Source organism: Cucurbita pepo, chromosome 3, assembly GCF_057944985.1.
Source record: "Cucurbita pepo subsp. pepo isolate OVF chromosome 3, ASM5794498v1, whole genome shotgun sequence".
Lineage (NCBI taxonomy): Eukaryota > Viridiplantae > Streptophyta > Magnoliopsida > Cucurbitales > Cucurbitaceae > Cucurbita > Cucurbita pepo.
Genome location: NC_141800.1, coordinates 6,076,044 through 6,220,222, shown reverse-complemented (window position 1 = coordinate 6,220,222; position 144,179 = coordinate 6,076,044). Strand labels below are relative to the sequence as shown.

General features: G+C 36.6%; 1 long non-coding RNA gene and 3 pseudogenes across 1 annotated transcript; all 4 read left to right on the top strand.

Annotated features, from left to right (window-relative positions):
• The first annotated feature begins 42,630 nt into the window (after positions 1-42,630).
• On the top strand, positions 42,631-43,038 carry LOC147793102 (14 kDa proline-rich protein DC2.15 pseudogene; annotated as a pseudogene).
• A 15,304-nt stretch (positions 43,039-58,342) lies between these two features.
• Positions 58,343-61,516, top strand: LOC147793101 (uncharacterized). Its single transcript, XR_015420273.1, has 2 exons — positions 58,343-61,240; positions 61,345-61,516. It is a non-coding gene; the product is annotated as an uncharacterized LOC147793101 (long non-coding RNA).
• A 17,148-nt stretch (positions 61,517-78,664) lies between these two features.
• On the top strand, positions 78,665-79,012 carry LOC147793100 (14 kDa proline-rich protein DC2.15 pseudogene; annotated as a pseudogene).
• A 21,949-nt stretch (positions 79,013-100,961) lies between these two features.
• Positions 100,962-101,387, top strand: LOC147793099 (14 kDa proline-rich protein DC2.15 pseudogene; annotated as a pseudogene).
• The last annotated feature ends 42,792 nt before the right edge of the window (positions 101,388-144,179 follow it).

The window sequence follows — 144,179 nt, the reverse complement described above, 5'->3', positions numbered from 1 at the left end:
GAAACACGTTCTAAAGAAACCGAGTAACTTTCCATGTTTTAAGAAACTTTTGTGAGGAATAATTAGGCATGATGATTTAGAATAGATTGTTGAAGAAACAAAGTGTATAAAGAAGTAAAAAAGTGCTTAAAATCGAACCTTTAATTCGGAAACCCCAAACCGGGACGTTTGAAACACATGCTAAAATAACCGAGTAACTGTCCATGTTTTTTGAAACTTTTGTGGGGAATGATTAGGCATGATGATTAAGAATAGAATGTCAAAGAAACAGAGTGTATAAAGCAGTAAAAAAGTGCTTAACATCGAAAAAAATATTTCGTTCCTCCTTCTAACTAACGTCTCTAGTTGATCAATACAGATATATGTGGACCAATTAACCCCGAGTCCTTAAGCGAAAATAGGTATTTCATTTCCTTTATCGATGATCACTCACGGAAAACTTGGGCTTACTATCTAAAAGGAAAATCCAAGGCATTCGAGGTGTTAAAAAATTTCAAAGTAATGGTGGAGAAGGAAACTGGTAGACACATCAAAGCTGTACGATCCGATAGATGTGGCTAGTATACTTCGACGGCTTTCATGGAGTACTGCGAGGAGCAAGGCATAAGGTGATTTTTAACCGCACCGTACACCCCTCAATAAAATGGTATGGCCGAGAGAAAGAACCGGGCCATTCTCGACATGGTTATCTCAATGCTTAAGAGAAAAAGGATGTCGAAGGAATTTTGGGCAGAAGCCGTGCAATGCACCATCTACGTACAAAATCGATGTCCACATGCAAAGTTAGATGATCAAACACCACAAGAGGCTTGGAACGGACAAAAGCCTACAATTTCTTACCCTTAAAGTGTTCAGTAGTGTGGCTTATGCTCACGTACCGGACCAACGAAGAACGAAGCTCGAAGACAAAAGCAAAAGGTATATCTGGGAGCCAATTCAACTAGAGGAGGAGCGAGTTTTCGCTCAGATCGGCAAGAGGGACGAGCAACACGAGCACCACCAGCGATGGATCCTCGACACAGGGGCAACAAACCATATGACCGGGGCTAGATCGAAGGGCACGGCACCATCCTGTTATTTCATCTCGAGGCTCAAGGCTAACCTTTTGAGCCTGGGTCAACTCAATGAGACAGGCTGCTTCATTTCCATCGAGCGCGGACTACTCAAAATCTGCGATAATCAATGACGGCTGCTCACGCAGGCAAGGAGGACGACAAACCGTCTTTACATCCTAGAGTTAGAGATAGAGCAACCCGTCAGCCTCTCAGCCAAGTCCGAAGAGGTATCTTGGAGGTGGCACGCAAGGTACGGGCACTTAAACTTTCCTACTCTAGAAAAGCTACAGAAGGAGGAGTTGGTGCACGATTTGCCAGCAATCAAAGGCCCACACCCTTTCCGTCTCGAACATTACCGAGCCGATGAGCTGTTTGAGCTTGTACATGGCGATATATGCGGGCCCATCAAGCCGGCGACCCCAGACGGTAAGAGTCTCTTTCTCCTGTTAGTCGATGACAAAAGCCGCTTGATGTGGCTGACCCTGCTGCAAGTGAAGAGGCGGTTAAGCGCATTAAAGCGCAAGCGGAGGTCAAATATGAGAAGAAGATGCGAGTGCTGCGCACAGACCGAGGCGGAGAATTCACCTCGGCAAGTTTCAGTAAGTACTGCGACGAGATCGGCATACAACGGCACCTAACGGTGCCCTACTCCCCCCAACAGAACGGAGTGGTGGAGCGCCAAAATCAGACCATCGTTGGGACAGCGAGGTCATTTGTAACGACCCTAAATTTCCACATATCTAGAGTCGCCACTAACGTCTCATGCTCATCCCTAATGCAGAATAAAAATCTAAGCATGCTCATCTTTATTAGCGGAAAAATTTAAAAACTTCAGAATACATTAAAACATTGGAAAACACTGCCGGACTTACGTGTTTCAAATATCGTGCTGGAGTTCAAAAAGATAAAATAAAACGATTACAAATTAATTAATATAAATGAATGAAATGCAAACGCCCTATCCTAACCAAGACTAGGAATAAAATATGCAACTATCCTATGCACGCGCCACAGTCTCTGATCACGATGCCACCGTCAACCGTACATGGGAGCCTTGCCTTTACCTGAAAAACAATATGGCACACGGCCTGAGTATAGAAATACTCAGTAAGTGACCCCACTATAGGGGCCATGCTAATGCAAACACATGCAATCATGAATAGGGACCTATCTCTAATCATCTTAGGGGTGGCCTCCAGTCTCGGACAAATTGGATGTGTAGTACTTCCCTACACACGACTCACACGTGCGAGTGTGAGTCCCCAGGGCGCTCGCACACCCCCTGGACCCTCTGGTCAAGCTAATCTGTAGCGACGTCCGGAGGTCAGCGAAACCCCATAGTGTCATGCGCCTCATGAACACCCTCATCTGTGTGCTTTCGCACCTGTGCGCATTCGCGCTCATCATAAGGTGCGCGTCCGCACTCATCATCTCTAGGGGAAGTAGCCCTATGCTTATGAACATACAAAATGCATGAGGTCCCTCTAAATCCATCGTAATGTCTCTTCTGACACAACCCTCTAGTCTCATCTCTTTGTTACTCTAGGTAACGCATATCGTGAGATATTTATATTAATATCATTTTCATGCTCTTAGGGTTGTGTCCTACGTCGATCTAACGACATGATGCAATATGGCACTCATCATCATCTAGCATGCTCAATATGGAAAACATCATCATATTAAGGTAAAAATCATGCAATCATCATGCTCATCATAATGCCACAACGTGCGTCAAACATATTAAGCGTCACTCAACAAAATATGTATAAACTGGCACATATCATCAAGCATCATACAATCTATTTAGCCTATCCTATAGTAAGGCCACTTACTTGGTTGGCCTCGGCCGAAGTACTCCCTAAATAGCTAAACGTAAGCTCCCGTTCCGTGAGAGCTGCTTCCTACTTCGCTGGGTTTGTTTTCTATCACGCCGTTCACCACTTTCCGTTAGTATTTCACAATTAATTTACCTATAATTTAATAAATGTGAAATACGGCTCTAAAACGGCCTCGGATACCTTAATCGGGGCCGAAAACAGATCCGGGAGGGTCGAAACAGTGGAAACCGGGCTGAAAACAGGTGAGCCGAGCCGAACAGCCACTGGAGCCGCCGGAGGAGCCGCCGGAGCGTCACCGGAGGGAGCCCGAGCCGTTTGCGCCAAGCCGAGCCAAGGACTGCCGCGCCGCTGTGTGACACGTGGCAGCAGCAGAGAAAGCCACGTCGGGCGGTAGTGTCGGGTCGAAGCGCGGGTCGGAGTCCGGTTCGGGTCGTGGTTCGGGTCGCGGGCTGTGGAAGGCTACTGGGCCAAGGCTAAACGTTGGGCCTCGGCTTACTGGGCTGGGCCGCAAGTGTTTGGTTTGCAGGCCGGCTCAATTGGACCGTGGGTCTAGTCTGGGTTGGTTCAACTGAACCGTAGCTTCTAGGCCGGTTTGAGGTTTGGGCCGCTGTAGTTGGGCTGGGCCGAAGGCAGAGGCCAAGGGAGGAACGGGCTGGCTCTCCCGGGTTCTGGGTTCGGGTTGACCCGGATCCGTGGATCTCGTCTTCCTTACCCGACTTTGGCCGATTTTCCGGCGAGCTTTCTCTCTCCTTCCCGCGGCGTTTTCGTTGCCGATTTCGGTCCTCTTTCTTCCCTTTTCCTCTTTGTTCGTCGTTCTTCTTTCCTTTTTGGGAGTTTTGCGGCCTAAAAGCTCCTAAACGCCATAGATCTAAGAATCGATTAAGAAAGCAAACTTTCCGACCTCGGTTACCGACGACGACGCTTACGAAATAACACAAACGCACCCTCAGTTAATGTGCTTTCGTTAGGGATCTCTCTTACGGTAGTAACAGGTCGTTTGGTGTCGGTTTAAGGGTGGTTTGAGGGCTCGTCGGAGAAACTGGACACTCGCCGACGTTTGTCCGAACTCTCTCTCTCTCTCGAAATTTTCTCTCTTTTCTCCCTTTTGCAGGCGTTCTGAAGATGCTGGGCTGAGGGTGGGCGTGCTGTGGCCATTGTTTCGCGTGGGTTCCGCGAAACTCGGCGGTCGCCGGAAAACTCGCGGGTTTTCCGGCGACTGAGTTTCTTTTTTTTTTTCTTTTTTTTTTTTTTTTTTCGTTTTCATTTATTTATTTATTTATTATTAATATATATATATATATATATATATATATATATATATATATATATATATATTTTTTTTTTTTTCTTTCTTTCCCGGGTCGTTACATCATTGTTGGTGACGGCTGGAATGCCTGGGAGATTCTGGGGAGAGGCAGTAATGACGGCCGTTTATCTCCTCAATCGGTCACCAACCTGAAGCCTCGACGGGAAGACGCCATATGAGGCCTGGTACAACAAAAAACCAGCGGTACATCATTTTCGCGTGTTTGGCTGCATCGCATACATGAAGGTAACACGTCCCCACCTCGCCAAGCTCGATCCCAGGGGGCTGAAGGTCATCTTCATCAGCTATGAACCCGGAGCAAGGCGTACAAACTCTATGATCCTGTAGGGGGCGAGCTCACGTGTCTCGCGACGTCGTCTTCGACGAAAGCACCTTCTGGCAGTGGAATGACATGATCGAGGCAGACCATAATCCAAATCAATTCACGGTGGAGTACCTCGTCACCGAGCCGGAAGAAGAAGGAGCCCAGCATCAGGAGCCGTCACCGCCGCCAGCAGGTGAACCCCTTGAACTAGTGGAATTCGCAACACCACGGACTGCGGATTCGACACTAGATGTCGATCACGATACTGATCTGGAGGCCAGGTACCAGATGATGGACGATCTAGTGGGAGGAGGTGAACCACCTGGACTGGCAGCGCGCGAGCTCGAAGAAGTTGCTGAACTACATGCCATCAGTGCAGATGAACCGAACACATTCACCGAAGCAGAAAAGAACCCGTGCTGGCTGAAGGCAATGCAGGAGGAGATGACATCCATCACCAAGAACCAGACATGGAGTCTGGAGGATATGTCGCCGGGACACTAAGCCATAGGGCTCAAATGGGTCTTCAAACTGAAGCACAACGAAAAAGGAGAAGTTGTGAAGCACAAGGCCCGTCTGGTGGTGAAGGGCTATGTCCAAAAGCAAGGAGTGGACTTCAAAGAGGTATTTGCGCCAGTGGCAAGGTTAGAATCCGTTCGTTTCTTGCTGGAAATTGCGGCACATTACTCTTGGGAGGTTCACCATATGGACGTAAAGTCTGCTTTCTTTAACGGATAGCTGAAGGAGACCGTCTATGTCCGACAACCACCTGGCTTCCTGGACAACGACAACCCCAACAAGGTACTGGGCCTGCACAAGGCACTTTACGGGCTTCGACAAGCCCCACGAGCCTGGAACGCGAAGCTCGACAGTACCCTACTGTCACTGAAATTCAAACGTTGTGCCTCTGAGCATGGCATGTACACACACGGCCATGGCACTCGTGGAAGTGTACGTCGACGACCTCATAATCACTGGAGGCGACGTGGAAGTCCTCGGAAGGTTCAAGAAGGAGATGTCAAAAAACTTCGAGATGAGCGATCTCTGTGTGCTCAGCTACTAAATTCTACCGGCATCTCCATCTGACAAAGTGCATACGCGAAGAAGCTGTTGGACACAACTGGGCTTGTGGATAATAATCCTACAAGGACGCCAATGGAGGCCCGACTCTAACTAAGGAAGGTCGGCACTACATCGACAGTCGACTCCACCAATTACCGTAGCATTGTCGGGAATCTGCGCTATCTGGTAAACTCTCGTCCTGATCTTGCTTATTCTGTTGGATATGTGAGCAGGTTTATGGAAGCACCTAGGGAGGAGCATCTAGTGGCTGTCAAGCGCATCCTGCGCTATGTAGCCGGAACCAGAGGCTGGGGTGTAAGATACTGTGCAGGGAGCGAAAAGGAGAAACTCAAGCTAGTCGACTACAGTGATAGTGACATATTTTTGTTGTATATATTTTTTTTTTTTCAAAATTATCTATTCATATTGACATTTCCATAAAATCGAGACTTCCACATTTTAAACATTAATGTTAAGTAACTAATTTTGATATCTAACCCAAGGGCTATAATTTGAATAGAAAATGCAACTATCATACCTTCATTCTCATAGCCTATATAGTGACCCTACATGGTTCTCTTGCCTTCATCTAAAAAAAATAGCACTTGGTTTGATAATTTAAAAAAATACTCAGTAAATAATCAAACTGTTGCGGTTGGAAAATGCAAATACATGCAACGATCTCTACTTTTCAATCTTGATAGAGTTGAATGTGTAATATTTCTCTACACATGCACACATAGATCCACCTACCAGACTCGTATACGTATCCTCTAAGTCTACTTGTTGGGCTAGCTTAAACTCACGTTGGCAGAAGCTATGGAGGGAAAGGAGCGTGCATAATACCACGACGTACATGATATCGTAGTTTATGTAGTGTAATATATGGAGGTTTATGCATCATACAACATTAATATCACAACATAGTTCCATAACATGACATAATCATATTATAGTACATCTTGTATCATTGCATAAACATAACATAACACAAAACGCATCAAACAATCATGAAAAATTCGTCATTCGTACATCATACAAGTCATTCAACCAAGCCAACATTAAAGCCATTTCGTAGGAGAAGTTATTAACGTATGGAAAATTAGAGTATCTTTGTTTAAGACCTACCTTGATCGGCACAAATGTGAGGATTGTTAAGCTATTCTTAGATATATTTATATTTTAAGTCTCTCCTTTCTACGGTAGAGTTGAAGCCTCAAGAAAAACAGCCTAATAAATAGTTTATACTCGCAATTGTACTACGTACATTAAACCTATGATAATTACTCATACTATCAAGTTTGAATAGTTCATGACACTATGGGGTTCCGCTAACTTCCAGACGTCGTTACAGATTAGCTTGATTAGAGGGTCCAAGCGAGCGCCCGGAGGATTCACGCTCGCACGTGTGGGTCATGTGTAAAGAAGTACTACACATCCAATTTGTTCGAGATTGGAGGTCACTCCTAGATGAGTTAGAGCTCGATCCCAAGAGCATGTTGCACGTGTTTGCATCAGCATGACCCCTACAGTGGGTCACTTACTGAGTATTCTTCGAAATACTCAAGCCGTGTGCCAAATATCATTTTTCAGGTAAAAAGAAGACGCCCATGTACGGACGACGACGACATCGGAAATAGATACTGTGGCTCGTGCATAAGGTAGTTGCATGTTTAAATTCTTAGTCATAGGAGTATAGGACGCTTTTATTTCATTATTTAGATTATTCCATTTGTAATTGTTTTGTTTTAATTTTAAATTCCAACGTTATATTTTGAAACACGTAAGACCGACAATGTGTTCTAGTAGTTTGAAGTGTTCTGAATGTGTTTTAAATTTTCCGTTATTTATGATGAGTATCTAAGAGCTATATTCCGCATTTAAGAGATAAGCATGAGACTTGGTAGCGACTCTGAGTATGTAAAAATTTAGGATCGTTACATAAAACATTAACTTGAGACTAAAGGAGAAGCTAAACCTTAATGGGAATGAGTGAATAAAAACGCCAAACCGAATCAAATAAGTTAACTAATCAAAATTTGTTACCCATGCAGTATTAGAAAGCCATTTCAAAGGGATGATCTTAGAGTCAAGGTCGAGGCCTAAGCCATCGAGGCTAGAAATAAGTCACTTAGGTTGAGGCCACCTTGGTCGAGTTGAGAAAATCTTAATGAATAGCTTTACTGAGTAAGCCTAGGTCGAGGCAAACACATTCATCCAAGTCTACGATGAATCTCTCTGCCTTCTTTGTCTTAATGTAGACCAATTTCGAGGCTAGGCTAAGCTCATTCGCCTCCTGAATTCTTGGTGAATTCCTATTGTTTTATACATGTGGCCATGCTCAAGTAATACTCTTCTCACAATGTCGTGTGATTACACCACCATTAGGACTGAGAAACACATTTGTGCATCATCCTAGAACATGAACGATGCACAAGATACTTTATGGTCATCTAAACTCTTCAATAGATGAAATATCATCTCCATTATGAATCTATTCCTCCTTTCACTGACGTCATTCTGTTGAGGAGTGTATAGTGCTGTCAATTGATGTTCAATTCCAGCCTCTTCACAAAACCTGTTAAAAGTTTCTGAAGTGTACTCCTTGCCATTATCTGATCTTATAGTCTGATAGTCCATGGGAACTTTTGAAAAAATTATGAGAATATTTAAACCGTCGTATAAGAATTTACTATTGTAAACGAGGAAGAGGGTTATTATTAATATTATGTGTTGATATTTTATTAAATTTAAGGTCAATTTTATACAATATGATTAAAAAGTGGATTTGGTGGACAATATTAGATATCGACATATTAATGAAAAAAGAATACAATGGTCCGTGTCAATACTCTCGGTCACTATCATTGAAAAGCAAATTGTAGAGATAATTGCTACATTTTTCTTTTTCTTTTCTTTATTTGTTTATTTATTTATTTATAGAAACAACTTTAATTTTAATTTTGAAGAAGACAATGAATAATTCGTGGTTCACTAAGCTGGGCAATTAATTTTTTTTTCTAATAATTATTTATTACAACCTTTTCATAATTTTTGAATTGTTATCCATTATACTTCATATTAATTACATCATCATATGCCTCTTTTATCTCGAGTCAATGATAAGTATTTTAATATATTTAAAATTGTAAAATAGGTTTTTTTTTTTTTAATTAATTTAATTTATTAGTATTTTTGTTGTATATATATTTTTTTTTCAAAATTATCAATTGATATTGAAGTTTACTTAAGATGAAAACATAAATTGGACCGTTAAACTTTGATATTGGCTATAAAGTGTTGTTTGGGAATAAGCAGTGATTGATTAGAGATTTAGTGTCAAAGCCTTGTTCAATGTCAAAATGAAAGGAAAAAGCTTTGCTCTAAATCCGATGGAGAGAGAGCAGATGACCTTTATATCAAGAGCTAGTGCCACTGAGATTTGGCACAAAATACTTGAGTACTTTCATCATTGATGTTTGCTTTAGATGAAGTCAAAGAAGCTGGTAAAAAGACTCGCTGACATTAATGATTACATTCCTCTTTGCCGTGCTTATAATTTTGGGGAGCAACATAGGCAACCCTTTCCTAAACATTCATGGAGAGCCTCGCAAAAACTACAGCTGGTTCATACTGATCTTTGTGGTCGTCAACGAACAACATCATTAAATGGTAATCTTTATTACATTGTTTTTATTTATGATCTAACGAGAATGTCTTGGATCTTCTTGCTGAAGCAAAAGCCAGAAGTAGCGGGCGTATTTTGAAATTCAAAGCCAGGGTTGAGAATGAAAGTGCATGCTTGATTCAGAATATAAGATCAGATATTGGCAAGGAGTACACTTCACAAACTTTTAACAGGTTTTGTGAAGAGGCTGGAATAATCAATTGACAGCAGTATACACTCCTCAATAGAATGATGTACGTGAAAGGAGGAATAGATTCATAATGGAGATGATATTTCATCTATTGAAGAGTTTAGATGACCATAGTATCTTGTGCACCGTTCATGTTCTCGGATGATGCACAAATGTGTTTCTCAGTCCTAATGGTGGTGTAATCACGCGACATTATGAGAAGAGTATTAGGTAAAGACAAAACGCCCATGTACGAACGACGACGACATCAGAAATAGATACTGTGGTACGTGCATAAGGTAGTTGCATGTTTAAATTCTTAGTCATAGGAGTATAGGACGCTTTTATTTCATTATTTAGATTATTCCATTTGTAATTGTTTTGTGTTAATTTTAAATTCTAACGTTATATTTTGAAACACGTAAGACCGACAATGTGTTCTAGTAGTTTGAAGTGTTCTGAATGTGTTCTAAATTTTTCGTTATTTAGAGTCAAGGTCGAGGCCTAAGCCATGGAGGCTAGAAATAAGTCACTTAGGTTGAGGCCACCTTTGTCGAGTTGTGAAAATCTTGATGAATAGCTTTATAGAGTAAGCCTAGGTCGAGGCAAACACCTTCATCCAAGTCTATGATGAATCTCTCTACCTTCTTTGTCTTCATGTAGACCAATTTCGAGTTATGCTAAGCTCATTCGCCTCATGAATTCTTGGTGAGTTCCTATTGTTTTATACATGTGACCATGCTCAAGTAATACTCTTCTCATAATGTCGTGTGATTACACCACCATTAGGACTGAGAAACATATTTGTGCATCATCCTAGAACATGAACGATGCACAAGATACTTTATGGTCATGTAAACTCTTCAATAGATGAAATATCATCTCCATTATGAATCTATTCCTCCTTTCACTGACGTCATTCTGTTGAGGAGTGTATAGTGCTGTCAATTTTTGTTCAATTCTAGCCTCTTCACAAAAACTGTTAAATGTACTCCTTGCAATTATCTGATCTTATAGTCTGAATCAAGCATGCACTTTCATTCTCAACTCTGGCTTTGAATTTCAAAATACATCCGCAACTTCTGGCCTTTGCTTGAGCAAGAAGATCCAACACATTCTCGTTAGATCATCAATAAAAACAATGTAATAAAGATTACCATTTAATGATGGTGTTCGTTGGCGACCACAAAGATCAGTATGAACCAGCTGCAGTTTTTTCGAGGCTCTCCATGAATGTTTAGGAAAGGGTTGCCTATGTTGTTCCCCAAAATTACAAGCACGGCAAAGAGGAATGTAATCATTAATTTCGGCGAGTATTTCTACCAGCTTCTTTGACTGCATCTATAGCAAACCTCGATGATGAAAGAGCCCAAGTCTTTTGTGCCAAATCTTAGTGGCACTAGCTATGGATATAAAGGTCATCTGCTCTTTCTCCATCGGATTTAGAGCAAAGCTTTTTCCTTTCATTTTGACATTGAACAAGTCTTTGCACTACATCTCTAATCAATCACTCCTTATTCTCAAACAACACTTTATAGCCTATATCGAAGTTTAACCGTCCAATTTATGTTTTAAAATTCATTTTTGGGATCCTAAAGAAAAGTCTTTTTTTTTTTTTTTTTTTTTTTTTTGAGTTCTTTTATCTTATAACCATTTTCATCTTAAGTAAACTTTAAAAGATTTTCAAAGCATGCATGTAATAACAATCTTAGTCTTGTCATGTTTTAGAAGTTGTATTGTTATGTCATACTAACATCAATATATACCAAAACTCATTGTTAACATATATTTATCCGCTTTGACTCATTATATATCGCCGCCAATTTTACAATTTACTAGTGAGAGGTTTCCACACCCTTATAAAAAAAAATGTTTCGTTACTCCTTCAGACAGACGTGGAATCTCATAGTTATATTTAAAAAAAAAAACCATATTATATTTGTAAAAATTATTTGTGCTAAAAATAATCTCTAGATTATCATTTATTACCCACTTCGTAAAAATTATTAGGCATGATGATTTTGAACAGAATGTTTCAGAAACCGAGTGTATAAAGCAATAAAAAAGTTCTTTAAATCGAAACCCTAATTCGGAAACCCCAAACCGGAACGTTTGATACAGGTGGTAAAAAAACCGAATAACTATTCATGTTTTTTGAAACTTTTGTTGGGAATGATTAGAAATGATGATTTAGAATAGAATGTCAAAGAAACAAAGTGTTTAAAGCAGTAAAAAAAGTGCTTAAAATCAAAACCCTAATTCGGAAACCCCAAACCGGGACGTTTGAAGCACGTGCTACAAAAATCGGGGAACTATCCATGTTTTTTGGATCTTTTGTGGGGAATGTTTAGGCATGCTGATTTAGAATAGAATGTTGAGGAAACGGAGTGTGTAAAAAAGTAAAAAAGTGCTTAAAATCGAAACCCTAATTCGGAAACCCGAAACCGGGACGTTTGAAACACGTGCTAAAGAATCCAAGTAACTTTCCATCTTTTTCAAAACTTTTGTGGGGAATGATTAGAAATGATGATTGAGAATAGAATGTCAAAGAAGCGGAGTGTATAAAGCAGTAAAAAAGTTCTTAAAATCGAATCCCTAATTCGAAAACCCCAAACCGGGACGTTTGAAACACGTGTAAAAAAAAACCGGGTAACTATCCATGTTTTTCAAAACTTTTGTGGGAAATGATTAGGTATGATGATTTAGAATAGAATGTCGAAGAAACGGAGTGTATAAAGCAGTAAATAAGTGCTTAAAATCGATCCCCTATTTCAAAAACCCAAAACCGGGACGTTTGAAACACGTGCTAAAAAAATCAAGTAACTGTCCACGTTTTAAGAAACTTTTGTGGTGAATGATTAGGCATGATGATTTAGAACAGAATGTCGAAAAACAGAGTGTATAAAGCAGTAAAAAAGTGCTTAAAATCGAAACCCTAATTCGGAAACCCCAAACCGAGACGTTTGAAACACGAGCTAAAAAAACCGAGTAACTGTACATGTTTATAAATTTTTTTGTGGGAAATGATTACGCATGATGATTTAGAATAGAATGTCGAAGAATTGGAGTGTATAAAGCAGTAAAAAAGTGCTTGAAATCGTAACCCAAATTCGGAAACCCCAAATCGGGACGTTTGAAACACGTGCTAAAAACACCGAGTAACTGTCCATGTTTTTCGAAACCTTAGTGGGGAATGATTAAGCATGATGATTTAGAATAGAATGTCAAAGAAACGGAGTGTATAAAGCAGTAAAAAAGTGCTTAAAATTGAACCCTAATTCGGAAACCCCAAACCGGGACGTTTGAAACACGTGCTAAAATAACCCAGTAACTGTCCATGTTTTTCGAAACTTTTGTGGAGAATAATTAGGCTTGATGATTTAGTATAGAATGTCGAAGAAACGGAGTGTATAAAGCAGTGAAAAAGTGCTTCAAATCGAAAACCTAATTCGGAAACCCCAAACCGGGACGTTTGAAACACATGCTAAACAAACCAAGTAACTTTCCATCTTTTAATAACCCTATTTGGGAATGATTAGGCATAATTATTAAGAATAGAATGTCGAAGAAGTGGAGTGTATAAAGCAGTAAAAAAGTGCTTGAAATCGTAACCCAAATTCGGAAACCCCAAACCGGGACGTTTGAAACACGTGCTAAAAAACCGAGTAACTGTCCATGGTTTTCAAAACATTAAAGGGGAATAATTAGGCATGATGATTTAGAATAGAATGTCGAAGAAACAGTGTATAAAGCAGTAAAAAAGTGCTTGAAATCGTAACCCAAATTCGGAAACCCCAAACCGGGACGATTGAAACACGTGGTAAAAAACCGAGTAACTGTCCATGGTTTTCAAAACTTTAAAGGGGAATAATTAGGCATGATGATTTAGAATAGAATGTCGAAGAAACAGAGTGTATAAAGCAGTAAAAAAGTGCTTGAAATCGTAACCCTAATTCGGAAACCCCAAATAGGGACGCTTGAAACAAGTGCTACAAAAACCGAGTAACTATCCATGTTTTTGAAACTTTTATGGGAATGATTAGGTATGATAATTTAGAAGAGAACGTCAAAGAAACAGAGTGTATAAAGCAGTAAAATTTGCTTAAAATCGAAATCCTAATTCGGAGATCCCAAACCGGGATGTTTGAAACACGTGTTAAAAAAACTCAGTAACTGTTCATGTTTTAAAAACCTTTTGTGGGGAATGATTAGGCATTTTGATTTCGAATAGAATGTTGAAGAAACAGAGTGTATAAACCAGTGAAAAAGAGCTTCAAATTGAAAACCTAATTCGGAAACCCCAAACTGGGACGTTTGAAACACGTGCTAAAAACACCTAGTAACTGTCCATGTTTTTCGAAACTTTTGTGGGGAATGATCAGGCATGATGATTTAGAATAGAATGTCGAAGAAACGGAGTGTATAAAGTAGTAAAAAAGTGCTTAAAGTTGAAACACTAATTCGGAAACCCCAAACCGGGACGTTTGAAACACGTGCTAAAAAAACCAAGTAACTGTTCATGTTTTTCAAAACTTTTGTTGGGAATGATGAGACATGATGATTTAGAATAGAATTTTGAAGAACGGAGTGTATAAAGCAGTATGAAAGTGCTTAAAATCGATTCCCTAATTCGGAAACCCCAAACCGGGATGTTTGAAACACGTGCTACAAAAATCGGGGAACTGTCCATGTCTTTCGAAACTTTTATGAGGAATTATTAGGCATACTGATTAGAATAGAATGTCGAAGAAACGTTGTGTATAAAGCAGTAAAAAAATGCTTAAAATCGAAATCGTAATTCTGAAACCCCAAACCGGGACGTTTTAAACAGGTGCTAAAAAAATTGAGTAACTGTCCATGTTTTAAGAATCTTGACGAATGATTAGGAATGATGATTTAGAACAGAATGTCGAAGAAATGGAGTGTATAAAGGAGTAAAAAAGTGCTTAAAATCGAAACCCTAATTCGGAAACCCGAAACTGGGACGTTTGAAACACGTGCTAAAATAATCCAGTAACTGTCCATGTTTTTCGAAACTTTCGTGGGGAATGATTAGGCATGATGATTTAGAATAGAATGTCGAAGAAACAGAGTGTATAAATCAATAAAAAAGTGCTTAAAATTGAAATCCTAATTCGGAAACCCCAAACCGGAACGTTTGAAACACGTGCTAAAAAAACCGAGTAACTGTCCATGTTTTAAGAACCTTTTGTGGGGAATGATTAGGCATGATGATTTAGAATAGAATGTCGAAGAAACGGAGTGTATAACGCTGTAAAAAAGTGCTTAAAATCGAAACCCTAATTCACAAACCCCAAACCGGTACATTTGAAACTCGTGCTAAAAAACCAAGTAACTGTCCATGTTTTACAGAAATTTTGTAGAAAATGATTAGGCATGATGATTTATAAGAGAATTTCGAAGAATCGGAGTGTATCAAGCAGTAATAAAAGTGCTTAAAATCAAACCCTAATTCGGAAACCCCAAACCGGTACGTTTGAAACAAGTGCTAAAAAAGACAAGTAACTGTCCATATTTTTCGAAAATTTTATGGGGAATGAATAGAAATGATGATTTAGAATAGAATGTTGAAGAAGTGGTGTGTATAAAGCAGTAAAAAAGTGCTTGAAATCGTAACCCTAATTCGGAAACCTCAAACCGGGACGTTTGAAACTCGTGCTAAAAAACTGAGTAACTGTCCATGTTTTAAGAAACTTTAGGGGGGAATGATTAGGCATGATGATTTAGAATAGAATGTCGAAAAAACGGAGTGTATAACGCTGTAAAAAAGTGCTTAAAATTGAACCCTAATTCGGAAACCCCAAACTGGGACGTTTGAAACACGTGCTATAAAAACTGAGTAACTATCCATGTTTTAAAAAACTTTTGTGGGGAATGCTTAGGCATGATGATTTAGAATAGAATGTCGAAGAAACGGAGTGTATAAAGCACTAAAAAAATGATTAAAATCGAAATCCTAATTCGGAAACCCCAAACCGGGACGTTTGAAACACGTGCTAAAAAACTAAGTAACTGTCCATATTTTAAGAACCTTTTGTGGGGAATGATTAGGCATGATGATTTAGAATAGAATTTCGAAGAAACTGAGTGTATAAAGAATTAAAAAAGTGCTTAAAATCGAAACCGTGATTCGGAAACCCCAAACCGGGACGTTTGAAACATGTGCTAAAAAACCGAGTAACTGTCCATGTTTTAAGAAACTTTCGGGGGGAATGATTAGGCATGATGATTTAGAAGAGAATATCGAATAAACCAAGTGTATAAAGAAGTAAGAAGTGCATAAAATTGAAATCCTAATTCGGAAACACCAAACCGGGACGTTTGAAACACGTGCTAAAAAACTTATTAATTGTCCATGTTTTAAGAACTTTTTTTGGGGAATGATTAGGCATGACGATTTAGAATAGAATGTCGAAGAAATGGAGGGTATAAAGCAGTAAAAAAGTGCTTAAAAAACAAACCCTAATTCAGAAACCCCAAACCGGGCCGTTTGAAACACGTGTTAAAAAAACCGAGTAACTGTCCATGTTTTAAGAAACTTTTGTGGGGAATGCTTAGGCATGGTGATTTAGAATAGAATTTCGAAGAAACGGAGTGTATAAAGCACTAAAAAAGTGCTTCAAATCAAAACCCTAATTCGGAAACCCCAAACCAGGACGTTTGAAACACGTGCGATAAAAACCGATAAACTGTCCATGTTTTTCGAAATTTTTGTGAGGAATGATTAGGCATGATGATTAAGAATAGAATGTCGAAGAAACGGAGTGTATAAATCAATAACAAAGTGCTTAAAATTGAAATCCTAATTCGGAAACCCCAAACCGGAACGTTTGAAACACGTACTAAAAAAACCGAGGAACTGTCCATGTTTTAAGAACCTTTTGTGGGGAATGATTAGGCATGATGATTTAGAATAGAATGTCGAAGAAACGGAGTATATAACGCTGTAAAAAAGTGCTTAAAATCGAAACCCTAATTCAGAAACCCCAAACCGGGACGTTTGAAACTCGTGCTAAAAAACCAAGTAACTATCCATATTTTACGGAAATTTTGTAGGGAATGATTAGGCATGATGATTTATAAGAGAATTTCGAAGAATCGGAGTGTATAAAGCAATAATAAAAGTGCTTAAAATCAAACCCTAATTCGGAAACCCCAAACCGGAACGTTTGAAACAAGTGCTAAAAAAGACAAGTAACTGTCCATATTTTTCGAAAATTTTCTGGGGAATGAATAGAAATGATGATTTAGAATAGAATTTCGAAGAAGTGGTGTGTATAAAGTAGTAAAAAAGTGCTTTAAATCGTAACACTAATTCGGAAACCCCAAACCGGGACGTTTGAAACTCATGCTAAAAACTGAGTAACTTTCCATGTTTTAAGAAACTTTAGGAGGGAATGATTAGGCATGATGATTTAGAATAGAATGTCGAAGAAACGGAGTGTATAATGCTGTAAAAAAGTGCTTAAAATTGAACCCTAATTCGGAAACCCCAAACTGGGACGTTTGAAACACGTGCTATAAAAACTGAGTAACTGTCCATGTTTTAAAAAAATTTTGTGGGGAATGCTTAGGCATGATGATTTAGAATAGAATGTCGAAGAAACGGAGTGTATAAAGCACTAAAAAAATGCTTAAAATTGAAATCCTAATTCGGAAACCCCAAACCGGGACGTTTGAAACACGTGGTAAAAAACGAAGTAACTGTCCATGTTTTAAGAACCTTTTGTGGGGAATGATTAGGCATGATGATTTAGAATAGAACTTCGAAGAAACTGAGTGTATAAAGAAGTAAAAAAGTGCTTAAAATTGAAACCCTGATTCAGAAACCCCAAACCGAGACGTTTGAAACACGTGCTAAAAAACCGAGTAACTGTCCATGTTTTAAGAAACTTTCGGGGGGAATGATTAGGCATGATGATTTAGAAGAGAATGTCGAATAAACCGAGTGTATAAAGAAGTAAGAAGTGCATAAAATTGAAATCCTAATTTGGAAACCCGAAACTGGGACGTTTGAAACACGTGCTAAAAAACTTATTAATTGTCCATGTTTTAAGAACTTTTTTTGGGGAATGATTAGGCATGACGATTTAGAATAGAATGTCGAAGAAATGGAGGGTATAAAGCAGTAAAAAAGTGCTTAAAAAACAAACCCTAATTCAGAAACCCCAAACCGGGCCGTTTGAAACACGTGTTAAAAAAACCGAGTAACTGTCCATGTTTTAAGAAACTTTTGTGGGGAATGCTTAGGCATGGTGATTTAGAATAGAATTTCGAAGAAACGGAGTGTATAAAGCACTAAAAAAGTGCTTCAAATCGAAACCCTAATTCGGAAACCCCAAACCAGGACGTTTGAAACACGTGCGATAAAAACCGATAAACTGTCCATGTTTTTCGAAATTTTTGTGAGGAATGATTAGGCATGATGATTAAGAATAGAATGTCGAAGAAACGGAGTGTATAAATCAATAACAAAGTGCTTAAAATTGAAATCCTAATTCGGAAACCCCAAACCGGAACGTTTGAAACACGTACTAAAAAAACCGAGGAACTGTCCATGTTTTAAGAACCTTTTGTGGGGAATGATTAGGCATGATGATTTAGAATAGAATGTCGAAGAAACGGAGTATATAACGCTGTAAAAAAGTGCTTAAAATCGAAACCCTAATTCAGAAACCCCAAACCGGGACGTTTGAAACTCGTGCTAAAAAACCAAGTAACTATCCATATTTTACGGAAATTTTGTAGGGAATGATTAGGCATGATGATTTATAAGAGAATTTCGAAGAATCGGAGTGTATAAAGCAATAATAAAAGTGCTTAAAATCAAACCCTAATTCGGAAACCCCAAACCGGAACGTTTGAAACAAGTGCTAAAAAAGACAAGTAACTGTCCATATTTTTCGAAAATTTTCTGGGGAATGAATAGAAATGATGATTTAGAATAGAATTTCGAAGAAGTGGTGTGTATAAAGTAGTAAAAAAGTGCTTTAAATCGTAACACTAATTCGGAAACCCCAAACCGGGACGTTTGAAACTCATGCTAAAAACTGAGTAACTTTCCATGTTTTAAGAAACTTTAGGAGGGAATGATTAGGCATGATGATTTAGAATAGAATGTCGAAGAAACGGAGTGTATAATGCTGTAAAAAAGTGCTTAAAATTGAACCCTAATTCGGAAACCCCAAACTGGGACGTTTGAAACACGTGCTATAAAAACTGAGTAACTGTCCATGTTTTAAAAAAATTTTGTGGGGAATGCTTAGGCATGATGATTTAGAATAGAATGTCGAAGAAACGGAGTGTATAAAGCACTAAAAAAATGCTTAAAATTGAAATCCTAATTCGGAAACCCCAAACCGGGACGTTTGAAACACGTGGTAAAAAACGAAGTAACTGTCCATGTTTTAAGAACCTTTTGTGGGGAATGATTAGGCATGATGATTTAGAATAGAACTTCGAAGAAACTGAGTGTATAAAGAAGTAAAAAAGTGCTTAAAATTGAAACCCTGATTCAGAAACCCCAAACCGAGACGTTTGAAACACGTGCTAAAAAACCGAGTAACTGTCCATGTTTTAAGAAACTTTCGGGGGGAATGATTAGGCATGATGATTTAGAAGAGAATGTCGAATAAACCGAGTGTATAAAGAAGTAAGAAGTGCATAAAATTGAAATCCTAATTTGGAAACCCGAAACTGGGACGTTTGAAACACGTGCTAAAAAACTTATTAATTGTCCATGTTTTAAGAACTTTTTTTGGGGAATGATTAGGCATGACGATTTAGAATAGAATGTCGAAGAAATGGAGGGTATAAAGCAGTAAAAAAGTGCTTAAAAAACAAACCCTAATTCAGAAACCCCAAACCGGGCCGTTTGAAACACGTGTTAAAAAAACCGAGTAACTGTCCATGTTTTAAGAAACTTTTGTGGGGAATGCTTAGGCATGGTGATTTAGAATAGAATTTCGAAGAAACGGAGTGTATAAAGCACTAAAAAAGTGCTTCAAATCGAAACCCTAATTCGGAAACCCCAAACCAGGACGTTTGAAACACGTGCGATAAAAACCGATAAACTGTCCATGTTTTTCGAAATTTTTGTGAGGAATGATTAGGCATGATGATTAAGAATAGAATGTCGAAGAAACGGAGTGTATAAATCAATAACAAAGTGCTTAAAATTGAAATCCTAATTCGGAAACCCCAAACCGGAACGTTTGAAACACGTACTAAAAAAACCGAGGAACTGTCCATGTTTTAAGAACCTTTTGTGGGGAATGATTAGGCATGATGATTTAGAATAGAATGTCGAAGAAACGGAGTATATAACGCTGTAAAAAAGTGCTTAAAATCGAAACCCTAATTCAGAAACCCCAAACCGGGACGTTTGAAACTCGTGCTAAAAAACCAAGTAACTATCCATATTTTACGGAAATTTTGTAGGGAATGATTAGGCATGATGATTTATAAGAGAATTTCGAAGAATCGGAGTGTATAAAGCAATAATAAAAGTGCTTAAAATCAAACCCTAATTCGGAAACCCCAAACCGGAACGTTTGAAACAAGTGCTAAAAAAGACAAGTAACTGTCCATATTTTTCGAAAATTTTCTGGGGAATGAATAGAAATGATGATTTAGAATAGAATTTCGAAGAAGTGGTGTGTATAAAGTAGTAAAAAAGTGCTTTAAATCGTAACACTAATTCGGAAACCCCAAACCGGGACGTTTGAAACTCATGCTAAAAACTGAGTAACTTTCCATGTTTTAAGAAACTTTAGGAGGGAATGATTAGGCATGATGATTTAGAATAGAATGTCGAAGAAACGGAGTGTATAATGCTGTAAAAAAGTGCTTAAAATTGAACCCTAATTCGGAAACCCCAAACTGGGACGTTTGAAACACGTGCTATAAAAACTGAGTAACTGTCCATGTTTTAAAAAAATTTTGTGGGGAATGCTTAGGCATGATGATTTAGAATAGAATGTCGAAGAAACGGAGTGTATAAAGCACTAAAAAAATGCTTAAAATTGAAATCCTAATTCGGAAACCCCAAACCGGGACGTTTGAAACACGTGGTAAAAAACGAAGTAACTGTCCATGTTTTAAGAACCTTTTGTGGGGAATGATTAGGCATGATGATTTAGAATAGAACTTCGAAGAAACTGAGTGTATAAAGAAGTAAAAAAGTGCTTAAAATTGAAACCCTGATTCAGAAACCCCAAACCGAGACGTTTGAAACACGTGCTAAAAAACCGAGTAACTGTCCATGTTTTAAGAAACTTTCGGGGGGAATGATTAGGCATGATGATTTAGAAGAGAATGTCGAATAAACCGAGTGTATAAAGAAGTAAGAAGTGCATAAAATTGAAATCCTAATTTGGAAACCCGAAACTGGGACGTTTGAAACACGTGCTAAAAAACTTATTAATTGTCCATGTTTTAAGAACTTTTTTTGGGGAATGATTAGGCATGACGATTTAGAATAGAATGTCGAAGAAATGGAGGGTATAAAGCAGTAAAAAAGTGCTTAAAAAACAAACCCTAATTCAGAAACCCCAAACCGGGCCGTTTGAAACACGTGTTAAAAAAACCGAGTAACTGTCCATGTTTTAAGAAACTTTTGTGGGGAATGCTTAGGCATGGTGATTTAGAATAGAATTTCGAAGAAACGGAGTGTATAAAGCACTAAAAAAGTGCTTCAAATCGAAACCCTAATTCGGAAACCCCAAACCAGGACGTTTGAAACACGTGCGATAAAAACCGATAAACTGTCCATGTTTTTCGAAATTTTTGTGAGGAATGATTAGGCATGATGATTAAGAATAGAATGTCGAAGAAACGGAGTGTATAAATCAATAACAAAGTGCTTAAAATTGAAATCCTAATTCGGAAACCCCAAACCGGAACGTTTGAAACACGTACTAAAAAAACCGAGGAACTGTCCATGTTTTAAGAACCTTTTGTGGGGAATGATTAGGCATGATGATTTAGAATAGAATGTCGAAGAAACGGAGTATATAACGCTGTAAAAAAGTGCTTAAAATCGAAACCCTAATTCAGAAACCCCAAACCGGGACGTTTGAAACTCGTGCTAAAAAACCAAGTAACTATCCATATTTTACGGAAATTTTGTAGGGAATGATTAGGCATGATGATTTATAAGAGAATTTCGAAGAATCGGAGTGTATAAAGCAATAATAAAAGTGCTTAAAATCAAACCCTAATTCGGAAACCCCAAACCGGAACGTTTGAAACAAGTGCTAAAAAAGACAAGTAACTGTCCATATTTTTCGAAAATTTTCTGGGGAATGAATAGAAATGATGATTTAGAATAGAATTTCGAAGAAGTGGTGTGTATAAAGTAGTAAAAAAGTGCTTTAAATCGTAACACTAATTCGGAAACCCCAAACCGGGACGTTTGAAACTCATGCTAAAAACTGAGTAACTTTCCATGTTTTAAGAAACTTTAGGAGGGAATGATTAGGCATGATGATTTAGAATAGAATGTCGAAGAAACGGAGTGTATAATGCTGTAAAAAAGTGCTTAAAATTGAACCCTAATTCGGAAACCCCAAACTGGGACGTTTGAAACACGTGCTATAAAAACTGAGTAACTGTCCATGTTTTAAAAAAATTTTGTGGGGAATGCTTAGGCATGATGATTTAGAATAGAATGTCGAAGAAACGGAGTGTATAAAGCACTAAAAAAATGCTTAAAATTGAAATCCTAATTCGGAAACCCCAAACCGGGACGTTTGAAACACGTGGTAAAAAACGAAGTAACTGTCCATGTTTTAAGAACCTTTTGTGGGGAATGATTAGGCATGATGATTTAGAATAGAACTTCGAAGAAACTGAGTGTATAAAGAAGTAAAAAAGTGCTTAAAATTGAAACCCTGATTCAGAAACCCCAAACCGAGACGTTTGAAACACGTGCTAAAAAACCGAGTAACTGTCCATGTTTTAAGAAACTTTCGGGGGGAATGATTAGGCATGATGATTTAGAAGAGAATGTCGAATAAACCGAGTGTATAAAGAAGTAAGAAGTGCATAAAATTGAAATCCTAATTTGGAAACCCGAAACTGGGACGTTTGAAACACGTGCTAAAAAACTTATTAATTGTCCATGTTTTAAGAACTTTTTTTGGGGAATGATTAGGCATGACGATTTAGAATAGAATGTCGAAGAAATGGAGGGTATAAAGCAGTAAAAAAGTGCTTAAAAAACAAACCCTAATTCAGAAACCCCAAACCGGGCCGTTTGAAACACGTGTTAAAAAAACCGAGTAACTGTCCATGTTTTAAGAAACTTTTGTGGGGAATGCTTAGGCATGGTGATTTAGAATAGAATTTCGAAGAAACGGAGTGTATAAAGCACTAAAAAAGTGCTTCAAATCGAAACCCTAATTCGGAAACCCCAAACCAGGACGTTTGAAACACGTGCGATAAAAACCGATAAACTGTCCATGTTTTTCGAAATTTTTGTGAGGAATGATTAGGCATGATGATTAAGAATAGAATGTCGAAGAAACGGAGTGTATAAATCAATAACAAAGTGCTTAAAATTGAAATCCTAATTCGGAAACCCCAAACCGGAACGTTTGAAACACGTACTAAAAAAACCGAGGAACTGTCCATGTTTTAAGAACCTTTTGTGGGGAATGATTAGGCATGATGATTTAGAATAGAATGTCGAAGAAACGGAGTATATAACGCTGTAAAAAAGTGCTTAAAATCGAAACCCTAATTCAGAAACCCCAAACCGGGACGTTTGAAACTCGTGCTAAAAAACCAAGTAACTATCCATATTTTACGGAAATTTTGTAGGGAATGATTAGGCATGATGATTTATAAGAGAATTTCGAAGAATCGGAGTGTATAAAGCAATAATAAAAGTGCTTAAAATCAAACCCTAATTCGGAAACCCCAAACCGGAACGTTTGAAACAAGTGCTAAAAAAGACAAGTAACTGTCCATATTTTTCGAAAATTTTCTGGGGAATGAATAGAAATGATGATTTAGAATAGAATTTCGAAGAAGTGGTGTGTATAAAGTAGTAAAAAAGTGCTTTAAATCGTAACACTAATTCGGAAACCCCAAACCGGGACGTTTGAAACTCATGCTAAAAACTGAGTAACTTTCCATGTTTTAAGAAACTTTAGGAGGGAATGATTAGGCATGATGATTTAGAATAGAATGTCGAAGAAACGGAGTGTATAATGCTGTAAAAAAGTGCTTAAAATTGAACCCTAATTCGGAAACCCCAAACTGGGACGTTTGAAACACGTGCTATAAAAACTGAGTAACTGTCCATGTTTTAAAAAAATTTTGTGGGGAATGCTTAGGCATGATGATTTAGAATAGAATGTCGAAGAAACGGAGTGTATAAAGCACTAAAAAAATGCTTAAAATTGAAATCCTAATTCGGAAACCCCAAACCGGGACGTTTGAAACACGTGGTAAAAAACGAAGTAACTGTCCATGTTTTAAGAACCTTTTGTGGGGAATGATTAGGCATGATGATTTAGAATAGAACTTCGAAGAAACTGAGTGTATAAAGAAGTAAAAAAGTGCTTAAAATTGAAACCCTGATTCAGAAACCCCAAACCGAGACGTTTGAAACACGTGCTAAAAAACCGAGTAACTGTCCATGTTTTAAGAAACTTTCGGGGGGAATGATTAGGCATGATGATTTAGAAGAGAATGTCGAATAAACCGAGTGTATAAAGAAGTAAGAAGTGCATAAAATTGAAATCCTAATTTGGAAACCCGAAACTGGGACGTTTGAAACACGTGCTAAAAAACTTATTAATTGTCCATGTTTTAAGAACTTTTTTTGGGGAATGATTAGGCATGACGATTTAGAATAGAATGTGAAGAAATGGAGGGTATAAAGCAGTAAAAAAGTGATTAAAATCCAAACCCTAATTCAGAAACCCCAAACCGGGCCGTTTGAAACACGTGTTAAAAAAACCGAGTAACTGTCCATGTTTTAAGAAACTTTTGTGGGGAATGCTTAGGCATGGTGATTTAGAATAGAATTTCGAAGAAACGGAGTGTATAAAGAACTAAAAAAGTGCTTCAAATCGAGACCCTAATTCGGAAACCCCAAACCGGGACGTTTGAAACACGTGCTATAAAAACCGATAAACTGTCCATGTTTTTCGAAATTTTTGTGAGGAATGATTAGGCATGATGATTAAGAATAGAATGTCGAATAAACGAATTGTATAAATCAATAAAAAAGTGCTTAAAATTTAAACCCTAATTCGGAAACCCCAAACCGGGACGTTTGAAACACGTGCTAAAAAATCGAGTAACTGTCCATGTTTTTCCCAACTTTTTTAGGGAATGACGAGGCATGATGATTTAGAATAGAATTTCGAAGAAACGGAGTGTTGAAAGCAGTAAAAAAGTGCTTAAAATCGAAACCCTAATTCGGAAACCCCAAACCGAGACGTTTGAAACTCGTTCTAAAAAAATCGAGCAACTGTACATGTTTTTCAAAACTTTTGTGGGGAATTATTAGGCATGATGATTTAGAATAGAATGTTGAAGAAATGGAGTGTATAAAGCAGTAAAAAATTGCTTCAAATCGAAACCCTAATTCGGAAAACCCAAATCGGGACGTTGAAACACGTGCTAAAGAAACCGAGTAACTATCCATGTTTTAAGAAACTTTTTTGGGGAAGGATTAGGCATGATGATTTAGAATAGAATGTTGAATAAAAAGAGTGTATAAAGCAGTAAAAAAGTGCTTAAAATCGAACCCTATTTCGAAAACTGCAAACTGGGACGTTTCAAACACGTTCTAAAAAACCGATAAACTTTCCATGTTTTTCGAAAATTTTGTGGGGAATGATTAGCCATGATGATGAAGAATAGAATGTCGAAGAAACGGAGTGTATAAAGCAGTAAAAAAGGGCTTAAAATTGAAACCCTAATTGAGAAACCCCAAATCGGGACGTTTGAAACACGTGCTAAAAAACCAAGTAACTGTTCATGTTTTTCGAAACTTTTGTAGGGAATGATGAGGCATGATGATTTTGAATAGAATTTTGAAGAAACGGAGTGGATAAAGCAATAAAAAAGTGTTTAAAATCGAAACCCTTATTCGGAAACCTCAAACCAAGACGTTTGAAACACGTGCTAAAGAAACTGAGTAACTTTCCATGTTTTAAGAAACTTTTGTGAGGAATGATTAGGCATGATGATTTAGAATAGATTGTCAAAGAAACAGTGTGTATAAAGCAGTAAAAAAGTGCTTAAAATCGAACCCCTAATTCGGAAACCCCAAACCGGGACGTTTGAAACACATGCTAAAATAATCGAGTAACTGTCCATGTTTTTTGAAACTTTTGTGGGTAATGATTAGGCATGATGATTAAGAATAGAATGTCGAAGAAACGGAGTGTATAAAGCAGTAAAAAAGTGCTTAAAATCGAAACCCTAAACCGGGTCGTTTGAAACACGTGCTAAAAAAATTCGAGTAACTATCCATGTTTTAAGAAACTTTTTTGGGGAATGATTAGGCATGATGATTAAGAATAGAATGTCAACGAAACGGAGTGTATAAAGCAGTAAAAAAGTGCTTAACATCGAAAAAAAATGTTTTGTTCCTCCTTCCAACTAACGTCTCTAGTTGATCAATACAGATATATGTGGACCAATTAACCCCGAGTCCTTCAGCGAAAATAGGTATTTCTTTTCTTTTATCGATGATCACTCACGGAAAACTTGGGCTTACTATCTAAAAGGAAAATCCAAGGCATTCGAGGTGTTAAAAAATTTCAAAGTAATGGTGGAGAAGGAAACTGGTAGACACATCAAAGCTGTACGATCTGATAGATGTGGCTAGTATACTTCGACGTCTTACATGGAGTACTGCGAGGAGCAAGGCATAAGGTGATTTTAACCGCACCGTACACCCCTCAATAAAATGGTGTGGCCGAGAGAAAGAACCGGGCCATTCTCGACATGGTTATCTCAATGCTTAAGAGAAAAAGGATGTCGAAGGAATTTTGGGCAGAAGCCGTGCAATGCACCATCTACGTACAAAATCGATGTCCACATGCAAAGTTAGATGATCAAACACCACAAGAGGCTTGGAATGGACAAAAGCCTACAATTTCTCACCCTTAAAGTGTTCGATAGTGTGGCTTATGCTCACGTACCAGACCAACGAAGAACGAAGCTCGAAGACAAAAGCAAAAGGTATATCTTTATTTGATATGATGAGAAGACAAAAGGATACAAGCTACTTGACCCGATCAATAAGATGATGATAGTGAGTCACAATGTGCGAGTAAATGAAGCAAGTGAATGGGATTGGAACAATTCGACGGATGTCAACATCGAAGTAGGAGAATCATCAGTCGCTACACCAACAGACTCAGAAATTTTCAATGATGAAGATGAACCACGACAACCCAAAATGCGGAGTTTGTGAGTTTTGTATGACTCAACTAATGAGGTACACCTTGTATGTCTTATGGCAGATGCTGAAAATATCAGCTTTGAAGAGGCGGTGCGAGACACGAAGTGGCAAACCGATTCATCGCAACAACACATGGGAAGTGAAAAAATTACCGGTAGGAAGTCAGCCCATAGGTGGGAAGTGGGTATTCAAGAAAAAGATGAATGCTCAAGGCGAGATTGAACGGTACAAGGCGCGACTTGTTGCGAAAGGATACAAGCAAAGGTGGGAATCGACTATGACGAAGTGTTTGTTCCCGTTGCTAGAATTTCCCAAGCAGCCTAATTCAAATGGCCGATTTTTCAAATGGATGTCAAGTCAGCATAATTGAATGGTGTGCTTAAAGAAGAAGTATACCTCGAACAACCTCCTGGGTATGCGAAAATTGGAGAAGAGAAGAAGGTACTAAAATTGAAGAAGGCGCTTTACGGGTTGAAACAAGCACCACGAGGATGGAATACTCGTATCGACACATACTTCAAGGAGAACGGGTACAAGCAATGTCCCCACGAACATTCACATTATAAAAAGAAGAGTGGAGGCGATGTGATACTTGTCGCTCTCTATGTCGATGACCTCATCTTCTCAGGCAACAATAATGAAATGATAGAAGAGTTCAAAAGCACAATGACGCGAGAATTTTAGATGACAGACTTGGGCTTGTTAAAGTTTTTCCTTGGTTTAGAGGTTAAATAAGGAGAAACATGTATTTTTATATCACAGGAGAAATATGCAAAGGAAATTTTGAAGAAGTACAAGATGAAAAATTGCAACCCGGTATCTACACCAATGGAACCAGGTGCAAAGCTCTCAAAGTACGATGAAGGAGAACGAGTTAGATGCAAATAGGTACAGAAGCCCGGTGGGAAGCCTTCGCAATCTTACATGCACAAGTCGGTTCATGGAGGAGCCAATTTATTCACATTGAAAAGCGTTGTAGCGAGTTCTCGATACGTCCAAGGAACATTGTCACTTGGGTTATTCGACTGAAAAACAGAATATTACAAGTTAGTCGATTACTCTAACAGTGATTGGTGCGGAGACATAGACGATCGAAAAAGTACATCGGGTTATGTATTCTTCATGGGCAACACAGCATTTACTTGGCTTTCAAAGAAGCAACCGATCGTGACACTCTCGACGTGTGAAGCTGAGTATGTAGCAGCATCTTGATGTGTGTGTCACGCAATATGACTTAGAAACTTGTTGAGTAAGATGGAGAAAAAGCATCGAGGTGCAACCGTAATACAAGTTGACAACAAATCAGCAATTGAGTTGGCCAAGAACCTAGTAAACCGTGAAAGAAGCAAACACATTGACGTTCGATTAAATTTAATCTGAGATCATGTGAAGGAAGGAAACGTGAAATTGCTGCATGTGGCAAGTCAGGATCAAGTTGCGGACATCTTTACAAAACCGCTACCGAAAGTACTTTTTGACAAATACAAGAAGACGATTGGCATGGCAGACGATAAGAGCATTGAAGTTTATGTGGGGGAGTTTTGTTGGGAATAAACTTAAATGAAAAAAAGAAGAGAAGGGTAGTTTTTTATTTTGTTAAACTTAGCAAGACTTTTGAAATTTGAGTGAAAAGGCCAAAGAAAATATAAAGGGCCAAGAATCATTCCAGGAGAAAATAGGTGATGGGATAGCTAATTTTTGACCGTAGAAACCCTATAAATTGATTCGTTTTTATTGTAAAATGCAAGAGGCAGAGAGCAAGAACAAGAGACAAAAAGCAAAGTGTACAGTGTAATAGAAAATAGCTTTTTCATAATTTCTTTTGTCCCCTTGTCTCTCCCCTCTTGACACCTCCTTCACAAGTTCGTGAGAGTTATTTAAACAAGTTGATTTCAGAGCGAGCGTCTATTTTTTACAAGTTGGTATCAGAGCCATTGTTATTTTCAACAAACTCAAAATCCCTAATCAAATTTAGGACTTTTATTCCACGAATCCTCTCATCTCCTTCATATTCCGCCTTGAGGTAATCCCATATTTCCTTTGCTGTTTTGAGAGACATTATTCGCATGAAGATCATTTAAGATATGGCTGCAAATAGGCAAGCTCTAGGTAGTGACAAGGCTAGGCCTATACGACCCTAATTTTCCTAATCAAATATAGATACTACTACATGCATGACATGGCTAATACGTGTGAAAAAGTCTATGAAAATATTTCATAAACGATGTCGTGGACTTAAACATTCATAATAAATTCATTAAAACAATATTTCTATGAACAATATAGCAAAAAATAGCTAATGTGAATTCAAATGAGATAAAAAAAAAATAAGGCGATGGCGTGATATAACCTAAGGACTACTAAAACAAACATGAACACAATACCCTACTTTGATCTCATGGCCTTCACCGCGACGCCGTCACATCCATACAAAAGTACCTTACCTGTACCTAAAAAAGAAGAGTAACATGCGACTTAGTATTTTAAGAAATAATCCATAAGTAACCCCACTGTTGAAGTAAGAAAAATGCAATCAAATGCAATATGGTGGGACCTATCATTTCATAAAACCATCATGACATGACTTTAAACTCAGTCCGGGCAGGGTTGAATGTGTAGTACTTTTATACACACGGCCCACGCACGTGCACATAGTCTCACCAGATAGACTCATGTATATATTCCCTAGGCCTCATTCATCGGGTTAATGCACACTCATGCTACCGGAAACCACATGGAGAAAGGACCCACGTAATATCACGACAAAAATAGATATCGTAATGTACGCATTCGTATTAATCACAATGGGAAAGTATCCGGGTGCAAATGACGCACGTAAATGCATGAGGTCCCCATAGCTTAAAACCATGACATAAGTTTATGATTCAAGTCATACCTCCATTCATTCATGACATACCAAGTTTGTGAGACATGCATCCATAATAATTGTCATATCTTCCCTAATTAACATAATTTACATAGCTTGGTGTATGAAGTTTTATGCATCATATCATCAATATCATAAATATAATTCCACAAGATGGTAACAGGGTATGGTCGTATTATAGCATAGCTTATAACAATACATAATACGACATAGCGTAATTTATAACATAGCATAGCATCACATAATACATGCAAACAGTCATAATAATGACATGTGCAGGGTTCACTAAATTTCTTGAGTTGATGTTCGTTTTATCCTACTCGTTGAGGAATAGTTCCAAAACTAACTCCAAATCGACTTCCTCCATTTTCTTTTTTCTTCATCATGTTCTCCAAATTGGCGTTGGCTAGAAATAAAAGAAATGATAGTATGAAGATTGAGAAATAACACACACATCTTAAGCTTGGAATAACTCTAGGAACTTCTCCATCATCATTTTCATGTGATAAATGTTATCTCTCTAATGTGCAATTTCATCACTTATCGAGCTAAAATCTATATAGATATTTTTTTTCTTTACTCAAGCTTTTGTCTAACTGCAAAGGCTCATAATATATCACTAGAGTCTTGTCGATCATGTACTTACCGAGCATAAACACATGGAACACATGAAGTAGGGTAAACATTCTTGTATTGAGAAGTAAATTTGTATTTGTTTCAAGATCCTTATGTGTAGTAATGACTTAATTTAAAATAATTATAAATTTCACCTCTTAATTTTTAAAATCTACTTTAATTAAAAGAATTAAATTTATTTCACATGAAATTACAATTATAAATATGAAACCTATCTTTTTAATAAAATGTAGACTATTAACCAAAATGAACATATATCATTGGATTGGATTATATCATTGACTATAATGTTTGATTCGAATTTAAAAATAAATAAATAAATATATGGATATTAATTTCTTGTAGGTCGATTTCATTCAGTTTTTTTTTTTTTTTTACTTTAATTTATTAGTCGTAATGGTCCCTCACGTAAATAACTGATACGAACTGACATTTTCATCGATAGTTGACATATACATTCATTGTTCAACAATTTATTTAACTTGCGTTTACTGTTTCGATCATAAAGAAAAATATAATTAAAAAAAACTTATACAAAGATAAATATTTAACCTAAACATTATTTCTAAATTATGATTAGTAGAAATTTAAGTTTAGTTATTGACATGCAAAACTACAATATTTGAATAGTTAAAGAGAAACTATTGGTAGAGTTGATATGGCTTTTTTGAGATTGATTAAGAATGAAGAACAAAGGAAATATAATGTTTTTTAATGGATCAAATCTTGAAGGTTTGACTTTTATGTATGGTTGCAAGTGGAGAATAAAGTTTAAATTAAGAGTACAAAAAAAAGGAAGAAATAAAAGTCATTAAATTGACTAATTAATGTTTTTATATTTGATTATGCAATGTATTGATTGGTGGAGTTCTAGGATGTGTCACACACCTCTCTTTGCTTGTCCATTACTTTGACTTTCTTTTAAGTAAATTGTCTTGGAGTGATGCCTTCCAATTTTTCAAGTTCTTTTTTCTTTTTTTGATATATTTTAATTATAAACTTTCTATTTTCGATCTATTAAAATATTATGTCGGCAGACAATAAATAGTTTTGGAACAATCAAATCATACTAGTAGATTATTTGTGCGTCACTCTCAATTAATCATTTTAATTTTGATGAATTATCCTAACTTCTATTAGGATAAACAAATAAATTTTGATTAGTTGACAATAGTCTCTATTTTTAAATTACGGTAATGTCTTACATTCACTAACCTGGATGAGAGGTGTCACTACACGTATGATTCTTCAACGAATTACTCATTAGAATCTTTCTTATGAAGCTATGAATTTACACATTCAATTTAAAAATAAGAAATAAAAAGTACCATCAACGTTAGAAAAGAAACATTAACATGATTCCAGTATGAAGATGAGAACCCTGAACTACCCATGAAGAAAAACAATGCATACTACTCTCATAACTTAGCTTCTATGACCATTCTAGAACCACGGTCGTATGTGTAGGGGTGCTTTACCTTTACCTAAAATATAAGGGTAGTATGTGGCTAGTATTTTAAGAAATACTCAATAAGTAACCCTACGGTTGGGGTCAGATAATGCAAAAAAACATATACATGATAGGACCTATGCTTTAAAACAATATAACATGACATTGAGCTCTTTCTAGTCTGGGTAAGGTTGGATGTGGTACTTTTTCAGACACCGCTCATGTAATAGCCTAACAATAAAGAAAGAAAGAAACAAATAAAATAATTATAAAAAAACAGTTAAAATAATAATAATAATAAATAAATAAATAAATAAACCAAAAAAAAAAAAAAACAACCTTTCCCCCACTTCTCTCCACTAACCTTTCATCCCTCCCCACAATTATCTCTCCTCAACCCATCCTTCTGCCACAAAGCAACAGTTCCTTGCAAAAAAAAAGAAACAGAAAAACAACTCAAAAAAATGAGAATGGTCTTTTTACTCAGCTGTGATTCATGTGAGATTTATGTGAAGATAGATCCTATCAATAAGGTATATATTAAATCTTCATTTTCTTTTATCCTATTGATTTTTAGAAATGACAGCCAATTATAGTTAGATCTTCATTGAATTATTACAATGGTTTAACTTTGAGTTAGAAACTAAATGTCCATCATTCATATGAATTCTATCAAATCATTAGTAATATTAGATTAAATTTATATCAATAGCCAAATGAATAGATTAAAAATAGAATGACCAAGAAAATTTGTGAACAGTAAACATTGAGGTAAGGAAAGATTTGGAAACAGAGATCCACTGTAAATTTAGAATACATGAGAACAGAATGAAAAGGGCACACGGAACAAAAAAAAAATTAGGGAATTAAAAACCACAAACTAAATATAGAGGGAAAGGTAAATGCAGATGGTAAATACAGAGAGTAGTAAAGGCGAGAATAACTTAAATAGTTGTATATACTTCTCTTTCTACCACAGTAACCATGAAAAATAAGATTTTTAATAAAAATATAATTATTGATTATATTTCAAGACTTTTAACAATGGACTCATGTAAAAGAGAGAAATAATTTTGTAGATTTCAAACTTGAAACTGATGTCATGGGCTCACATAGGTTGACTCGGATTTCAAAGGACGGAATCGAACATTCATTAAAGATATATTCATGGCAACGATTTAAGCTAGCCAAGTAAGTGAACTTACTATCGGCATGGTTATATTTGTTGTTGACACGTGCCCCGTGATTCTGCACGTGTCATATATATTGATATGTGTGAATTATCTGTGGATCGATATGCTTCTTATTTGTTATGTATATGTTATAATATGTGAATTGTTTAATAATAATTACGGTACGATGTGTTCAATGATATGTTTGAGATAGGATACGAGAAGAATGCACAAAACGAAATGTAACGATAGGAGTAAAATACGTTCATGAAACGTTAAGGTTAGGTTACAGTTAGGCTACGGGTAGGCTACGGGTAGGTTACAGTTTCTTAAACTGGAGTGATATGGATAAGAGAGATTGATGGAAGAATACAGTTAGGCTACGGGTAGAAAGGGATAGGTTTGTGATAGATTGATAGAACGATAGCGTTAGGTTAAGTTCTTGTGATGAGATGACTAAGGTACGTTAACGTAATGCTATGTCTGTGATAAGTAAAGAACGTTAAGACTATGATAAGTTAGAGAACGATATGACTATGAAGTGTTTATGTTATGACTCGTTTATGATATGAGACATTGTGATGCAATATGTTATGGTATGATGTGTATATGATGAAATGTTATGTTAAAAGCATAGAACGTTATGTTAGGTCTCCTAAATTGTGTGTATACAGCACGATATGAATGACATGAAATTACGATAAATGACATGAAGTATAACCCCGTTAGAATTATGTATGATTTGAGAATTGAAGGATGAGAAACGATATGACATGAATGATGAACGATATTTGAAACGATATGAAAAATGATATGATACGTACATAATGCTAGCGGGGTTGTATTAAAGGATAATGAAAATGGAAAAGTTTTGGGACCTCATGCATTATGTGTGCTCATGCATTTGGGACGGATACCCCTATCCCATCACGAGGGTACGGACGCGTACATCCAATGGCAGGACAACGATCGTTATGTCTGCATAGCGCTGCCGTGACGGTTATTAGTTCTAGCGAGTGTCTGGCCTAAGGGGCTCCCAGAGTATGCCCACTGGGTAAGGAAGGTGGCCCAGCAGTGTGCGAATTAGCTGGTGAGCCCATACTCGCACGTATGGGCTGTATGTAGAGTATATGGTACACGTCCAAAATTATCCGTTACGACAGCATCGTAGGGAAAACGAAACGAAAGATAGGTCTCATCATTTCATTGCATGTGATTGTTGCATTTAACCCCAATAGTGGGGTCACTTGCTGAGTATTTCTTTAAATACTCAAGCCATATGCTACTACATTTTTCAGGTTAAGGCAAGGCATTCCGGTACGGTTGACGACGATTCGCAACTCGAGACCAAGGCACATGCAGAGGGTAGTGGTATTTATTTTCTTAGACTTGGGCTAGAATAGGATGTTTTTAACTTAAACTCTTATTCATTTTATTTAAGTCTTTTGTTGTGTCGTTTTAAAGATGTTTTCAAAACACGTAAGTCCATGACTTTGTTTTAAAATAAAGGTCATGTTTTATGGAATTCAAATAAAGTCTTCCGCATTCAATGTTTATGGTACGTATACAGTAGCGACCTTAAATTAAGCAGAAAATTTCGGGTCGTTACAGCGCACATGCGCACATGGACCGTTAAGGATGGACTCGTCTACATACCCCTAAGGCTTGACTCGTTGGGTTAAATGTGCTGACGCGCCGAACACCACAGAGGGAAAGACCCAAATGATATCATGACGAACATAAATATCGAAAGTACACATATGTACTAACATAATGGAGATGTATCATGATGCACAACATACATAAATGCGTAAGGTCCCAATGACTTAAAATCAGTAAGAATCATTTCATTTATCCTTTTATTCATGTCATAGGACACATACGAGACATGTATGCATAGTATTCATCATGGCTTTCATCATGCATCATCATTAGTATAATATAATCTATAACATGCCTTTACTTTACATGACATGACATGACATAACATTAGGTATATAACATGTTTTAGTTCCTGCTTGGTACAAAATTTAATTCTAAAACTAAAACGTGATCCCCTAGTTCAAATTTGAACTATTGCTACAAAATTACCACAATGAACAAAAAGAGGGTTCAAGAATAGAATTTACTCACATGACCTCCTTAAACGGCGATTCTTCCTTCAAAAAATTGATGTTGATATCCAAAGCAAATTAGGCCATTGATCCAATAACTCACTTCTATTTACGGTATATTTTTTTTCAAAACTTTGTTTTACTCCTTTAATTACATTCTACCCCTTAAGTAACATTAATCCTCTAATTAAGACTTTGTTTATGATTGTATCTACTAATCTTAGAACTAAGATTATTTACTAAATATTTTTGATAATCAATATTTTCTATTTTTTAGGTAAAGGCAAAGAAATCTTAAGCAATCAAGTTAGGAGAGACTTTCGATAGTGTTTTGTTTATATTTCAATTTTTCATTCTTTTAATATCTTATTCAAACATGTTTTTATTTGAAACAAGGATGGGTTTCATGCTATCGAAGTTTAACCGTCCAATATATGTTTTAAAATTCATTTTTGGGATCCTAAATAGAAGTCTAATTTTTTTTTTTTTTTTTTTTTTTGAGATCTTTTATCCTATAACCATTTTCATCTTAAGTAAACTTTAAAAGATTTTCAAAGCATGCATGTAATAACAATCTTAGTCTTGTCATGTTTTAGAAGTTGTACTGTTATGTCATGCTAACATCAATATATATCAAAACTCATTGTTAACATATATTTATCCGCTTTGACTCATTATATATCGCCGCCAATTTTACAATTTAATAGGGAGAGGTTTCCACACCCTTATAAAAAAAAAATGTTTCGTTACTCCTTCAAAATGACGTGGAATCTCATAGTTATATTTAAAAAGAAACCATATTATATTTGTAAAAATTATTTGTACTAAAAATAATCTCTAGATTATCATCTATTACCCACTTGTCTGGAAGGGTTCTATCAAATATTATTTTCCAACCATACAAACCACAATAATTTATTTTAAAAAGTATTTGATATCTTATTATGGAACATCACTATGTCTAGTTTGTAGGTCATTTGACATTTTTATAATACTTTAAAAAAAGACAAACTAATTAAAAACCCATCTCTCAAATCAATTCCTCAAAACTTAATAAACTAACTCAAAGAGTTAGGTGTTTCATATCGAGCAATTTATAAGGAATTTTTGTTTTAAAATACAACAAATTCCCAAACCCCATTTATAAAAACCCTAACCCTTCTCATAATTCTTCACAAGCCATGGCACAAACCTACAAACCCTTCAATATCTCTCCACCAATGGCTTCCAAGCTCTCTTCACCCATTGCCCTCCTCCTCCTAAACCTCCTCTTCTTCACTATGGTCAGCTCCACCTATATCCCTTGCCCACCGCCGCCAACCAAGCCCCACAAGCCCACCCCGTCAAGGCAACAACCATCACTCCCCAAGTGCCCCAGGGACACCCTCAAGCTTGGCGTCTGCGCTGACTTGCTAGACGATCTAGTGCACTTAGTGATCGTCTCACCACCAAAATCCCCATGCTGCACCCTAATCCAAGGCCTTGTTGACCTGGAAGCTCCTGTGTGCCTTTGCACTGCGGTGAAGGCCAGAGCCTTGGGTCTCAAGATTGACCTCTCAGTTTCCCTCAACTTGCTTTTGAACTACTGTGGAAAGAAGGTTCCGTCCGGCTTCCAATGCCCTGCTTGAAACCAAATCCTTTCATTTTCGTTTCTGGTTTCTTCTTCAATTTTCCATTTCAACGTCATGTTTAAATAATCAGTTTGGTCGTACATCATGTTATGATGGGTTTGGAAATCTTCTCAAAATTCCACCATCTTTTTATAGTTTCATTACAATGCAATGTAACATAATGGTACGTAGTTTTTTTTTTCTCAAATGAACAACGTTGTTCGTCTATTCTTGTGTCTTATTACAAATTTGACGATGCATATGTTTGAAACCTCAAATCTTGTTTCACCTGTGTCACTTGAATGAAATCATAATAAACCCTTAACTTCAAAAATTTCATGACGAAAAATTAAAGAGAGTAATATTAACACTCAAGTTTTAAATGACAATGTTGATGTAAAATGTAGAGACCTCAATTTAATGAAAATATGGATGTCAGTGTAAAAGCCCAAGTACGCCGCTAGTAGATATTATCCATCGTTATGTATCGCCGTCAGCCTTACGTTTTTAAAATCTGTTTGTTAGGGAGAGGTTTTCACATTCCTATAAAGAACGCTTCGTTCTTCTCTCCAACTGACGTGGGATCTCACAATCCACCCCCTTGGGGGCCAGCGTCTTTGTTGGCACACCGCTCGGTGTCTGGCTTTGATGCCATTTGTAATAGCTAAGCTCACCGTAGCAGAGATTATCTACTTTGGCCCGTTACGTATTGCCGTTAGTCTCACGGTTTTAAAATGTGTCTGTGAGAGATGTTTCCACATTATTTTAAGAAATGTTTCATTCTCTTTTCCAACCGACGTGAGATCTCATAGTCCATGGGAACTTTTGAAAAATTTATGAGAATATTTAAACCGTCGTATATGATTAAAAAGTGGATTTGGTGGACAATATTAGATATCGACATATTAATGAAAAAAGAATACAATGGTCCGTGTCAATACTCTCGGTCACGGTCAATGAAAAGCAAATTGTAGAGATAATTGCTACATTTTTCTTTTTCTTTTCTTTATTCATTTATTTAATTATTTATAGAAACAACTTTAATTTTAATTTTGAAAAAGACAATGAATAATTCGTGGTTCACTAACCTGGGCAATTAATTTTTTTTAATAATTATTTATTACAACCTTTTCATAATTTTTGAATTGTTATCCATTATAATTCATATTAATTACATCATCGTATGCCTCTTTTATCTCGAGTCAATGATAAGTATTTTAATATATTTAAAATTGTAAAATAGGTTTTTTTTTTTTATTTTATTAATTTAATTTATTAGTATTTTTGTTGTATATATTTTTTTTTTTCAAAATTATCTATTGATATTGACTTTTCCATAAAATCGAGACTTCCACATTTTAAACATTAATGTTAAGTAACTAATTTTGATATCTAACCCAAGGGCTATAACTTGAATAGAAAATGCAACTATCATGTTGGATGTAGCTTCGCTTAGCATGCGAGAGGTACGACTTAGCATACGAGAGGGATGCTCCATAGCAGTAATATGTGAAGTAGGTTCAGAGGCAGAAGACCGAGCTACAAGATATGTTACTGTTCCATCTGTACGCACCTTGGGTTTCTTGATATTGTGCTTCAATCGAGTACCATACGGATGAGTAGTAGGTGCAGAATCCACATTTGAGGGGACGGCCGTATCAGCCGTTGCGAGGGGAGCAACCGATGCTACAGCAGTTGGTTGACCAACGGCCGAGGATTCGACCGGGCATTGCGCAATATCATCTGCTGGCGGAGAAGCCGATGCCTCAATCATTGGCGGAACAACCAACGCCGATTCGAATGGCAGCGACGCGGAGGATTGTTGCGGCAATTCCGAAGCTGATGTAGACACCAAATTTTCTGCATCCAAAGAGTTAGTAGGGAATGATCATGGGTTTATAAGTGAGGAATGCTAACTCCATTGGTATGAGGCCTTTTGGGAAGCCCAAAGCAAAGCCATGAGAGCTTATGCTCAAAGTGGACAATATCATACCATTGTGGAGAGTCGTGTTCGTCTAACATGGTATCAGAGCCATGCCCTAAACTTAGTCGTGCCAATAAATTGGTAAATCCTCAAATCCTCAAATATCGAACAAAGAACTCCTAAAGAAAAGGAGTCAAGCCCCTCCTCGAAGGCAGTCAAAAATGACTAAGACTCCAAAGGAGTCGAGCCTCGATTAAGGGGAGGCGCACTTTGTTCGAGGGGAGGTGTTGGATGATGGAAGTCCCACATCGACTAATTTAGGGAATGATCATGGGTTTATAAGTGAGGAATGCTAACTCCATTGGTATGAGGCCTTTTGGGAAGCCCAAAGCAAAGCCATGAGAGCTTATGCTCAAAGTGGACAATATCATACCATTGTGGAGAGTCGTGTTCGTCTAACATATCATACCTTCATTCTCATAGCCTATATAGTGACCCTACATGGTTCTCTTGCCTTTATCTAAAAAAAAATAGCACTTGGTTTGATAATTTAAAAAAATACTCAGTAAATAATCACACTGTTGCAGTCGGAAAATGTAAATACATGCAACGATCTCTACTTTTCAGTCTGGATAGAGTTGAATGTGTAATATTTCTTTACACATGCACACATAGATCCACCTAGCAAACTCGTATACGTATCCTCTAAGTGTACTTGTTGGGCTAGCTTAAACTCACGTTGGCAGAAGCTATGGAGGGAAAGGAGCGTGCATAATACCACGACGTACATGATATCGTAGTTTATGTAGTGTAATATATGGAGGTTCATGCATCATACAACATTAATATCACAACATAGTACCATAACATAACATAATCATATTATAGTACATCTTGTATCATTGCATAAACATAACATAACACAAAACGCATCAAACAATCATGAAAAATTCGTCATTCGTACATCATACAAGTCATTCAACCAAGCAAACATTAAAGCCATTTCGTAGGCGAAGTTATTAATGTATGGAAAATTAGAGTATCTTTGTTTAAGACCTACCTTGATCGGCACAAATGTGAGGATTGTTAAGCTATTCTTAGATATATTTATATTTTAAGTCTCTCCTTTCTATGGTAGAGTTGAAGCCTCAAGAAAAAACCCCAATAAATAGTTCATACTCGCAATTGTGCTCCATACATTAAACCTATGATAATTAACCATACTATCAAGTTTGAATAGTTCATGACACTATGGGGTTCCGCTAACTTCCAGACGTCGTTACATATTAGCTTGATTAGAGGGTCCAGGCAAGCGCCCGGAGGATTCACGCTCGCCCGTGTGGGTCATGTGTAAAGAAGTACTACACATCCAATTTGTTCGAGATTGGAGGTCACTCCTAGATGAGTTAGAGCTCGATCCCAATGGCATGTTGCATGTGTTTGCATCAGCATGACCCCAACAGTAGGCCACTTACTGAGTATTCTTCGAAATACTCAAGCCGTGTGCCAAATATCATTTTTCAGGTAAAGAGAAGACGCCCATGTACGGAAGACGACGACATCGAAAATAGATACTGTGGCACGTGCATAAGGTAGTTGCATGTTTAAATTCTTAGTCATAGGAGTATAGGACGCTTTTATTTCATTATTTAGATTATTCCATTTGTAATTGTTTTGTTTTAATTTTAAATTCCAACGTTATATTTTGAAACACGTAAGACCGACAATGTGTTCTAGTAGTTTGAAGTGTCCTGAATGTGTTTTAAATTTTCCGTTATTTATGATGAGTATCTAAGAGTTATATTCTACATTTAAGAGATAAGCATGAGACTTGGTAGCGACTCTGAGTATGTAAAATTTAGGATCGTTACATAAAACATTAACTTGAGACTAAAGGAGAAGCTAAACCTTAATGGGAATTAGTGAATAAAAACGCAAAACCGAATCAAATAAGTTAACAAATCAAAATTTGGGCGCAAAACCGAATCAAATAAGTTAACAAATCAAAATTTGTTACCCATGCAGTATTAGAAAGCCATGACAAAGGGATGATCTTAGAGTCAAGGTCGAGGCCTAAGCCATCGAGGCTAGAAATAAGTCACTTAGGTTGAGGCCACCTTGGTCGACTTGAGAAAATCTTAATGAATAGCTTTACTGAGTAAGCCTAGGTCGAGGCAAACACCTTCATCCAAGTCTACGATGAATCTCTCAGCCTTCTTTGTCTTAATGTAGACCAATTTCGAGGCTAGGCTAAGCTCATTCGCCTCATGAATTCTTGGTGAATTCCTATTGTTTTATACATGTGGCCATGCTCAAGTAATACTTTTCTCATAATGTCGTGTGATTACACCACCATTAGGACTGAGAAACACATTTGTGCATCATCCTAGAACATGAACGATGCATAAGATACTTTATGGTCATCTAAACTCTTCAATAGATGAAATATCATCTCCATTATGAATCTATTCCTCCTTTCACTGACGTCATTCTGTTGAGGAGTGTATAGTGCTGTCAATTGATGTTCAATTCCAGCCTCTTCACAAAACCTGTTAAAAGTTTCTGAAGTGTACTCCTTGCCATTATCTGATCTTATAGTCTGGATCAAGCATGCACTTTCATTCTCAACTCTGGCTTTGAATTTCAAAATACGCCCGCTACTTCTGGCTTTTGCTTCAGCAAGAAGATCCAACACATTCTTGTTAGTTCATAAATAAAAACAATGTAATAAAGATTACCATTTAATGTGGTTGTTCGTTGACGACCACAAAGATCAGTATGAACCAGCTGCAGTTTTTTCGAGGCTCTCCATGAACGTTTAGGAAAGGGTTGCCTATGTTGCTCCCCAAAATTACAAGCACGGCAAAGAGGAATGTAATCATTAATGTCAGCGAGTCTTTTTACCAACTTCTTTGACTCCATCTAAAGCAAACCTCAATGATGAAAGTGCCCAAGTCTTTTGTGCCAAATCTCAGTGGCACTAGTTCTTGGTATAAAGGTCATCTGCTCTCTCTCCATCGGATTTAGAGCAAAGCTTTTTCCTTTCATTTTGACATTGAACAAGTCTTTGCCACTACATCTCTAATCAATCACTGCTTATTTGCAAACAACACTTTATAGCCTATATTGAAGTTTAACGGTCCAATTTATGTTTTAAAATTCACTTTTGGGATCCTAAATTATTATTATTATTATTATTATTATTTTTTTTTAGAGATCTTTTATCTTATAACCATTTTGGTCTTAAGTAAACTTTAAAAGATTTTCAAAGCATGCATGTAATACCAATCTTAGTCTTGTCATGTTTTAGAAGTTGTACTGTTATGTAATACTAACATCAATATATATCAAAACTCATTGTTAACATATATTTATCTGCTTTGATTCATTATATATCGCCGCCAATTTTACAATTTACTAGGGAGAGGTTTCCACACCCTTATAAAAAAAATGTTTCGTTACTCCTTCAAAATCACGTGGAATCTCATAGTATATTTAAAAAAAAAAAAAACTATATTATATTTGTAAAAATTATTTGTGCTAAAAATAATCTCTAGATTATCATCTATTACCCACTCGTCTGGAAGGATTCTATCAAATATTATTTTCCAACCATACAAACCACAATAATTCATTTTAAAAAGTATTTGATATCTTATTATCGAACATCACTTCGTCTAGTTTGTAGGCCATTTGACATTTTTATAATACTTTAAAAAAAGACAAACTAATTAAAAACCCATCTCTCAAATCAATTCCTCAAAACTTAATAAACTAACTCAAAGAGTTAGGTGTTTCATATCCAGCAATTTATAAGGAATTTTTGTTTTAAAATACAACAAATTCCTAAACCCCATTTATAAAAACCCTAACCCTTCTCATAATTCTTCACAAGCCATCCCACAAACCTACAAACCCTTCAATATCTCTCCACCAATGGCTTCCAAGCTCTCTTCACCGATTGCCCTCCTCCTCCTCAACCTCCTCTTCTTCACTATGGTCAGCTCCACCTATGTCCCTTGCCCACCGCCGCCACCCAAGCCCCACAAGCCCACCCCGTCAAGGCAGCAACCATCACTCCCCAAGTGCCCCAGGGACACCCTCAAGCTCGACGTCTGCGCCGACTTGCTGGACGATCTAGTGCACTTAGTGATCAGCTCACCACCAAAATCCCCATGCTGCACCCTAATCCAAGGCCTTGTTGACCTGGAAGCTGCTATGTGCCTTTGCACTGCGGTGAAGGCCAGAGCCTTGGGTCTCAAGATTGACCTCTCAGTTTCCCTCAGTTTGCTTTTGAACTACTGTGGAAAGAAGGTTCCGTCCGGCTTCCAATGCGCTGCTTGAAACCAAATCCTTTCATTTCCGTTTCTTATTTCTTCTTCAATTTTCCATGTCAATGTCATGTTTAAATAATTAGTTTGGTCGTACATCGTGTTATGATGGGTTTGGAAATCTTCTCAGAATTCCACCATCTTTTTATAGTTTCATTACAATGCAATGTAACATAATGGTACATAGTTTTTTTTTCAAATGAACAATGTTGTTCGTCTATTCTTGTGTCTTATTACAAATTTGACGATGCATATGTTTGAAACCTCAAATCTTGTTTCACCTGTGTTACTTGCATGAAATCATAATAAACCCTTAACTTCAAAATTTTCATGACGAAAAATTAAAGAGAGTAATATTAACACTCAAGTTTTAAATGACAATGTTGATGATGTTGGGTTTTATGTCTTAAAACTGATAGTTTGTAAACAAAAACATATTCTATTTTCAATAAAGTTATTATTGTTGTTTATTCAGTAAAGATTGTTATTGAATAAAGTGAACTTTACGATCATCAATCTAAATCCAATAAACAAAGAACACTCTAGCTATAGTATGATTACTTGAACTATATGTAGAGACATAAGAGTGGATCAAGTTCAAGTATATATAGTCAAAATGATCTATAGTATAAGGATAAGGCTGGATACCTTATTATGGGGACACTATGGATGCGGCCCACTTTTGTATATGATATAAACAATGTGATCACTAAATTGTACATGTGGAGACATTGGAGTGGGGGCGTCCTATGCAATGAGTATTGCATAAGATCGGACCATGAAGAAAACCACTCTCACTTTATAATGTCGTTTACTGTTGAGACTGATTTTCTTTTCATTCGATAACCTAGGTAACTCGGTTTTAATCCTGAGCTAACCATGAACTCCTGTTTATTCGGAATTATCCTTAGATTTGCATGGGTGAGAGTGGCTCTAGTTTGCCGACTCAATAGGCCTCCCATTTCAGGGGTAAGACTGGGTGAATGGCTGGGGACGTGGGGTGCAAGATGGAATTCACTCCTACCCACTTTTAGGGATAGAAGAGGGGTAGTTCCCTTAAGCACTGACTCCAGTTCTTGAACAAGGGGCCCCACCCTCTCATTAGCATGAGAGGGATTCGGTTTACTGGTTGGACCACAAACCAATTGTTCATTAGAGGATCAGTGAGACATAAGGAACAAGAAGTAACTTTAGGGGTAAAACGGTAAATTGACCCAGCTCTAGTTACGAACAACCTGTGAAGGATCGACTTACTAATCATGGTTATACCAAATGGACAGAAATATATCTACAGTGAGGGGAGTGCAACTACTAGGCTATAGTGGAGTGTCCTAGTAGTTAACGAATGTTGGTTAACAAGGTTAATGAGTTTAACCGGTTAATCTTGGATCGTTGGAGCCCGTGATCTATAGGTCCATTAGGTTCCTCTGCTAGCTCATATCGGACTAAACCATAGAATAGTGTGACGAGTGAGTTCGAAATGTTCAAATTCAAATTAGGGAATATGGGCTACATATATACGATATATTTAACCGCATTTTTGTTTTATTTACAAATTAAACAAAAAGAGAGAATCTGAGATATTTAAATAAGATTTAAATATCTTAATCAATTATGTGTCGGAATTGATTGGGATTGACATTTGGATTAATATTAAACATTAATTAAATAGTTTAATTAATCATTTAATGTTACTTTAATTTGAAATTCATTATTCAAATTAATTGTTGAATTAAAATGAAGAAAGTCAAAATGTGTTGAATTAAAATGAAGAAAGTCAAAATGTTGACTCCATTTAATGAAAAATTCTGGAATTTTGAGGTGTCAAAATTTGGTTTAACCAAACTTGCATGCTTGCCACATACTCCCAAACATTTGAGTGGAATTTTAAGTGTCAAAATTTGGTGATCTCAAATTTGCATGAACATGCAAACATGACTCTTTAAATAGAGTGATCATGGTGCATGGAAGATCTTCTTCTTGGTGAAAAACATTGAGAAAAACCTCTCAAAAACACTCTCTTCACATATACAAAATCCCTCCCAAGTTTAGTCACTCACCGGATTCCACAATCCCGTTCCAAAGCCGGAGGATAGTGGAGAAGACACTAGTGGTGGTTCGAAACCGGTTCGTGAGGAAAAAGGAGTTTGAACTACAAAAGGTAAGTATCTAAACTCATTAAGTTTTAATACTTATGAACATGCTAGTTATTTACTATAATTGATGTTCTAAAAGTGCCAAGATCCAAATTGCTTCCGCATGTGCTATATTAACACCATCAGATGAAAAATGTAGAGGCCTCAATTTAATGAAAATATGGATGTCAGTGTAACAGTCCAAGTACGCCGCTAGTAGATATTATCCATTTTGAATCGTTATGTATCGCCGTCAGCCTTTTAAAACATGTTTGTTAGGGAGAGGTTTTCACATTCCTATAAAGAATGCTTCGTTCTCCTCTCCAACTAACGTGGGATCTCATAATCCACCCCCTTGGGGGCCAGCGTCTTTGTTGGCACACCGCTCGGTGTCTGGCTCTGATGCCATTTGTAATAGCCTAAGCTCACCGTTAGCAAGGATTATCTACTTTGGCCCGTTACGTAACCGTTAGTCTCACGGTTTTAAAATGTGTCTGTGAGAGATGTTTCCACATTATTTTAAGAAATGTTTCGTTCTCTTTTTCAACGGACGTGAGATCTCATAGTCCATGGGAACTTTTGAAAAAATTATGAAAATATTTAAACCGTCGCATAAGAATTTACTATTTTAAACGAGGAATAGGGTTATTATTAATATTATGTGTTGATATTTTTATAAAATATAAGGTCAATTTTAACGATATGATTAAAAAGTAGATTTGGTTGACAATATTAGATATCGACATACTAATGAAAAAAAAAAATACAATGGTCCGTGTCAATACTCTCGGTCAATGAAAAGCAAATTGTAGAGATAATTGCTACATTTTTCGTTTTCTTTTCTTTATTTATTTATTTAATTATTTATAGATCCAACTTTAATTTTAATTTTGAAAAAGACGATGAATAATTAGTGGTTCACTCATCTAGGCAATTAATTTTTTTTTTCCCAATAATTATTTATAACAACCTTTTCATAATTTTTGAATTGTTAACCATTAAAATTCATATTAATTACATCATCATATGCCTCTTTTATCTCGAGTCAATAATAAGTATTTTAATATATTTAAAATTGTAAAATAGGTTTTTTTTTTAATTAATTTAATTTATTAGTATTTTTGTTTTATATATTTTTTTTTTTTCAAAATTATCTATGGATATTGACATTTCCATAAAGTCGAGACTTCGATATTTTTTTTTCAACATTAACATTTGAAACATTAATGTTAAGTAACTAATTTTGATATCTAACCTAAGGGCTATAACTTGAATAGAAAATGCAACTATCATACTTTCATTCTCATAGCCTATATAGTGACCCTACATGGTTGTCTTGCCTTCATCTAAAAAAAATAGCACTTGGTTTGATAATTTAAAAAAATACTCAGTAAATAATCACACTGTTGCGGTCGGAAAATGCAAATACATGCAACGATCTCTACTTTTCAGTCTGGATAGAGCTGAATGTGGAATATTTCTCTACACATCCACACAAAAGATTTTCAAAGCATGCATGTAATAACAATCTTAGTCTTGTCATGTTTTAGAAGTTGTACTGTTATGTCATACTGACATCAATATATATCAAAACTCATTGTTAACATATATTTATCCGCTTTGACTCATTATATATCGCTGCCAATTTTACAATTTACTAGGGAGAGGTTTCCACACCGTTATAAAAAAAAATATTTCGTTACTCCTTCAAACAGACGTGGAATCTCATAGTTATATTTAAAAAAAAACCATATTAAATTTCTAAAAATTATTTGTGCTAAAAATAATCTCTAGATTATCATTTATTACCCACTTCGTAAAAATTATTAGGCATGATGATTTAGAACAGAATATTTCAGAAACTGAGTGTATAAAGCAATAAAAAAGTTCTGTAAATCGAAACCCTAATTCGGAAACCCCAAACCGGGACGTTTGATACAGGTGCTAAAAAAATCGAATAACTATTCATATTTTTTGAAACTTTTGTTGGGAATGATTAGAAATGATGATTTAGAATAGAATGTCGAAGAAGCGAAGTGTTTAAAGCAGTAAAAAAAGTACTTAAAATCAAAACCCTAATTCGGAAACCCCAAACCGGGACGTTTGAAGCACGTGCTACAAAAATTGGGGAACTATCCATGTTTTTCGGATCTTTTGTGGGGAATGATTAGGCATGCTGATTTAGAATAGAATGTTGAAGAAACGGAGTGTATAAAAAAGTAAAAAAGTGCTTAAAATCGAAACCCTAATTCGGAAACCCAAAACCGGGACGTTTGAAACATGTGCTAAAGAAACCAAGTAACTTTCTATCTTTTTCAAATTTTTTGTGGGGAATGATTAGAAATGATGATTTAGAATAGAATGTCGAAGAAGCGGAGTGTATAAAGCAGTAAAAAAGTGCTTAAAATCGAATCCCTAATTTGAAAACCCCAAACCGGGACGTTTAAAACACGTGTAAAAAAAAACTGGGTAACTGTCCATGTTTTTCAAAATTTTGTGGGAAATGAATAGGTATGATGATTTAGAATAGAATGTCGAAGAAACGGAGTGTATAAAGCAGTAAATAAGTGCTTAAAATCGATACCCTATTTCGAAAACCCAAAACCAGGACGTTTGAAACACGTGCTAAAAAAATCGAGTAACTGTCCACGTTTTAAGAAACTTTTTTGAGGAATGATTAGGCATGATGATTTATAATAGAATGTCGATAAACAGTGTATAAAGAAGTAAAAAAGTGCTTAAAATCGAAACCCTAATTTGGAAACCCCAAACCGAGACGTTTGAAACACGAGCTAAAGAAACCGAGTAACAGTACATGTTTATAAATTTTTTTATGGGAAATGATTAGGCATGATGATTTAGAATAGACTGTCAAAGAAACGGAGTGTATAAAGCAGTAAAAAGTGCTTAAAATTGAACCCTAATTCGGAAACCCCAAACCGGGACGTTTGAAACACGTGCTAAAATAACCCAGTAACTGTCCATGTTTTTCGAAATTTTTATGGGGAATATTTAGGCTTGATGATTTAGAATAGAATGTCGAAGAAACGGAGTGTATAAAGCAGTGAAAAAGTGCTTCAAATCGAAAACCTAATTCGGAAACCCCAAACCGGGACGTTTGAAACACGTGCTAAACAAACCAAGTAACTTTCCATCTTTTAATAACCCTATTTGGGAATGATTAGGCATGATTATTAAGAATAGAATGTCGAAGAAGTGAAGTGTATAAAGAAGTACAAAAGTGCTTGAAATCGTAACCCAAATTCGAAAACCCCAAACCGGGACGTTTGAAACACGTGCTAAAAAACCGAGTAACTGTCCATGGTTTTCAAAAATTTAAAGGGGAATAATTAGGCATGATGATTTAGAATAGAATGTCGAAGAAATGGAGTGTATAAAGCAGTAAAAAAGTGCTTGAAATAGTAACCCTAATTCGGAAACCCCAAATAGGGACGTTTGAAACAAGTGCTACAAAAACCGAGTAACTGTCCATGTTTTAAAAACCTTTTTATGGGGAATGATTAGGTATGATGATTTAGAAGAGAATGTCAAAGAAACAGAGTGTATAAAGCAGTAAAATTTGCTTAAAATCGAAATACTAATTCGGAAACCTCAAACCGGGACGTTTGAAACACGTGCTAAAAAAACCGAGTAACTGTCCATGTTTTAAAAACCTTTTGTGGGGAATGATTAGGCATTTTGATTTCGAATAGAATGTTGAAGAAACGGAGTGTATAAAGCAGTGAAAAAGAGCTTCAAATCGAAAACCTAATTCGGAAACCCCAAACCGGGACGTTTGAAACACGTGCTAAAAACACATAGTAACTGTCCATGTTTTTCGAAACTTTTGTGCGGAATGATCAGGCATGATGATTTAGAATAGAATGTCGAAGAAACGGAGTGTATACAGCAGTAAAAAAGTGCTTAAAGTCAAAACACTAATTCGAAAACCCCAAACCGGGACGTTTGAAACACGTGCTAAAAAAACCAAGTAACTGTTCATGTTTTTCGAAACTTTTGTAGGGAATGATGAGACATGATGATTTAGAATAGAATGTCGAAGAAACGGATTGTATAAAGCAGTAAAAAAGTGCTTAAAATTGAAACTCTAATTCAGAAACCCCAAACCGGGACATTTGAAACACGTGCTACAAAAATCGGGGAACTATCCATGTTTTTCGAAACTTTTATGGGTAATTATTAGGTATACTAATTAGAATAGAATGTCAAAGAAACGGAGTGTATAAAGCAGTAAAAAAATGCTTAAAATCGAAATCGTAATTCTTAAACGCCAAACCGGGACGTTTGAAACAGGTGCTAAAAAAATCGAGTAACTGTCCATGTTTTAAGAATCTTTTGTGGGGAATGATTAGGAATGATGATTTAGAATAGAATGTTGAAGAAACGGAGAGTATAAAGGAGTAAAAAAGTGCTTAAAATCGAAACCCTAATTCGGAAACCCGAAACTGGGACGTTTGAAACACGTGCTAAAATAATCTAGTAACTGTCCATGTTTTTCAAAACTTTCGTGGGGAATGATTAGACATGATGATTTAGAACAGAATGTCGAAGAAACAGAGGGTATAAAGGAGTAAAAAAATGCTTGAAATCGTAACCCTAATTCGGAAACCCCAAACCGGTACGATTCAAATAAGTACTACAAAAACCGAGTAACTGTCCATATTTTTCGACACTTTTATGGGGAATGATTAGGCATGATGATTTAGAAGAGAATGTCGAAGAAACCGAGTGTATAAAGCAGTAAAAAGTGCTTAAAATCGAAATCCTAATTCGGAAATTCCAAACCGGAACGTTTGAAACACGTGCTAAAAAAACCGAGTAACTGTCCATGTTTTAAGAACCTTTTATGGGGAATGATTAGGCATGACAATTTAGAATAGAATGTCGAAGAACCGGACTGTATAACGCTATAAAAAAGTGCTTAAAATCGAAACGCTAATTCAAAAACCCCAAACCAGGACGTTTGAAACTCGTGCTAAAAAACCGAGTAACTGTCCATATTTTACGGAAATTTTGTAGGGAATGATTAGGCATGATGATTTATAAGAGAATTTCGAAGAAACGGAGTGTATAAAGCAGTAATAAAAGTGCTTAAAATCAAACCCTAATTCGGAAACCCTAAACCGGGACGTTTAAAACTCGTGCTAAAAAACCAAGTAACTGTCCATGTTTTAAGAAACTTTAGGGGGGAATGATTAGGCATGATGATTTAGAATAGAATGTCGACGAAACGGAGTGTATAACGCTGTAAAAAAGTGCTTAAAATCGAAACCCTAATTCGGAAACCCCAAACTGGGACGTTTGAAACACGTGCTATAAAAACTGAGTAACTGTCCATGTTTTAAGAAACTTTTGTGGGGAATGCTTAGGCATGATGATCTAGAATAGAATGTCGAAGAAACGGAGTGTATAAAGCACTAAAAAAGTGCTTGAAATCGAAATCCTAAATCGGAAACCCCAAACCGGGACGTTTGAAACACGTGCTAAAAAACTGAGTAACTGGCCATGTTTTAAGAACCTTTTGTGGAGAATGATTAGGTATGATGATTTATAAGAGCATTTCGAAGAAACTGAGTGTATAAAGAATTAAAAAGTACTTAAAATCGAAACCCTGATTCGGAAGCCCCAAACCAGGACGTTTAAAACTCGTGCTAAAAAACCGAGTAACTGTCCATGTTTTAAGAAACTTTAGGGGCGAATGATTAGGCATGATTATTTAGAAGAGAATGTCGAATAAACCGAGTGTATAAAGAAGTAAGAAGTGCTTAAAATCGAAATCCTAATTCGGAAACCCCAAACCGGGACGTTTGAAACACGTGCTAAAAAACTTATTAATTGTCCATGTTTTAAGAACTTTTTTTGGAGAATGATTAGGCATGACGATTTAGAATAGAATGTCGAAGAAATGGAGGGTATAAAGCAGTAAAAAATTTCTTAAAATCCAAACCCTAATTCAGAAACCCCAAACCGGGACGTTTGAAAAACGTGCTAAAAAAACCGAGTAACTGTCCATGTTTTAATAAACTTTTGTGGGGAATGCTTAGGCATGATGATTTAGAATAGAATGTCGAAGAAATGGAGTGTATAAAGCACTAAAAAAGGGCTTCAAATCGAAACCCTAATTCGGAAACCCCAAACCGGGACGTTTGAAACACGTGCTATAAAAACCGATAAACTGTCCATGTTTTTCGAAATTTTTGTGAGGAATGATTAGGCATGATGATTAAGAATAGAATGTCGAAGAAACGGAGTGTATAAATCAATAAAAAATTGCTTAAAATTTAAACCCTAATTCGGAAACCCCAAACCGGGACGTTTGAAACAAATGCTAAAAAACTGAGTAACTGTCCATGTTTTAAGAACCTTTTGTGGGGAATGATTAGGCATGATGATTTATAAGAGAATGTCGAAGAAAATGAGTGTATAAAGAAGTAAAAAAGTGCTTAAAATTGAAATCCTGATTCGGAAACCCCAAACTGGGACGTTTGAAACACGTGCTAAAAAACTGAGTAACTGTCCATGTTTTAAGAAACTTTTGTGGGGAATGCCTAGGCATGATGATTTAAAATAGAATGTCGAAGAAACGGAGTGTATAAAGCACTAAAAAAGTGCTTAAAAGCGAAATCCTAATTCGGAAACCCCAAACCGGGACGTTTGAAACACGTGCTAAAAAACCGAGTAACTGTCCATGTTTTAAGAAACTTTTGTGGGGAATGCTTAGGCATGATGGTTTAGAATAGAATGTCGAAGAAACGGAGAGTAGAAAGCACTAAAAAAGTGCTTCAAATCGAAACCCTAATTCGGAAACCCAAAACCGGGACGTTTGAAACACGTGCTATAAAAACCAATAAACTGTCCATGTTTTTCGAAATTTTTTTGAGGACTGATTAGGCATGATGATTGAGAATAGAATGTCGAAGAAACGGAGTGTATAAATCAATAAAAAAAAAGTGCTTAAAATTTAAACCCTAATTCGGAAACCCCAAACCGGGACATTTGGAACACGTGCTAAAAACCCGAGTAACTGTCCATGTTTTTCGCAACTTTTTTATGGAATGACGAGGCATGATGATTTAGAATAGAATTTCGAAGAAACGGAGTGTATAAAGCAGTAAAATTTGCTTAAAATCGAAACCCTAATTCGAAAACCCCAAACCGGGACGTTTGAAACACGTGCTATAAAAACCGATAAACTGTCCATGTTTTTTGAAATTTTTGTTAGGAATGATCAGGCATGATGATTAAGAATAGAATGTCGAAGAAACGGAGTGTATAGATCAATAAAAAAAGTGCTTAAAATTTAAACCCTAATTCGGAAACCCCAAACCGGGACGTTTGAAACACGTGCTAAAAAACCGAGTAACTGTCCATGTTTTTCGCAATGTTTTTTAGAGAATGATGAGGCATGATGATTTAGAATAGAATTTCGAAGAAACAGAGTGTATATAGCAGTAAAAAAGTGCTTAAAATCGAAACCCTAATTCGAAAACCCCAAACCGAGACGTTTGAAACTCGTGCTAATAAAACCGAGCAACCGTACATGTTTTTCAAAACTTTTGTGGGCAATTATTAGGCATGATGATTTAGAATTGAATGTTGAAGAAATGGAGTGTATAAAGCAGTAAAAAAGTGCTTCAAATCGAAACCCTAATTCGGAAAATCCAAATCGGGACGTTGAAACACGTGCTAAAGAAACCGAGTAACTTTCCATGTTTTAAGAAACTTTTTTGGGGAAGGATTAGGCATGATGATTTAGAATAGAATGTTGAATAAAAAGAGTTTATAAAGCAGTAAAAAAAGGGCTTAAAATTGAACTCTATTTCGGAAACTTCAAACTGGGACGTTTCAAACACGTTCTAAAAAACCGATAAACTATCCATGTTTTTCAAAACTTTTGTGGGGAATGATTAGGAATGATGATGAAGAATAGAATGTCGAAGAAACGGAGTGTATAAAGCAGTAAAAAAGGGCTTAAAATTGAAACCCTAATTTAGAAACCCCAAACCGGGACGTTGGAAACACGTGCTAAAAGACCAAGTAACTGTTCATGTTTTTCGAAACTTTTGTAGGGAATGATGAGGCATGATGATTTAGAATAGAATTTTGTAGAAACGAAGTGGATAAAAAAATAAAAAAGTGTTTAAAATCGAAACCCTAATTCGGAAACCTGAAACCAAGACGTTTGAAACACGTTCTAAAGAAACCGATTAACTTTCCATGTTTTAAGAAACTTTTGTGAGGAATAATTAGGCATGATGATTTAGAATAGATTGTCGAAGAAACAAAGTGTATAAAGAAGTAAAAAAGTGCTTAAAATCGTACCCCTAATTCGGAAACCCCAAACCGGGACGTTTGAAACATGTGCTAAAATAACCGAGTAACTGTCCATATTTTTTGAAACTTTTGTGGGAAATGATTAGGCATGATGATTAAGAATAGAATGTCGAAGAAACGGAGTGTATAAAGCAGTAAAAAAGTGCTTAAAATCGAAACCCTAAACCGGGTCGTTTGAAACACTTGCTAAAAAAATCCGAGTAACTATCCATGTTTTAAGAAACTTTTTTGGGGAATGATTAGGCATGATGATTAAGAATAGAATGTCAAAGAAACGGAGTGTATAAAGCAGTAAAAAAGTGCTTAACATCGAAAAAAAATGTTTCGTTCCTCCTTCCAACTAACGTTTCTAGTTGATCAATACAGATATATGTGGACCAATTAACCCTGAGTCCTTAAGCGAAAATAGGTATTTCATTTCCTTTATCAATGATCACTCACGAAAAACTTGGGCTTACTATCTAAAAGGAAAATCCAAGGCATTTGAGGTGTTAAAAAATTTCAAAGTAATGGTGGAGAAGGAAACTGGTAGACACATCAAAGCTGTACGATCCGATAGATGTGGCTAGTATACTTCGACGGCTTTCATGGAGTACTTCGAGGAGCAAGGCATAAGGTGATTTTTAACCGCACCGTACACCCCTCAATAAAATGGTGTGGCCGAGAGAAAGAACCGGGCCATTCTCGACATGGTTATCACAATGCTTAAGAGAAAAAGGATGTCGAAGGAATTTTGGGCAGAAGCCGTGCAATGCACCATCTACGTACAAAATCGATGTCCACATGCAAAGTTAGATGATCAAACACCACAAGAGGCTTGAAACGGACAGAAGCCTGCAATTTCTCACCCTTAAAGTGTTCGGTAGTGTGGCTTATGCTCACGTACCGGACCAACGAAGAACGAAGCTCGAAGACAAAAGCAAAAGGTATATCTTTATTTGATATGATGAGAAGACAAAAGGATACAAGCTACTTGACCCGATCAGTAAGATGATGATAGTGAGTCACAATGTGCGAGTAAATGAAGCAAGCGAATGGGATTGGAACAATTCGACGGATGTCAACATCGAAGTAGGAGAATCATCAGTCGCTACACCAACAGACTCAGAAATTTTCAATGATGAAGATGAACCACGACAACCCAAAATGCGGAGTTTGCGAGTTTTGTATGACTCAACTAATGAGGTACACCTTGTATTTGTTAAATAAAAGCCATGTGCCTTATTTAGTTAGGTTTCTCAAAACATCTGAATTCACATGAATGGAAGAGCGTAATTCTAGGTGCCATTGTTTGGCGAATTTGAGCGAAGTCTTTGTCCACTTTCCTATTTTTGTATAATTGGTTTTTCTATTTTTGTAATTAGTATGGTTATTTAAACCGTTCAACTGAAGGAAAATAATATATCGAGTCTTCAGCAAATCTCAGCGAATCTCTCTCCCTCTCTCCTTTTACTTCCGCTAATTTTTCCTTCGAAGAAACCTTCGGCCAATTTTTGGTCGACATTGTTCTCCGAATTGCCAAAGTGAACAAGTGGTATCAGAGCCTCGTTGAAGCGATCGGTAGTATACCATCACAGAAGAGCAAACCTATCAACAATCAAGTTGAATAGCTCAAGTGGTTAGAGTGTTGATCCAACAACATACAGGTCTCAGGTTCGTTCGAGTAGAAGAAAATGCAAAGTGCAAAAATAAGCACATCGTGGGGTCCATCCTGAGCAGGCTCGCTCACTCCTCCACGCCGACGCCAAGTGCTGGCTTTGAGTTGTCGTTGAGCGAGTGATCAGGGAGAACTCTGGCTAAAAGGATTTTTTATTAATGACTTCAGGACGGGATATATATATGGTTCAGTCTACTAAATATAACCATCTACCATATATGGCTTTACGGCTTTACCGGATATGGCTTTACGGCTTTACCGGATATAGCCATTGGGGATATATGCGACGGCTTTACCGGATATGGCTTTACGGCTTTACCGGATATGGCTTTTTACGGCTTTACCGGATATAGCCATTGGGGATATATGCGACGGCTTTACCGGATATGGCTTTACGGCTTTACCGGATATGGCTTTACGGCTTTACCGGATATAGCCATTGGGGATATATGCGAGTGATCAGGGAGAACTCTGGCTAAAAGTAAAAGGATTAGCCATTGGGGAGGCTAAAAGGATTAGCCATTGGGGATATATGCGAGTGATCAGGGAGAACTCTGGCTAAAAGGATTTTTTATTGATAACTTCAGGACGGGATATATATATGGTTCAGTCTACTAAATATAGCTTTACCAGATTTAACCATCTACTATATATAGCTTTACCATATATGGCTTTACCAAATATAGCTTTACCGGATATAGCCATTGACCAAGCTATAAATACAGGGAGCACCGGATATAGCCATTGACCAAGCTATAAATACAGGGAGCAGACTCCATAACTCAACAATTCTCCCACTTGGAGACTGATCCTACACCATACCAATTAGGGCTTTGCATAGCTTTAATTTTCCAACATCAACACATTTTGTCAACATGTCTGCTGGATTCTTTGCACCCTCTATCTTCTCCAAACACATATCGCCTTCTTCCACTAACCTGCGAGTGAAATGGTACCGTCTTCTAATGTCATTTGTCCTTGAATGATAGACTGGGTTTTTCACCAACTGTATGGCACTCTGACTATCTGTATAAAGGATCTTCTTGCACTGCTTCCGGCCTAATTCTTCTAGATAGTCTGTCATCCATATCATCTCCTTTCAAGCTTCAGTTATGGCCACGTACTCAGCTTCAGTAGATGAAAGAGCAACGCATTTTTGAAGCTTGGACATCCAACTCACTACTGTTCCATCTATAGTGTAGATATACCCAGATGTGCTCTTGCTGGAGTCTACATCTCCACTCAGATCAGCATCCACAAAACCTTGCAGAACTACTTTGCCATTGCCATAACAAAGTGGAGTATTGGATGTACCTCTCAGATATCTCAGAAGCCACTTCACAGCTTCCCAATGTTCCTTCCCTGGATTTGCCATGTACTTGCTAACAACTCCCACTGCATGTGTTATGTCAGGTCTAGTGTAGACCATAGCATACATCAAACTCCCAACTGCAGAAGCGTACGGAACTGATGCCATGTGCTCACGTTCCTCAACTGTCTTGGGAGATTGCCCCTTTGACAATTTAATATGTGTTGGGTTTTATGTCCTAAAACTCATAGTTTGTAAACAAAGATATATTCTATTTTCAATAAAGTTATTATTGATGTTTATTCAGTAATAAATTGTTATTGAATAAAGTGAACTTTACGATCATTAATCTAAATCCAATAAACTAAGAACACTCTGGCTATAGTATGATTACTTGAACTATATGTAGAGACATAAGAGTGGATCAAGTTCAAGTATATAGTCAAAATGATCTATAGTATAAGGATAAGGCTGAGTACCTTATTCTGGGGACACTATGGATGCGGCCCACTTTTGTATATGATATAAACAATGTGATCATTAAATTGTGCATGTGGAGACATGTGAGTGGGGGCGTCCTATGCAATGAGTATTGCATAAGATCGGACCATGAAGAAAACCACTCTCACTTTATAAAGTCGTTTACTGTTGAGACTGATTTTCTTTTCATTCGATAACCTAGGTAACTCGGTTTTAATCCTGAGCTAACCATGAACTCCTGTTTATTCGGAATTATCCTTAGATTTGCATGGGTGAGAGTGGCTCTAGTTCGCCGACTCAACAGGCCTCCCATTTCAGGGGTAAGACTGGGTGAATGGCTGGGGACGTGGGGTGCAAGACGGAATTCACTCCTACCCACTTTTAGGGATAGAAGAAAGGTAGTTCCCTTAAGCACTGACTCCAGGTCTTGAACAAGGGGCCCCACCCTCTCATTGGCCTGAGAGGGATTCGGTTTACTGGTTGGACCACAAACCAATTGTTCATTAGAGGATCAGTGAGACATAAGGAACAAGAAATAACTTCAGGGGTAAAACGGTAAATTGACCCAGCTCTAGTTACGAACAACCTGTGAAGGATCGACTTACTAATCATGGTTATATCAGATGGACAGAAATATATCTATAGTGAGGGGAGTGCAACTACTAGGCTATAGTGGAGTGTCCTAGTAGTTAACGAATGTTGGTTAACCAGGTTAATGAGTTTAATCGGTTAATCTTGGATCGTTGGAGCCCATGATCTATAGGTCCATTAGGTCCCTCTGCTAGCTCATATCGGACTAAACCATAGAACAGTGTGACGAGTGAGTTCGAAGTGTTCGAATTCAAATTAGGGAATATGCGTTACATATATACGATATATTTAACCGCAATTTTGTTTTATTTACGAATTAAACGAAAAGAGAGAATCTGAGATATTTAAATAAAGATTTAAATATCTTAATCAATTATGTGTCGGAATTGATTGGGATTGGCATTTGAATTAATATTAAATATTAATTAAATAGTTTAATTAATCATTTAATGTTACTTTAATTTGAAATTCATTATTCAAATTAATTGTTGAATTAAAATGAAGAAAGTCAAAATGTTGACTTTCATCAAATGGAAAAATCCATGTTAGTGGAATTTTGAGATGTCAAAATTTGGTTTAACCAAACTTGCATGTTTGCCAAATAAACCCCACAAGTTTGAGTGGAATTTTGAGTGTCAAAATTTGGTTAACTCAAACATGCATGCTTGCCACATAATCCCAAACATTTGAGTGGAATTTTAAGTGTCAAAATTTGGTGATCTCAAGTTTGCATGAACATGCAAACTTGACTCTTTAAATAGAGTGATCATGATACTTGGAATGGATTCTTCATCTTGATGAAAAAACCTTGAAACAAACACTCTCTTTCACATATACAAAATCCCTCCCAAGTTTTGTCACTCACCGGATTCCACAATCCCGTTCTAAGGCCGGAGGATAGTGGAGAAGACACTAGTGGTGGTTCGAAACCGGTTCGTGAGGCAAAAGGAGTTTGAACTACAAAAGGTTAGTATTTAAACCCATTAAGTTTTAATACTTATGAACATGCTAGTTATTTACAATAATTGATGTTCTAAAAGTGCCTAAGATCCAAAATGCTTCCGCATGTGTTATACTAACACCAACAATTGGTATCAGAGCAAGTTTTAGGCACTTTATTTACATTAATTTGATCATGGTGGGTACCATTTCATGCATGAAATTTGTGGTTGCTAAAGTGGATGGTTTTGGTTTTGGCATTTTTTTTATGCTTCCATTTGATACAATTATTGTAATAAGCCTAAGGTGTATGGGCTTTAATGAATGAAGAAAGGTCTGTAATTTTTATGGAGTCATTAGAGTCCATTTTAGGTTGTAATTGATCGAAAATGGAAGAGATAAGCAAGCTGAACCGAAGAAGATGGAAGAGGCGGTTCGGGTGTTTTTTCTGTCGTTGGGGACCGATTGAACATTTTTAAGGGTTGGTTTGTCCAGTTCGTGATCCTCGGGAGCGGCTCAAGTTATTTTTAATTATTAATGTAATAATTTAGTTAATTGCTTGCTTTAAAATGCCAAAACCAACCCACTTTAGTGTGTTTAATTAATTATGCATTATGAATGTATGTTTTAATTAAAAAGAAAATGTATATGCATAAAGTATGTCATATAGATTTAAAATCCCACCATAGGCTAAGCATGTTTCATGCATTCCAAGTATGTTATAAGTGTTATAATGTATAGTATGCATGTCTTAGGGTTCCATGAGTGATAGATATAAATTGTTATATTATTGCATGGAATGGATGATTATATAAATTGTTATATAAATCATGTTATAGGTTATTTTCAACGTCATAAAATGAGGTAGACGTTAAAATCTATAATAAAGATAAGTGCATGCTCACTAAGGGTTAAGAACCGAGCACGATCAATTTTAACAGTTAAAAAGGGTCGATGTCTTATAAAATTACGGTTACGAGAAAGCTCACCTGGCACGATCTTGTCTAAGGCTGAAGGTACTTAAGTTGACGGTTTACGGAACACCTACTACCTGGAGATCGGACCAGTACTTGAGCTTAGTTAGCCCAGTTTTATGAGCATGCTTAAGTGATGTAAGATTTAGAAAAATCACCTAGACTTAAGTTATATTTAATTAGCCGGAATATACTTAAGTAATGAAGATACCCAACCGTCTAAAATACTTAGTGGGAGGAAAAAGGTGTATAAGATACATCGTTTTCTCTTCACGCTCTCTGTAAAATTCACACAGTGAGATTCATGCTCGGCCTCGTGTCGCCCTGGGAGCGTCCTCCATTCGGAAGGTATTTGCATGAGTCAATAACAAGGTGAATTGAGAAAGTATTTATAGTAAGTGGGAGAAGGAAGTCAACACGTCCTATGGTCTCCACCACTAGGTTGCACCGTGAGATTCCCATGTTCCGCCTGCATGTTGCCCTAGAGCAACTACCCATTCGGAGGGTCGTAACATGGGAGTCGGAACAACGCAAACTCCAGAAATGGATAGGATTTCTTAGGTCCATTCCTAACTTTGGCTTTTTCATTCGATAGCGTTGTTGGGACCGATTTCTGAGGTCTGAAATTGGTGGGTCACACTTGCGAAGAATTACTAAGAGTTAGTATATTCTTGACCAAAATAGCAATAACTAAAACACTATAGGAACAAGAGTTATTTTGGAATTAGTGTTTAAGTCAAGAATGTCTTGGTTTAGTGAATGAGTGATTGACTGCCCCTCGGTAGCAGTTGCTCTAACTCACTAAAGTATCGTTGCAAATTAATAATGATTTGGGTACATTATTACATTTGCTAAAACTGATTGGATTAAACAGGATTAAGTCAAATCACTAAGAGAATTTTCTTTATATCACAGCATGACAAACTCAATAGTACAATTACTCGCTTCTGAGAAATTAAACGGCGACAACTACTCAACTTGAAAATCAAACCTAAACACAATACTGGTCATTGATGATTTAAAGTTTGTTTTAACTGAGGAGTGTCCTCCAAACCCAAACTCAAATGCAAATCGAATAGCTCGGGATGCATATGACAGATGGATAAAAGCAAATGACAAAGCCCGAGTGTACATTCTAGCCAGCATATCTGATGTTTTGGCTAAGAAACACGATGTTATGGGTACTGCTAAAGAGATTATGGAATCTCTAAAAGGGATGTTTGGACAACCGTCCTTCTCCCTTAGACATGAAGCCATAAAATACATTTACAACTGCCGTATGAAAGAAGGGACCTCAGTAAGAGAACATGTCCTGGACATGATGGTCCATTTCAATGTGGCAGAAGAAAATGAAGCTGTCATTGATGAGAAGAGTCAAGTCAGTTTTATCATGATGTCTCTTCCGAAGAGCTTCTTCCAGTTCCGCACCAATGTGGTTATGAACAAAATAGAATATAACTTGACTGCTCTTCTCAATGAGCTACAGACTTATCAGTCCCTCTTAACAAACAAGGGACAAACAGGAGAAGCAAATGTTGCTATCTTCAAGAAATTACAATGAGGATCGTCCTCCAAAAATAAGTCTGGACCTTCAACTTCTAAAAGTGTTTTGATGAAAAAGAAGGGAAAAGGGAAAAATAAGATTCCTACTAACCGCAAGAACAAGGTTCAAAAAGCAGATAAAGGAAAATGTTTCCATTGCAACGAAAACGGGCACTGGAAGAGAAACTGCCCAAAATACCTTGCAGAGAAGAAAGCCGAAAAGACACAACAAGGTAAATATGATTTACTCGTTGTAGAAATGTGTTTAGTAGAGTATGACAACTCAACTTGGATACTAGATTCAGGAGCGACTAATCATATTTGTTCTTTTTACCAGGAAACTAGCTCCTGGAGAATGCTTGCGGATGGCGAGATAACACTCAGGGTTGGAACAGGAGAGGTTGTCTCAGCAAGATCAGTAGGAAATTTAAAGTTGTTTTTTGGAGATAGATTCATTATATTAGATAATGTACTTTTTGTTCCTGGAATGAAAAGAAATCTAATATCCATCTCTTGTTTATTAGAACAGTTGTATAAAGTATCTTTTGAAATCAATGAAGTGTTCATTTGCAAAAGAGGTATTCATATTTGTTCTGCAAAACTAGAAAACAACTTATATATGTTAAAACCGAGCAAAACAAAAGCTATTTTAAATACTGAGATGTTTAAAACAGCTGAAACTCAAAATAAACGACAAAAGATTTCTCCTAATACCTATCTTTGGCACTTAAGACTAGGCCACATTAATCTCAATAGGATTGAGAGATTGGTTAAAAGAGGACTTCTAAATAAGTTAGAAGACAATTCTTTACCTCCATGTGAGTCTTGTCTTGAGGGTAAAATGACTAAACGATCATTTTGCGAAAAAGGTTATAGAGCCAAAGAAACCTTAGAACTCGTGCATACAGATCTCTGTGGTCCAATGAATGTCAACGCACGAGGAGGGTATGAATATTTCATCAGTTTTATTGATGATTATTCAAGGTATGGCTATCTTTACCAAATGCATCACAAGTCCGAAGCTCTTGAAAAATTCAGAGACTATAAGATTGAGGTTGAGAATCTATTAGGTAAAACTATTAAAACACTTCGATCTGATCGAGGAGGAGAGTACATGGATTTAAGATTTCAGGACTATATGATAGAACATGGAATAAGGTCTCAACTCTCAGCCCCTGGTATGCCTCAACAAAATGGTGTATCAGAAAGGAGAAATAGAACTCTATTAGACATGGTTCGGTCTATGATGAGTTTCGCTCAATTACCTGATTCGTTTTGGGGATATGCAGTGGAGACTGCTACATACATTTTGAACATGGTTCCTACTAAGAGTGTTTCAGAAACACCTTATGAGTTATGGAAAGGGCGTAAAGGTAGTTTACGTCACTTCAGAATTTGGGGATGTCCAGCACATGTGTTGTTGCAAAATCCCAAGAAATTAGAACGTCGTTCAAAATTATGTCTATTTGTAGGATACCCCAAAGAGACGAAAGGTGGTTTGTTTTATGATCCTCAAGAAAATAGAGTGTTTGTATCAACGAACGCTACATTCTTAGAGGAAGACCACGTAAGAAATCATCAACCTCGTAGCAAACTAGTATTAAGTGAGATTTCTAAAGAAGCTACTGATAAAACAACAAGAGTTGTTGATCAAGCTGGTCCTTCAACCAGAGTTGTTGATGGAGCTGACACTTCTGGTCAATCACATCCTTCTCAAAAGTTGAGAATGCCTCGACGTAGTGGGAGGGTTATAACTCAACCCGATCGTTACTTGGGTTTGATAGAAACTCAAGTCATCATACCTGATGATGGCGTTGAGGATCCATTGTCCTATAAACAGGCAATGAATGATGTAGATAGAGATCAGTGGATTAAAGCCATGAATCTTGAAATGGAGTCAATGTACTTCAATTCAGTCTGGGAACTTGTAGATCAACCAGATGGGGTAAAACCTATTGGTTGCAAATGGATCTATAAGAGGAAACGAGACCAAACCGGTAAGGTACAGACCTTTAAAGCACGACTAGTAGCAAAGGGTTATACCCAAAGAGAGGGGGTGGACTATGAAGAAACCTTCTCACCTGTTGCTATGCTTAAATCAATTAGAATACTCTTGTCTATTGCCACATTTTATGATTATGAAATTTGGCAAATGGATGTTAAGACAGCTTTTCTAAACGGCGATCTTGAAGAGAGTATCTATATGGCTCAACCAGAGGGGTTCATTGAACAGGATCACGAGCAAAGGGTTTGCAAGCTTAAAAGATCCATTTATGGGTTGAAGCAAGCATCTCGATCCTGGAACATAAAGTTTGATACTGCGATCAAATCTTATGGCTTTAAACAGAATGTTGACGAACCTTGTGTTTATAAAAGGATAGTCAACTCTACAGTAGCTTTCCTGGTGTTGTACGTTGACGATATCCTACTCATTGGAAATGATGTGGGAATTCTGACTGACATTAAGCATTGGCTGGCGACACAATTCCAAATGAAAGATTTGGGAGAGGCTCAGTTTGTTCTTGGAATCCAAATTGTTCGGAATCGCAAGAACAAAACACTGGCATTGTCTCAAGCATCGTACATCGACAAAATGTTGATTCGATATAAGATGCAGGACTCCAACAAAGGATTATTACCTTTCAGGCATGGAGTTCATTTGTCGAAGGAACAAAGTCCTAAGACACCTCAAGAAGTTGAGGATATGAAACACATTCCCTATGCATCAGCAGTCGGTAGTCTGATGTATGCCATGCTATGTACCCGACCCGACATATGCTATGCTGTGGGAATTGTCAGCAGATATCAGTCCAATCCGGGATGTGCTCATTGGACTGCCGTTAAGAATATCCTCAAGTATCTTAGGAGAACGAGGGACTATATGCTAATGTACGGTGCTAAGGATCTGATCCTTACAGGGTACACTGACTCAGATTTTCAGACCGATGTAGATTCGAGGAAATCGACATCAGGATCTGTCTTCACTCTGAACGGAGGAGCAATAATATGGAGAAGCATAAAGCAAGGTTGCATTGCTGATTCCACCATGGAAGCTGAGTATGTTGCTGCTTGTGAAGCAGCGAAAGAATCTGTATGGCTTAGGAAGTTCTTAACTGATTTGGAAGTCGTTCCAAATATGCATCTTCCCGTCACTCTTTATTGTGATAACAGTGGAGCAGTTGCAAATTCAAAAGAACCAAGAAGCCATAAGCGAGGAAAACATATTGAGCGCAAATATCATCTCATAAGGGAGATTGTGCAACGAGGAGATGTGATCGTCACACAGATAGCTTCAGAACACAACATTGCTGATCCATTTACAAAGCCCCTCACGGCTAAAGTGTTTGAAGGGCACCTAGTGAGTCTAGGACTACGAGTTATGTAATCTAGGGCAAGTGGGAGAAAAGGCATGAGTATGTGATGCCCAAGTTTATTGTATTTCTCTCTACTCAACGTTATAAAACCCCACTAGAGTTTTAGTCCAAGTGGGAGTTTGTTGGGTTTTATGTCCTAAAACTCATAGTTTGTAAACAAAGATATATTCTATTTTCAATAAAGTTATTATTGATGTTTATTCAGTAATAAATTGTTATTGAATAAAGTGAACTTTACGATCATTAATCTAAATCCAATAAACTAAGAACACTCTGGCTATAGTATGATTACTTGAACTATATGTAGAGACATAAGAGTGGATCAAGTTCAAGTATATAGTCAAAATGATCTATAGTATAAGGATAAGGCTGAGTACCTTATTCTGGGGACACTATGGATGCGGCCCACTTTTGTATATGATATAAACAATGTGATCATTAAATTGTGCATGTGGAGACATGTGAGTGGGGGCGTCCTATGCAATGAGTATTGCATAAGATCGGACCATGAAGAAAACCACTCTCACTTTATAAAGTCGTTTACTGTTGAGACTGATTTTCTTTTCATTCGATAACCTAGGTAACTCGGTTTTAATCCTGAGCTAACCATGAACTCCTGTTTATTCGGAATTATCCTTAGATTTGCATGGGTGAGAGTGGCTCTAGTTCGCCGACTCAACAGGCCTCCCATTTCAGGGGTAAGACTGGGTGAATGGCTGGGGACGTGGGGTGCAAGACGGAATTCACTCCTACCCACTTTTAGGGATAGAAGAAAGGTAGTTCCCTTAAGCACTGACTCCAGGTCTTGAACAAGGGGCCCCACCCTCTCATTGGCCTGAGAGGGATTCGGTTTACTGGTTGGACCACAAACCAATTGTTCATTAGAGGATCAGTGAGACATAAGGAACAAGAAATAACTTCAGGGGTAAAACGGTAAATTGACCCAGCTCTAGTTACGAACAACCTGTGAAGGATCGACTTACTAATCATGGTTATATCAGATGGACAGAAATATATCTATAGTGAGGGGAGTGCAACTACTAGGCTATAGTGGAGTGTCCTAGTAGTTAACGAATGTTGGTTAACCAGGTTAATGAGTTTAATCGGTTAATCTTGGATCGTTGGAGCCCATGATCTATAGGTCCATTAGGTCCCTCTGCTAGCTCATATCGGACTAAACCATAGAACAGTGTGACGAGTGAGTTCGAAGTGTTCGAATTCAAATTAGGGAATATGCGTTACATATATACGATATATTTAACCGCAATTTTGTTTTATTTACGAATTAAACGAAAAGAGAGAATCTGAGATATTTAAATAAAGATTTAAATATCTTAATCAATTATGTGTCGGAATTGATTGGGATTGGCATTTGAATTAATATTAAATATTAATTAAATAGTTTAATTAATCATTTAATGTTACTTTAATTTGAAATTCATTATTCAAATTAATTGTTGAATTAAAATGAAGAAAGTCAAAATGTTGACTTTCATCAAATGGAAAAATCCATGTTAGTGGAATTTTGAGATGTCAAAATTTGGTTTAACCAAACTTGCATGTTTGCCAAATAAACCCCACAAGTTTGAGTGGAATTTTGAGTGTCAAAATTTGGTTAACTCAAACATGCATGCTTGCCACATAATCCCAAACATTTGAGTGGAATTTTAAGTGTCAAAATTTGGTGATCTCAAGTTTGCATGAACATGCAAACTTGACTCTTTAAATAGAGTGATCATGATACTTGGAATGGATTCTTCATCTTGATGAAAAAACCTTGAAACAAACACTCTCTTTCACATATACAAAATCCCTCCCAAGTTTTGTCACTCACCGGATTCCACAATCCCGTTCTAAGGCCGGAGGATAGTGGAGAAGACACTAGTGGTGGTTCGAAACCGGTTCGTGAGGCAAAAGGAGTTTGAACTACAAAAGGTTAGTATTTAAACCCATTAAGTTTTAATACTTATGAACATGCTAGTTATTTACAATAATTGATGTTCTAAAAGTGCCTAAGATCCAAAATGCTTCCGCATGTGTTATACTAACACCAACAATATGATTTGCCAAGGGGGTAGTCCTGGGTTTAGCGTTATTCATCTTGAATTTGGACAACACCTTCTCAATGTACTGCTCTTGGGATAGATTTAATGTGCCAGCAGATCTATCTCGAGAAATCCTCATCCTAAGGATCTGCTTCGCTGCACCTAAATCTTTCATCTCAAATACTGAAGACAAGCTTGCCTTCAGGTGGTTTATCTCCCTCATACTTGATCCAGTAATTAGTATATCATCCACATACAGGAGTAGAAACACATAAGAATCAGTGTATTTCTTGAGGTAGCAACACTGATCCTTTTCACTTCTGTGGAAACCACTCTTGCTCATGAAGGAGTCAAACTTCTTGTACCATTGTCTCGGTGCTTGTTTCAGTCCATACAAGCTCTTATTGAGCTTACACACCATGTGCTCCTTGCTTGGAGCTGCAAATCCTTCGGGTTGTTGCATATAGATCTCCTCATCTAGATCTCCATGTAAAAATGCCGTTTTTACATCCATTTGCTCAAGGTGCAAATTCTCCGATGCAACAATACTCAGTAGAATTCGGATAGTAGTTAATTTCACAACTGGAGAAAAGATCTCAGCATAATCAATGCCTTTTCTTTGTGAATATCCTTTAACTACTAACCGAGCCTTAAACCTCCTTCTACCATCTGGTTCAACTTTGATTTTGAACACCCATTTGTTCAACAGAGCTCTCTTTCCTGTAGGCAACTCAGTCAGCACTCACGTATTATTCCTTTCAAGTGAGCTCATCTCATCATCCATGGCTTGCTCCCACTTAGTTGAATCTTCCACTTGTAGGGCCTCATCAAAGGACTCTGGTTCTCCTTCGTCAGTCAGCAACAGATAATGTAATGAGGTTGAATATCTATCTGGTGCTCTGGTAGTTCTGGATGATCTTCTCAACACCTGCTCAGGTGCAACTTGCTCCACGTCTGGTTCTTCAGCAATAGGATCAGGAATTTCTTGAGCTTCTGTTGTACCATCACTGTGTGAATTTTCTTGCCACTCAAATTCAACTCCCACTTGCTTCGTAGTCTCAGAGTTTATCTTCTCTCTGTCCTTGTACATGACATTTTCATCAAAGGTCACATCACAGTGTCTTAGGATCTTCATATTTTTCTCATCCCAAAACCTATACCCGAACATGTCAGAGCCATAGCCTATGAAGTAGCATTTCACAGCCTTAGCATCAAGCTTATCTCTCTTCTCTGGATCAACATGAACATACGCAGTACAGCCAAAGGTTCTCAAGTGAGAGTACTTGAGTTCTTTTCCTGTCCATACTTCTTCGGGCAATTTGAACTTCAAGGGTACTGACGGCCCTCTATTAATCAAATATGCTGCTGTGTTCACAGCATCAGCCCAGAATCTCTTTGGCAATCCAGAATGAATCCTCATGCTTCTTGCTCGCTCATTCAAGGTTCTGTTCATCCTTTCTGCAATACCATTTTGTCTTGCCTTACCGGGAATTGTTCTTATTAATCTAATTCCCTCAGCTGCACAAAATGTTATAAACTCTGATTTGTTGTACTCTCCTCCATTGTCAGACCTCAAGCATTTGATCTTCAAGCCGGTCTGATTTTCAACTTCAGCTTTCCACTTCTTGAAGGTGGTAAACACATCTGACTTGTGTTTCAGAAAGTAAACCCATACCTTCCTGCTAAAGTCATCGATGAAGGTGACGTAGTATCTTGATCCACCAAGTGATGAAACTGGAGATGGTCCCCAGACGTCTGTATGGACCATTTCCAACCGCACTTTCTTCGGTTCTCTGGCAGCCTTTGTGAAACTAACTCGTTTCTGTTTGCCCATAACGCAGCTCTCACAAAGACCCATATCAAAATATTTTAAGCCTTCTAAAGCTCCTTTCGCAGTCAGCATCTTCATTCCTTTGACGCTCATATGTCCAAGTCTATTGTGCCATAGACTTGAATTGGAAGCACTCTCAGCAGCAGCAGTCATGTTTATACACTCTGCAGTAGTGTATAAGGTTCCGGATTTTGTGCCACACGCAACAACCATGGCGCCCTTCACAATCTTCCAGGAACTCTTTCCAAACTCTGCTGCATAGCCTGTGCTATCCAACTGACCAATAGAGATCAGGTTCTTCTTGAGACCAGGAATGTATCTGACATCTTGTAATGTCCATTGATTTCCTGCTGGAGTTTGTATGGAGACATCTCCCTTTCCTTCAATCTCCAAGGTTTTATTGTCGGCAAGATACACCTTCCCGAAATTTCCTGATTTGAAATTTCGAAACAATTCCTTACTTGGAGACGAATGGAACGATGCACCTGAATCCAAAATCCAGGATTCAGCTGGGCTATCCACACTAAGGATTAAAACGTCCTCAGCATCTTCTGTTGTGTATATAGAATCATCATCATCTTCAGATTTATGATTCTGCTTCTTCTTTAGCTTTGTACAATCTGTCCGAAAGTGTCCTTTTCCCCCACAGCTCCAACACGTTACGTTGGGTTTGTTTGAAGATTTTTCCCGATTCTTTAATTTTGAACGCCCATGTTTGTTTGAGCTCTTTGATTTGCTTCTTCCCCTTCGATCAACACTGAGAGCATTGCCTGATGAATCTCCAGTTTCCCGTTTGCGAATACTTTCGCTGGGAACTACATCTCGAATTTCATCAAACTTCAGTTTATCAGATCCTCGGGAACTGCTGATTGCGGCAACAACAGTATCCCATGACTCGGGTAAGGATGACATCAAAATCAACGCTTTAATTTCATCTTCGAAATTAATTTCCACCGAACCCAGTTGACTTATGATCATATTGAATTCATTTATATGATCCGCAACACGTTCACCTTCAGACATCTATAGATTGAACAATCTACGCATCAAATACACCTTGTTCATAGCCGACGGTTTTTCATACATATTTGACAGCGCCTTCATCAGATCTGACGTTGTCTTCTCCTTGATGATGTTAAACGCTACGTTTCTGGATAGCGTCAACCGGATCATCCCTAAGGCTTGTCGATCCTTGAGCTTCCACTGTTCCGTGGTCATGGTATCCGGCTTCACCCCCAACAGAGATTCGTGAAGATCTTTTTGGTACAGATAATCTTCAATCTGCATCTTCCAGAAACCGAAATCGGATCCATCGAACTTCTCAATTCCAATCTTTGAACTTTCCATCTTCACAGATCGTGGTGAATTTTTCCTTGCTCTGATACCAGTTGTTAGGATCGCACAACAACGCACACGCTCGATCTAGATGATCACAAAGAAAAGGATAGAGAGAATTTACAAGGAGAACTCTGGCTAAAAGGATTTTTTATTGATGACTTCAGGCATGTACAACAAGAGAGTACAGAGAATAGAAAGTACATTTCAAAGCTTTACTGGACGGGATATATATATGGTTCAGTCTACTAAATATAGCTTTACCAGATTTAACCATCTACTATATATAACTATGTACCATATATAGCTTTACCGGATATAGCTTTACCTTATATGGCTTTACCAAATATAGCTTTACCGGATATAGCTTTACCATATATGGCTTTACCAAATATAGCTTTACCGGATATAGCCATTGACCAAGCTATAAATACAGGGAGCAGACTCCATAACTCAACAAGCCGTTGTTCAGTACCCGATGTTGACAAGGTCCAACTACAACGAGTGGGCCTTGTTGATGCGCGTCAACCTACAGGCGCTAGGGTTATGGCACGCTGTTGAGTCAGAGGAAGGAGAAACAATCGAGTACCGGGAGGAAGGATCGGCGGCGTGCATGCGTCCCCAATTCCGATTCCAAATTCACGGAGATGGAGCTCCTGGGTCAACTCGATGAGACGGGGTGCTTCATTTCCATCAAGCGCGGACTACTTAAAATCTGCGATAATCAACGACGGCTGCTCACGCAGGCAAGGCGCACGACAAACCGTCTTTACATCCTGGAGTTAGAGATAGAGCAACCCGTTAGCCTCTCAGCCAAGTTCGAAGAGGTATCTTGGAGGGGGCACGCAAGGTACGGGCACTTAAACTCTCCTACTATAGAAAAGCTACAGAAGGAGGAGTTGGTGCACGGTTTGCCAGCAATCAAAGGCGCACACCCTTTCCGTCTCGAACATCCTACCGAGATGATGAGCTACTCTCCCCAGGCGGTAAGAGTCTCCTTTCTCCTGTTAGTCGATGACAAAAGCCGCTTCATGTGGCTGACCCTGCTGCAAGCGAAGAGGCGGTTAAGCGCATTAAAGCGCGAGCGGAGCTCGAATGTGAGAAGAAGATGCGAGTGCTGCTGCGCACAGACCGAGGCGGAGAATTCACCTCGGCAAGTTTCGGTAAGTACTGCGACGAGATCGGCATACAATGGCACCTAACGCGGAGGATCGGCTGGCGTCTCTTTCCACCAAGCGCACTGCACAATCGGCCTGGGAGGGAATGAACTGTGGGAAGGGCACCTGAGCAGGAATTGCTCGAGCAAGCTCAGGAACAATGTGAGAAAAAGAAGATGCGAGTGCTGCGCATAGACCGAGGTGGAGAATTCACCTCGACAAGTTTCGGTAAGTACTGCAACGAGATCGGCATACAACGGCACCTAACGGCACCCTACTCCCCCCAACAGAACGGAGTGGTGGAGCGCCAAAATCAGACCATCGTCGGGACAGTGAGGTCATTGTTTGTGACGGCCGGGATGCCTGGGAGATTCTGGGGAGAGGCAGTAATGATGGTCGTTTATCTCCTCAATCGGTCACCAACCTGAAGCCTCGACGGGAAGACGCCATATGAGGCCTGGTACAACAAAAAACCAGCGGTACATCATTTTCTCGTGTTTGGCTGCGTCGCATACATGAAGGTAACACGTCCCCACCTCGCCAAGCTCGATCCCAGGGGGCTGAAGGTCGTCTTCATCGGCTATGAACCCGGGAGCAAGGCATACAGACTCTATGATCCTGTAGGGGGCGAGCTCACTTGTCTCGCGACGTCGTCTTCGATGAAAGCACCTTCTGGCAGTGGAATGACGTGATCGAGGCAGACCATAATCCAAATTAATTCACGGTGGAGTACCTCGTCACCGAGCCGGAAGAAGAAGGAACCCAGCATCAGGAGAAGTCACCGCCGCCAGCAGGTGCACCCCTTGAACCAGTGGAATTCGCAACACCACGGATTGCGGATTCGACGCTGGATGTCGATCACGATACTGATCTGGAGGCCAGGTACCAGAGGATGGACGATCTAGTGGGAGGAGGTGAACCACCTGGACTGGCAGCGCGCGAGCTCGAAGAAGTTGCCGAACTACATGCCATCAGTGCAGATGAACCTAACACATTCGCCGAAGCAGAAAAGAACCCGTGCTGGCTGAAGGCAATGCAGGAGGAGATGACATCTATCACCGAGAACCAGACGTGGAGTCTGGAGGATATGCCGCCGGGACACCGAGCCATAGGGCTCAAATGGGTCTTCAAACTGAAGCGCAACGAAAAAGGAGAAGTTGTGAAGCACAAGGCCCGTCTGGTGGTGAAGGGCTATGTCCAGAAGCAAGGAGTGGACTTCGAAGAGGTATTTGCGCCAGTGGCAAGGTTAGAATCCGTTCGTTTCTTGCTGGCAATTGCGGCACATTACTCTTGGGAGGTTCACCATATGGACGTAAAGTCTGCTTTCTTTAACGGAGAGCTGAAGGAGACCGTCTATGTCCGACAACCACCTGGCTTCCTGGACAATGACAACCCCAATAAGGTACTGCGCCTGCACAAGGCACTCTATGGGCTTCGACAAGCCCCACGAGCCTGGAACGCGAAGCTCGACAGTACCCTACTGTCACTGAAATTCAAACGTTGTGCCTCTGAGCATGGCATGTACACACACGACCATGGCACTCATGGGAGTGTACGTCGACGACCTCATAATCACTGGAGGCGACATGGAAGTCCTCGGAAGGTTCAAGAAGGAGATGTCGAAAAACTTCGAGATGAGTGATCTCGGCGTGCTCAGCTACTAAATTCTACCGGCATCTCCATCTGCCAAAGTGCATACGCGAATAAGCTATTGGACACAACTGGGCTTGTGGACAGTAATCCTACAAGGACGCCAATGGAGGCCCGACTCCAACTAAGGAAGGCCGGCACTACATCGACAGTCGACTCCACCAATTACCATAGCATTGTCGGGAGTCTGCGCTATCTGGTAAACTCTCGTCCTGATCTTGCTTATTCTGTTGGATATGTGAGCAGGTTTATGGAAGCACCTAGGGAGGAGCATCTAGTGGCTGTCAAGCGCATCCTGCGCTATGTAGCCGGAACCAGAGGCTGGGGTGTAAGATACTGCGCAGGGAGCGAAAAGGAGAAACTCAAGCTGGTCGGCTACAGTGATAGTGACATGGCCGGTGACGTTGATGATCGTAAGAGCACCAGCGGAATGATCTACTTTCTCTCATGCGACGCGATCTGCTGGCAATCAACAAAACAGAAGGTAGTTGCTTTGTCTTCCTGCGAAGCAGAATACATCGCCGTTTTGATGGCAGCAACACAAGGGATCTGGCTTGCGCGACTAATGGAAGAACTCATCAGGAGAGAAAGCGATCCACCAATGCTATACGTAGACAACAAAGCTACGATCTCCCTGATCAAAAATCCAGTTTTGCACGACCGGAGCAAGCACATAGAAATCAGATTCCACTACATTCGAGAATGTGCAGATCAAGGGCTCATCAAGATTGATTTCATCCGAACAGAGGAACAACTTGGAGACATTTTCACCAAGTCCCTGGCGCGGGTGAAATTTGAAGAACTACGCTCAAAGATCGGAGTTCAAATAATAAGGTATAGCTTTTAGGAGGAGATTGTTAAATAAAAGCCATGTGCCTTATTTAGTTAGGTTTCTCAAAACATCTGAATTCACGTGAATGGAAGAGTGTAATTCTAGGTGCCATTGTTTGGCCAATTTGGGCGAAGTCTTCGTCCACTTTCCTATTTTTGTATAATTGGTTTTTCTATTTTTGTAATTAGATTGGTTATTTAAACCGTTCAACTGAAGGAAAATAATATATCGAGTCTTCAGCAAATCTCAGCGAATCTCTCTCCCTCTTCCCTTTTACTTCCGCTAATTTTTCCTTCGAAGAAACCTTCGGCCAATTTTTCGTCGACATTGTCCTCCGAATTGCCAGAATCAACAGTATGTCTTATGGCAGATGCTGAAAATATCAGCTTTGAAGAGGCGGTGCGAGACATGAAGTGGCAAACCGATTCATTGCAAAAACACATGGGAAGTGACAAAATTACCGGTAGGAAGTCAGCCCATAGGTGGGAAGTGGGTATTCAAGAAAAAGATGAATGCTCAAGGCGAGATTGAACGGTACAAGGCGCGACTTGTTGCCAAGGGATACAAGCAAAAGACGAGAATCGACTATGACGAAGTGTTTGTTCCCATCGCTAGAATGGAGACAATCTGATTGATCATTTCCCAAGCAGCCCAATTCAAATGGCCGATTTTTCAAATGGATGTCAAGTCAGCATTCTTGAATGGTGTGCTTAAGGAAGAAGTATACCTCGAACAACCTCCCGGGTATGTGAAAATTTGAGAAGAGAAGAAGGTACTAAAATTGAAGAAGGCGCTTTACGGGTTGAAACAAGCACCATGAGGATGGAATACTCGTATCGACACATACTTCAAGGAGAACGGGTACAAGCAATGTCCCCACAAACATTCACATTATACAAAGAAGAGTGGAGGCGATGTGATACTTGTCGATCTCTATGTCGATGACCTCATCTTCTCAGGCAACAATAATGAAATGATAGAAGAGTTCAAAAGCACAATGACGCGAGAATTTTAGATGACAGACTTGGGCTTGTTAAAGTTTTTCCTCGGTTTGGAGGTTAAACAAGGAGAAACATGTATTTTTATATCATAGGAGAAATATGCAAAGGAAATTTTGAAGAAGTACAAGATGAAAAATTGCAACCCGGTATCTACACCAATGGAACCAGGTGCAAAGCTCTCAAAGTACGATGAAGGAGAACGAACAGATGCAAATAGGTACAAAAGCCTGGTGGGAAGTCTTCGCAATCTTACATGCACAAGGCTAGATCTTTCATTAAGTGTTGGCATAATAAGTCGGTTCATGGAGGAGCCAATTTATTCACATTGAAAGGCGTTGAAGCGAGTTCTCGATACGTCCAAGGAACATTGTCCTTGGGTTATTCTACTGAAAAACAGAATATTACAAGTTAGTCGATTACTCTGACAGTGATTAGTGTGGAGACATAGACGATCGAAAAAGTACATCGGGTTATGTATTCTTCATGGGCAACACAGCATTTACTTGGCTTTCAAAGAAGCAACCGATCGTGACACTCTCGACGTGTGAAGCTGAGTATGTAGCAGCATCTTGATGTGTGTGTCACGCAATATGGCTTAGAAACTTGTTGAGTAAGATGGAGCAAATGCATCGAGGTGCAACTGTAATACAAGTTGACAACAAATCAGCAATTGAGTTGGCCAAGAACCTAGTAAACCGTGAAAGAAGCAAACACATTGACGTTCGATTAAATTTAATCTGAGATCATGTGAAGGAAGGAAACGTGAAATTGCTGCATGTGGCAAGTCAGGATCAAGTTGCGGACATCTTTACAAAATCGCTACCGAAAGTACTTTTTGACAAATACAAGAAGACGATTGGCATGGCAGACGACAAGAGCATTGAAGTTTATGTGGGGGAGTTTTGTTGGGAATAAACTTAAATGAAAAAAAGAAGAGAAGGGTAGTTTTTTATTTTGTTAAACTTAGTAAGACTTTTGAAATTTGAGTCGTTGGAAGGAAAAGGCCAAAGAAAATATAAAGGGCCAAGAATCATGCCAGGAGAAAATGGGTGATGGGATAGCTAATTTTATATCTTAGAAACCCTATAAGTTGATTCGTTTTTATTGTAAAATGCAAGAGGCAGAGAGCAAGAACAAGAGACAGAAAGCAAAGTGTACAGTGTAATAGAAAATAGCTTTTTCATAATTTCTTGTCCCTTTGTCTCTCCCCTCTTGACACCTCCTTCACAAGTTCGTGAGAGTTATTTAAACAAGTTGATTTCAGAGCGAGCGTCTATTTTCTACAAGTTGGTATCAGAGCCATTGTTATTTTCAACAAACTCAAAATCCCTAATCAAATTCAGGACTTTTATTCCACGAATCCTCTCATCTCCTTCATATTCCGCCTTGAGGTAATCCCAGATTTCCTTTGCTGTTTTGAGAGACATTATTCGCATGAAGATCATTTGAGATACGGCTGCAAGTAGGCAAGCTTTTGTCTTTGATTTTCTTGTCTTCTTTTCCTTATGTGCTTTGATTTTTGCTACAATAATATTTGCTGGAAGTGGAGGGACCTCGTAATCCTCTTCTATTGCTTCCCAAAGATCCAAAGCCTCCAAATAAGTCTCCATACAAACTTTTCACATTTGATAATTGTCTCCATTGAAGATTGGTGGTGCAACAGCTAAAAAACTGGATTCTCCTTCCATTTTGATCTCACAGATCCTTAAGAAGACGGCTTTGATACCAATTTGTTAGTGAAAGAACGAGTGATTGAATGGTTGAGGAGAAAATTGTATTATGAAGACCAAGAAAGGTCTAAATATATAGAGAGAATATAAAAAGATGTTAAAAAATCTACCTAGAAATCTGCAATAACAAACCAGTAAACAAATTAAAACTAAATCAACTCCTAACTACAACAAGATTTAATTAGATATTAGCTGATAGCAATCTAAACAAACACGTGATCTTTAAAGTCCAATTGATGATACAAAGGCTGTTTCTTTTACAATTTCATAATTATTTCATCTCTTGCATCATCTTAGGGTTGTTGGTTGCTTACGCTCGTTATTTGGTTGTCATAGTCTATATTTATTAAACGAAAGGTCTCCCACATTAGGGTAGTCGTAGTGGGACCGACACTACTACAGGCATCGATGGTGCCACTTGTGGTACTCTAGGTAGTGAAAAGGCTAGGCCTATACGACCCTAATTTTCCTAATCAAATATAGATACTACTACATGCATGACATGGCTAATACGTGTGGAAAAGTCTATGAAAATATTTCATAAACGATGTCGTGGACTTAAACATTCATAATAAATTCATTAAAACAACAGTTCTATGAACAATATAGCAAAAAATAGCTAATGTGAATTTAAATGAGATAAAAAAAAAAAAAAAAGGCGATGGCGTGATATAACCTAAGGACTACTAAAACAAACATGAACACAATACCCTAGCTTTGATCTCATGGCCTTCACCGCGACGCCGTCACATCCATACGAGAGTACCTTACCTATACCTAAAAAAGAAGAGTAACATGTGACTTAGTATTTTAAGAAATAATCCATAAGTAACCCCACTGTTGAAGTAAGAAAAATGCAATCAAATGCAATCATAGCTTTGATCTCATGGCCTTCACCGCGACGCCGTCACATCTATATAGATATTTTTTTCTTTACTCAAGCTTTTGTCTAACTGCCAAGGCTCATAATATATCACTAGAGTCTTGTCGATCATGTACTTACCGAGCATAAACACGTGGAACACATGAAGTAGGGTAAACATTCTTGTATTGAGAAGTAAATTTGTATTTGTTTCAAGATCCTTATGTGTAGTAATGACTTAATTTAAAATAATTATTAATGCCACCTCTTAATTTTTAAAATCTACTTTAATTAAAAGAATTAAATTTATTTCACATGAAATTAAAATTATAAATATGAAACCTATCTTTTTAATAAAATGTAGAATATTAACAAAAATGAACATATATCATTGGATTGGATTATATCATTGACTATAATGTTTGATTTGAATTTAAAAATAAATAAATAAATATATGGATATTAATTTCTTGTAGGTCGTTTTCATTCAAAATACGCCCGCTACTTCTGGCTTTTGCTTCAGCAAGAAGATCCAACACATTCTCGTTAGATCATAAATAAAAACAATGTAATAAAGATTACCATTTAATGATGTTGTTCGTTGACGACCACAAAGATCAGTATGAACCAGCTGCAGTTTTTTCGAGGCTCTGCATGAATGTTTAGGAAAGGGTTGCCTATGTTGTTCCCCAAAATTACAAGCACGACAAAGAGGAATGTAATCATTAATGTCACCGAGTCTTTTTACCAACTTCTTTGACTCCATCTAAAGCAAACCTCAATGATGAAAGTGCCCAAGTCTTTTGTGCCAAATCTCAGTGGCACTAGTTCTTGGTATAAAGGTCATCTGCTCTCTCTCCATCGGATTTAGAGCAAAGCTTTTTCATTTCATTTTGACATTGAACAAGTCTTTGCCACTACATCTCTAATCAATCACTGCTTATTCGCAAACAACATTTTTATAGCCTATATCGAGGTTTAACGATCCAATTTATGTTTTAAAATTCATTTTTGGGATCCTAAAAAAATTCTTTTTTTTTTTTTTTTTTTTTTAGAGTTCTTTTATCTTATAACCATTTTCATCTTAAGTAAACTTTAAAAGATTTTAAAAGCATGCATGTAATAACAATCTTAGTCTTGTCATGTTTTAGAAGTTGTACTGTTATGTCATACTAACATCAATATATATCAAAACTCATTGTTAACATATATTTATCCGCTTTGACTCATTATATATCGCCGCCAATTTTACAATTTACTAGGGAGAGGTTTACACACCCTTATAAAAAAAAAAAAAAATGTTTCTTTACTCCTTCAAAATGACGTGGAATCTCATAGTTATATTTAAAAAGAAACCATATTATATTTGTAAAAATTATTTGTGCTAAAAATAATCTCTAGATTATTATCTATTACCCACTTGTCTGGAAGGGTTATATCAAATATTATTTTCCAACCAAACATACCACAATAATTTATTTTAAAAAATATGTGATATCTTATTATCGAACATCACTATGTCTAGTTTGTAGGCCATTTGACATTTTTATAATACTTTAAACAAAGATAAACGAATTAAAAACCCATCTCTCAAATCAATTCCTCAAAACTTAATAAACTAACTGAAAGAGTTAGGTGTTTCATATCCAGCAATTTATAAGGAATTTTTGTTTTAAAATACAACAAATTCCCAAACCCCATTTATAAAAACCCTAACCCTTCTCATAATTCTTCACAAGCAATCGCACAAACCTACAAACCCTTGAATATCTCTCCACCAATGGCTTCCAAGCTCTCTTCACCCATTGCCCTCCTCCTCCTCAACCTCCTCTTCTTCACTATGGTCAGCTCCACCTATGTCCCATGCCCACTGCCGCCAACCAAGCCCCACAAGCCCACCCCGTCAAGGCAGCAACCATCACTCCCCAAGTGCCCCAGGGACACCCTCAAGCTTGGCGTCTGCGCCGACTTGCTTGACGATCTAGTGCACTTAGTGATCGGCTCACCACCAAAATCCCCATGCTGCACCCTAATCCAAGGCCTTCTTGACCTGGAAGCTGCTGTGTGCCTTTGCACTGCGGTGAAGGCCAGAGCCTTGGGTCTCAAGATTGACCTCTCAGTTTCCCTCAGCTTGCTTTTGAACTACTGTGGACAGAAGGTTCCGTCCGGCTTCCAATGCCCTGCTTGAAACCAAATCCTTTCATTTCTGTTTCTTGTTTCTTCTTCAATTTTCCATTTCAATGTCGTGTTTAAAGAATCAGTTTGGTCGTACGTCGTGTTATGATCGGTTTGAAAATCTTCTCAGAATTCCACCATCTTTTTATCGTTTCATTACAATGCAATGTAACATAATGGTACGTAGTTTTTAATTTTCAAATGAACAACGTTGTTCGTCTATTCTTGTGTCTTATTACAAATTTGACGATGCATATGTTTGAAACCTCAAATCTTGTTTCACCTGTGTCACTTGCATGAAATCATAATAAACCCTTAACTTCAAAATTTTCATGACGAAAAATTAAAGAGAGTAATATTAACACTCAAGTTTTAAATGACAATGTTGTTGAAAAATGAGAGACCTCAATTTAATGAAAATATGGATGTCAGTGTAACAGCCCAAGTACGCCGCCAGTAGATATTATCCGTTTGGAATCGTTATGTATCTTCGTCAGCCTTACGGTTTTAAAACATGTTTGTTAGGGAGAGGTTTTCACATTCCTATAAAGAATGCTTCGTTCTCCTCCCAACTAACGTGGGATCTCACAATCCACCCCCTGGCGGGCCAGCGTCTTTGTTGGCACACCGCTCGGTGTCTGACTCTAATGCCATTTGTAATAGCCTAAGCTCACCGTTAGCAGGGATTATCTACTTTGGCCGGTTACGTATCGCCGTTAGTCTCACGGTTTTAAAATGTGTCTGTGAGAGATGTTTCCACATTATTTTAAGAAATGTTTCGTTCTCTTTTTCAACCGACGTGAGATCTCATAGTCCATGGGAACTTTTGAAAAATTTATGAGAATATTTAAACCGTCGTATAAAAATTTACTATTCTAAACGAGGAAGAGGGTTATTATTAATATTATGTGTTGATATTTTTATTAAATATAAGGTCAATTTTATACAATATGATTAAAAAGTGGATTTGGTGGACAATATTAGATATCAACATATTAATGAAAAAAGAATACAATGGTCCGTGTCAATACTCTCGGTCACGGTCAATGAAAAGCAAATTGTAGAGATAATTGCTACATTTTTCTTTTTCTTTTCTTTATTTATTTATTTAATTATTTATAGAAACAACTTTAATTTTAATTTTGAAGAAGACGATGAATAATTCGTGGTTCACTAAGCTGGGCAATTAATTTTTTTTTCTAATAATTATTTATTACAACCTTTTCTTAATTTTTGAATTGTTATCCATTATACTTCATATTAATTACATCATCATATGCCTCTTTTATCTCTAGTTAATGATAAGTATTTTAATATATTTAAAATTGTAAAATAGTTTTTATTTTATTTTATTAATTTAATTTATTAGTATTTTTGTTGTATATATATTTTTTTTTCAAAATTATCAATTGATATTGAAGTTTACTTAAGATAAAAATTGTTATAAGATAAAAGATCTCTCAAAAAAGAAAAAAAATAGACTTTTATTTAGGATCCCAAAAATGAATTTGAAAACATAAATTGGACCGTTAAACTTCGATATAGGCTATAAAGTGTTGTTTGCGAATAAGCAGTGATTGATTAGAGATGTAGTGTCAAAGACTTGTTCAATGTCAAAATGAAAGGAAAAAGCTTTGCTCTAAATCCGATGGAGAAAGAGCAGATGACCTTTATATCAAGAGCTAGTGCCACTGAGATTTGGCACAAAAGACTTGGGCACTTTCATCATTGACGTTTGCTTTAGATGCAGTCAAAGAAGCTGGTAAAAAGACTCGCTGACATTAATGATTACATTCCTCTTTGCCGTGCTTGTAATTTTGGGGAGCAACATAGGCAACCCTTTCCTAAACATTCATGGAGAGCCTCGAAAAAACTGCAGCTGGGTCATATTGATCTTCGTGGTCGTCAACGAACAACATCATTAAATGGTAATCTTTATTACATTGTTTTTATTTATGATCTAACGAGAATGTCTTGGATCTTCTTGCTGAAGCAAAAGCCAGAAGTAGCGGGCGTATTTTAAAATTCAAAGCCAGAATTGAGAATGAAAGTGCATGCTTGATTCAGACTATAAGATCAGATAATGGCAAGGAGTACACTTCAGAAACTTTTAACAGGTTTTGTGAAGAGGCTGGAATTGAACATCAATTGACAGCACTATACACTCCTCAACAGAATGACGTCAGTGAAAGGAGGAATAGATTCATAATGGAGATGATATTTCATCTATTGAAGAGTAAGAGCAAAATAGAAATAGTTGGTAATGGGGGGGTTTGTTTCCAAAGCAGACATGCACACGAAAATGACCATAAAGTATCTTGTGCATCGTTCATGTTCTAGGATGATGCACAAATGTGTTTCTCAGTCCTAATGGTGGTGTAATCACACGACATTATGAGAAGAGTATTACTTGAGCATGGCCACATGTATAAAACAATAGGAATTCACCAAGAATTCATGAGGCGAATGAGCTTAGCCTAGCCTCGAAATTGGTCTACATTAAGACAAAGAAGGCAGAGAGATTCATCGTAGACTTGGATGAAGGTGTTTGCCTCGACCTAGGCTTACTCAGTAAAGCTATTCATTAAGATTTTCTCAACTCGACCAAGGTGGCCTCAACCTAAGTGACTTATTTCTAGCCTCGATGGCTTAGGCCTCGACCTTGACTCTAAGATTATCCCTTTGTCATGGCTTTCTAATACTGCATGGGTAACAAATTTTGATTTGTTAACTTATTTGATTCGGTTTGGTGTTTTTATTCACTCATTCCCATTAAGGTTTAGCTTCTCCTTTAGTCTCAAGTTAATGTTTTATGTAACGATCCTAAATTTTTACATCCTAAATTTTTACATACTTAGAGTCGCTACCAAGACTTCCACATTTTAAACATTAATGTTTAGTAACTAATTTTGATATCTAACCTAAGGGCTATAACTTGAATAGAAAATGCAACTATCATACCTTCATTCTCATAGCCATATAGTGACCCTACATGGTTGTCTTACCTTCATCTAAAAAAAATAGCACTTGGTTTGATAATTTAAAAAAATACTCAGTAAATAATCACACTGTTGCGGTCGGAAAATGCAAATACATGCAACGATCTCTACTTTTCAGTCTGGATAGAGTTGAATGTGTAATATTTATCTACACATGCACACATAGATCCACCTAGCAGACTCGTATACGTATCCTCTAAGTCTACTTCTTGGGCTAGCTTAAACTCACGTTGGCAGAAGCTATAGAGGGAAAGGAGCGTGCATAATACCACGACGTACATGATATCGTAGTTTATGTAGTGTAATATATGGAGGTTCATGCAGCATACAACATTAATATCACAACATAGTTCCATAACATGACATAATCATATTATAGTACATCTTGTATCATTGCATAAACATAACATAACACAAAACGCATCAAACAATCATGAAAAATTCGTCATTCATACATCGTACAAGTCATTCAACCAAGCAAACATTAAAGCCATTTCGTAGGCGAAGTTATTAACGTATGGAAAATTAGAGTATCTTTGTTTAAGACCTACCTTGATCGGCATAAATGTGAGGATTGTTAAGCTATTCTTAGATATATTTATATTTTAAGTCTCTTCTTTCTACGGTAGAGTTGAAGCCTCAAGAAAAACAGCCCAATAAATAGTTCATACTCGCAATTGTGCTCCATACATTAAACCTATGATAATTAACCATACTATCAAGTTTGAATAGTTCATGACACTATGGGGTTGTGCTAACTTCCAGACGTCATTACAGATTAGCTTGATTAGAGGGTCCAGGCGAGCGCCTTGAGGATTCACGCTCGCACATGTGGGTCATGTGTAAAGAAGTACTACACATCCAATTTGTTCGAGATTGGAGGTCACTCCTAGATGAGTTAGAGCTCGATCCCAAGAGCATGTTGCATGTGTTTGCATCAGCATGACCCCTACAGTGGGTCACTTACTGAGTATTCTTCGAAATACTCAAGCCGTGTGCCAAATATCATTTTTCAGGTAAAGAGAAGACGCCCATGTACGGATGACGACGACATCGAAAATAGATACTGTGGCACGTGCATAAGGTAGTTGCATATTTAAATTCTTAGTCATAGGAGTATAGGAAGCTTTTATTTCATTATTTAGATTATTCCATTTGTAATTGTTTTGTTTTAATTTTAAATTCCAACGTTATATTTTGAAACACGTAAGACCGACAATGTGTTTTATTAGTTTGAAGTGTTCTGAAACATGTTTGTTAGGGAGAGGTTTTCACATTCCTATAAAGAATGCTTCGTTCTCCTCCCAACTAACGTGGGATCTCACAATCCACCCCCTTGGCGGGCCAGCGTCTTTGTTGGCACACCGCTCGGTGTCTGACTCTAATGCCATTTTAATAGCCTAAGCTCACCGTTAGCAGGGATTATCTACTTCGGCCGGTTACGTATCGCCGTTAGTCTCACGGTTTTAAAATGTATCTGTGAGAGATGTTTCCACATTATTTTAAGAAATGTTTCGTTCTCTTTTTCAACCGACGTGAGATCTCATAGTCCATGGGAACTTTTGAAAAATTTATGAAAATATTTAAACCGTTGCATAAGAATTTACTATTTTAAACGAGGAAGAGGGTTATTATTAATATTATGTGTTGATATTTTTATAAAATATAAGGTCAATTTTATACGATATGATTAAAAAGTGGATTTCCTTGACAATATTAGATATCGACATACTAATTTAAAAAAAAATACAATGGTCCGTGTCAATACTCTCGGTCAATGAAAAGCAAATTGTAGAGATAATTGCTACATTTTTCTTTTTCTTTTCTTTATTTATTTATTTATAAATCCAACTTTAATTTTAATTTTGAAAAAGATGATGAATAATTGGTGGTTCACTCAGCTGGACAATTAATTTTTTTTTTTTCCAATAATTATTTATTACAACCTTTTTATAATTTTTGAATTGTTAACCATTAAAATTCATATTAATTACATGATCATATGCCTCTTTTATCTCGAGTCAATAATAAGTATTTTAATATATTTAAAATTGTAAAATAGGTTTTTTTTTATTAATTTAATTTATTAGTATTTTTGTTTTATATATATATTTTTTTTTTCAAAATTATCTATTGATATTGACATTTCCATAAAATCGAGATTTCGATATTTTTTTGTCAAAATTAACATTTGAAACATTAATGTTAAGTAACTAATTTTGATATCTAACCTAAGGGCTATAACTTGAATAGAAAATGCAACTATCATACTCTCATTCTCATAGCCTATATAGTGACCCTACATGGTTGTCTTGCCTTCATCTAAAAAAAATAGCACTTGGTTTGATAATTTAAAAAAATACTCAGTAAATAATCACACTGTTGCGGTCGAAAAATGGAAATACATGCAACGATCTCTACTTTTCAGTCTGGATAGAGCTGAATGTGTATTTCTCTAAACATGCACACATAGATCCACCTAGCAGACTCGTATACGTATCCTCTAAGTCTACTTGTTGGGCTAGCTTACACTCACGTTGGCAGAAGCTATGGAGGGAAAGGAGCGTGCATAATATCACGACGTACATGATATCGTAGTTTATGTAGTGTAATATATGGAGGTTCATGCATCATAGAACATTAACATCACAACATAGTTCCATAACATGACATAATCATATTATAGTACATCTTGTATCATTGCATAAACATAACATACCACAAAACGCATCAAACAATCATGAAAAATTCGTCATTCGTACATCATACAAGTCATTCAACCAAGCCAACATTAAAGCCATTTCGTAGGCGAAGTTATTAACGTATGGAAAATTAGAGTATCTTTGTTTAAGACCTACCTTGATGGGCACAAATGTGAGGATTGTTGAGCTATTGATAACTCTCTAATAGTAGAGTCATATCAAGTCCTTTTGTAGTTAATACTGCACTCTTATTCACAATTTAATCATTTATTACCCCAATTATTCTACTTAGTGAGCATGAAATCGTTTATTGCGGTCCAACATGAAAAAAATATGATTTTGCATAAATCGATCTTAATTGTATGTTTAATTGAGTTACGTGGTAAAATTTCAGACATTTATGCTAAACCATGTGGAAGTAGCAAATTTGGAAACAAATGGGGGATGACATGGAAATTTTAAATCCACGTCAGCAGTTCAAGTGGGTCATTGATTACCCAATGAGGAACATTCTATGTGGACAACTTATTCATTTTCAGCCCTAAAGGGGAACCCATGTTCAATATAAAAGGAAAAGAAAGACCAAGAGGAGGAGAGCCACACTTTAGGGAGAAAAATCGAATTACACAGCAGCAGCCTCTGCTGCAGTGAACTGCTATGAAATAGAGAAGAAGAAGAAAACCCTAATCCAGTAGCTGTTGACAGCAGAAGAAAAAGGAGACCAACAAGGATTGATTAGGGCAAAGAGGTGGACATGAGAGCTTAAGAGAAGGGAACTTCCATTGACGAACGACAACAAACCGGGATAACTCTCTATTTCCTTATTCTCTTTTCTTATTCCATCAATTTTACTTGACCAAGATGCAGATTCCTCTGTTTAATTCAGTTTGTATGGAGAGCTAAACTTAATAGGGGAGGCGAGAGAGTTTTATATAGTTTAAGTATGTTGACGGTATGATTTTAGTTTATTAAAGAGTTGTTGTTAATGATTTACATGTATGTTTAATTAGCAACTTTACATACATAGTTGTTCTCTTGTTCGGGAGAAGAGAGGGAGCAATGAAATCCTCTTTAATACTCTAGTTTGATAGCAAGGAGACTTGAAGGGTAATAGAAGGGTTAGGAATAATTCTTCTCTTATATCCTTGATAATAGAAATTACAACGATTATTGAAATAATCACCATTCAAGACCCTCGGAAGTGGGCTTGAGAATCTATTAAAAGGAACTAAAATCAACCACAAAACTCAACAACTTATCTATTTAATCTCTCTTAGTCGAACCTTCCTCATTATAGTTGATTGTCTCATAATTTTCTATTTTTCGACAGCAGTAGCACTCTGTTTTAGTTTTGTTTAAATAGTTAAAATCTCCAACACCCATTTGAATGTTACACAAAAACTCAATTTTCAGCCAAAAAATTAATAAAAAAGATAGGTTCCCTGTGGAATCGATAATTTACTTATTACTTGGTATTTGTGATAGTGTATACTTGCACTTATTCTTGTGAATTTTACATCATTTTATTCTATACATCCACAAGCGATCAGCTATTTTTAGATATATTTATATTTTAAGTCTCCTTTCTCCGGTAGAGTTGAAGCCTCAAGAAAAATAGCCCAATAAATAGTTCATACTTGTAATTGTGCTCCATACATTAAACCTATGATAATTAGCCAAACTATCAAGTTTGAATAGTTCATGACACTATGGGGTTCCACTGACTTCCAGACGTCGTTACATATTAGCTTGATTAAAGGGTCCAGGCGAGCGCCCGGAGGATTCACGCTCGCATGTGTTGGTCATGTGTAAAGGAAGTACTACACATCCAATTTGTTCGAGATTGGAGGTCACTCTTAGATGAGCTAGAGCTTGATCCCAAGAGCATGTTGCATGTGTTTGCATCAGCATGACCCCTATAGTGGGTCACTTATTGAGTATTCTTTGAAATACTCAAGCTGTGTGCCACATATCATTTTTCAGGTAAAGACAAAACGCCCATGTACGGACGACGACGATATCGAAAATAGATACTGTGGTACGTGCATAAGGTAGTTGCATGTTTAAATTCTTAGTCATAGGAGTATAGGACGCTTTTATTTCATTATTTAGATTATTCCATTTGTAATTGTTTTGTGTTAATTTTAAATTCCAACGTTATATTTTGAAACACGTAAGACCGACAATGTGTTTTAGTAGTTTGAAGTGTTCTGAATGTGTTTTAAATTTTTCGTTATTTATGATGAGTATCTAAGAGCTATATTCCGCATTTAAGAGGTAAGCATGAGACTTGGTAGCGACTCTGAGTATGTAAAAATTTAGGATCGTTACATAAAACATTAACTTGAGACTAAAGAAGAAGCTAAACCTAAATGGGAATGAGTGAATAAAAAATAAAATACGAGGAATGCCAAACCGAATCAAATAAGTTAAATCAAAATTTGTTACCCATGCAGTATTAGAAAGCCATGACAAAGGGATGATCTTAGAGTCAAGGTCGAGGCCTAAGCCATCGAGGCTAGAAATAAGTCACTTAGGTTGAGGCCACCTTGGTCGAGTTGAGAAAATCTTGATGAATAGCTTTATAGAGTAAGCCTAGGTCGAGGCAAACACCTTCATCCAAGTCTATGATGAATCTCTCTACCTTCTTTGTCTTCATGTAGACCAATTTCGAGGCTAGGCTAAGCTCATTCGCCTCATGAATTCTTGGTGAGTTCCTATTTTTTTATACATGTGACCATGCTCAAGTATTACTCTTCTCATAATGTCGTGTGATTACACCACCATTAGAACTGAGAAACATATTTGTGCATCATCCTACAACATGAACGATGCACAAGATACTTTATGGTCATGTAAACTCTTCAATAGATGAAATATCATCTCCATTATGAATCTATTCCTCCTTTCACTGACGTCATTCTGTTGAGGAGTGTATAGTGCTGTCAATTTTTATTCAATTCCAGCCTCTTCACAAAAACTGTTAAATGTACTCCTTGCAATTATCTGATCTTATAGTCTTAATCAAGCATGCACTTTCATTCTCAACTCTGGCTTTGAATTTCAAAATACATCCGCAACTTCTGGCCTTTGCTTGAGCAAGAAGATCCAACACATTCTCGTTAGATCATCAATAAAAACAATGTAATAAAGATTACCATTTAATGATGGTGTTCGTTGACGACCACAAAGATCAGTATGAACCAGCTGCAGTTTTTTCGAGGCTCTCCATGAATGTTTAGGAAAGGGTTGCCTATGTTGTTCCCTAAAATTACAAGCACGACAAAAAGGAATGTAATCATTAATGTCGGCGAGTCTTTCTACCAGCTTCTTTGACTACATCTATAGCAAACCTCGATGATGAAAGAGCCCAAGTCTTTTGTACCAAATCTTAGTGGCACTAGCTATGGATATAAAGGTCATCTGCTCTTTCTCCATCGGATTTAGATTAAAGCTTTTTACTTTCATTTTGACATTGAACAAGTCTTTGCACTACATCTCTAATCAATCACTCCTTATTCTCAAACAACACTTTATAGCCTATATCGAAGTTTAACCGTCCAATTTATGTTTTAAAATTCATTTTTGTTGATCGTAAAGAAAAGTCTAATTTTTTTATTTTTTATTTTTTATTTATTTTTTGAGATCTCTTATCTTATAACCATTTTCATCTTAAGTAAACTTTAAAAGATTTTCAAAGCATGCATGTAATAACAATCTTAGTCTTGTCATGTTTTAGAAGTTGTATTGTTATGTCATACTAATATCAATATATACCAAAACTCATTGTTAACATATATTTATCCGCTTTGACTCATTATATATCGCCGCCAATTTTACAATTTACTAGGGAGAGGTTTCCACACCCTTATAAAAAAAAAATGTTTCGTTACTCCTTCAGACAGACGTGGAATCTCATAGTTATATTTAAAAAAAAAAAAAAAAAAAAAAAAAACCATATTATATTTGTAAAAATTATTTGTGCTAAAAATAATCTCTAGATTATCATTTATTACCCACTTCGTAAAAATTATTAGGCATGATGATTTTGAACAGAATGTTTCAGAAACCGAGTGTATAAAGCAATAAAAAAGTTCTTTAAATCGAAACCCTAATTCGGAAACCCCAAACGTGGACGTTTGATACAGGTGCTAAAAAAACCGAATAACTATTCATGTTTTTTGAAACTTTTGTTGGGAATGATTAGAAATGATGATTTAGAATAAAATGTCGAAGAAGCGAAGTGTTTAAAGCAGTAAAAAAAGTGCTTAAAATCAAAACCCTAATTCGGAAACCCCAAACCGGGACGTTTGAATCACGTGCTACAAAAATCGGGGAACTATCCATGTTTTTCGGATATTTTGTGGGGAATGATTAGGCATTCTGATCTAGAATAGAATGTTGAAGAAACGGAGTCTGTAAAAAAGTAAAAAAGTTCTTAAAATCGAAACCCTAATTCGGAAACCCGAAACCGGGACGTTTGAAACACGTGCTAAAGAATCCAAGTAACTTTCCATCTTTTTCAAAACTTTTATGGGGAATGATTAGAAATGATGATTGAGAATAGAATGTCGAAGAAGCGGAGTGTATAAAGCAGTAAAAAAGTGCTTAAAATCGTAACCCTAATTCGAAAACCCCAAATCGGGACGTTTGAAACTCGTGCTAAAAAACCGAGTAACTGTCCATGTTTTAAGAAACTTTAGGGGGGAATGATTAGGCATGATGATTTAGAATAGAATGTCGAAGAAACGGAGTGTATAACGCTGTAAAAAAGTGCTTAAAATCGAAACCCTAATTCGGAAACCCCAAACCGGGACGTTTGAAACACGTGTAAAAAAAACCGGGTAACTGTCCATGTTTTTCGAAACTTTTGTGAGAAATGATTAGGTATGATGATTTAGAATAGAATGTCGAAGAAACAGAGTGTATAAAGCAGTAAATAAGTGCTTAAAATCGATACCCTATTTCGAAAACCCAAAACCGGGACGTTTGAAACACGTGCTAAAAAAATCGAGTAACTGTCCACGTTTTAAGAAACTTTTGTGGGGAATGATTAGGCATGATGATTTAGAACAGAATGTTGAAAAATAGAGTGTATAAAGCAGTAAAAAAGTGCTTAAAATCGAAACCCTAATTTGGAAACTCCAAACCGAGACGTTTGAAACACGAGCTAAAAAAACCGAGTAACTGTCCATGTTTTAAGAAACTTTCGGGGGGAATGATTAAGCATGATGATTTAGAAGAGAATGTCGAATAAACCGAGTGTATAAAGAAGTAAGAAGTTCTTAAAATCAAAATCCTAATTCGGAAACCCCAAACCGGGACGTTTGAAACACGTGCTAAAAAACTTATTAATTGTCCATGTTTTAAGAACTTTTTTTGGGGAATGATTAGGCATGACGATTTAGAATAGAATGTCAAAGAAATGGAGGGTATAAAGCAGTAAAAAAGTGCTTAAAATCGAAACCCTAATTCAGAAACCCCAAACCGAGATGTTTGAAACACGAGCTAAAAAAATCGAGTAACTGACATGTTTAGAAAATTTTTTGTGGGAAATGATTAGGCACGATGATTTAGAATAGAATGTCGAAGAAACGGAGTGTATAAAGCAGTAAAAAAGTGCTTGAAATCGTAACCCAAATTCGGAAACCCCAAACCGGGACGTTTGAAAAACGTCCTAAAAACACCGAGTAACTGTCCATGTATTTCGAAACTTTTGTGGGGAATGATTAGGCATGATGATTTAGAATAGAATGTCCAAGAAATGGAGTGTATAAAGGAGTAAAAAAGTGCTTAAAATTGAACCCTAATTCGGAAACCCCAAACCGGGACGTTTGAAACACGTCCTAAAAACACTGAGTAACTGTCCATGTTTTTTGAAACTTTTGTGGGGAATGATTAGGCATGATGATTTAGAATAGAATGTCAAAGAAACGGAGTGTATAAAGCAGTAAAAAAGTGCTTAAAATTGAACCCTAATTCGAAAACCCCAAACCGGGACGTTTGAAACACGTGCTAAAATAACCCAGTAACTGTCCATGTTTTTCGAAACTTTTGTGGGGAATAATTAGGCTTGATGATTTAGAATAGAATGTCGAAGAAACGGAGTGTATAGAACGGAAAAAATTGCTTCAAATCGAAAACCTAATTCGGAAACCCCAAACTGGGACGTTTGAAACACGTGCTAAACAAACCAAGTAACTTTCCATATTTTAATAACCCTATTTGGGAATGATTAGGCATGATTATTAAGAATAGAATGTCGAAGAAGTGGAGTGTATAAAGCAGTAAAAAAGTGCTTGAAATCGTAACCCAAATTCGGAAACCCCAAACCGGGACGTTTGAAACACGTGCTAAAAAACCGAGTAACTGTCCATGGTTTTCAAAACTTTAAAGGGGAATAATTAGGCATGATGATTTAGAATAGAATGTCGAAGAAACGGAGTGTATAAAGTAGTAAAAAAGTGCTTGAAATCGTAACCCAAATTCGGAAACCCCAAACCGGGACGTTTGAAACACGTGCTAAAAAATCGAGTAACTGTCCATGGTTTTTAAAACTTTAAAGGGGAATAATTAGGCATGATGATTTAGAATAGAATGTCGAAGAAACAGAGTATATAAAGCATTAAAAAAGTGCTTGAAATCGTAACCCTAATTTGGAAACCCAAAATAGGGACGTTTGAAACAAGTGCTACAAAAACCGAGTAACTATCCATGTTTTTGAAACTTTTATGGGAATGATTAGGTATGATGATTTAGAAGAGAATGTTAAAGAAACAGAGTATATAAAGCAGTAAAATTTGCTTAAAATCGAAATCCTAATTCAGAAACCCCAAACCGGGATGTTTGAAACACGTGCTAAAAAAACTGAGTAACTGTCCATGTTTTAAAAACCTTTTGTGGGGAATAATTAGGCATTTTGATTTCGAATAGAATGTTGAAGAAACGAAGTGTATAAAGCAGTGAAAAAGAGCTTCAAATCGAAAACCTAATTCGGAAGCCCCAAACCGGGACGTTTGAAACACGTGCTAAAAACACCTAGTAACTGTCCATGTTTTTCGAAACTTTTTTGGGGAATGATCAGGCATGTTGATTTAGAATACAATGTCTAAGAAACGGAGTGTATAAAGCAGTAAAAAAGTGCTTAAAGTCGAAACACTAATTCGGAAACCCCAAACCGGGACGTTTGAAACACGTGCTAAAAAAACCAAGTAACTGTTTATGTTTTTCGAAACTTTTGTAGGGAATGATGAGACATGATGATTTAGAATAGAATTTTGAAGAAACGGAGTGTATAAAGCAGTAAAAAAGTGCTTAAAATCGAAACCCTAATTCGGAAACCCCAAACCGGGACGTTCTAAACACGTGCTACAAAAATTGGGGAACTGTCCATGTCTTTCGAAAATTTTATGAGGAATTATTAGGCATACTAATTAGAATAGAATGTCGAAGAAACGGAGTGTATAAAGCAGTCAAAAAATGCTTAAAATAGAAATCGTAATTCTAAAACCCCAAACCGGGACGTTTGAAACAGGTGCTAAAAAAACTGAGTAACTGTCCATGTTTTAAGAATCTTTTGTGGGGAATGATTAGGAATGATGATTTAGAACAGAATGTCGAAGAAACGGAGTGTATAAAGGAGTAAAAAAGTGCTTAAAATCGAAACCCTAATTCGGAAACCCGAAACTGGGACGTTTGAAACACGTGCTAAAATAATCCAGTAACTGTCCATGTTTTTCGAAACTTTCGTGGGGAATGATTAGGCATGATGATTTAGAATAGAATGTCGAAGAAATAGAGGGTATAAAGCAGTAAAAAAATGCTTGAAATCGTAACATTAATTCGGAAACCCCAGACCGGTACGTTTGAAATAAGTACTACAAAAACCGAGTAACTGTCCATGTTTTTCAACACTTTTATGGGGAATGATTAGGCATGATGATTTACAAGAGAATGTCGAAGAAACCGAGTGTATAAAGCAGTAAAAAGTGCTTAAAATCGAAATCCTAATTCGGAAACCCCAAACTGGAACGTTTGAAACACGTGCTAAAAAATCGAGTAACTGTCCATGTTTTAAGAACCTTTTGTGGGGAATGATTAGGCATGATGATTTAGAATAGAATGTCGAAGAAACAGAGTGTATAACGCTGTAAAAAAGTGCTTAAAATCGAAACCCTAATTCAGAAACCCCAAACTGGGATGTTTGAAACTCGTGCTAAAAAACTTTGTAACTGTCCATGTTTTACGAAAATTTTGTAGGGAATGATTAGGCATGATGATTTATAAGAGAATTTCGAAGAAACGGAGTGTATAAAGCAGTAATAAAAGTGCTTAAAATCAAACCCTAATTCGGAAACCCCAAACCGGGACGTTTGAAACAAGTGCTAAAAAAAACAATTAACTATCCATATTTTTCGAAAATTTTATGGGGAATGAATAGAAATGATGATTTAGAAGAGAATGTAGAAGAAACCAAGTGTATAAAGGAAAAATCGAAATCCTAATTCGGAAACCCCAAACCGGAACGTTTGAAACACGTGCTAAAAAAACCGAGTAACTGTCCATGTTTTAAGAACCTTTTATGGGGAATGATTAGGCATGATGATTTAGAATAGAATGTCGAAGAAACGGAGTGTATAACGCTGTAAAAAAGTGCTTAAAATCGAAACCCTAATTCAAAAACCCCAAACCGGGACGTTTGAAACTCGTTCTAAAAAACCGAGTAACTGTCCATGTTTTACGGAAATTTTGTAGGGAATGATTAGGCATGATGATTTATAAGAGAATTTCGAAGAATCGGAGTGTATAAAGCAGTAATAAAAGTGCTTAAATTCAAACCCTAATTCGGAAACCCCAAACCGGGACATTTGAAACAAGTGCTTGAAAAGACAAGTAACTGTCCATATTTTTCGAAAATTTTCTGAGGAATGAATAGAAATGATGATTTAGAATAGAATGTCGAAGAAGCGGTGTGTATAAAGCAGTAAAAAAGTGCTTGAAATCGTAACCCTAATTCGGAAACCCCAAACCGGGACGTTTGAAACTCGTGCTAAAAAACCGAGTAACTGTCCATGTTTTAAGAAACTTTAGGGGGGAATGATTAGGCATGATGATTTAGAATAGAATGTCGAAGAAACGGAGTGTATAACGCTGTAAAAAAGTGCTTAAAATCGAAACCCTAATTCGGAAACCCCAAACTGGGACGTTTGAAACACGTGCTATAAAAACTGAGTAACTGTCCATGTTTTAAGAAACTTTTGTGGGGAATGCTTAGGCATGATGATTTAGAATAGAATGTCTAAGAAACGGAGTGTATAAAGCACTAAAAAAGTGCTTAAAATTGAAATCCTAATTCGGAAACCCCAAACCGGGACGTTTGAAACACGTGCTAAAAAACTAAGTAACTGTCCATGTTTTAAGAACCTTTTGTAGGGAATGATTATGCATGATGATTTAGAATAGAATTTCGAAGAAACTGAGTGTATAAAGAAGTAAAAAAGTTCTTAAAATCGAAACCCTGATTCGGAAACCCCAAACCGGGACGTTTGAAACATGTGCTAAAAAACCGAGTAACTGTCCATGTTTTAAGAAACTTTCGGGGGGAATGATTAGGCATGATGATTTAGAAGAGAATGCCGAATAAACCGAGTGTGTAAAGAAGTAAGAAGTTCTTAAAATCAAAATCCTAATTCGGAAACCCCAAACCGGGACGTTTGAAACACGTGCTAAAAAACTTATTAATTGTCCATGTTTTAAGAACTTTTTTTGGGGAATGATTAGGCATGACGATTTAGATAGAATGTCAAAGAAATGGAGGGTATAAAGCAGTAAAAAAGTGCTTAAAATCCAAACCCTAATTCAGAAACCCCAAACCGGGCCGTTTGAAACACGTGCTAAAAAAATACATGCAAACAGTCATGAAACAGTTATAACATAGCATAGCATCACATAATACATGCAAACAGTCATAATAATGACATGTGCAGGGTTCACTAAATTTCTTGAGTTGATGTTCGTTTTATCCTACTCGTTGAGGAATAGTTCCAAAACTAACTCCAAATCGACTTCCTCCATTTTCTTTTTCTTCATCATGTTCTCCAAATTGGCGTTGGCTAGAAATAAAAGAAATGATAGTATGAAGATTGAGAAATAACACACACATCTTAAGCTTGGAATAACTCTAGGAACTTCTCCATCATCATTTTCATGTGATAAATGTTATCTCTCTAATGTGCAATTTCATCACTTATCGAGCTAAAATCTATATAGATATTTTTTTTCTTTACTCAAGCTTTTGTCTAACTGCAAAGGCTCATAATATATCACTAGAGTCTTGTCGATCATGTACTTACCGAGCATAAACACATGGAACACATGAAGTAGGGTAAACATTCTTGTATTGAGAAGTAAATTTGTATTTGTTTCAAGATCCTTATGTGTAGTAATGACTTAATTTAAAATAATTATAAATTTCACCTCTTAATTTTTAAAATCTACTTTAATTAAAAGAATTAAATTTATTTCACATGAAATTAAAATTATAAATATGAAACCTATCATTTTAATAAAATGTAGACTATTAACCAAAATGAACATATATCATTGGATTGGATTATATCATTGACTATAATGTTTGATTCGAATTTAAAAATAAATAAATAAATATATGGATATTAATTTCTTGTAGGTCGATTTCTTCAGTTTTTTTTTTTTTTTTTTACTTTAATTTATTAGTCGTAATGGTCCCTCACGTAAATAACTGATACGAACTGACATTTTCATCGATAGTTGACATATACATTCATTGTTCAACAATTTATTTAACTTGCGTTTACTGTTTCGATCATAAAGAAAAATATAATTAAAAAAAACTTATACAAAGATAAATATTTAACCTAAACATTATTTCTAAATTATGATTAGTAGAAATTTAAGTTTAGTTATTGACATGCAAAACTACAATATTTGAATAGTTAAAGAGAAACTATTGGTAGAGTTGATATGGCTTTTTTGGGATTGATTAAGAATGAACAACAAAGGAAATATAATGTTTTTTAATGGATCAAATCTTGAAGGTTTGACTTTTTGATGTATGGTTGCAAGTGGAGAATAAAGTTTAAATTAAGAGTAAAAAAAAAAAAAAAAAGGAAGAAATAAAAGTCATTAAATTGACTAATTAATGTTTTTATATTTGATTATGCAATGTATTGATTGGTGGAGTTCTAGGATGTGTCACACACCTCTCTTTGCTTGTCCATTACTTTGACTTTCTTTTAAGTAAATTGTCTTGGAGTGATGCCTTCCAATTTTTCAAGTTCTTCTTTTTTCTTTTTTTGATATATTTTAATTATAAACTTTCTATTTTCGATCTATTAAAATATTATGTCGGCAGACAATAAATAGTTTTCGAACAATCAAATCATACTAGTAGATTATTTGTGCGTCACTCTCAATTAATCATTTTGATTTTGATGAATTATCCTAACTTCTATTAGGATAAACAAATAAATTTTGATTAGTTGACAATAGTCTCTATTTTTAAATTACGGTAATGCCTTACATTCACTAACCTGGATGAGAGGTGTCACTACACGTACGATTCTTCAACGAATTACTCATTAAAATCTTTCTTATGAAGCTATGAATTTACCCATTCAATTTAAAAATAAAAAATAAAAAGTACCATCAACGTTGGAAAAGAAACATTAACATGATTCCAGTACGAAGATGAGAACCCTGAACTACCCATGAAGAAAAACAATGCATACTACTCTCATAACTTAGCTTCTATGACCATTCTAGAATCACGGTCGTATGTGTAGGGGTGCTTTACCTTTACCTAAAATATAAGGGTAGTATGTGGCTAGTATTTTAAGAAATACTCAATAAGTAACCCTACGGTTGGGGTAAGATAATGCAAACAAACATATACATGATATGACCTATGCTTTAAAACAATATAACATGACATTGAGCTCTTTCTAGTCTGGGTAAGGTTGGATGTGTGGTACTTTTTCAGACACCGCTCATGTAATAGCCCAACAATAAAGAAAGAAACAAATAAAATAATTATAAAAAAATAGTTAAAATAATAATAATAATAATAATAAATAAATAAACAAAAAAAAAAAACAACCTTTCCCCACTTCTCTCCACTAACCTTTCATCCCTCCCCCACAATTATCTCTCCTCAACCCATCCTTCTGCCACAAAGCAACAGTTCCTTGCAAAAAAAAGAAACAGAAAAACAACTCAGTTTTACTTGAGAAAAAAAATTAATGAGAATGGCCTTTTTACTCAGCTGTGATTCATGTGAGATTTATGTGAAGATAGATCCGATCGATAAGGTATATATTAAATCTTCATTTTCTTTTATCCTATTGTTTTTTAGAAATCACAGCCAATTATAGTTAGATCTTCATTGAATTATTACAATGGTTTAGGTTTGAGTTAGAAACTAAATGTCCATCATTCATATGAATTCTAGCAAATCATTAGTAATATTGGATTAAATTTATATAAGTAGCCAAATGAATAGATTAAAAATAGAATGACCAAGAAAATTTGTGAACAGTAAACATTGAGGTAAGGAAAGATTTGGAAACAGAGATCCACTGTAAATTTAGAATACATGAGAACAGAATGAAAAGGCACACGGAACAAAAAAAAAATTAGGGAATTAAAAACCACAAACTAAATATAGAGGGAAAGGTAAATGCAGATGGTAAATACAGAGAGTAGTAAAGGCGAGAATAACTTAAATAGTTGTATATACTTCTCTTTCTACCACAGTAACCATTAAAAATAAGATTTTTAATAAAAATATAATTATTGATTATATTTCAAGACTTTTAACAATGGACCCATGTAAATGAGAGAAATAATTTTGTAGATTTCAAACTTGAAACTGATGTCATAGGCTCACATAGGTTAACTCGGATTTCAAAGGACGGAATCGAACATTCATTAAAGATATATTCGTGGCAACGATTTAAGCTAGCCAAGTAAGTGAACTTACTATCGGCATGGTTATATTTGCTGTTGACACGTGCCCCGTGATTCTGCACGTGTCATATATATTGATATGTGTGAATTGTCTGTGGATCGATATGCTTCTTATTTGTTATGTATATGTTATAATATGTGAATTGTTTAATAATAATTATGGTACGATGTGTTCAATGATATGTTTGAGATAGGATACGAGAAGGATGCACAAAACGAAATGTAACGATAGGAGTAAAATACGTTCATGAAACGTTAAGGTTAGGTTACATACTGGAGTGATATGGATATGAGAGATTGATGGAAAAATACAGTTAGGCTACGGGTAGAAATGGATAGGTTTGTGATAGATTGATAGAACGATAGCGTTAGGTTAAGTTCTTGTGATGAGATGACTAAGGTACGTTAACGTAATGCTATGTCTGTGATAAGTAAAGAACGTTAAGGCTATGATAAGTTAGAGAACGATATGACTATGAAGTGTTTATGTTATGACTCGTTTATGATATGAGACATTGTGATGCAATATGTTATGGTATGATGTGTATATGATGAAATGTTATGTTAAAAGCATAGAACGTTATGTTAGGTCTCCTAAATTGTGTGTATACAGCACGATATGAATGACATGAAATTACGATAAATGACATGAAGTATAACCCCGTTAGAATTATGTATGATTTGAGAATTGAAGGATGAGAAACGATATGACATGAATGATGAACGATATTTGAAACGATATGAAAAATGATATGATACGTACATAATGCTAGCGGGGTTGTATTAAAGGATAATGAAAATGGAAAAGTTTTGGGACCTCATGCATTATGTGTGCTCATGCATTTGGGACGGATACCCCTATCCCATCACGAGGGTACAGACGCGCACATCCAATGGCAGGACAACGATCGTTATGTCTGCATAGCGCTGCCGTGACGGTTACTAGTTCTAGCGAGTGTCTGGCCTAAGGGGCTCCCAGAGTATGCCCACCGGGTAAGGAAGGTGGCCCAGCAGTGTGCGAATTAGCTGGTGAGCCCATACTCGCACGTATGGGCTGTGTGTAGAGTATATGGTACACGTCCAAAATTATCCGTTACGACAGCATCGTAGGGAAAACGAAATGAAAGATAGGTCTCATCATTTCATTCCATGTGATTGTTGCATTTAACCCCAATAGTGGGGTCACTTGCTGAGTATTTCTTTAAATACTCAAGCCATATGCTACTACATTTCTCAGGTTAAGGCAAGGCATTCCGGTACGGTTGACGACGACATCGCAACTCGAGACCAAGGCACATGCAGAGGGTAGTGGTATTTATTTTCTTAGACTTGGGCTAGAATAGGATGTTTTTAACTTAAACTCTTATTCATTTTATTTAAGTCTTTTGTTGTGTCGTTTTAAAGATGTTTTCAAAACACGTAAGTCCATGACTTTGTTTTAAAATAAAGGTTATGTTTTATGGAATTCAAATAAAGTCTTCCGCATTCAATGTTTATGGTACGTATACAGTAGCGACCTTAAATTAAGCAGAAAATTTTGGGTCGTTACAGCACACATGCGCACATGGACCGTTAAGGATGGACTCGTCTACATACCCCTAAGGCTTGACTCGTTGGGTTAAATCTGCTGACGCGCCGAACACCACAGAGGAAAAGACCCACATGATATCATGACGAACATAAATATCAAAAGTACACATATGTACTAACATAACGGAGATGTATCATGATGCACAACATACATAAATGCGTGAGGTTCCAATGGCTTAAAATCAGTAAGAATCATTTCATTTATCCTTTTATTCATGTCATAGTACACATACGAGACATGTATGCATAGTATTCATCATGGCTTTCATCATGCATCATCATTAGTATAATATAATCTATAACATGCCTTTACTTTACATGACATGACATGACATGACATGACATTAGGTATATAACATGTTTTAGTTCCTGCTTGGTACAAAATTTAATTCTAAAACTAAAACGTGATCTCCTAGTTCAAATTTGAACTATTGCTACAAAATTAACCCAATGAACAAAAAGAGGGTTCAAGAATAGAATTTACTCAGTTGACCTCCTTAAACGACCATTCTTCCTTCAAAAAATTGATGTTGATATCCAATGCAATTAGGCGATTGATTCAATAACTCACTTCTATTTACGGTATATTTTTTTTCAAAACTTTGTTTTACTCCTTTAATTACATTCTACCCCTTAAGTAACATTAATCCTCTAATTAAGACTTTGTTTAGGATTGTATCTACTAATCCTAGAACTAAGATTATTTACTAAATATTTTTTATAATCAATATTTTCTATTTTTTACGTAAAGGCAAAGAAATCTTAAGCAGCAGAGTGATTGCTATAGAAGTTAGGAGAGACTTTCAATAGTGTTTTGTTTATATTTCAATTTTTCATTCTTTTAATATCTTATTCAACATGTTCTTATTTGAAACAAGGATGGGTTTCATGCTATCGAAGTTTAACCGTCCAATATATGCTAATTTTTTTTTTTTTTTTTTTTTTTGAGATCTTTTATGTTATAACCATTTTCATCTTAAGTAAACTTTAAAAGATTTTCAAAGCATGCATGTAATAACAATCTTAGTCTTGTCATGTTTTAGAAGTTGTACTGTTATGTCATACTAACATCAATTATATCAAAACTCATTGTTAACATATATTTAAGCCCTTTGACTCATTATATATCGCCGCCAATTTTACAATTTACTAGGGAGAGGTTTCCACACCCTTATAAAAAAAAAAATGTTTCGTTACTCCTTCAAAATGACGTGGAATCTCATAGTTATATTTAAAAAAAAACCATATTATATTTGTAAAAATTATTTGTGCTAAAAATAATCTCTAGATTATCATCTATTACCCACTTGTCTGGAAGGGTTCTATCAAATATTATTTTCCAACTATACAAACCACAATAATTTATTTTAAAAAGTATTTGATATCTTATTATCAAACATCACTTCGTCTAGTTTGTAGGCCATTTGACATTTTTATAATACTTTAAAAAAGACAAACTAATTAAAAACCCATCTCTCAAATCAATTCCTCAAAACTTAATAAACTAACTCAAAGAGTTAGGTGTTTCATATCCAGCAATTTATAAGGAATTTTTGTTTTAAAATACAACAAATTCCCAAACCCCATTTATAAAAACCCTAACCCTTCTCATAATTCTTCACAAGTCATCCCACAAACCTACAAACACTTCAATATCTCTCCACCAATGGCTTCCAAGCTCTCTTCACCCATTGCCCTCCAACTCCTCCTCAACCTCCTCTTCTTCACTATGGTCAGCTCCACCAATGTCCCTTGCCCACCGCCGCCACCCAAGCCCCACAAGCCCACCCCGTCAAGGCAGCAACCATCACTCCCCAAGTGCCCCAGGGACACCCTCAAGCTTGGTGTCTGCGCTGACTTGCTGGACGATCTAGTGCACTTAGTGATCGGCTCACCACCAAAATCCCCATGCTGCACCCTAATCCAAGGCCTTGTTGACCTAGAAGCTGCTGTGTGCCTTTGCACTGCGGTAAAGGCCAGAGCCTTGGGTCTCAAGATTGACCTCGCAGTTTCCCTCAACTTGCTTTTGAACTACTGTGGAAAGAAGGTTCCGTCCGGCTTCCAATGCCCTGCTTGAAACCAAATCCTTTCATTTCCGTTTCTGGTTTCTTCTTCAATTTTCCATTTCAACGTCATGTTTAAATAATCAGTTTGGTCGTACATCATGTTATGATGGGTTTGGAAATCTTCTCAGAATTCCACCATCTTTTTATAGTTTCATTACAATGCAATGTAACATAATGGTACGTGTTTTTTTTTTCAAATGAACAACGTTGTTGGTCTATTCTTGTGTCTTATTACAAATTTGACGATGCATATGTTTGAAACCTCAAATCTTGTTTCACCTGTGTCACTTGAATGAAATCATAATAAACCCTTAACTTCAAAAATTTCATGACGAAAAATTAAAGAGAGTAATATTAACACTCAAGTTTTAAATGACAATGTTGATGAAAAATGTAGAGACCTCAATTTAATGAAAATATGGATGTCAGTGTAACAGCCCAAGTACGCCGCTAGTAGATATTATCCGTTTGGAATCGTTATGTATCGCCGTCAGCCTTATGTTTTTAAAATCTATTTGTTAGGGAGAGGTTTTCACATTCCTATAAAGAACGCTTCGTTCTCCTCTCCAACTGACGTGGGATCTCACAATCCACCCCCTTGGGGGCCAGCGTCTTTGTTGGCACACCGCTCAGTGTCTGGCTCTGATGCCATTTGTAATAGCCTAAGCTCACCGTAGCAGAGATTATCTACTTTGGCCCGTTACGTATCGCCGTTAGTCTCACGGTTTTAAAATGTGTCTATGAGAGATGTTTCCACATTATTTTAAGAAATGTTTCGTTCTCTTTTCCAACCGACATGAGATCTCATAGTCCATGGGAACTTTTGAAAAATTTATGAGAATATTTAAACCGTCGTATAAGAATTTACTATTCTAAACGAGGAAGAGGGTTATTATTAATATTATGTGTTGATATTTTTATTAAATATAAGGTCAATTTTATACAATATGATTAAAAAGCGGATTTGGTGGACAATATTAGATATCGACATATTAATGAAAAAAGAATACAATGGTCCGTGTCAATACTCTCGGTCACGGTCAATGAAAAGCAAATTGTAGAGATAATTGCTACATTTTTCCTTTTCTTTTCTTTATTAATTTATTTAATTATTTATAGAAACAACTTTAATTTTAATTTTGAAAAAGACGATGAATAATTCGTGGTTCACTAAGCTGGGCAATTATTTTTTTTTTTAATAATTATTTATTACAACCTTTTCATAATTTTTGAATTGTTAAACATTATAATTCATATTAATTACATCATCGTATGCCTCTTTTATCTCGAGTCAATGATAAGTATTTTAATATATTTAAAATTGGAAAATAGTTTTTTTTTTATTTTTTATTAATTTAATTTATTAGTATTTTTGTTGTATATATTTTTTTTTTTTCAAAATTATCTATTGATATTGACATTTCCATAAAATCGAGACTACCATATTTTAAACATTAATGTTAAGTAACTAATTTTGATATCTAACCTAAGGGCTATAACTTGAATAGAAAATGCAACTATCATACCTTCATTCTCATAGCCTATATAGTGACCCTACATGGTTGTCTTACCTTCATCTAAAAAAAATTAGCACTTGATTTGATAATTTAAAAAAATACTCAGTAAATAATCACACTGTTTAATCACACTGTTGCGGTCGAAAAATGCAAATACATGCAACGATCTCTACTTTTCAGTCTGGATAGAGTTGAATGTGTAATATTTATCTACACATGCACACATAGATCCACCTAGCAGACTCGTATACGTATCCTCTAAGTCTACTTCTTGGGCTAGCTTAAACTCACGTTGGCAGAAGCTATGGAGGGAAAGGAGCGTGCATAATACCACGACGTACATGATATCGTAGTTTATGTAGTGTAATATATGGAGGTTCATGCATCATAGAACATTAATATCACAACATAGTTCCATAACATGACATAATCATATTATAGTACATCTTGTATCATTGCATAAACATAACATAACACAAAACGCATCAAACAATCATGAAAAATTCGTCATTCGTACATCATACAAGTCATTCAACCAAGCCAACATTAAAGCCATTTTGTAGGCGAAGTTATTAACGTATGGAAAATGAGAGTATCTTTGTTTAAGACCTACCTTGATCGGCACAAATGTGAGGATTGTTAAGCTATTCTTAGATATATTTATATTTTAAGTCTCTCCTTTCTACGGTAGAGTTGAAGCCTCAAGAAAAACAGCCCAATAAATAGTTCATACTCGCAATTGTGCTCCATACATTAAACCTATGATAATTACCCATACTATCAAGTTTGAATAGTTCATGACACTATGGGGTTCCGCTAACTTCCAGACGTCGTTACAGATTAGCTTGATTAGAGGGTCCAGGCGAGCGCCCGGAGGATTCACGCTGGCACGTGTGGGTCATGTGTAAAGAAGTACTACACATCCAATTTGTTCGAGATTGGAGGTCACTCCTAGATGAGTTAGAGCTCGATCCCAAGAGCAAGTTGCACGTGTTTGCATCAGCATGACCCCTACAGTGGGTCACTTACTGAGTATTCTTCGAAATACTCAAGTCGTGTGCCAAATATCATTTTTCAGGTAAAGAGAAGACGCCCATGTATGGACGACGACGACATCGGAAATAGATACTGTGGCACGTGCATAAGGTAGTTGCATGTTTAAATTCTTAGTCATAGGAGTATAGGACGCTTTTATTTCATTATTTAGATTATTCCATTTGTAATTGTTTTGTTTTAATTTTAAATTCAAACGTTATATTTTGAAACACGTAAGACCGACAATGTGTTCTATTAGTTTGAAGTGTTCTGAAACATGTTTGTTAGGGAGAGGTTTTCACTTTCCTATAAAGAATGCTTCGTTCTCCTCTCCAACTAATGTGGGATCTCACAATCCACCCCCTTGGGGGGCCAGCGTCTTTGTTGGCACACCGCTCGGTGTCTGACTCTAATGCCATTTGTAATAGCCTAAGCTCACCGTTAGCAGGGATTATCTACTTTGGCCCGTTACGTATCACCGTTAGTCTCACGGTTTTAAAATGTGTCTGTGAGAGATGTTTCCACATTATTTTAAGAAATGTTTCGTTTTCTTTTTCAACCGACGTGAGATCTCATAGTCCATGGAAACTTTTGAAAAATTTATTAAAATATTTAAACCGTCGCATAAGAATTTACTATTTTAAACGAGGAAGAGGGTTATTATTAATATTATGTGTTGATATTTTTATAAAATATAAGGTCAATTTTATGCGATATGATTAAAAAGTGGATTTGGTTGACAATATTAGATATCGACATACTAATGAAAAAAAAATACAATGGTCCGTGTCAATACTCTCGGTCAATGAAAAGCAAATTGTAGAGATAATTGCTACATTTTTTTTTTCTTTTCTTTATTTATTTATTTAATTATTTATAGATCCAACTTTAATTTTAATTTTGAAAAAGATGATGAATAATTGGTGGTTCACTCAGCTGGGCAATCAATTTTTTTTTCCAATAATTATTTATTACAACATTTTCATAATTTTTGAATTGTTAATCATTAAAATTCCTATTAATTACATCATCATATGCCTCTTTTATCTCGAGTCAATAATAAGTATTTTAATATATTTAAAATTATAAAATAGGTTTTTTTTTATTAATTTAATTTATTAGTTTTTTTGTTTTATATATATATATTTTTTTAAAAATTATCTATTGATATTGACATTTCCATAAAATCGAGACTTCGATATTTTTTTGTCAACATTAACATTTGAAACATTAATGTTAAGTAACTAATTTTGATATCTAACCTAAGGGCTATAACTTGAATAGAAAATGCAACTATCATACTCTCATTCTCATAGCCTATATATTGACCCTACATGGTTCTCTTGCCTTCATCTAAAAAAACTAGCACTTGGTTTGATAATTTAAAAAAATACTCAGTAAATAATCACACTGTTGCGGTCGGAAAATGGAAATACATGCAACGATCTCTACATTTCAGTCTGGATAGAGCTGAATGTGTAATATTTCTCTACACATGCACACATAGATCCACCTAGCAGACTCGTATACGTATCCTCTAAGTCTACTTCTTGGGCTAGCTTACACTCACGTTGGCAGAAGCTATGGAGGGAAAGGAGCGTGCATAATATCACGACGTACATGATATCGTAGTTTATGTAGTGTAATATATGGAGGTTCATGCATCATAGAACATTAACATCACAACATAGTTCCATAACATGACATAATCATATTATAGTACATCTTGTATCATTGCATAAACATAACATACCACAAAACGCATCAAACAATCATGAAAAATTCGTCATTCGTACATCATATAAGTCATTCAACCAAGCCAACATTAAAGCCATTTCGTAGGCGAAGTTATTAACGTATGGAAAATTAGAGTATCTTTGTTTAAGATTTACCTTGATCGGCACAAATGTGAGGATTGTTGAGCTATTGATAACTCTCTAATAGTAGAGTCATATCAAGTCCTTTTGTAGTTAATATTGCACTCTTATTCACAATTTAATCATTTATTACCCCAATTATTCTACTTAGTGAGCATGAAATTGTTTATTGCAGTCCAACATGAAAAAAAATATGATTTTGCATAAATCGATCTTAATTGTATGTTTAATTGAGTTACGTGGTAAAATTTCAGACATTTATGCTAAACCATGTGGGAGTAGCAAATTTGGAAACAAATGGGGGATGACATGGAAATTTTAAATCTACGTCAGCAGTTCAAGTTGGTCATTGATTACCCAATGAGGAACATTCTATGTGGACAACTTATTAATTTTCAGCCCTAAAGGGGAACCCATGCTCAATATAAAAGGAAAAGGAAGACCAAGAGGAGGAGAGCCACACTTTGGGGAGAAAAATCGAATTACACAGCAGCAGCCTCTGCTGCAGTGAACTGCTATGAAATAGAGAAGAAGAAGAAAACCCTAATCCAGCAGCTGTTGACAGCAGAAGGAAAAGGAGACCAACAAGGATTGATTAGGGCAAAGAGGTGGACGTGAGAGCTCAAGAGAAGGGAACTTCCATTGACGAACGACAACAAACCGGGATAACTCTCTATTTCCTTATTCTCTTTTCTTATTCCATCAATTTTACTTGATCAAGATGCAGATTCCTCTGTTTAATTCAGTTTGTATGGAGAGCTAAACTTAATAGGGGAGGCGAGACAGTTTTATATAGTTTAAGTATGTTGACGGTATGATTTTAGTTTATTAAAGAGTTGTTGTTAATGATTTACATGTATGTTTAATTAGCTACTTTACATACATAGTTGTTCTCTTGTTCGGGAGAAGAGAGGGAGCAATGAAATCCTCTTTAATACTCTAGTTTGATAGCAAGGAGACTTGAAGGGTAATAGAAGGGTTAGGAATAATTTTCTCCTATATCCTTGTTAATAGAAATTACAACGATTATGAAAATAATCACCATTCATGACCCTCGGAAGTGGGCTTGAGAATCTATTAAAAGGAACTAAAATCAACCACAAAATTCAACAACTTATCTATTTAATCTCTCTGAGCCGAACCTTCCTCATTATAGTTGATTGTCTCATAATTTTCTATTTTTCGAAAGCAGTAGCACTCTGTTTTAGTTTTGTTTAAATAGTTAAAACCTCCAACACCCATTTGAATTTTACCCAAAAACTCAATTTCCAGCGAAAAAATTAATAAAAAAGATAGGTTCCCTGTGAAATCGATAATTTACTTATTACTTGGTACTTGTGATAGTGTATACTTGCACTTATTCTTGTGAATTTTACATCATTTTATTCTATACATCCACAAGCGATCAGCTATTCTTAGATATATTTATATTTTAAGTCTCTCCTTTCTCCGGTAGAGTTGAAGCCTCAAGAAAAATAGCCCAATAAATAGTTCATACTCGTAATTGTGCTCCATACATTAAACCTATGATAATTAGCCAAACTATCAAGTTTGAATAGTTCATGACACTATGGGGTTCCACTGACTTCCAGACGTCGTTACATATTAGCTTGATTAAAGGGTCCAGGCGAGCGCCCGGAGGATTCACGCTCGCATGTGTTGGTCATGTGTAAAGGAAGTACTACACATCCAATTTGTTTGAGATTGGAGGTCACTCCTAGATGAGCTAGAGCTCGATCCCAAGAGCATGTTGCATGTGTTTGCATCAGCATGACCCCTACAGTGGGTCACTTACTGAGTATTCTTTGAAATACTCAAGCCGTGTGCCACATATCATTTTTCAGGTAAAGACAAAACGCCAATGTACGGACGACGACGACATCGGAAATAGATACTGTGGCACGTGCATAAGGTAGTTGCATGTTTAATTTCTTAGTCATAGGAGTATAGGACGCTTTTATTTCATTATTTAGATTATTCCATTTGCAATTGTTTTGTGTTAATTTTAAATTCCAACGTTATATTTTGAAACACGTAAGACCGACAATGTGTTCTAGTAGTTTGAAGTGTTCTGAATGTGTTTTAAATTTTTCGTTATTTATGATGAGTATCTAAGAGTTATATTCCGCATTTAAGAGATAAGCATGAGACTTGGTAGCGACCCTGAGTATGTAAAAATTTAGGATCGTTACATAAAACATTAACTTGAGACTAAAGAAGAAGCTAAACCTAAATGGGAATGAGTGAATAAAAAATAAAATACGAGGAATCCAAACCGAATCAAATAAGTTAAATCAAAATTTGTTACCCATGCAGTATTAGAAAGCCATGACAAAGGGATGATCTTAGAGTCAAGGTCGAGGCCTAAGCCATCGAGGCTAGAAATAAGTCACTTAGGTTGAGGCCACCTTGGTCGAGTTGAGAAAATCTTGATGAATAGCTTTATAGAGTAAGCCTAGGTCGAGGCAAACACCTTCATCCAAGTCTACGATGAATCTCTCTACCTTCTTTGTCTTCATGTAGACCAATTTCGAGGCTAGGCTAAGCTCATTCGCCTCATGAATTCTTGGTGAGTTCCTATTGTTTTATACATGTGACCATGCTCAAGTAATACTCTTCTCATAATGTTGTGTGATTACACCACCATTAGGACTGAGAAACATATTTGTGCATCATCCTACAACATGAACGATGCACAAGATACTTTATGGTCATGTAAACTCTTCAATAGATGAAATATCATCTCCATTAGTCATGCAGCGACAACATGATGCTTCAAATACTCTTCCTTATTATTACATACTAATGGTTAGTGAGGTAAGAAGTCTTTCTTTATGTTAAGGATATTTAGTCATACATTATCGTTTACCATATATATCATATTTGATCTTTTATTATAGGATATTTGTCTACTGTTACGACTTACTACAGTTATCATATTTGCCTTTTATTATAGCCTCTTTTCATTTATTTGCGTTTTATTAGAGCCTCTTTTCATTTATTGTTGTTCCCCATCCTTTATAATTTATTTGATTATGAAAATAATTACAAATAGAGAACTTCATTTAGGTATGGCGGTTTCAGCAAATACATGAGATTATAGAATATAGGGTAATGTATTTTAGCTTATCAACTCAGATTATAGAAGGCAGGATGGTGTAAGTTAGCTTATCAACCAAGATAATTTCAGTTGGGTCATTCATAAAGATTCTAAAGAATCCAAGGCGAAGTTAACATACCAATAATAATAGGTTCTAAACCACAAAAATATGTAGATAAATTTCAAATATTGAGGTGCATAAAACATATGGACTAACAACTAAAAATGATAGAACCACTGCAAGGGCATTTGGTTTAGTGGTATAATTCTTACTTTGGGTGTGAGAAGTCTTGAGTTCGATTCTCGAAATTCCCCCCAACAATTATATCAAATTGAAGCACCCAAATTTTCAGTATTTCGTGCAAGGAAGAAGGAACTAGTAGGTTCGACTAGCCTAAAGTCCAGATCTCGGCTATTTAGATATCTCATGATCACTTATATGGTTAACAAACTGAAATGGAAAATAACTATTTTCTTTTATACTTTTAATGAGTTTTTTTTAAATTTTTGTAACTATTTTTTTTTCTTCTCTACCATATTTAAATTCGGTCTCTAAATCTCTCAATAAATTCCTAAAAGTTTGAACTTAAATAAAAAATTGAGAAATTAATCCTCATTTGAATTCGTGTTACAGCATAACATAACATAATACATGTCAAACAATCACAAAGTACTACATGTGGAGGGGCTACGGAGCACGAGTTGTTAATACCTCATACAATTTATCCAACCAGTTTGAACTCCTAATACCTTAAATAAAGTTGATCTCCTCTAATAAAATAGGAATTTCTCTTATGATCATTAAATTCTTATAGACTCCAAGCTCAATATCATTAATACAATTATGCTTTATCTTGAACACGCCAAACATGAAACTAAATTGCGTTCAATTTAACTTCATTTTATTGCCATCTTGATTTACCTTAAAGTTCTTGTGACATGATAGTTTATATTAGTTAAGCTTTTTGCAAAATCACAGTTAAAAGACAACAACGATGAACCTAGGTCTATTAGTAATTTCAAAGACAATTTCTTTCTCCATCTTATCGGTAATAACAGTTCAACTAAATCCAACAACTACCTAAATTATGACCTAAAAATTTGAAAACATAAGTTGTAGTTGATAATTACACAAAAAAATTCTCTAAATCCAGGAACTCGTGTCCAATTAGTCAATCCTAAAGATTGCAACTAGCATAGAGTAATTGAAGCTCCACATGAAGTAATTTAAAGTTCCCGTTACTTAATTAAAGTTTATCTCCTCTTTAATGAAGCATGAATTTCACTTACGTTCATGAAATACTTATAGACTCCAAATTTGAGTACTATTAATGCTATAACGACCCAACTTATCATATAAGTAGCGGTTAGAGCCATTACGAAAAATAATGAGATTTATTTGGGAAAGGATGAAAATCATGCAAAAATTTATTAGAAATCGGGGGTGCGGGGTACCCTTTAAAATTTAAAAAACAATGCCGCCTAAAGCCATTTAAAACAAAGAGGAAATTTAAAATAAAAAAGAAGTCTGATGCGACCGCCTAGTTCCCCCAAACTAGGCATCAACAACATAGTTTAAATTAATAACAAAAGTGCGGAAACGTCTCTTCCTCAAAATGAGACTACAAAAAAAAAAAACATAAAAAGCCTTGAATCTCCCCGTGACTGACTTTGGCATCCTACTCGTCACCTCCGTGCCACAGCTTCGCCTGAAAAATCATTTTAAAAAAAATAGGGTGAGTATAAAAAAATACTCAGTAAGGAACTCCCCTACTGGGGTCAACATATGAATCGTCATAAGGCGATCGACCAAAACACGCGCAGGTGATTATTGCCACCACAACCTCAACGCCACTTTTACTCCTTAAAGTGGTTATTCCTATTTGGTTACTCGAAACACACCGCGTGCAACCATTACCACAAGGCCCTCACCTCCTTATTTCCTCCAATTGACTATCAATGGCTGGTTACCCGAAACACACAACGTGTAACCATTACTGATTAGTCTTTTCTAGAATCACCTCAAAGGTGACTATCGGTGGCTAGTTACGCGAAACACACAGCGTGTAACTATTACCACAAACCCCTTACTCATGGCTACCTACAAGTACATTATGCCGGCAATAGACACCTATCATCAGACTACACAACCTACCCATATTACACGACAATCAGATTACACAACAATTCGATTACCCAACAATTTGATTACACCTATCCAGATTACACAACCTAACCATATTACAGCACAAACATATTATCCAACCATCAAGTTACACAACAATCAGATTATATGACAATTAGAATATACGACAATCAGATTACATGGCAATCAGATACATGTCAACCAGGTTACATACAATTACACACCGCGATCAGATTATTCTCGGCAAACAGATTACACAGCACCTAGCCATTGGACGATTCTGTTAGACCCATTTTCAAAAAAATAAAATGTTTATTTTCAACAAGCGTGTCCCTTACCTGAGGAGCTGCTTTCTTGGCCTTTCCTAATCAAGACGATCCGACTCCCCTCGAACTGAGCCTTCCTCCTACGTAGGCGTTGAACCTTTGCTACATCTAACCCTCCTGAGGTCGATTTTGGCAACGACGATGTCTTTCCCTCGCAGCAGCGATGTGGGTGCTGGGCGGAGGTTTTCTGATGTGGGAAGGGGTGCGGAGCGGTGTGGGAGACAATCGGCTGCGGGACCGTGAGTGTTGGGTGGTAGCGACTTAAGGAAGAAAAGTGAAAAAGAGAGAAGGAAGGGTGGCGGGCGGTGGCAGAAAGAAGACGAGCGGCGGCTGGCTAAAGGGTTTCCTCCCATATTGAACCCTAGGCTTATTTTTTTATAAGTCTAATTTTGTTATTGGGCCATGGGCCCAAAACGTGGGCCTTACAATATTCCCCCAAAAAGAAACTTTCGTCCTCAAAGCTTCACTTAAATACATAAGGCTTGCGCTACTTACTTTCCGCTCTGAAGAGCTCAGAGTATTTGCTCATCATTTCCTCTTCTCGTTCCCAAGTGGCTTCTTCCAGCTGGTGATTCCACCATAATACCTTGACCAACGCAATCTCTCGATTACGTAGGGTTTTCACTTCTCTATCCACAATTTGCACTGGTTCTTCCTTATAGTTCAAACCCTTATCCAACCGTAAAGGTTTGAAATCTATCACATCTGATGGGTCAGATATGTATAGTCGCAACATCGATACATGGAACACTTGTGGACTCTTGAGAGTATAGGTGGTAGGGCCAACCAGTAAGCTACTTGTCCCACTCGCTCCAAAATCTCAAATGGTCCAATGAAGCGTGAGCTTAACTTCCCTTTGCGCTCGAACCTAAGAACGTCTTTCATGGGAGCCACCTTAAGGAATACTTTGTCTCCCACCTCAAACTCCAAATCTTTTCGTCTCACATCTGCATAACTCTTTTGCCTGCTTTGGGCCGTACGCATTCTAGTCCTTATTTTCTGGATAGTCTCATTAGTTGCTTGCACTAAGTTGAGGCCCAAAAACTTGCGTTCTCCCACTTCATCCCAACACACTGGGGTTCGACACTTCTTCCCATATAAGGCCTCAAAAGGTGCCATACCCAATGTCGCTTGATAACTGTTGTTATAAGAGAACTCTATGAGATGCAAGTGTGTGTCCCAGCTGCCGGCAAAGTCCAACATACAGGCCCGTAACATGTCCTCCAAAATCTGGTTTAAACGTTTAGTTTGCCCATCCGTCTGTGGGTGGAATGCTGTACTAAACTCTAGCCGTGTACCCAATGCTTTCTGAAGGCTTTTCTAAAACTTTGATGTGAAACGGGGATCCCTATCTGACACAATGGATACCGGTACCCCGTGTAATCTTGTTACTTCCTTCAAGTACAACTGAGCCCATTTATCCACGTAATAAGTGGACTTCCCTGGGAGGAAGTGAACTGACTTTGTGAGCCTATCAACCACAACCCATATAACTGTGTAACCTCTGGCCGTCCGCGATAATCTCACGATAAAGTCCATGGCGATGTTCTCCCACTTCCATTCAGGTACACTAAGTGGTTGTAATAGCCCCGCTGGCTTCTGTCTTGGGGCTTTGACTTGTTGACAAACCAGACACTTGCTCACGAACTCGGCCACATCACATTTCATATTCCGCCACCAATAATGTCGTTTCAAATCCTGATACATCTTGGTACTGCCAGGATGTAGGGCGAATGGTGAGTGGTGAGCCTCGGTTAGGATTTCTACCTTCAGTTCTTCTTCATTTGGCACACACAACTGCCCATTGTACAAGAGCCCCCCATCGGCTGTCAATGACAACTCCTCTATCTCGTTGACATCTATCAAACGTCTTTTTCCAACCAAATCTGGATCACCATGTTGTTTATCAATAAGATGTTGCCTCAAGGTCGGTTGTATCGTTAACACGGCCATCGCTACGCCGACGCGTTCCAGATCCTGCTGGATCGTTTTTTGTGTCGTGATTAGAGTAGACGTGTGCGTTGATTTTCGGCTCAACGCATCAACTACCACATTCGCCTTTCCCGAGTGATAGAGTATCTCCACATCATAGTCTTTAACCAACTCCAACCACCTGTGTAGTCTCATATTTAACTCCTTCTGAGTAAAAAAGTATTGAAAACTCTTGTGATTAATGAAAATTTGGGTCCTTTCTCCATAAAGGTAGTGTCTCCAAATCTTCGATGCAAATACCACTACTGCGAGTTCTAGGTCGTGGGTGGGATAGTTTCGCTCGTATTCTTTTAGTTGACGTGAAGCATAGGCGATAACCTTCCCATGTTGCATGAAGACACATCCTAACCCCCTTTTTGAAGCATCACTGCACACTACAAAGCCTCCATCTCCTGACGGTACAGTGAGTATCGGGGCTGTTACTAACCTCTGTTTAAGTTCTTTGAAACTAACCTCGCACTGATTATTCCAGGTGAACGACTTTCCTTTCTTGGTCAACTCAGTGAGGGGGTGGCGATCTTGGAGAAATCCTTCACAATCCGCCGATAATACCCTGCTAGTCCAAGGAAACTGAGTACCTCAGTCACTGTGGTCGGGCGAGGCCAATTCGTCACCGCTTCAATCTTTGTTGGGTCTACGGTGATTCCCATGCGTGAAACTACATGCCCAAGAAATCCCACCTGTTCTGCCCAGAAGTCACACTTGAAGAACTTTGCAAAAAACTTGTTCGTTCTCATAGTGGTCAGCACTTTCCGGAGATGTTCCTCGTGTTGTTCCCTAGTCTTGGAATACACAAGGATATCATTGATGAAGACGATCACGAAGTTGTCTAAGAACTCTCTAAACACATTGTTCATCAACCACTGCTGCAGCGTTGGTCAAGCCAAACGACATTACCCTAAACTCGTTATGTCCATACCTTGTGCGAAGGGCTGTCTTTGAGATATCACTCTCCTTAATCCTCAATTGATGGTAGCTTGACCGTAAGTCAATCTTTGAGAACACGACTGCTCCTTGCAACTGATCGAACAGGTCGTCGATCCGGGGTAAAGGATACTTATTTTTAATTGTCACTTTGCTAAGTTTTCGATAGTCCATGCATAAGCGCATAGAGCCATCCTTCTTCTTCACAAATATCACTGAGGCTCCCCAAGGAGACACACTTGGTCGTATAAAGTCTTTGCTTAGTAGCTCTTGAAGCTGCAACTTTAGTTCTTTCAATTTAGCAGGGTCATTCTGTACGGGGCTTTTGATATAGGGGTTGTTCATGGTAAGTACAATTTCGAATTCCATCTCACGCTCTGGGGGTAGGCTCGGAAGATCTTTTGGGAACACGTCCACGAATTCTCTCACTACTGGCACTGAGTTAATGCTTGCCTCAGCTCACCCTAATTCCACCACATGAGCTAATATCCCCCAAGCACCCTGGGATAACATCTTCCTTGCCTTTAATGACGAGACTATCCTCGAGACTGCTCCCTCCCTGGTCCCTTAAACTTGAAGCTTGGCTGACCAGGAGGTCTGAACACAACCTCCTTGTTGAAGCAATCGATGGATGCATGGTTTTTAGCTAACCACTCCATCCCTAAGATGACGTCAAAATTGGTCATATCTAGAACTATCAACATCACATCTATCGTGTGGTTTGACACACACAACTGACAATCCTTTACCCTCTCGAAGGCTTTCATACTTACCCCTGCTGGGGTACCCACAGACAACCCGTACCCTAGTGGTTCAACTTCTACTCTTGGCTATTTTACAAGATTAGTGGAGATAAAAGAGTGGGTTGACCCTGAATCAAACAAGACCCGTGCGTAGTACCTAAGAATAGAGAGCGTACCTGTGACTGCAGTGTTGGAGTTTTTTTATCTCCTGGCAAGTGGTAGCATAAATTCGCCCCTGTTGTAGAGCTGGCCTCAGGTTTGAGGTCGGTTGATTACCAGGGGGTCTATTGGTACTAGTTGCTCTCCCTTGGGTGCAATGCACGACAACGTCACCATCTTGGTGACAGTTGAAACATACCCTATTCTTAAACCTGCACTGTCTTGGGTGACGTCTCCCACAGTTCGGGCAACGTGGTTTGTCACGTGGCGTGTTTTGAGGGCAAGCCTTTGGTTGCCTGCGCTCTTGGTTTAAATTTGTCTTAGCTTGGTGCCAAGATACCTTTGAGGAGGTAGGTGACGTCTGCTCTCTCTTTCTCTTCTGGTCAACCGATGTATTTAAGTGGGTTTGGGTGTCTTCTATTGGATATTCCCTATCATCGAGCGTCTTGGCAAGTCGGAGTGTTGTTGCATAGTCAGGTGGAACGTGAGCTGACACTGCCCCTCGGACATCGGGCCGCAAACCCATAACAAAACATTCTACTTTCAGCTCTTCTGTTGAGACCATTATTGGGGCGAAACGGGACAGACGAGTGAACTCTCGTTCATACTCCTCTACTGACCTGTTTCCCTGTTCTATGCTTAGGAATTCGCGTTGCTTCTTATATCGCACCACTGGTTTGAAGTATTTTTGGAGAAACGCTGTTCTAAACTGCGTCCAGGTGATGTCATCCTCGTCTGCAGCAATCGCCCAGGAGGCTGATTGCCACAACAGTTTAGCATCTTCGCATAATAGATTGGTCACGCAACTCAGTCTATGTTCCTCCGGACACTTCATGCGTCGAAAAATTTTAATAATAGCCGACAACCATAATTCAGCTACGACAGGGTCCTTGGATTTTTCCTCAAATACTTCAGGGTCCCGACGTTTGAAAGCCCGAAAATACTTGCTTTCTTCTGATCCGTCAGCGTCTCCCCGGTTGTGATGGGTCGTCTGCCTGGCACTTTGCGCTAAGGTCGAGATCAGTTGTGTCAATTGCCCATTTGTCTGTGCCATGGATTGCATCAGCCCCATCATCACAGTCATATTAGGTACTTCCGAAGTATCAAGGTTTTCTCTCGGTAGACCAGATGGGGGAACTCCTATCCCCGGAGTTGGGTTTGCATTCACTGACTGTTCTTGAAGTGGGGCCTCTAAAGATTGTTTTCCTGTACCCTTGCCGGCCCGCTTCGAGCACGTTTACCTCCCAAATTTGTTACTTGGCCAGCCATCCTTTCGCTTGTTTCGTTCCTAGCCCACAATTAATTACCTCATAATTTTTTTTTCAGCCGAGTATTATACGTGTATTATACACTACTTTATGCGTGATGAGTACATAAAACAACACATGATAGTCAATCAAAATATCAATACTCCACAATACATATTCGTACATTAAGCAACATGCATTATCCACTAATTTTAATTGACAAGCATACATAAAATCATCCAAGATAACCAATGTAATTTTAGTATTTTACCATACATATTCCTCCATTTTATGGCCAAGTGTACTTGGAAGTGCCGAGGGTTTGTCGTTCAGTCATGGGTGACTCTTTGGCTTACGATGTAAGCAGTCTACAGAATCCCATAACTGGGCTCTGATACCAACTGTAACGACCCAACTTATCATATAAGTAGCGGTCAGAGCCGTTACGAAAAATAATGAGATTTATTTAGGAAATGATGAAAATCATGCAAAAATTTATTAGAAATCAAGTGCGGGGTACCCCTTTAAAATTTAAAAAACAATGCCGCCTAAAGCCATTTAAAACAAAGAGGAAATTTAAAATCGAAAGGAAGTCTGATGCGACTGCCTAGTTCCCACAAACTAGGCATCGACAACCTAGTTTAAATTAATAACAAAAGTGCGGAAACATCTCTCCCACAAAATGAGATTACAAAAAAAAAACATAAAAAACCTTGAATCGCCTCGTGACTGAGTTTGGCATCCTACTCATCACCTCCGTGAGCAGCTTTGCCTAAAAAATCATTTGTAAAAAAAGCAGGGTGAATATAAAAAAATAGTCAGTAAGGAACTCCCCTATTGGGGGTCAACATATAAATCGTCATAAGGCGATCAACCAAAACACGCAGCAGGTGATTATTGCCACCACAACCTCAACGCCACTTTTACTCCTTAAAGTGGTTATTCCTAGTTGGTTACCCGAAACACACAGCGTGTAACCATTACCACAAGGCCCTCACCTCCTTATTTCCTACAATTGACTATCAATGGCTGGTTACCCGAAACACACTGCGTGTAACCATTACTGATTAGTCTTTTCTAGAATCACCTCAAAGGCGACTATCGGTGGCTAGTTACCCGAAACACACAGCGTGTAACTATTACCACAAACCCCTTACTCATGGCTACCTACAAGCACATTATGCCGACAATAGACACCTATCATCCGATTACCCAACAATCTGATTACACAACCTAACCATATTACACTACAAACAGATTACCCAACCATCAGGTTACACAACAATCAGATTATACGACAATCAGAATATACAACAATCAGATTACATGGCAATCAGGATACATGTCAACCAGGTTACATACAATTACACACAGCGATCAGATTATTCTCGGCAAACAGATTACACAGCACGTAACCATTGGACGATTCTATTCGACCCATTTTCAAACAAAATAACAAAATAAACAGGCGTGTCCCTTACCTGAGGAGCTGCTTTCTTGGCCTTTCCTAATCGAGACGATCGACTCCCCTCGAACTGAGCCTTCCTCCTACGTAGGCGTTGAACCTTTGCTGCGTCTAACTCTCTTGAGGTTGGTTTTGGAGACGACGATGTCGTTCCCTCACGGCAACGATGTGGGTGTTGGGCGAAGGTTTTCTGATGTGGGAAGGGGTGCGGAGCTGTGTGAGAGACAATCGGCTACGGGATCGTGAGTGTTGGGTGGCAGCAGGTTAAGGAAGAAAAGTGAAAAAGAGAGAAGGAAGGGTGGCTGGCGGCGTCAGAAGGAAGACGAGCGGCAGCTGGCTAGAGGGTTTCCTCCCCTGTTGAACCCTAGGCTTATTTTTTTATATTTTGTTATTGGGCCATGGGCCCAAAACGTGGGCATTACAAATGCAATTATGTTTCATATGAGTTTGTCATAAACGGAACTAAGGTGCATTCAATACAACTTTATTTTCTTGTCATACAAGGCAAAGTAGAAGAATTAAATCAAGCAAACTGATGAACTGAACCAAATCAATCCAACCCAAACTGATTAGTTTGTTTCCTTTGTTGGGTTGTTGGTTTATTTGATAACTCTGGTATATTATAACAATTCAATATTACATGCCTTACTTAGCAGTAAAATATTCGACCATCAACTTTTCATTTTATAGCCCTCCAACCACTCGGAGAAAAATATATTTGAGTAGAAGCTAAAAATATTTGGTGTTCAAGTAAACGCATTTGGTTTAGTGGTATGACCCTCACTTAGGGTGCAACCTCAAATGCCCCTATGTCTAAACTTTTTCTTATCGAAGGACTTCATATTAATATAAACTTGTTGTTCTTATTATTTACTTTTCAAACATACCTCTTAACTTCTCTACACCAATTGTTGGGCAACAAAGTCAACATATAAGAATTAGAAAAGAGATATCAAAACTTAAGCATGTTCGCAATGGCTTGGCCATTCCGAAGCAACAAAGTCTTTCTTTACATCCAAAGGCTTTATACTTACCATTTTAGGAAATTAAGAAAAAAAACAAAAATTAAGGCGATTAAAACTATAATGATAATTCTCTTAATATCATTTCATGTTTCCTACTTTCTGTAAGTATGCCTATCCAAATCTTAAGCAGGACTAGTAGAAAGTAGAAAGCTCTTTGTTCTTATTATGTTCTTGTTTTGTTCTCCAAGACACTTACTACATCCAAGGCTTCAATTCAAGTGCATTGAGGACTTCATGTGTTTCCTGCAATACTACAAAATACGACCTTAATACCTAGGCCCAAGCTTCATACATACGTTTCAAGTGGCATAACAATGGCATTTGATCTAGTGGTATGATTCTCGCTTTGGGTGCGAAATGTCGTAGAATGAAACGAAGTAAATAAATACATTAAAATGACTCATGTTAAATACATACATTCCCATGAAACAGTGAATATGCCATATATATTCTATGTGAATAAATAAGGGCTTGAGGTTGTCTTATAAAAGAAGATGAGGGTACCAACCACTTTCTATTTTACAATTTCTATGTGACTAGAGATGTCAACTTTTTCTGTTATTAATGCATTCTAATATACGGTCATAAATTTTGTACTTGAAATTAACTCAAGAATATATTTTTCTCCTATATTAATGCCCCAATAAATTATGAAACACGACAAATAAATGGTTCATAAATGATACCTAATTTTCTCCCATTTTGGAATCATAAAAAGAACTATAATGTCTCCCTTAAGAGCATGTGTTTAGAAATTATAAACAAGATTATAAAATTCAAGATATATCACAAAGAATAATATCAAGCTCAAGCCTATTATTGATGACGAGGCGTTTAGGGTTTTGTGATGCAAGAACCATGGGGTTGTAGCAAAGATGGTAAAGCGCTCGCTTTGCATGTGAGAGGTATAGGGATTGATACCCTGCATCTCCAACATAAAACTATCTATTATTAAATATATTATTTCTTTTCAATTTTTTCTTGTTCATGACATATTGAGTAGTGATATTTCTTCATTTCACTATTATTGATGACGAGAAATTTAGGGTTTTATGATATAAGAATTGTGGGAATGTAGCTTAGATGATAGAGCACTCACTTAGCATGTGAGAGGTAAGGGGATCGATACCAAAGAATCTATATGTTATTACATTTTATTTCTATAAAATCTTTCCTTAATTATGAAATAATGAGCGGAGATATTTTTTCATTTTCACAATTATTGATGACCGGACATTTAGGGTTTTCTTATGTAAGAATCGTGGGGATGTAGCTCAGATGGTAAAGTGTTCGCTTCTGATCCCGTAATACCTTTCATCTCCAAATGAATCAATTACTAAATATATTATTTCTTTTCAATTTTTTCTTATTTACGACATAAGGAGGAGGGATAGTTTCTCATTTTCACTATTATTGATGACGAGACGTTTAAGGTTTTGTGACATAAAAATCGTGGCGATGTAGCTCAATAGGTAGAGATCGCTTTGCATGCGAGAGGTGCTGGAATCGATATCACGCATCTAGAAAATAAAACTATCTATTATTAAATATATTATTGAAAATTATTTATTTTCAAGTTTTCCTTATTCATGACATGTTGAGTAACCATATTTCTTCATTTTCACTATTATTTGTGATAGAAAATTTAGAGTCTTGTGATACAAGAATTATGGGGATGTAGCTCAAATAGTAGAGCACTCGCTTAGTTTTTTTCATTTTTAAGATTATTGATCACGGGACGTTTAGGGTTTTATGATGTAAGAATCATGGGGATATAACTCAGATGGTAGAGCGTTTGCTTCCCATGTGGGAAGTAGCGGGATCGATATCTTGCATCTCCAAATGAATCGATTACCAAATATATTATTTCTTTTCAATTTCTTCTTATTTACAACATATTGAGCCGGGATAGTTTTTCATTTTCACTATTATTGATGACGAGACATTTAAGGTTTTGCATGCGATACCCTGCATCTCAAAAATAAAACTATCTATTATTATTAAATATGTTATTTCTTTTCAATTTTTCCTTATTCATGACATATTGAATAGCAATATTTCTTCATTTATTTATGACGGAAAATTTAGGGTTTTGTGATGCAAGAATTATGGGGATGTAGCTCAGATAGTAGAGAGCTCACTTAGCATGCGAGAGGAATGGGGATCGATACCCCGCATCTCCAAAAGAAACTATTTGTTATTAATATTTTATTTCTATTCAATCTTTCCTTATTTATGACATAACGAGCGGAGATATTTTCATTTTTATAATTATTGATGACGAGACATTTAGGGTTTTCTAATGTAAGAATCATGGAGATGTAGCTTAGATGGTAGAGTGCTCGCTTCCGATATGGGAAGTACTGGAATCGATACCTTTCATCTTCAAAGGAATCAATTACTTCTTTTCAATTTTTCTTTTATTTACGACATAATGAGCAGAGATAGTTTTTCATTTTCACTATTATTGATGACGAGACGTTTAGGGTTTTGTGACATAAGAATCATGGGGATATAGCTCAAATGGTAGAGCGCTCGCTTTGCTTGCGAGGTACTCGAATTGATACCACACATCTCCAAAATAAAACTATCTATTAGTAAATATATTAGTGAAAATTATTTCTTTTCAATTTTCCCTTATTCATGACATGTTGAGTAGCGATATTTCTTCATTTTCATATTATTGATGACGGGAAATTTAGGGTTTTGTGAAGCACGAATTGTGGGGATGTAGCTCAAATGGTAGAGCGCACTTCCGTGTGGGAAGTATGGGGATTGATACCTTGCATCAACAAATGAATTACCAAATATATTATTTCCTTTCAATTTTTTCTTATTTAAGACATATTGAGCAGGGATAGTTTTTCATTTTCACTATTATTGATGACGGGAATTTAGGGTTTTATAATATAAAAATTGTGAGAATGTAGCTTAGATGGTAGATTGCTTGCTTAGCATGCGAGAGGTATGGGGATTGATACCTCGCATTTCCAAAAGATACTATTTTATTTCTATTCAATTTTACCATATTTATGACCGGTTTAGTAGCAATGTTTCTTCATTTTCACTAGAATTGTGGGGATGTAGCTAAGATGATAGAGGGTTTGCTTAGCATGCATGAGGTACGAGAATGATATCTTGCATCTCCAAAGGAATCAATTACCAAATATTCTATTTCTTTTCAATTTTTTCTTATTTATGACATAATGAGTTCGGATTGTTTTTCATTTTCAATATTGTTGATGCAATATTGTTGATGACGGGACATTTAAGGTTTTATGATGTAAGAATTGTGGGGATGTAGTTAAGATGGTAAAGTGCACTCTTTGCATGCGAAAGGTACGGGAATCGATAACCTGCATCTCCAAAATAAACTAACTATTGGTCATTAATATTTTATTTCTATTCAATTTTTCCTTATTTATAACATAATGAGTAGAGATATTTTTTCATTTTCACTATTATTGATGGCGGGAAGTTTAAGGTTTTGTGATGTAAGAATCGTGGGGATATAGCTTAGATGGTAGAGTGCTTGCTTTGCATGCGAGAGGTACGGGATCCCCCGCATCTCCAAAATAAAACTATCTATTATTAAATATATTATTTATTTTCAATTTTTTCTTATTCATGACATGTTGAGTAACGATATTTCTTCACTTTCACTATTATTGATGACAGAAAATTTAGGGTTTTGTTATGCAAGAATTGTGGGGATATAGCTCAGATGGTAGAGTGCTCTCTTTGCATGCAAGAGATACGGGGATTGATGCCCTACATCTCCAAAAGAAACTAGAATCTTGGGGATGTAGCTTAGATTTTAGAGCACTCGCTTTGCATGTGAGAAGTACGGGGATCGATACCCTACATCCCCAAAGGAATCGATTACCATACCAAATATTATATTTTTTTTCAATTTTTTCTTATTTATGACATAATGAGCAGGGATAGTTTTTTTATCTTCAATATTGTTAATGAAGGGATGAACTGTGGGGATACAGCTAAGATGGTAGAGTGTTATCTTTGCATGTAAGAGATATCGGGATTGATACCCTACATCTCCATAGGAATCAATTATCATACCAAATATTCTATTTCTTTTCAATTTTTTTTCTTATTTATGACATAATGAGCAGGGATAGTTTTTCATTTTCAATTTGTTGATGAGGGGGCGTTTAGGGTTTTGTGATATAAGAATTATAGGGATGTAGCTAAGATGGTAAAGTGCACTCTTTACATGCGACAGGTACGAGGATCGATACCCAACATCTCTTAAAGTAACAATTTGTTATTAATATTTTATTTCTATTCAATCTTTCCTTATTTATGACATAACGAGCAGAGATATTTTTTCTTTTAATGATGACGGGAAGTTTAGGATTTTGTGATGTAAGAATTGTGGGGATGTAGCTTAGATGGTAAATCGCTCGCTTTACATGTGAGAGGTACGGGGATCGCTACCCTGCATCTCCAAAGGAAAACTATTAATTATTAAATATATTATTTTATTTCAATTTTTTCTTATTTATGACACCCCACATCTGTAAAAGAAACTATTTGTTATTAATATTTTATTTCTATTCAATCTTTTCTTATTTATGACATAATGAGCAGAAATACTTTTTTTTATTTTCATTATTATTGATGACGGAAAGTTTAAGGTTTTGTGACGTAAGAAATGTGGGGATGTAGCTCAGATGGTAGAGCGCTCACTTTGCATGTGAGAAGTATGGGGACCGATACCCTGCATCTCCAAAGGAATTAATTACCAAATATTCTATTTCTTTTCAATTTTTTCTTTTTTATGACATAATGAGTCGGGATAGTTTTTCATTTTCACCTTTATTGATGACGTGAAGTTTGGGTTTTGTTATGTAAGAATTGTGGGGATATAGTTCAGATGGTAAAATGCTTTCTTTGCATGCAAGAGGTACAGGGCAGGTACCCTACATCTCCAATAACATCTCCAATAGAAACTAATTGTTATTAATATTTTATTTCTATTTAATTTTTCGTTATTTATGACCTAATGAGTAGAGATATTTTTTTCATTTTAACTATTATTAGTGAGTAGGTTTAGGATTTTGTGAATTTCTATTTAATCTTTCCTTATTTATGACATAATGATGATTTTAACTATCATTAGTGACCGTAGGTTTAGGGTTTTGTGAATTTCTATTCAATCTTTCCTTATTTATGACATCATGAGTAGAGATATTTTTTTCATTTTAACTATTATTAGTGATGGTAGGTTTAGGGTTTTGTGATGTTAGAATTATGGGGATGTAACTTAGATGATGTAACGACCCTAAATTTCCACATACTCAGAGTCGCTACTAACGTCTCATGCTCATCTATAATGCAGAAATATAACTCTTACATGAACATAACTGATAACGTAAACTTAAAAAAAAACGTTTAAAACAACTTCTTCTCTGGAAAACACAGCCATGGTCTTACGTGTTTAAATATGAAATACTGAAATTTAGAGAAAACAAAAACAAATACAAAATAATTTAAAACAATGAAATGCAAAACAACTTATTCTATCTTAAGACTAGAAATTTAAATATGAGTCTACCCTATGCACGTGCCACAGTCTCTACTCACGATGTCGCCGTCCTCCGTACAAGTGCGCCTTGCCTTTACCTGAAAAAATGATGTTGCACACGGCCTGAGTATTTCAAAGAATACTCAATAAGTGGCCCCACTATAGGGGGCCATGCAAATGCAAACACATGCAATCATGATTTAGGGACCTATCTCTAATCATCTTAGGAGTGGCCTCCAGTCTCGGACAAATTGGATGTGTAGTACTTCCCTACACACGACTCACACGTGCGAGTGTGAATCCCCAGGGCGCTCGCACACCCCCTGGACCCTCTGGTCAAGCTAATCTGTAGCGACGTTTGGAGGTCAGCAGAACCCCATAGTGTCATGCACCTCATGAACACCCTCATCTGTGTGCTTTCGCACCTGTGCGCATACGCGCTCATCATACGGTGCGCGTCCGCACTCATCATCTCTAGGGGAGAATATGCATGAGGTCCCTCTAAATCCATCATAATGTCTCTTCTGATACAACCCTCTAGTCTCATCTCTTTGTTACTCTAGGTAACACATACTCGTGGATATTTATATTAATATCATTTTCACGCTCTAAGGGTTGTGTCCTATGTCGATCTAACGACATGATGCAATATGGCACTCATCATCATATAACATGCTCAATATGGAATACATCATCATATTAAGGTAAACGTCACGCAATCATCATACTCATCATATTGCCACAAAGTACATCAAACATATCAAGTACGTCAATCATCGAAATATATATATATTACGCATATCATCAAGCATCATAACTCATACATCATCATAACTCATATACCGCATCGTACGACATAGTTCATATAACATCGTAACTCATACAATTTTTAGCCTATCTTATAGTAAGACCACTTACCTGATTAGCTTAGACTGGTATCACCAATTTATCAAGTTCGGTTTTCTTCTTTGTATCCAAGCCAACCTATATGAACCATGACATCTCCAGGTGTTAGAGACATTATGAGTATAGAATATATATATATATCATTATCCTTTTTTTTTTACTCTGTGTATTTACTCGGTAAAATTGTTTCTGTTCACCAAATCTTCCATTTTCCTCCTCGACTGTCTCTCTTTTCTTTTCTGTATTTAATTAGTTAAATATATATAATTTCCTTTACCTCTCTCTTTTCTTTTGTTTCTGTACTTTATTATATATATATATATATATATATATATATATATATATATATATATATATATATTTTCTTTACCTCCCCTCTCTGTTTAATTCTTTTCAAACCTCTATCGATTTAATTCTTTTCCAAACCTCTTGTTTAATGTTTAATTGTTTTCTTCCCTATTTAATTCTAACGGTTTAGTAAATGAATGGGAGATCTAATTCTAAGTAATTGTATGAAGGAGAAGATCTATGATCTCATTCAAAGATCTAACATGATTTCTAACTACTAATTAAAATCTAAATAACTGGGTAATATAGGTGGAGATCTGATTCTAATTAATTCGACGAAGGATTTTGAATTTTTTCTTTTCTTTCCTAAAAATATCATTCTAATTTTCTTTTCTTTTCTTTCCTAATAATATCAGGAATCATCATTTTTTTTTAATTCTGCCCATTGTACGGACTATTTTCAATCCAATCTAATTTTCATTTCGTTTCCCCTACCAAATTTTAATTGATTCTTGGGTTAAAATATCATCATTTCTAACTCAGATCTAAATAATTGCAACATATTAATATCCATACAAGAAAAGGAAAATGTAGATCTGACTACTAACCTTTTAAAATGACATCTCCCCTATTATCTGCCTAATCATCCCTCCATTATCTTCCTTTTTTTCTCCCAGAAAATCTATCTGCCTTTCTTCTCCCCAGAAAATGGCCTTTCTTCCAGAGATCTATCTGCCTTTCTTCTCCCCATAAAATCTTTTTCTTTCTTTTTCTGTTTTGTTTGTAGAATTATTGATGCCAGGAGGTATTTTAGGGTAGGGTGGAGAGATTAAAGGAGGGTGGTCAGTTAATTTTTTTTTTATTGCTTATTTTATAATTTTTTTTTTACTATTATTATTGTTATTATTATTATTATATATAACCTAACGGGGCGTTACATTATCTACCCCTAAAAAGAACTTTCGTCCTCGAAAGTCTCAAACTCTTATACTAGCTCAGGATATTTTTCTATTATTTCGTCCTCACGCTCCCACGTGGCTTCCTCGCTGTGGTGATTCTACCACAGTACCTTAACGAACGCAATATTCCTGTTGCGTAAGGTTTTTACTTCTCTATCTAAGATTTTTACTAGTTTTTCCTTGTAGCTCAAATCTTCATTGAGTTGGAGTGGTTGTAGTCTAATACGTGGATAGGGTCCGTAACGTACTTCCTCAGCATCGACACATGAAATGCATCGTGTACTCTTGAGTGGGCTAGAGGTAGGGCTAACTTATACGCTAATGGACCAACTCGCTCTAGGATCTCGAATGGTCCAATGAATTTAGGACTTAACTTGCCCTTTCGTTCGAATCTCAAGACACCTTTCATAGGTGCCACCTTGAGGAATACTGGGTCCCCTATCTCAAACTCCAGGCTTCTACGCATTACATCGGCGTAGCTTTTCTATCTACTTTGAGCGATACGCATCCTTGCTCGAATTTTCTGGACAGCCTCATTGGTGAGTCGAACCAGCTCGGGTCCTACTAACTCTCTCTCGCCTACTTCATCCCAGTATAGTGGGGACCTACACCGTTTTTCGTATCGGGCCTCAAACGGTGCCATTCCAATAGTTGCTTGGAAGCTGTTATTATACGAGAATTTCATCCGGTGGAGTTTGGAATCCTAACTTCCCTTAAAATCTAGTATGCAAGCGCGTAGCACGTCCTCTAGAATTTGGTTTAAACGCTCCGTTTGTCCATCTGTTTAGGGGTGAAAGGCGGTACTAAAGTCGAGGCGGGTACCCAGCGCCTTAAGTCTGAGCTAGAACGCTGACGTAAAGCATGGGTCCCGATCCGACACTATAGATACTGGGACTCCATGTAGTCTTACTCATTCTTTCACAATACAGTTTTGCCCAATTGTCAACTATATATGTAACTTTGCCAGGTAGGAAGTGTGCTAACTTGGTCAACCTATCGACAACTACCCGATCATTGTATAGCCTTTAAGCGTTTTAGGTAATCCTACTATGAAGTTCATTGCTATGTTTTCCCACTTCCACTCTAGTATGCTTAAGGGCTGCAACAACCCCGCCGCCTTTTGTCTAGAAGCTTTCACTTGTTGACAAACTAAGTTCTTGCTCACAAACTCGGCCACGTCCCTCTTCATGCTCTTCCACCAGAAGTGTTGTTTTAAATCTTGGTACATCTTAGTACCTCCTGGGTGCATGGCAAATGGCGAGTTGTGAGCTTCGTTAATATTTCTTTCCTTAGCTCCTCTATTGTCGAGACATATAGCCGTCCCGGATACAATAGCCCTTCATCTCAGGTCTTCGAGAATCCATTTACTAGACTTTCAGCTAGCTGGCTTAAGACTTTCTATAGGTTTGGCTCCTCTCGTTGGGAGGTAACCACTCTTTGCCCAAGTGTAGGTTGCACTGTAAGTCGGGCCAGTTATGCTATGACTCTCTCGGTCGCTACAACTATGTTGGCTCCCTCGAATTTTCTTTGTACCCTTACTTCCCTCGTAATGAGGGCCGAAGAGTGGGCCGCCTTTCTACTCAAAGCGTCTGCGACCACATTTGCTTTTCTAGGGTGGTACTGGATATCTACATCGTAGTCCTTTACCAATTCTAACAACCTTCTATATCTCATATTTAACTCTTTCTGGGTGAAGAAATATTTAAAATCTTATGGTCGGTTAAACTTTGAATTTTCTCTCCATACAAGTAGTGTCACCAAATTTTCAGCGTGAACACTACAGCGGCCAACTCCAGGTCGTGGGTATGGTAATTATCTTCGTATTCTTTTAGTTGATGGGACACGTATGCAACAACTTTACCATGTTGCATTAACACACATCCTAGTCCATTCTTTAAAGACGTCACTATAGATTACATACTCTTCTGAGATCTCGGGTACCGTGACGGTTACCAATCTCTCTTTTAGGTTTTGGAAGCTTGCCTCACCAGCATCATTTCATATAAATGGTACCCCTTTTCTCGTTAGCTGTGTCAAAGGCGAGGCTATTCTAGCGAAGTCCTATACAAACCGTCAATAGTATCTCGCTAGTCCCAAAAAAACTCTATACTGATGTTACCGAAGTTGGGCGTTCTAACTTCGTGACCGCTATGACCTTAGTAGGATCTACGGATACTCCGTCCTTTGTCGCCACGTATCCTAGGAAAGAGACTTATCGTAACCAAAATTCACACTTTGAGAACATAGCATACAACTTGTTCTCTCTTAGGGTGGCTAGGACTTTTCAGAGGTGTTCCTGGTGTACCAAGTTTGTTTTTTAGTACACTAGGATGTCATCAATGAGCAATTTGAACACTCGGTTCGTTAACTCCATTAACACAGCTGGAGCATTGGTGAGGCCAAATGACACTACCACGAATTTGTAGCGATCATACCTTGTCCTCAATGCTGTCTCAGGTACGTCTTTTTCTTTACTCTTTATTTAATGGTAACCTGATCGCAAATCTATCTTAGAAAATATCGTTGCCTCTCTGAGTTGATCGAATAAGTCTTCTATTCTAGGCAGAGGGTATTTGTTCTTTATGGTTCTCTTATTTAACTCTCTGTAATCGATGCACAAACGCATCGATCCATCTTTCTTCTGAACAAACACTAGCGCAACCCAGGGGATTATGCTAGGTCGAATGAACCATTTATCCCGTAAGTCTTGTAATTACACCTTGAATTCCTTCAACTCTGCTAGCGCCATGCGATAGGGTGCTTTCGAAATAGGCCCAGTTCCCAGCTCGAGTTCGATGACGAAGTCGACCGCTCGGAAAGGGGTATTCTAGGTAGGTCGTCCAGAAATACATCTGAGAACTCCTTTACTATTGGCAAGTTTTCAAGGGTCTTTTCTTTTCCTCTTACGTCTACAACACCTACTAATATAGTTCAACCGCCTTGTTGGACTAATCTCTTTGCTTTCATCATCGAGACTACATTTGGGGGTAATCCCAGTACTTGTGCATTTAAATTTAAAGCTAGGTCACACCGGTGGCGAGAATTTCATTATATTTTTTTTTTTTGCGACAGTCTATACTAGCACGGTTTGCAGCTAGTCAATCCATGCCTAGTATTACGTTGAAGTCGGTCATCTTTACTACTATTAAGACTACGCTTTAGAGTTTGGTCGGCTACTATTGCTTGGTCATTCTTCACTCTATCCTTAGTTACTATGTCTACCCTCTTAGGGTTGCTTGCCGACCATACATGCAACAAGGGTTCTAATTCAAACCCTGTCTCTGATCCCTCTCGAGGTGGACTCTCTTCAGCCTCACCTCGTCCTCTATCTCTAATAGGAGGTCGTCCCCTTCCTTGTCTTACTCTTTCGCATGGTCTAAGCAGCATGGTTCTAGAAACCAAGATAGCATCTCTTAAGTCTAAGGCTCATTACCTATGAAATTATACTATGCATCACATCTACAAAATTCACATCATATTGCAAACAAAATCACTCAGCATGCAACACATCACATCATGCTCTTAAATAAATACGTGAAATATCACAACAATTTCAGTAACATTAACATAAAAATGCATGCGAGTTTGAAAACGTTTCTCTTTTCTTATCTTGTGCAAGGCGTACCTGACGGTGACGGGGCATCGACGTTGGGACCATGGAACGTGCCAAGCCTACATTGTAGGCTAGTCTACAGAATCTAAAACCTAGAGCTCTGATACCAACTGTAATGACCCTAAATTTCCACATACTCAGAGTCGCTACTAACGTCTCATGCTCATCTATAATGCAGAAATATAACTCTTACATGAACATAACTGATAACGTAAACTTAAAAAAAAAAACGTTTAAAACAACTTCTTCTCTGGAAAACACAGCCATGGTCTTACGTATTTAAATATGAAATACTGAAATTTAGAGAAAACAAATACAAATACAAAATAATTTAAAACAATGAAATGCAAAACAACCTATTCTATCTTAAGACTAGAAATTTAAATATGAGTCTACCCTATGCACGTGCCACAGTCTCTGCTCGCGATGCCGCCATCCTCCGTACAAGTGCGCCTTGCCTTTACCTGAAAAAATGATGTGGCACACGGCCTGAGTATTTCAAAGAATACTCAGTAAGTGGCCCCACTATAGGGGGCCATGCAAATGCAAACACATGCAATCATGATTTAGGGACCTATCTCTAATCATCTTAGGGGTGGCCTCCAGTCTCGGACAAATTGGATGTGTAGTACTTCCCTACACACGACTCACACGTGCGAGTGTGAATCCCCAGGGCGCTCGCACACCCCCTGGACCCTCTGGTCAAGCTAATCTGTAGCGACGTCTGGAGGTCAGCGGAACCCCATAGTGTCATGCACCTCATGAACACCCTCATCTGTGTGCTTTCGCACCTGTGCGCATACGCGCTCATCATACGGTGCGCGTCCGCACTCATCATCTCTAGAGGAAGTAGCCCTATGCTTATGAACATACAATATGCATGAGGTCCCTCTAAATCCATCATAATGTCTCTTCTGATACAACCCTCTAGTCTCATCTCTTTGTTACTCTAGGTAACACATACTCGTGGATATTTATATTAATATCATTTTCACGCTCTAAGGGTTGTGTCCTATGTCGATCTAACGACATGATGCAATATGGCACTCATCATCATATAACATACTCAATATGGAATACATCATCATATTAAGGTAAACGTCACGCAATCATCATACTCATCATATTGCCACAAAGTACATCAAACATATCAAGTACGTCAATCATCGAAATATATATATATTACGGATATCATCAAGCATCATAACTCACACATCATCATAACTCATATACCGCATCGTACGACATAGTTCATACAACATCGTAACTCATACAATTTTTAGCCTATCCTATAGTAAGACCACTTACCTGAATAACTTAGACTGGTATCACCAATTTATCAAGTTTGGTTTTCTTCTTTGTATCCAAGCCAACCTATATGAACCATGACATCTCTAGGTGTTAGAGACATTGAGTATTGAATATATATATATATATATATATATATATATATATATATATATATCATTATCTTTTTTTTTACTCTATATATTTACTCGGTAAAATTGTTTCTATTCACCAAGTCTTCCATTTTCCTCCTCGACTGTCTTTCTTTTCTGTATTTAATTAGTTAAATATATATAATTTCCTTTACCTCTCTCTTCTCTTTTGTTTCTGTACTTAATTAAATATATATATATATATATATATATATATATATATATTTTTTTTTTTTTTTTTTTTCTCTTTACCGTCTCTCTGTATCGATTTAATTCTTTTCCAAACCTCTTGTTTAATGTTTAATTGTTTTCTTCCCTATTTAATTCCTTCCCTATTTAATTCTAACAGTTTAGTAAATGAAGGGGAGATCTAATTCTAAGTAATTGTATAAAGGAGAAGATCTATGATCTCATTCAAAGATGACATGATTTCTAACTACTAATTAAAATCTAAATAATTGGGTAACATAGGTGGAGATCTGATTCTAATTAATTCGATGAAGGATTTTGAATTTTTTCTTTTCTTTCCTAAAAATATCATTCTAATTTTTCTTTTCTTTCCTAATAATATCAGGAATCATTTTTTTTTTAATTCTGCCCATTGTATTGACTATTTTCAATCCAATGTGATTTTCATTTCTTTTCCCCTACCAAATTTTAATTGATTCTTGGGTTAAAATATCATCATTTCTAACTCAGATCTAAATAATTGCAACATATTAATATCCTTCCATACAAGAAAAGAAAAATGTAGATCTGACTACTAACCTTTTAAAATGACATCTCTCCGATTATCTGCCTAATCATCCCTCCATTATCTTCCTTTTTCCCCAGAAAATCTATATGCCTTTCTTCTCCCCATAAAATGGCCAAATCTTTTTCTTTCTTTTTCTGTTTTGTTTGTAGAATTATTGATGCCAGGAGGTATTTTTCTTTTTCTGTTTTGTTTGTAGAATTATTGATGCCAGGAGGTATTTTAGGGTAGGGTTCTCCCACAAAATCTATCTGCCTTTCTTCTCCCCAGAAAATGGCCAAAGCTTTTTCTTTCTTTTTCTGTTTTGTTGGTAGAATTATTGATGCCAGGAGGTATTTTAGGGTATGGTGGAGAGATTAAAGGAGGGGTGGTCAGTTAATTTTTTTTTATGGCTTATTTTATTATTTTTATTTTACTATTATTATTGTTATTATTATTATTATTATTATTATTATATATAACCTAACGGGGCGTTACAGATGATGATAGAGCACTCTTTACATGTGAGAGGTACGGGGATCGATACCCCACATCTCCAAAGGAAGACCATCGATTATTAAATGTATCATTTCTTGACCATCGATTATTAAATGTATTATTTCTTTTCAATATTTTCTTATTTATGACATAATGAGCGGAGATAGTTTTTCATTTTCACTATTATTGATGATGAGACGTTTTGGATTTTGTAATGTAAGAATCATTGAGATGTAGCTCATATGGTAGAGCGCTCGTTTTTTGACATAATGAGCAGAAATATTTTTTTATTTTCACTATTATTGATGACGGGTAGTTTTGGATTTTGTTATGTAAGAATTGTGGCGATGTAGCTAAGATGGTAGAGTGCTCTCTTTGCATGTGATTTTTACGGGGATTGATACCCCGCTCATAGGGATGTTAAATTTTTAAGTCACTTTTGAAAAGTATGATGTAGTATTGTGTGGGATAAATTGGATTATTGCCTATTATTGAATATTAAGTCTTGGGACTAATGTTTGCCATTTGTAGAGATGGCATATAATAGAGCAATTCATAGTACTATTCTCCTTTAGAGCAATTCATAGTACCGTTCTCCTTTGGAGCAATTCATAGTACCACTCATTGTTCTCCTTTTGAAGATGTTTGTGATTGAATCCACTTATGCCTCTTAATTTGATTTCTATTCATTCTAATATTTTTGTGAGTAAAGCAACCACAAGTAAAGCGAATATGATCAAAACATTGCATAAAGGGGTGAATGAGACAATTGAGAAACAAAATTTCAAAGTTAATTCAAGAACTAAATATTTTGGTGAGTAAAGCAACCACAAGTAAGGCAGATCTAATCAAAACATTGCATAAAGAGGTGAAGGAGACAATTGAAACACAAAATTTCAAAGTTGCTTCAAGAATTAACAAAGGACGGAAGGAAATCATTTTTCAACTCGATAACTGGGGTTGGATACATTTTCGCTCGGAGCGATTCTCATCTCAAAGGAAGACAAAGTTACATCAAAGAGGAGATGACCCTTATCAAGTCCTTAAAATAATTAATAACAATGCATATAAAATGATGGAGAATTTCCAGCCCATTCTACTTTCAATGTTGCTGACTTGAGTCCTTTGATGTAAGTGATGATTCTTCTGATTGAGGACGAATTCTTTTGAAGAGAGGGAAGATGATAAGGATCACGGTGTTCCAAATGTTCAACCTGGACCAGCCAAGAAAATTCAACAAGTATTCATTCTTCATCTATAAAATTGGATAGGCATGGTTCAACTATCATTTCATATGTTACAAGCTTATTCGATTGAGGAATGACCATTTGGAGCTTCAAAAGTGAATATTTACACTGTTGAAGTAGAGTAGATGATGAAGTTGCAAGAATCATAACATGAGTTGTTAGAAAACTTTATTTATTTTTAGTTTCATAAAGTATATAATGGTCAAATTGTCAAATTGACCGGTTCTTCTGCATAGATTCAAGGGGATAGAGATTAAATTAGAGCTACTAACTTCTTTTGTGGGGAGACTATAAATATCCACACATTATTACGATAAAAATCAAATTTGAGAGAAATGAAATTGATCTCTCAAGTTGAGGAGCATCATCTTTGTCATTTCTAAGTTTCAAGCGATTGTTGGGGTAGAATTGCATCTAAGTAGTCGATGGTTCAATTGTGTGGTTGAATGAAATTCTCAACCTTCTACTTATTTAAGATCTCTCCCTATTCATTGTAATTTATCCTAATATAAACAAGTTTGTTTTTTTAGGGAATGTATCAAGCATGTGAGTTTATTAATTACTGTCAACTTTGGTATAAAATGAAGTAAATACAAATGGAGTAAGTACATATAACAATAAAAGAGGAATTATGTTTACTAACACATTTTTTTTTTTAACCTGTGATAGAAGTAAATGGAGTAATAAAAAGAAACTACATAAACTTAAAAAGTTAATCCCATTTTACGATATAAATATTGTTAAACCGTAGTGAAGAAATAGTTTTGAAAACTAGCTCCTACATATTCATCTCGGTTTTGAAAACTAAAATTAAAAAATTAAAAAATTAAAATAAAAAAAATATAAAAAAATAAAAAAGAAAAGAAAAGAAATTTTACTTAAAATTCAAATGTTTTTTTTTTTTTTTTTTTTTTTTTTTTTTACAAAGGATAAAACACATGATAGATAAATGGAAAGAAAACAAATATAATTTTGAAAAAAAACAAAACAAAATAGTTATCAAATGAGCCTAATTTATCAACATATTTATCCTAAAGGAATGTATCCGATTTAGCAATGTTGCTTCAACTCTGCAATAGACAATGTGAAGTTAACATGATAGGTTTAAAGCACAAAAACACGCAGATAAATTAAATATATTGAGGTGCGGAAAACATATAGACTAGCAACTAAAAATGATAGAAACACTACAAGAGCATTTGGTCTAGTGGTATAATTCTCACGTCGGAAGTAAGGAGTCCCGAATTCAATAATCAGAGTGCCTCACAAATTCTGTCAAATGGTTTTGTGTGTTGTAAAAACAATAGTAAAAAAAACTTAACATGATAACTACAAATAAATGAACTCCAAGAAAACAAAAGTGTTTTTAGTGGTAGAATTATGTTCCTTAGACTCTATTCAAAATGGCCATAGTATACCGAAGTAATGGAAAAGTATATATGGGATGCCTTAAAAAAAGTAAAGTATCTTTTAAAACGGGTATGTTTTTATATCTAAAATTTTCATTATTGTCATTTGTATGAAGTGACATGTCTGCTACTAGAGACAAATTACAAAATAGAAAAAGTAGTATAATATATTAGAAAGATGATGTTTCTAAATATTTGAGTTTATGATGGTACAAATATTATCATAGTAAGTCAATGAGGGGAATACATCAACACAAAGAAATTAGAAAAGAAATATGAAAACTTGAGTCGTGAAAACGTAAATTGAAAAGAATCTTGGTGGCCAAGGAAAATGTAGTGTTATAAAAACTAGCTAGATTGAATCTTCATAGACTAATGTAAATTTTTGTGAAAATTGAGAGAAAGCTTCGGAGCATGTTTGCAATGGCTTAACCATGCAGCAACAGCGTGATGCTTCGAATATTCTTCTTTATGATTACATGCTAATGGTTCGTGAGGTAAGAAGTTTTTTTTTATGTTAAAGATATTTAGTCCTAAATTATAGTCTACCATATATATCATATTTGATCTTTTATTATACGGCATTTGTCTTCTATTAGACTTACCATAGGTATCATATTTTCCTTTTTTTATAGGCTCTTTTCATTTATTATTATTCTCCACTCCATTATAATTTATTTCATTATGTAAATAATTATAAATAGAGAACTTCATTTAGGTGCGGTGGTTTGAACAAATACATGAGATTATAGAATGTAGGGTAGCATATGTTAGTTTATGGGGAGTGTATGTTAGTTTACCAACTAAAATAATTTGAGGTTCTAAATCAAGTGTACAGAATCTCAAATGTACAAAATAGGAATTATAGGATGTCGACATTATTTTATGGTCAATATATTATTAAAATGAAGTACATCCAAATGATTTGAAGAACAAATTCTACGGTGTGATAGACAATGTGAAGTTAACATGAAAATAATAGTAGGTTCTAAAGCACAAAAACATATGGACTAGCAACTAAAAATGATAGATCCACTACAAGGGCATTTGGTCTAGTGGTATAATTTTTGCTTCAGGTGCGAGAGGTCTCGATTTGGGACTTGGACCATAAAGAGTCACCTACTCTTACTCCATTTGGAACTTGGACCATAAATAGTCACCTATTCTTACTCCTGCTCCCTTATCTAAGAATCAACATAGCAAAATCCTACTCTTACTATAAACAGTCACCTACTCTTACTCCAGCTCCCTTATCTAAGAATCAACATAGTAAAATCCTACTCTTACTGTAAACAGTCACCTACTCTTACTCCTGCTCCCTTATCTAAGAATCAACATAGCAAAATTATTTCATGAAGGCTTGAGGTAGTCTTATAAAAGAAGATGAGGATACCACTTTCAAATCGTACACACAAATTGTTTTATGATATTTTTTTTCTAGGAACTCTTTGTTATGTTGTCCGCTGAAGGTTTCAGGAAAGCGGCACACATTCTCATGGCACTGATCTCCTAATAGTAGTTTTACCTAGGTCATCTGCGTCACAATTCTTTTAAGGAAGATACGCCAAAAAAACTGGTGGACAATAACATTTAAAGAAGTTTCAGAGAGCGAGAAGAGGCGGAACGGAGAATAGGAGTGAGAAGGGCACAAAAACTTTCAGTGAGTCATGTACGGAAGAAGGAACTAGCAGGTTCGATTTTGGGTCCGTTCGAACTAAAATTTGAGACTCACTAGCCTAAAGCCCATTTGTGGTAAAGACAAAAACCTTCATTGACCCAACCCTCATTTGCACCCTGCATCCAACCGTTTCCTTTTCAACCAACACGCATGCTCTAGGCCCAATTCACGTAAATAGTCAAAAGATCCGGCCCACAACTGGACGGAAGGAAAGTGTCACAATCTCATTCTTTCAGTAGTGAGACAACGATTATGCGACATTTGTTCTAATCCGATGAACAAGTCAACCGTTGAAAATTCAGACTACATGGACAATATTAGTGTATGCTCGAGTAACGTTTGGAAGAAATTTTTTAGAAAACTTGAGCAAGGAAGTACGTTAAAAATAATTTCAAAAAGAAATATTATAAGCTAAAAGCGAATAAACAACAACAATTGATTTGATAGTATATAACCCGGGTAGGAAGAATTGACAACTAGTCACATTCTCCAATAATACATTTTGGAAAATTTTAGTCTGGGGTGTAGTTATGATTTTGATAACCTCCGTATTGGCACAATAATAATAGTAAAGACCAATCTAACATGAAAGAAAGTAAAAAAGATTTGGAATGAGCATGTCACCTTCGACAACAAATCGTTTACAAGAATGGCTGAGACATGCAACATGCAGTCACAGACAACACGCCTTGGGCAATCATGACTGTGACATCTACCCCCACACAATTTATTGATATCTCTATCAACCAACTCTTCATAAACTCAGCGTTATAGGATGAGGCAAACTTTAGGTCTCTCGATGCGATTCCAGCTGATCTCAGAATAAGGAGTCTCTTCCAATCTACTAAGAGCTGTTGAAAATCACTTCTCGGTTCGTTGACTCTTCATGTCTTCTCTGTTGGTGTCTTTCATACTTTCTTCGTTTGAAACTTTTTCTTCTTTGCATGACATCATACCACCTGCTTCTGCTTGATGTCTTCTTGGTCGGAGTAATAACGTTTCAAGTTACTGACGTGGACAACAGGGTTAGTCCGCATCCATAAGAGAAATTGGATCCTATATGATGTCTTCATAATCTTGTGGATAACTTCGACTAGTCCATAGTTTTTTCATACCAGTCTTTGGTTCTTGTGATTTGAGCTTGAAGTTGATCTGACCTTAACTTATATGAACTCTCTATTTTTCTTGAAATTATTGTGGTTGACGCTTTCGACAAACCCTTCTCATTATCCGTCTAGATGGTATTTCTGTGTGAACATGTGTTGCTTCAGTGGTTTGTTTTTGTCTCCCTTCTTTAGTAGAGGTGTTGGCTTTGTGTCTTTGCTCATCATTTGAGTGATCACTTACAAGAGCCTTTGTGGGTCTAATAAACCCAACGGTTAACCAGTCATTTAGCTTTTCATAGAATTCAGCTAGCTCAGGCTCAGCCGCATGACATTTGTTTGTGGCAGACGATCTCGACTGCAACATAAAACTAATCTTGTGATTTATCTCTCTTGGTGGAGATAAATCCATTATCTGACCTTCTTGCTTTGTATCGTGGTGCTCATGTAGTGGCAACAAGGTTTCTGTTGAGGTTGGCTCACTCGAGCTCCCCTTTTCAATTACAACAATAGCAGCAAGCGTAGGTTCATCATGGCTCAGATTTTATCTCAACTATAATATCGACATCATTTTCACCTCTCTTGGTTGATAGATGTTTTTCTGAATGATCGTCGGGTTAGCCTCCATTACTACTAGGCATTTTGCTATGGGCATGTAAATGACTTTGTGTTCCAACAGGACGTTCATCCCTGACACGATGTCGAAGTCGTCCATTTCAACTATCACAAAATGATTTGCCTAGTCCATGGCTTCAGCTTGATTAGAGTTCTCATTGTGACTCTTAAGACAGGTAAAGCTTCCAATTTGACGGCGCTCATCTTTCCTGTATCTCGTTGTCAAAGGATGTTAAAATGCTTTGCATTGGTCTCCATCATGAATTGTGGGTGGCTTTAGAGTCGACAATGGTGTTCCTTGATACTTTGTGCTTTATCCAGACCTCAACATACATAATATATATATATATTCTTTTAAGTATAACACATATGATCCATGGAAGAATTGTAACTCTTATGCTCATTAAGATTATAATGGCGACGACCTAAATTATAACCTAAAGTTGAGAATTAATGTCCTATTAGCCAACTCTAGATTTGTAATCATTGTAGAGCGATTGAAATTACAATGGAAGTAGATTAAACTCCTAGTACCTTAAATGAAGTTGGTCTCTTCCAATAAAGCATGAATTTCTCTTTAATATCATTAATACAATTATGCTACAATTATGCTTCATCTTGAACCTGCCAAACATGAAACTAAAAGTGGGTTCAATTAACTCCATTTTATTGTCATCTTAAATGATGTATAGGATAAATTCTTGATTTACCTTGATATTTCATATTAATTAAGTTTTTTGCAAAATCACAATTAGACGACGACAACAATGATGAACTTGGTCGGTTTATTATTTTAAAGAAAATTTCTTTCTCCATCTTATCCATAATAACTCTTCAACTAAATTCATATTATGCAAAGAAACAAATTTTTTAATTATAAGAAGTAAAATATGCAACTTTAACTAAAATTTCATCAAAACAAATTTTATTGCGATACAAGACAATTATAGCCTTCAAATAAAAACTAGAGTAGTTGTAGTGAACTGATAGAAACTCTAGTGTTCATTCACAATATAACAACCACTATGTAAATTATGACTTAAAAATTTGAAAACATAAGTTGTAGTTGAAAATTACATAAAACAATACCCTAAATCCAAGAACTCGTGTCCAGTTAGTCAATCCTAAAGATTGTAACGAGCATAGAGAAATTACAGCTCCACATGAAGTAATTTAAAGTTCGAGTTACTTAACTAAAGTTTATCTTGCCTTTAATGAACCATGAGTTGTACTTAAGTTCGTGAAATGCTTATAGAGTCCAACTCTTAGTACTGTTAATGTAATTATATTTCATATGAGTTTGTCATAAATGAAACTCAGGTACATTCAATACAACTTTATTTTCTTGTCAAACGAACCAAAATAGAAGAACTAAATCAAATAAACTAATGAACTAAACCGAATCATAAATAAGGAAATAATAATAATAATAATGATGTCTAGATCTCAAAGATATAATAATAATAATTTCACATGGATTTCATTAACAAAGAAAAATAAATGAAATAATGATGATACACTCAATAAACAACTTAATATAAATAAAGTCTATAAAAAGGACATTTGGTCTAGTGGTATGATTCTTGTTTTAGGTGCAAGCCAACACGTGTTTGTATAACTTTGTTAGGTTGTTGGTTTATTTTTAGCTTCTAACTCCAAAGTTAAAAATGATAGGTGTTTAATAAAGGCCATTTGGTCTAGTGGTATGATTCTCGCTTAAGGTGTGAGAGGTCTTAAATTCAATTCTTGGGATTATCCATCTTAACTTTAGCCACGAACACTAGCACAACGCCTAACTTGAGTCCTTTTTAATGTAGGGGTTACGCCTAACTTGAGTCCTTTTGACGTAGGTAATGACTTTTCTAATCCAGTAACTAGGAGACGATGACCCGACCGACTTTTCTAATCCAGTAACTAGGAGACGATGACCCGACCGACTTTTCTAATCCAGTAACTAGGAGACGATGACCCGACCGACTTTTCTAATCCAGTAACTAGGAGACGATGACCCGACCGACTTTTCTAATCCAGTAACTAGGAGACGATGACCTGATTTTTCTACTCCAGTAACTAGAAGACGATGACCCGATTTTTCTAGTCCAGTAACTAGAAGACGATGACCCGATTTTTCTAGTCCAGTAACTAGAAGACGATGACCCGATTTTTCTAATCCAGTAACTAGAAGACAAAGTTACATCCAAGAGGGGATGACCCTTATCAAGTCCTTGAAAGAATTAATAACACATATAAAATGATCTTTAATAACAATGCATATAAAATGATCTTTAATAACAATGCATATAAAATGATATTCGCAGTGAATTTTCAACACATTCTACTTTCAATGTTGCTAACTTTAGTCCTAATGATTTTTCCCTTATCAAGTCTTTGAAAGAATTAATAACAATGCATATAAAATGATCTTCCACATTCTACTTTTAATGTTGCTAACTTGAGTCCTTTTGGCCTAGGTGATGATTTTTCTTATTCAAGGACGAATCGTTTTGAAGAGGGGGAAGATGATAAGGATCACGGTGTTCCAAATTGTTAAGGATATTTAGTACTAAATTATAATTTACCATATATATCATATTTGATATTTTATTATAGGCAAATATCTAGATATTTGCCTTCTTTCTTCTTTCCATACGTATCTTTCTATTTATTGTTTTTTCTATTTATTACTCTTTCCATATCCTTGTAATTTATTTGCTTATAAATAGATACCTTTCACACCATTTAGGTGTGGTGGATGAAGCAAACATTCTCACAAATGTTCCAACTAGACCTATTTCACGATCCAAGGCCAAGAAGATTCAACAAGCATTCATTCTTCATGTACAAAATTGGATAGGCTCGGTTCAACCATCATTTCATGTGTTACAAGCTGTCGATTGAGGAAAGACCATTTGGAGCTTCAAAAGTGAATATTTACACGGTTGAAGTAGCGGATGAAGTTGCAAGCATCCGTACATGATTCATTAGAATTTTTTTTTTTTTTTTAATTTCATGAAGTTTGTAGTGGTCAAATGGTCAAATTGAGTTCCTACTTTGTGGGGATTTAAGGGGAACCCCAGCCACTAACTTTTTTTTGTGGGGAGACTATAAATACCCACAAATTATCAGGTAAAAATCATATTTGTGATGAATGAAACTGATCTCTCAAGTTCAGAAGTTACCCAGACTATAAATACCCACAAATTAAAATTCCCAGACTATAAATACCCACATACCCCCAAATTATCATGTAAAAATCATATTTGTGATTAATGAAATTGATCTCTCAAGTTGAGAAGTTCCCCTCTCAGGTTGAGAAGTTCCCCTCTCTCAAGTTGAGAAGTTCCTCTCAAATTATCATGTAAAGATCATATTTGTGATTAATGAAATTGATCTCTCAAGTTGAGAAGTTCCCCTTAGAAATCCAAGCATTGATCAAGTTCAACTGTGGAGTGACTCAATTTAGAACGGAGGTGTTATTAGAATCAATTTGGAACTCCATCAATTTAGCAAATCTTGTTTTGTATAAGGAGGTGTTATTTGACTCAATTTGGAACTCCATCAATTTAGAACGAGGTTCCAAATCTTGACATTGATCAAGTTCAATTGTGGAGTGACTCAATTTAGAACAAGATTCCAAACCTCCTTTTGTAAGGAGGTGTTATTTGACTCAATTTGGAACCTGTAGTGACTCAATCTAGAACAAGATTCCAAATCTTGTTTTGTATAAGGAGGTGTTATTTGCTCAATTTAGAACAAGGTTGTTTTGTATAAGGAGGTGTTATTTGCTCAATTTAGAACAAGGTTCCAAATCTTGTTTTGTATAAGGAGGTGTTATTTGACCCAATTTAGAACCATGTTCCAAATCTTGTTGTGTAGGAGGTATTTTTTTTTCTTTTATTCAAAGTATTTGCTTCATTAAAAGTTTGGATTGTTGGCGGAGAATTAGGGTTGTCTTATCACCTTATAGAAAGAATCTGAGAATAATCAAACTTTTGAGCTGTCATTAACGTCTCATTTCAATAATAATTAATGATCAATAAGTACAATTGATTATATTAACAATTTCTATGAAAATCAAATAAAGTAAATGAAATAATAATGAAACGTTCAATGGACAATTGAATATGAAGTCCACAACAAAGGCATTTAGTCGAGAGGTATAATTCTTGTTTTGGATGTAGTCGAGAGGTATAATTCTTGTTTTGGATGTAAGAGGTCTTAAGTTGAGTTCAATTCTTGAAATGTCCTTCTATATAAAAGACTTAAATAATGTTATCAATTCCCTTCTATATAAAAGACCTAAATAATGTAATCAATTCTTGAGATGCCTCTTCAAATTTTCTCTATTTTGTTTTTGCTCGAAAACTTCCACCTATTGTTTCAATGTTTTGTAACCTATTTTTTACCTACTTCTTAAGAAATCAAGCGATACATTTTAAGAAATCAAGCTATATTTTGAAAACTAAAAAAAAAAAAAAGTAGTTTCCAAAACTTAGTTATTAAATAGAAAGAAAACAAACATAATTTTGAAAAAAAAATGCATACACTTTAGTGGCAAACAAACATAATTTTGAAAAAAAACAAAATAGTTATTAAATAGGCCTAACTTATCAACTTATCCATCCTATAGGAATGCCTATGCTTTGGTGGCAATGCAACTTCAACCAAAATAATTTGAGGTGGATCATTCATAAAGGAGGAAACGACTTGCTAATACCCCATACGCTGAGGAGCAAAAGGAGGAATCCGCCCGAAGAGGGGCAATCTACAGAGTCTTAAAGGTATAAGGTAGGAATCATAGGATATGAACTTTATTTGTCAATATTTCTTAATAATATTGATTGAAGTACATCCAAATGATTTAAAGAACAAATTCTACACACAATGTGAAATTAACCTGAGAATAATTGTAGGTTCTAAAGCACAAAAAAAACATGTGGATAAATTTCAAATCTTGAGGCACACAAAACGCATGGACTAACAACTAAAAATCATAAATCCACTAAAAGGGTATTTGGTCTAGTCTCTTTAGGTACAAGAGGTCTTGAGTTCAATTCTTGAAATGCCACTCTATGTGAATATGTGTACGAGGCACTTTCTATTTTAGAATAAACCATTCTTGTATGAGTGGGACAAGATCTTGCGAACAAGACTTGTTGCTATGAACTCGCCCAACATTTGGGTGATTACTGACAAGAGTCTTTGCGACCCCCGTTACTACTTATT